The sequence below is a fragment of the Rhamphochromis sp. 'chilingali' genome, assembly GCF_963969265.1.
Source record: "Rhamphochromis sp. 'chilingali' genome assembly, chromosome: 15".
Classification (NCBI taxonomy): Eukaryota; Metazoa; Chordata; class Actinopteri; order Cichliformes; family Cichlidae; genus Rhamphochromis; species Rhamphochromis sp. 'chilingali'.
This window is the reverse complement of record NC_137942.1, coordinates 2,130,969-2,271,770: the sequence shown is the minus strand read 5'-3', so window position 1 is coordinate 2,271,770 and position 140,802 is coordinate 2,130,969. Positions and strand designations below refer to the sequence as shown.

The window sequence follows — 140,802 nt, the reverse complement described above, 5'->3', positions numbered from 1 at the left end:
TAAGATGGTTATCACTCCTGAGTCAGTTTGATTTTAAAATTTTCAAGCATAATGTTTTGAGCTGTCCAGCTAACAAACAGAGAAACTGAACCAATCACCTTCTTCTTCTTTTTCTCTGTAGTAGTAGTGTTCTTTATTTTAACAGGTCAGTTTTGAGATCTAATTTTAAGGGACACCGACACTTAAGAAAAGGATGTGCAAAAGGGGAAAGACAAATACATGTTCCAGTGTTTTTGTTGCTCACTTATAGGTTTGCAAAGTATTTAAATCCAGTTTTCAGTGTGAGTAAAACGTCCAACTAATGTTAGAAGTGTCCTGTGACCAGACAGTGTTATTATATTTAAACGCAACAGCAGGGGCTCAGATGTAAGATGAAGTAGTCTTATAAATAAACATCATGCAGTGCTGCTAAGCAGGACCATCTGGCTTCTTCATATACAGTACAGTAATAATATCACCATCACAGAGAAATTTGTAGGTTGCCAGTGGCATATGAGATGGTGTTTCTAATAGTGGAAAACACCTAAAGACGATGGCGACAGGATGTGCCAAACATGAATACAAACATCATCGCCACAATCAAGTCCAGATAAATTTTAGATTGTGGAATGATCTTACAACCTCGGAAAAGGGGAAAAAGATGTATTTCTTTAGCAAAATCCAACTTAATCTTCAGTTTTCTTGGTAGGTGTTCCACATGAGTCAGTGTGGTATCGACTCTGAGTCCGAGGTCTTTACACCAATCAAATTTTTACATTTTAATACCATGAAGGGTTTGAGTATAGACCAAATTATGGTTTTTAGTGACCTCACCAATAACGTGATTAGTTTTATCGTAGTTTAGAACACATTTACATTTGCTGAAATATTTCTTTAATGTATCAGCAGGCTGTAGTTTTGCAGTCATCAGGATAAGGGAAGATCCAGTGGTATATAACGCAGTGTCATCTGCGTAAAAATGTGCATTCGTTTTTGAGTCAAAGATGTAATAGAGTAAATAAAAGAGGTCCAAGAATACTTCCCTGTGGAACACCTGTACTAATGACATCCATCCAGAGTCTGAAATAGTTACAGAAGTTTTATATACGTGAATAGCTGAGTACTTTTAAATAATATGATAAATAAAAGAGGACCAAGAATAGGTCCCTGTGGAACACCTGTACCAATGGCAAAGGTAGATGACGTCATTGGAGGTGGTCTGAGTGTGAAAAGTGAGCAGAAACTCTGAGAAGAAACAGATTAGTGGTGACGGTCACTGCAGTCATGTTTCATTCAGTTTGCAGAACAGACTGGGATGAATTAGAGAGAGGTACGCGCTGCATGCTGACGTCCTGTGCTTAACTTGCAAAACCCCTTTTTACTTTCAGGGACTTAAAGTTGCAAAAAGCACCAATAATCCAATTCAAACATCATCTCACTTTTTTTTCTCCCAGCATGCCCCAGGCGTGCCTCGGATCCTCGTGGGTAACCGTTTACATCTGGCTTTCAAGCGGCAAGTTCCCACCGAGCAGGCGAGGGCGTACGCCGAGAAGAATGGCATGACCTTCTTTGAAGTGAGCCCGCTGTGCAACTTCAACGTCATCGAGTCGTTCACGGAGCTGTCGCGCATCGTCCTCATGAGGCATGGCATGGAGAAGTTCTGGAGGCCCAACAGAGGTGGGTGGATGTGGAGCTGGGGTCATCAAAGTGAGGAAAGATGGGTTGTTAAACTGCACTTAAACTGGATTTTCACTACCGCCGAGAGCAAGAGAAAATGAGTCTGTGAAGCACTGTGGAGCCCATCAGCAGATGGATGTCATATCGCCACACAAGCTCAAACTAATTAATTTGAGCTCATTCCTGTCATCGCTCTGTCTCCTTCGTGTGTAATTACAGTATAAAGCAGTGGGAAGTGATGTCCTGCACGTCCTTTGAGACTTTATAGAGAACAGAGTCGGGCTCAGTGTGCTGAAACTCGCCTCTTTCAGTCTGAGCTTCCTCCTGTGTGTCAGTCCTCAGTTTATTCGAGGCAATAAGAGTCGAAAGAGGTCTGATTTCTCTAGTTTTGTTACAATCTGTTCATAAATCGGTAATAAAAAGCATTTATCTAAAACCTGACATTTTCCCTTAACGGATGTTTGACGGTAACCTCGTCTCTGTGCCCTCCCTCTCTGCAGTCTTCAGCCTGCAGGACCTCTGCTGCAGAGCCATCGTGTCCTGCACGCCGGTCCACCTCATCGATAAGCTCCCGCTGCCCGTCGCAATCAAGTCCCACCTCAAGTCCTTCTCCATGGCCAACGGAATGAATGCCGTCATGATGCACGGACGCTCCTACTCGCTGGCCAACCCAGCCGGCGGCTCCAAAGGCAACAGCCTGAAGCGCTCCAAGTCTATCCGTCCGCCGCAGAGCCCACCGCAGAACTGCACCCGCAGCAACTGTAAGATCTCCTAACAAGCGCCGCTCCCCGGATCGCAGCTTGGAGCGGGCGTGGGATCAGGAGACAGATGTGCAGGGTGTCGTTAGCTGGAGGAAATCCCTGAACCCGAAGAGCAGGAATGATGGATAAAGGGATGCATGAGCGCTACCTCCCACCTACACGAGGTCATGTTTCAAGTGTTTAATGTTCTTTGCAGGTGAAGGGGGAGGGGTTCGAATGGTGCCTCAGGAAATTTAGAGAGTAACTACAAATGTTTTGATCTTATTTACACTAAAACAAGAGGAAAAGACTCCAGAAACTCCTCCCTGCTGGAGAGGCTACTACATGAACAGAGATCCCTCACCAACGCATATTTCGTTACTCTACATGATGCACGCCGCTCAGTGTCTGTGCATCACCGCAGCCTTCACTCTCACATCTTTCCTGTTTCCTTTTTCTGTCCACACCTCCGTTATTTTTTGTTCTATGACTGATAAGCTAACCATCAAAACACTAGAAAGGATCAGTCGCTTTTTGTCAGCACACGTGTTTTAAAGTGATTTTATATTATAAATCCACAGAGGTTTAGAGGCCCCACCCCCCCAACAAACCCCTGGAGGACCCGGCCCGAGCCGAGTCCAGACTTGTTAGTGTGCCTTGAGCCCAAGTGAACGAGCATGCAGCAGATAGATCGCTAAAAGCACAACAGTAACCATGAATTAGAAAGAGTTTCCTATTTTTAGTTTGCAGTCCCTTCAGCTTCTGATCTTCTGATGGACTCCATTTGTCGCTTAAATGCAGCCAAATGTGATGAATTATACTGAGGAATTTATTTTAAACACGCTTTTTATATACATTTTTTTTAAGGAAAATGTGTTTGTTGTTCAATATTTCACATGTGACAGTCAGCCAATCAAATGTACAAACCCAAACTGAAGTTTTCAGACAGGTGGAAATGTGCTTGGGACTATTTTCAGTGGAGGAGTGATCCACATTTGGTGTTCTAGTGTGGAGTGTGGTTATGTGTCAGTGGTGCATCTGTTTTCTTTTTCATCCGAGAGCTTCAGCGACTTGATTTTCCCCCCACTCCTTCCTGACATCGTGCTTTTCAGATTTCACGCCTCACCTGTCGTGTCGCACCTTTCTAACTCAGCAGAGTCTCGTCTGCGCTCACCTGCTGCTTCTCTGACAACGTGCCGCCGATCCAGACTCGCCTCGAAGCGATGCTCCACCCAAACGTGTTGGTAACGGAGCAGATAGTGACACTGCTGCAGTCCATTAATCCATGTGTTGGTTTCACTGAAAACAGCAACGTACGATAAGTTCAGCACGTTTAATGAAGCCTTCACATTCTGAATGTTTTCAGAGTTATCGCATCTTGAAGTACATCAGGGTGGATTAAGAACATTATACATGCGTCTCCTCACACTCGTGCACAAACTGTGACGCTGGGAGTGGGTTTAAAACCGATTCGTTTGCATTTTTTAACAGAGCTTCAACATCTTTTTAAGCCCTGGAAGTTTCACATGGATATGTCAGCTGTGACGGATCAAAAAATGCAGAATAACTGCAAATTTGGACCCTTTCCCATGTAATTAGAGGGCCTGTAACTCTGAAGATATTCATGTGTGATGGTAAAATTTTGCTTGGCTTCATTAAATAAACTAAAGTTATTGAACATAAAAAATTCAGCTGATTCTGAGAGACCCAGAGACGAGGGACTGAGTGATTTTTCATTAAATAATGCTGCTTTTCTGGGGTTTTATTGCATTTTAAACAGATTATTTGTGGTTTTTCGCTCTTTTATGACTCAATCGTCAGCTGAACCTCTAAATTGAGCACAAAGAAGTGAAGCAAATATATGGTGTCACCCTAATGGCTGCAGTGTCACAGTTGATCACTGATTAATAAAACCCAAATCACACTAACTTTGCTGAAAGATGTTCCAGCTGTCATTGAATTTCTCAGATTTTCACTGCAAAAAGTTCAAATTGAATGAACTTAAAGTCATAGAAGACAAAGAAAACCGGCCGATCGTGCAGATTTGAAAACTGCAAACTGTTAATTAGGAGCCAGAAGTAGCACAGAGGAAATCTCCACAGTGTTTTTGTGCTCAGATCTGAACGCGTGGGCAGAGAGCCTCAGCACGCAGCTTTTCGTTGGCCTAAAATGCAGTTTGAAGTTTCCCAACACGGCGCTGAAGCATCGGGGTGCTGTTTCCGATTAAAATGATCATATTTACTGTGATGAAGCTTGGCTCTGTCTGAAACGGTCCTGAAGCTCTGCTGCGACATGATTGGCTCACGTGTTTATGTTTTGGTTGCTGATTGGTGATTTTGGTGGATCGGCGATCACTCGGGCTTCGCTGAGTGTCGCGCCCGCTCTTTGTGTAACAACATGTTTGGTTTTATTTTCACGAGTTTAACCCGAGCACAGCTGCTGCTCTTCATTGGGTGGCGAGTCATTGTAACCATCCGGTCACATCTTTAACCCACACAGTCCCCTCAGCTGTTAGCTTACTGCGCTCCTGTGACTGCTGTAGCTGCGGGCGTCCCGCACGTCTGTCTGCGGAGGTGTTTCCATACGCTTCAGTCTGCCTGAGCTCTCGTGGGGAGAGGCAGCGACGCCCGAGACTTTCTGAAGCTGTTGATGATGTGACAGTTGAAGTTCTGATGAGGGCAAACAGGAAACCAGTCGCAGCGGCTGGTCAGGCTCGTGTTGCAGTGGAAACTTTCCAGTATTGATAGTAAACAGTGACCCGTGTTTATCGGAGCGCTCTGAATGTCACTCGCTGTCTTTCATAACCAACTCTCAGAGCAAAGTGTCAGCCGACAGGAACATTTTCATTTTAATCGACTCGTTTCACTTTTTGAGACGTCGCACAGAGCAGAACATTAATCGGGAGATGTTAAAAATCTAAAAAGCCTTTCTCTCAGTGGAAGCATAAACAGTTTCATTTCATTTCAGGATGCTTAACTTCCTTTTTTATGCTGTTTGCAATTTTTTATTCTGTGGTTTGCGTCACATTTCAGAGAAAATCAATAATGTGTTTTTGATAAACTGCGACCAAATCAGTTTCCGCCCACTCAGAGTCTCAATCTGAAGATAAAATCTCGCCTTCATTTCCGTCACAACCATCAGCTCCTTTCACGAGTGACAAAAACTGCAGTAGTTAATAATTTAGACCCAGAAGGAGTCGGAGTTAGAAGACGACCGCGGTGTCAAATGTAGAAAAAAGCAGACGTGTGGCCGCGTATCGCACACGTCTGCTGGGATAACTTTTTAACTTTGCACGGCGTCATTAAATAAACCACTCAGCAGAAATCAGCTGACTCTGAGGGGGTCAGAGGTCAGGTGGGAGCGAGCTGCAGGTCCTTTCAGAGGACTGAAGCACAGACGTGTGTTCAGGATGTCTGCTGCTGGTTTTCCTGATGTTTGAAATACAAAACACAGCAGACTGCGTTTAAACGTGAGCTCTTGATAATTGAATTAAGCTGCGACCACGAGGGTGGAATTAAATGACCGTCCGCCTCGTGTTTGCCGTCCGTGTTCCCGCCCTGCTCGTCCTCCTGTCAGCGCAGCGTCGGCCTCCGTGCGCGAGCGGCCGCTCGTGTAGAAACGAGCCGGAACACGTGAAGTCTTCCGAGTCGCTGCGTTCTAAACTCCTCCGACTGGATCTCCCACGGGAACCAAAGCAGCAGGTCTTCTTCTCTCTCTGCCTCTGATCTGCACCGCCGCCTCCGCACGCTGTCCCATGATTCATAGCTGCTGAATAATAGATGCTCCTTTCATAGATCTCTGAAGAGCTTCATCTCTGTCTCTTTCTTCCTCTCTGCTCGCTGCGTGGTTTGTTTCCTCCTCAGTTTCTGCTTCTGCCTTCTTTTCCTTCGTTTTTTCTCTGCGCTTCGTTCCAGGTTTTGTGGCGTCTCTTCAGGCGGTCGGTTTTGTTTTGTCTCCTTTCTAACCTTTAATGATGCCCGCCACTGATCCAGAGTCAGATTATTCCTCCACCACACACATTAACTGTAGTTCCAGCAGCACCCTCAGGACCAGCCTAATGTTCTCTAAGAATAGCCAAACCATGAGATGAGTCTTGTTTATGGTGGTTTAATGTTCACTGATCTCAGCCCAGTAAACAGCATCTGTGCTCGGCCTCTCACTGAAAGTGTTTTAGTGCAAAGCTTCTAAAAATAGAAGCTCGATCGGGCTGAATGCTGTTCATCTAAAATAACGCACAAGTCACCTGAAAGGTCAAATAAAGAAGAGTCAGAGTTTAAGTTCTCGATAAACTGCAGAGATATGAGTCGCTGATTAAAGGAGAAACATGACGTAGATTTACAGCTGACCTGTTCAGCTCGTTTCCAGCTCCCTCAGAGCAGCTTTGCATGATTCACAGTTCAGAATAACCCTTCTTTATCTGAAACCGAGCCTCTGTGCAGCCCCTCAGCTCATCCTCTGCCTGAAACAGAGTAATTTAGCTCCTCCCTGTTTAAACCAGCTTTCTTCTGATTGGCTACCACGTGCAATTGGATGGTCTGAGATACAATATTAGGCATGTCCACTCTCTGTGACATCATTTTACTAACTTTAATGTGAATTAAGATGATTCATTTTAAATGTTTTTGTGTTTTCAGTCCTAAAAATTTCGACATACCCCTCATTTCATGCAGGATTGTAAACTACACTTAAAGCACTCTGCATGTTTCTGTTATAATGCCAGACTTCTATATTAAACATGTCTATTGGTTCTAATAATGAGGCAACAATATGTAAATGTAACCCTGTTAAGCCAAAGTTCAGCCTCTTTTTGCTCTGATTAAGGTTTAGAGAAGCAGATTTCTTCATCCCGTCCTTTCTGCAGACAGCACAGCTCACAAATACTTAAAACGGCCCCTCAGCAGTCGTCCAGACTTTAGCCAGTCAGAAGAAGGTTCAGGAAGGTGGGTGCCTTTAAGCAACGGGATGAAAGTCAGCTTGTTTGACAGAAAGGCCGGGCGGCGATAAATAAGGTCATTCCTGATCTGCAAGTCATGCGGCGCTGCTCTGATGGAGTCCCAGGATAAGATAAGATACCTTTATTAGTACCACGAGTGGGAAATTTCATGTTAAGGCTGCCGACCTATTGCACACTATGGAAGATACATGTAAATAATTGGAGGAACTTTTACGTTTGACGCACAGCTGAATAAAAGGAAATCAGCAGTGATGATCACATGGTTTTTAGTAAACGTGCAGAAACTCTCGTAGTCACAACAACAGGAAGTGAAGAAACTGTCCTCCTGATGAGGAGCCTGTGAGCTTGGTTCAGCAGTTTTCTTCTCCTGCAGTTTTCACACGTATTTTAAACGTTTGTTACGGAAGTTCATGAATGGAAAAACACTCTCACCATCAGGTTTCATCTCTTGCCAACATTTTTAGGTTTTTAGCTTCTCCCACTCTGAGGCTTTTATTTTCTCGACATCAGCACAACAAACCTCGTGTGTTGTTGTGTTTGTTCATCCAGCCACAGTTTTTTATTTGAATAACCACAAAAACGTTCAGAGGATTGTGGGAATGTTTGTAACAGCAAGAAGAAAAATGACCAGTAAAACACTACTCCTGTCGTTTTGGCTGAAGCTGCTGAGCGCGCGCGCGTGTGTGTGTGTGTGTGTGTGTGTGTGTGTGTGTGTGTGTGAGAGAGTGAGTGTGTGAGAGTGAGTGTGAGAGAGTGAGTGTGAGAGAGAGGTAATGATCTTTAAACATCAAGCTGAACATTTTTCTTTCTTGTTTTTAAATTATTGATTGTACAGTTTAAGGCGATGTGTATGAAGATTTTTCACAATAAAAGTATTGAATGTTGATGTCAACCTGTCTCAGGATTTTGTTTATTTTACAGCCCAAAAGATAAACACCTCAAAAAAATAAATAATTATAAATCATTTCATGCACATAAAACATGAGCACAGTCCATGAATCAGTGTTTTATTAGAGAAGGCTGCCATCTAGTGGATGGTTGTGTTGCTTTAGTTTGAAAAGAAGTCCAACCGGAAGTATTTAGACTGCAGTTGGAAGTGTTTTACAAGAATAAAATCATTTAGATTACATTTATCTGTATGGTAAGATTGATTGATTAAAAACCAAATTATGTTCAGAGGTGATTCAGAATTATTTCAGAATAAAGTAGATAAAACGTCTCAGTTTAGTATATAAAAGTCTGTGGTCTAAAAAGCAAGTACAATCTTCCAAAATCTAGTATTTACTTTTTGGGTTAATTAAAATGTGTTTTTAGCATTAGAGCAGGGGTGGGCAACTCCAGGCCTTGAGGGCCGGTGTCCTGCGGGTTTTAGATCTAACCCTGGGTCAACACACCTGAATCAAATGATTAGTTCATTACCAGGCCTCTGGAGAACTTCAAGACATGTTGAGGAGCTAATTTAGCCATTTAAATCAGCTGTGTTGGATCAAGGACACATCTAAAACCTGCAGGACACCGGCTCTCGAGGCCTGGAGTTGCCCACCCCTGCATTAGAGAGAGAGAGAGCGTCCAGCGCCGATTTGATCCCATTCCAGTCCTGTGAGACTAAAAACGAATAAAGAGAAGCACGCAATTGAAAACCCCTCGAATCACCTCCTGGTAAAACACTGCCACCTGGTTTCACTTGCAGCTAAAACATGTAGAGGGTAATTACAAAAAGTACCTGTAAGGGAGAAAGATTACCTTTTAAAATAGGTTATATAACCTGATTTAAAGGGTAATCTTGGTCCCTACCTGCTGATGTTCATGTTAGGAATGCTTTGGAGTTTGTAAAGCTCTGATGTGCGTCAGAAAGAAGTGAGCTCCCTGTTCTGTCATTTTGGTGTTTATCATAAAAACAAACTTAATTTACCTGTGCAAAATCCAACTAAAACCTGCTTTTATGCAATAATCTCAACAGCTATCAATTTGAAGCTCTTATTTTGAAAAGAAGCCCAGCTAACCGTAATTCTTCCTGTCAGACGAACATAGGCGCCATCTTGACAGTAGTCCTTTAGCACATTGTGCTGCTGTTTTCTCTTCAGAAATCAGCGTCTGAAAACAGAAAGCTCTTGTTTCCACGTCTCTGGCTCATCGGGCTCTCGGTCATGTCCAGCATCCAGCTGCTCAGAGTGCTCGTTAACGAGCGGCTGGCCGCGGCCGCCGACGACATCTTGGAGGCGGTGAAGAAGACCATCGCGGGCTATGAGGAGGAGATCCTGCTGTCCAAACGGGAGATCCGCCGCCAGCGACGGATGCTGCAGAGAGAGTCCAGATCAGAGACGTACGCCGGCAAACACTCAGGTCTGTGAGCTGCCGGCGTGTCTTCAGCCCTTCAGGTTGTCCGCTAACAGGCCGCACTGGAAACAGGCCCATCTGGGGCAGCATGTCTGCCCAGTGGTACCCCATTCAAAAAATCTGCAGATTTAACGTTTCCCATTTAAAAGCAAAGGTCCCAACCTCAATAAAAACACATTCCTTAATTTCAAAGTATGCTTTTGAATTCGGCATAAAAGTTATTGACAAAGCTGCCTCACACTCTGAGCAATAGAAACTTTAAATGACTGATTGAAAGGTGACCGTCAGGGCGCCGAACTTTTCGAAATAAATCGTTTCCGCCTCTGAATTCAAAGATGTTCACCTGACAAAGTCTGGAAGCCTATTTCTGACTAGCGTGACTTGCTTTGTTATTCAATTAACGGCTTTAAGTTTAGATTGACAAACTTTCTTTGGCCTCATTTCAACAGTTCAAAAGACAGTGTTTGCTCATTAAATTCTCTCAAACTATATATATATATATATATTATTCGTTTGTTTGTTACCCAAGCATGACATTTAAGTCTGACAAGTGATTCACCGAGCTGCTCTACAGTCTGAGGAAAAATGAACTTTTACGGGCTGGTTTTCATGAAGAGACTGCTGCTGGGACACCAAACTCCACAGACACATTTAGTAAGACAATTTTATTTCTCCACATGCAAATATTACAGTGATCTGCACAAGTCTTGAGCAACACCAATGCTCTTTGTATTGAAACATTTCCAAGCAGAGTCTGTGTAGGTTCTCAGTCAGGGAGTGAAGGTCTCACAGTGGTTTTACCTGAAACCTCTGCTAAAAATGACCCACGCTTCTGTCCACACCTTGACTCATATGATGAGGCACGTGATTAATAAAGAGCACACTTAAGGGACAACTCCCACTAGGCCTTAAATACCTGGGCCTCTCCACCATTTGGTTTTAGAACTGAAGAAACTTCTTGCATGAGCGGTGAAATGTCTTCAACACACTTAAACAAGTCCAGTCGCTTTCTATCCAAGCTCCTTAGAATGTGCAAGTGGTGTTCAGGAATAGCTCTGCAGGGTTCTTGAAGGACATTCAAAGATCTTCCTTGGATATTTCTGACTTTCGTTCTGTTTTCTGTCGGGATGATCCCATACTGTGTCAGTTATGTTGAGGTCCGGGCTCTGGGGAGGCCGATCCGTGACTGATCATAACTGTAGAGCTTCTCGAGGCAACTGTTGTTGTGATTTGGCGCCATATAAATAAAAGTGAATTAAGCTAAACTTAAAACTACCAAGTGTAACTTAACTTTAAGTTAGGGCTTAAAAGCTGAATATTGATACAAAGAGAGGGAACCTCAACAGTCAGACAATCCCCTGTGAGGTGATCGTGGCAAGGATGGGAAGGAAGAAATCCCTTTTAACAGGAAGCGACCTCCAGCATTACCAGGATAAGGGGGGGGAGACAGCATAGAGAGGTGAAACACACTCTATAAGAGAGATCTAAAACCTAAGCACTCATGTGCCCTGAGGTCTAGTGTATTATTGTGAAGTTTGAAGACGATCCATAGAAAACTGGGTAATATGAAGTTTTTACTGATTTTCACATTTGGTGCGACTTTGACCAAATATGCAGCAAAACTAAATCAGCTTGAGCCGTTATTGGTATCAACAATCACACAAAGTTAGAAAATGATATGTTGAAACTCTAGATGCTAGATTACTAAGAGACAGACAAACAGACCTGATTACAGACTCCTCCCCTCCAGGGGGCGGGGACTATGCATAACAAATATTAGGGGAAATCTCTTCATTCTTCCTGTCTGGAAGACAAAATATCAGTTGTCTGATTTTTATTTGTTTGTTTTAAATGTCAGTCTTGAACCATTGATGAACACTTTTGTTTATCTGTCAAATTTGCAGATCAGAATAAAATGTAGCCCTCAGTCAGTTATTTGTGGTGGTATCTGGAGTATAGTTTGTATCATGGCTCTTGATGACATCACTGTTTCCTGAAAGTTTGAACTTTTTTTTTCTCTCTCTCTGCAGACCAGCCGCAGCTCGCGCTGACTGTCTGGGACGAGGACTTCCCTGAGGATCAGCAGCAGGCAGAGGAGCAGTGTGAGCTGGAGTGGAGCCCCGGTCAAGACTTGGAGAATGAAGAATCTCTACAGACGGACAAGAACCAGGAGGAGGACGAGGAGCAGCCACAGCACCTGCTTCAGGAGCTGAGGGAGGAGGAAGAGCAGGCGCTGCAAGAGGTTGAAGGGGAGGAGGATAGCGCCATCGGGTTCATCTTCAAGCATCAGCCCAGCTCTCCGAGCACTAAAGGAGGCGGTGGCGATCCTCTACCCAGCACGTCCACAGAACAGGAGCAGGCGCAGGAAGAAGTGACTGTGGAAGACAATGACGAGGCCTCCTCCAGCTCCTCGACTGTCAACAGCGATGACGAGTGGAGGGCCAGTGTGGATTCTCAGAGCGACGACAGCGACAGAAGCCACGAGTGGAAGCCGAAGAAGAAGAAGGGGCCTCGTGTACCGATGGCGCCGACACTGCACCTGGCCAAAAAACTCAAATCCAGAATCTGCTGTAAAGTGTGCGGGAAAGGCTTCCACGCCAACATCTCTTTGGTGAACCACATGGAGATTCACCCCAAGGACGTCTGTGGCGTGTGCGGGGAACGTTTCGACAGCGAGGAGAGCTTTCACAGTCACGTGAAAACTCACGTGAAAGCGGAGATCTGCAGCGTCTGCGGGAAGTGTTTCGGGACCTCGAGCAACCTGGAGACGCACATGAGGATCCACACGGGGGAGAAACCGTTCCTGTGCAGCGAGTGCGGGAAATCCTTCAACTGCCGTCACAACATGGTGCGACACATCAGGATACACACGGGGGAAAAACCGTACACCTGCACCATCTGTGGGAAATGCTTCAATGACTACTCGACTCTGAAGCGCCACCTGCTGGTTCATATCCGCAAGAAAACCCGCAATCCAGAAAACTCATCGGTTAACGATGACGGCGACAAGGGGCTCAAGACATCGCAGTCAAAAAAGTCCCGGGCTATATGCGAAGTATGCGGGAAAATGTTCCACTCGGTGGTTTCTCTGGTGAATCACGCCAAAAGTCACGCCACAGATGTCTGCGGCGTGTGCGGGATGAATTTTGATTCTGAGGAAAACTTGAAAAGTCACCTGAAGACTCACAAAAGCGGGAAGGTCTGCGAAGTGTGCGGTAAGTGTTTCGACGGGCACGGAAACCTGGAGATGCACATGAGGATTCACACCGGGGAGAAACCGTTTCTGTGCAATGAGTGCGGGAAATCCTTCAACTGCAGACACAACATGTTGCGGCACATCAGGACGCACACGGGGGAGAAACCGTTTCTGTGCAACGTCTGCGGCCGAGGCTTCAGCGACCAAACGAGCCTGAAGCAGCACAGCAGCACGCACACGGGAGTCAAACCGTACCGCTGCGAGGTCTGTGGGAAAGGCTTCCACCGAAAGACGTACGTGAGGCTGCACATGAAGAGCCACACGTCTGGGAAGTGACTGCTGTGTAAATAAAGATTTTGAAAATGAAGATGTTTTTGAATTTTATTGTGAAAAACTGACAGAATTTATATCGTCTTCATGCATCATTGGTCCTGAATATAATGTTGGAAGGAAAATATCCAAAGGTGGCTTATTGTTCCAAAAATAAGGCGGCTGTGACTCCAAACGTTCCAGTAATATTGAGCTCGGCGTGACTCACGGTGAAGGTAAAGACTAAAGGACGACCCACATTGCACCAAAGAAAGGCAGAGAACACATTTCTGACTCGTCCGATGTTTCTAAGGGACAATTTGAATTATTAGACTTTTTTAAATCTCCAGCACAGCTTTGTTTTCTTTTTAATCACTTAAAACCCAAAATGTAAAATAATATTAAGTGCCAGAAAATTAAGTTTTTGATAACGGGCAGTCTTTGAACCAATTGACAAATTTCTTTATAAAAATAATTACATTTTATTTTCATATATGACTTTTGATTTGTATCATATTTGTTACATCTGGGGGGAAAAATCACACTGATGATGTAGAAGTCTCAAAAACATCAAATATAATGCACTAGGCATTGAGGGGTTAAAGCCATATTTGGTTATAGCAGCCATAATAGATTCATCAGCCTCATATTTCTATTGACTCCACTAGAGTAGCTCCTGGAGTCTAAGAGAGAGAGAGAGGGGGGGGGAATGTTTTCTGTATCTCATCCTGCGTTTGCAGCCCTTCAGTCCCCTCAGCTCCTGTCTCCTTAAGTTCCCACTTGATTCTGATTGGCCATCTTCCAGAAGCTTCCCGAGGGGCAACACTCAGTTTTTGTTTTTTATTGGTGCTTTCTTCTTAGGAGCGTCAGATTTAATGGAAGCTTGTTTACGACACTGAAAAAACAAATTTACCACCCAAAATTCTGCATGACTCACCTGAAACTTCCCTGAAAGCTGATTTTCTTCTGGACGAAGTGTTTTCATCGTGAGAACCGAGCTCACAGCTCACTGTCAGCTGAGACTGAAGAAGTCACTTGGATGAAATGCTTCTTCCCAATGCTCCTTACCTGGATGATTTAGCGTGCATCAAAACGCGTCTCACACGTCTGAGAAAATAACTTGAAATTTTGAATTAGGTGTAAATGTCAAAGAAGATAATGTTTTCGTTTGTTTGTTTTTCAGGGAGGAAACAAAGTTTAAAAATCAAATCCAGCTTTTTAGTTTACACACCAAAGGAGAAATTCTGGTAGTTACATTGAACAGCAACCATAACACGCTTTGTTTCGTTAAATGCTTTTCTGTCATTATTCCAACTTCACCCACATATAGGTCGAGCATCAAACGCTAACATCCTGCTATAACGCTATCGCAGAATATAACAAAAGTTTGCTCTCAGACGTTTTATCCTATTACACGGGCGGCCTCGTGGTCTAACTTTGTACTTCAAGCCCCAAACAAACGACAACAATGTAACGTTTTATTGTTTAGTACGGTTACATGATGTAAATCTGTGTCCTTCATATGCGGTCACATCGTGCCTCTGACGGACAGTTTGGAGTCACGACTTCAGATATTCACTTAATGTCGAGCTGCTAACTCGAGTTGGTCAAAGCTGTTTGCTGAGAGATGCCTTCTGTATTTTGATGGAGACTAATTTTTAGATTTTGTTGGGTTTTTTTTTAATCTTTTGCTCAAATTTTCTTAATAAACTCTGAGTCAACTTTGGTTGTTTCCTTGCTTATTTCTCCACAGTGCACAGATGACCAAAGAACTACAGCGAGTTTAAGAAAATGTGATTAAAACCAGTATTTTTCTTTTTTTTAAAAATTGGGCTTTATAGAATTACGCTGGCATGTGGTTCGCACTTTTGCCTCACAGCAAGAAGACCCTGGGTGGAGCAGGAGGTGGGGTGCATCTTGACCCTGGACTGGATAAGTGGAAGAGGATGGATGGAGAATTACAGGGGTCTTCTTTATTCTGCTCAGCTTGGCTGGTTAGCTTTTAGCAAAAGGGATACATTTCAAAGAACGACAAAGACATCTTCACAAGATACTGTGATCTTATCTTGTATTTGAATATATATAATAAAGGTAATAATAATTAATGTTACACTCACAGCAGTAACAACTCACCATTTAGTTGTGAATTATTGGGTCAGTAAAACATCATCCTCTGTTTTTTTTCACAGTTTACATTGTGTGATGCATTCTTCTTATTATTATTATTAAAATTAATTTTATTATAAGATAATGTCACAGAAAGAAGACCAGTATACTTTCCAGTGAAATAGACTCATCTTTCAATGAAAGCATTTAAATATATGAAATAAAGGTGGCTTTACCAAATAAAAATAATTTGCATTAAAATCAGGCCATAGCACTACTAAGCTAGGCTAGTTAGTGTTTAGCAGTACTGAATAAATAACTTATAACATATAAATAAACATTAACACACTTAGCTAAACTCTCTTTTGTATATGTTTTTTTAAATTATTTTATTTAATCCTAATTATTCTTTATTTTTATGAACTGGCTTACAGTTCAAGCTTACATCCATCTCTAACAAGCTAAACAAACTAACTTCAAACAAACTCTTACTGGTAGCTTTCGTGTTCATGTTAATTGTGTAAATGCTGTGAGCTACTCACAATGTTGAGTTCCTGTTTCTCTTTATTCTTTATTATTCTAGTTTGATTTGAATTCAGTTAGATTTTATATGTAATTACTTAAATGGCACATTGTAAGTGAACAAAAATAGCAATTACTGCTACTTCATTAAGCTAGCCTGATTAACCTTTAAGCATTTAACATGTTTGTAGGTTCTTAAGCAAACTGTGTAATGTTGTGTGTTATCATAGTAATACTGCAGTTATATTTTATGCCAGTCTTTTGGAATAAAATGAATATGTACACACCTATACAGGTATTTTGGTAAGCTTTGGGTTTTGGCATCTTGAATCTCTGAAAATGACGCATTTGACAAACTGCTAGAGAGAAGAGTCTAACAAACTGTTTTATTTTGATCTGGATGGACAGATTTTGCAAATTAAATTTGACAAAAAAAAAATCCTACGTACATGCAGATGTAGCTCTAGTGTTTTTTTAGAGAACTGCTCAATTTTTCAGATTTCTGCCTGTTAGATGAGGCGATGATGACACAGTCCAAACAATGGGAACAACAATAGAAATCAAAGCAGTGAAGCAAAAGCGCACAAACTTCATCACTGATGACTCATGTGTCACATTTGACTCGTTGTTCTGGTAGATTTGAGAAGACGAGGTTTAAAAACAAGGTTTATGTGTCATCAGTTAATTCAGCTGCTTCCTTTTTAACTTCATGCATCTTTAGTTGATTTGCCATCTCCACTTCCAATGCTCGTCTCATCAGGCTGAAACATGATTCTTTGTTTTCTACAGTCAGGACTGCAGGTCCTGTGAAGGAGGTAAAAACACAAACCTTATAAGTGCCTTTTAATCCTGCAAGAAGTCAGAGTTTGATTCAAATAAGACTGATTACAGGGAACATGGGTCTCTTTAATCGATATCCTTGTTGTCTTGTCAGCTGTTTATTTTTTAAAAAGCATTTCAGAAATCCACGATTGAAGGTTTTCTAGTGTGTTTTATATTTTATATGATTTTACTGCAGTGCATTGGTGTCATCGTCTGAAAAAATGAAGCTGTTAGCAATCAGATGCTTCCCAGATGACACTGCATGGTTGATCAAAATGAACTTTTCTGTGTTCAGAATTCCATCAGTTTTGGAAAGATCTCCAACACCACCCACTAGAATTTAGCTCTAAACCACGACAGACACTCCACTGTGTTGGATGGATGTAGACCCTCACTTATACCTCTCTCCTCCTCCGTATATACTGACAAATTGAACCAAACATTTCCCTCTTTCCCTTCCTTCATGGATCAGCTGAAGGTCCAGATGCAATTCTCATGTCGTTTGTCAGGATCTGGATTTTTTTTCCTGTTTTTTTAAGGGCATGACTTTCATATGCTGTTCTTCTGTTGTAGATAGTTTGTTATAGGCCTGACACTATCTTTTTCCTTTACTTGTCTAGCTTACCCAATTTCTTTAAGAACATACTGCACACCAACTGAGATAACCCACGTTTTTGTCTCTGGGATTTACCTTTTTGAAGCAAAAATACTATTTACACCTGTAAAACTGTTGTCTTTGGCATTTTTTATAAGTTCAACTAAAGAAATGGAAACAAATAGAAGTGTCCTTTTATGCTACAGTGATTTATATTATCACTATTAGTACTATTACTACTACAGTCTTGAATAGTATAATCTTGAATAACAATACTTTGCTTTTATCAGGTCAACAACGACTTGTAGCAGATTACTTTTATTTCTTTCTAGTTAAATTTTACCTCTAATACGGGTCAAGTACAGTGCGCATGTGCAACCGGTCCCCGACAGTACCATAGCAACAGCAGTGGACATCAGACGCGAACATGGTGAGTGTTTGTGTTTTCGGTTGGTTTTGGAGCTTTTTGCCGTTTTTGAGCTGCTGCTTGAGTGATGGTACCTCTAAAAACTGACAGAAGCTCGGAGTCACCTCATGTCTGAGCGTTTTACCGGCCGGAAACACGAAGCAGCGCCACATCCGCCGGCTAACACGGGCTAACTTTAATTAGCTCCTTAGCTCGTTAAGTAGCCGGAAAACAGCAGCAGAGTCCTGAAGGAGAAGCTGGATTCATCTCTTCTTCGGCTGTGTGTGAAGAGTCAGCATCGAGCCCAACATTAAAAATCTATAGTGAACTATTATTATCATTGATATTTAGATGGTTCTTATTGTTATGTTAGCCCAAACCAGAGTGTTTGTTTGTGTTATCATCACACTTTAAATCGGACATGTTTCTGATTGGTCTAAATGTTGATGTTTCCAGGCAAAAGCAATGACTGTGAAAGACGCGCTGGCCAAATGGGTGCGACACACACACACACACACACACACACACACACACACACACACACACACACACACACTCAATCAATCAATCAATCAATCATAATACAGTGGACTCGGATGTAAACCAAACAAAACATCACATAAAACACATGGAAAAATAATTTCCTTTAGAAAGACAGCAGTGGGCTGTACTCTGAAACAGGCTTTGAGACTCATTCAGAAAACTTTGGCTTTATATCACCATGGTTACCAGTGCTGCAGACCTTAACCTGCTTCCCAGCAGCTCTAGTCCAAGATCAAGCATGAAATCACTGCCTATCAGACCAACCAGAGCTCTGAAAAATAATGTCAACATTCTGAGCTCAGAAGGCAGATAGTCCAAAGATTTAAAGGTCTTTATGAGCATTATTCTTTTCTGTCCACCTGAAGCTCATCACTGATTCACGTGCCAAGATATTTACACTGCTACACAAAATAGTTTACCACCACAGGAGAGACAGTCATAGGATTCATCTTGAATTCCACAATCAGCTCTGCAGATTCAGACACCTTAATGTCCAAGAACGACACCACCCAGACTCACACATTGGCTGCCACAGTGTGTACATGTATGTGACTGTGTGTGTGTGCAGGAGGAGAAGTCAGGCGAGAAACGAAGCGAGGCAAAAGCCGTCAAGCTGTACGGTCAGATTCCTCCTATAGAGAAGATGGACGCATCGCTCTCCACGCTAACAAACTGCGAGTGAGTCGTGCAGACGGGACGCCGTCTCATAAAGTCAGAAGTACTTCACTTGTTCATGTTAAACTGTGCGGGTCAGCAGAACAGGAGGACACCCAGAAACAGCCTTAAAAACAGCAGCAGTGGCAGGTTTGGGCCAAACACTCATCCTTCAAATCCATCACGTGTTGTTGTGTCGCTTTCTTCACAGGAAACTGTCTCTGTCCACAAACTGCATCGAGAAGATAACAAACCTCAACGGCCTGAGTGAGTGCTGACTACACACACACACCCACACACACTCTGACCACAGATGGAAACGTGTTGTTGTAATGGGATGTTTGGTCCTTCCAGAGAACCTGAAGATTTTGTCTTTAGGAAGGAACAACATCAAGTCGTTCGCAGGGCTGGTGAGTCACACGGGACACTGAGGCGTCCTGGGGACGTGGGTGAGACAAATAATGCACGGCCACAAGTTAAGACGCATGATGACTGAGTTGTTGCCGGGTCTAAAGTTTCCAAGCACTTTAGATTTGACAAATCACGAGCACCCATGCAAAATGTTCTCCTTTATCTTTTCATACCTGTGTCATAAAAAGAATATTACCACCAGAAACTCTGTGTTTATCCCAACATTATTAACATGACAGCATGTTGACCTGAAACCTACGACACAGGTTCAACAGATCCAGGATGTCTGTCTGTGATCTGGCTTCACTTAACCCAACATCATCATCAACAACCTGGCAAGAGGTCACATGAATAATAAGATAACGAGATGATTCTTCATCACATATTTGGAAAATGCTTTTGTTACATTCATAATCATAACAGTAAAACTAAAAGTAATAATAATAACCAAGGTTTTTTTTTAAATTCCAGGATCCATTTTTTGTGTGAATTATTTTACATTGATTCTGTGTGTGTGTGTGTGTGTGTGTGTGTGTGTGTGTGTGTGTGTGTGTGTGTGTGTGTGTGTGTGTGTGTGTGTGTGTGTGTGTGTGTGAGCAGGAGGCTGTAGGTGACATACTGGAGGAGTTGTGGATCTCTTATAACCAGATAGAAAAGCTGAAGGGAATCCAGTGCCTGAAGAACCTGAAAGTCCTCTACATGTCCAACAACCTGGTCAAAGACTGGGGTAAGCGGGGGTTAGAGCAGGTGTGGTGATGCTCGCTCAGTAATAAGAACACAAAACCATCCCGCGGTCCTTTTTCCTTCATCGCTGTGACGGGTTCATGGTGCCGATGTAAAGTTGCCGTTGCTGCGCCTTTAGCCAGCTACAAAAGACTAGCGAGCATGAATAGAGTAATATTTATATAAGTGTCAGGTGATTTCAAACAGCTCGACAATGATCACACACAAACACTTTGTCTGCAGTTTGTCTGAGAGATAAATGAACAGTTGCTTTGTTTTCCAGGGAGAGAAAAAATGTCAATGTGTGAGATGGATGGAGGAAGATGAAAGAGGACAGGAGGGGCAGATAAGAGACTATTTTTACACTAAGGACTGCGAGATCTTACATGTATTGGCCTCATTCATTTTAGTTTAGTTTATAAATCAAACGAGAAACATTATGTTTCTCTGAATTGTGTTTTTGTTACATTTCTTGCAAAACAAACTAGTTTTACTGATTTTCTGGATGAACATACCAGCCAGTTTAGTGCAGACCGAACTGGTTAGTTTGCAGTGATGTGATGAAGTTTACAGGAATCAGAATCAGCTTACTTTATTAATCGATAGGGAAATTATGTGGGTTACAGTTGCTTAGGCACGGTAACATGAACAAAAACAGGCTAGACTATTTAACAATACAACATGTTATGTGTATCAGATGGAGGAGTTGTACAGGGAGATGGTCACAGGCAGGAATGATTTTAATTGTGGTGATCTCAGTCTTGCACTGTGGTGAGTTATTGTTACATCAGTTTATATTTAAGGTGGTGCTGATTAGGTTCACTGACTGAAATCTGCCTTTTGTATAACCTGTGTAGTGTTTATAGCGTCCAGAGGCTTCACAGCAGCAAAACAAATCAAAATACTCATTTCATAGTATTCGAGCATTACTCATGAAGTAAAACTTCTATCATTTTCCCTCTGTGAAACACCCGGAGCATGGCACATTGCTGTGCAATTGCATTAAAGCTCTATCGTATTATTAATAACACAGTGTTTGGTAACCATCGAGCTCCAGGCCTTCCTGTTTGCTCACCGGCAGGCTGATCTGATTCTGGACGCTAAAATCAGACGGATTCAGACAGCCTCCTCCTCCTCCTCCATGCTGGACTGCAGCTGGTGATGACAGTCGTGGTCCTCTAAAGTGGGATTTATAATCGAGCAGAGCGCAATCAGCTGTAGGACAACATGGAGGACGGTCGGCTGATATTTACTCAAGTCCGTGTTTTAAGATTTACTAAGGTATCTATAGAGCGCCGGTGCGCCTGCTGTCTGTTCTACTGTGAAAGTTTTCTTTAGGTGAAATAAGTTTTTATTTTTCTTGAATCCAGCGTTGTTTTTTTAACTCGTTGATTTGTGAAGTTGCTGTGGTGAATGTTGTGTTTTGCGTGCGTTGCAGGAGAGTTTGTGAGGCTGGCGGAGCTGCCGTGCCTCGTTGACCTCGTGTTTGTCGGAAATCCTCTTGAGGAGAAACACTCGGCCGAGGGGACGTGGATGGACGAGGCCACGAAGAGACTCCCTAATCTAAAGAAACTGGACGGTACGAGTGTTTCAGAGCAGGAACGGATCATAGTGCCGAGCTGCAGCCTGCAACTGATCTCTTCTTCTGCATTATTCAGGAACTCCGGTCATCAAGCAGGAAGTGGATGAAGGAGAAGGAGAGAGCTGAGAGGCGTGAGCCCTGCGTTCCCTCAGAGTCTTCCTCTTTTTTTGAGTTTTCTGTGGTTTGTTACGGTGCTTTCTTTTATATGAACCATTTTTTAATGACAGCACAGACTTTGTTGTAGATCAACAAGCACAAGAATGTTTGTTTTAGAGTTTTTAAAGCTAATTTCCTAAAAGCTGTTTACAGCCTTTTACTGACCGACTGGGAAGGATTTTAAAGCTGATTGTTGTTAACTGTGACGGTGCAAGAGCATCAAATCCTCCGTGTTCTCAGACTGTTAGCATCACACCAGGTGTTTCTGGCTGTAAATACTGAACTCTGTGTTCCCTCCGTTCACATCACACTGGACTAAAACCAACTTTATAAAGTAGACACTACATCAGACAAGGAAAACTGCTCAGCAGTGGTGTCAGCAGCTGTTTGAGTAATAATAGAAGAAGACTAAACACTGGAAGAGTCACTAATGGTTAAATAGTTAACGCCACTTTTTAACGAGTGCTGCTCCCTACAGAGCCTACCTCCCACCTCCCTGGACTCCAGCCTTTGAGGCTGAAAAATGGAGCTGTAGTTCCTCTAATGTCCACCAGAGGCTGTCTCCAAACGTGCCGCCTGCCTTTCATTGGTTACTGTGTGTGACCTGTAAATGACCCCTTTAGTGCCTGAGCTTAACCACTTCTGAAACTGCCACCCCTACAACCCACTAACGTTGAGGTCGTAGGTCTAAAAACGACTCACGGGGTTGATCGTGCATCAGAGGATGTCGATGTGGGAGTGTGAGGCTGGGCCAGGTGAGGCTCCGCCCACTGGCTCTGGAGTGAGCAACCTCTCAAATGTGTCAATCATAATCCAGCCAATAGTGGCGTCCTGCTGTGCACTGATATCAGCTGACCTCTCAGAAGTTGAGCTTCTGATGGGAAACAAAGGGAATATCTCTGTTTACGCTCTGCTGCTGCCTCAGATCAGCCTCCTCTGCTCGGTGTGTGTCACTCGGTGTGTGTCACTCGGTGTGTGTCCACCGCAGAGGCTGCAAAGCTTCACCAGACAAATCTGAAGAAGAAGGTGTTTCCTGCTCGTTTATCCACCACTGTCTCTGTAACCTCATGTGTTTTAAGTTATTTCATGTTTGTACATTATTATGGTCTTTGGAATGATTTAATAAATATTGTTGATGTAACATGTCTTTACTCACAGCAGACAACAAACCTACGCCCAGAACATACCCAGTGCCCTGCACCACCGATCAGCCTGTTAGTGGTGCTGTTTTGTTTCTGACTGCATCGTGAGCTCCTCTTCTCATCAGCCGTGATCAAAGTTGCACAGACCGTTCACTGGCAAACTGACAGCTTTAGCTTTAATGTCTGATTTAACTCATTTGGACTTCAACTTCAGCTCCAACGTGCAGAAATGCTCAGGCTGCGGTTCATCTGTGGAAGGTGTTTTATATGAATCCAATCAAATCACGAGAGGCTGTCACAGAAGCAAAAACACACAGAAATACTAATTTCATAGTATTCGAGCATTACTCAAAGCATACAGGCACTGAGGCAAATAATGCAACGATTATGAAGTGCAAAGCTGGATTTATGAAGTCAGCACAGAGACTTTGGGCTGTGAAACCACCTCACAGATGCTGATCGCTGACTACCTCTTCATTTCGCACTCTTATGAGCAGCTGTGTCTTTCGGGGTGAGTCACAGCCTGCAAAACTGGCATCAAAAGGCATCTAACTGTTAATAACACTGGCAGCTACACCCGCTTTATAAACAAGGTTGCATGAGGTGAAAGTTTATCCACCACAGATCAAACTGCAGGTGCTGCCAGCGTCCACGTGCAACTGAAGTCAGGGATGCATTTAAACTGGGAGGTGTGGTCCATGTTCAAAAGCAGACAGATATTTAAACAGCCGCACGTGCAGGATGGACGAACAGCCTCCCATCACAAGTCTCATGAACACTGCTCAGCTTTGAAGTCACCGATGAAGTCCTGTGTGCTACATAAAGCTGCTTCTTTGTCTTTGGAAGATTATTATTGTTACTCAACACAGACACTAAAGTGTGAGCACAGTGTGACCTGATGTAACGTGACGTCCTTGAAAAGCCACAGTGTAAGACTGTCTTGGATGGTATCAGTGAAAAGCAGTGTTTCATTTGTTTCTGTAGCTCAAGGACGAAGCTGCAAAAGAATGTGTCATACAAAGTTAACATATGTCCACTAAGACGAGAGAAAGTGTCTTTCTCAGCCTGAAAATCAGCTGTAATTCATTGTGCTGACACCGTGTGTCTGATTTTTAGAGCCAAATGTTTTAAAGACGTCTTAATTTAAAAGTAGAAAATTACAGGTCGCCCAGGCCTTCATGTCTTTAAGACATACCTGTAGTTTCACCTGGCTTCATATATGACTGGTTCTACTGTATATAAAAATCTTGTTGAACACACACAGAGAGCAGCTCAGTTTAATGACACGTTTATTCTTCGGTTACAGTCACACGGTTACAGAAGAACACGTCATTTATTTTATCCAAATATATAAAAATACATTTGAACGTACAAAATAATCAGAACCTGCTCCTGAGTTTACCTATAGCCCCATGCGCTGCCTCCAGCGCCCTGGACAGGTTTTGGTTTGATGGTGCCGATGATCGAGATTCGATTCGGGTCCCAGACACAATTCTCCTCCAGGCCGCTCTTCACCATCCCACAGTTGGGCGGCACCCAGGCGGTGTCGTAGCCACTGTATTGCCAGGTCTTCTGAAGTGGGTGGTTCTGATAGTTGATGACGATCACCCGTCCCACGTTGACCTTAACTTTAATGACAACTCTGTCATACTCAGGGTGACCAATGGGATAGCGACTTGCTTTCTCCAGGTCTCTGCTGAGGTAGACCCCCGGACCGAGCATCCCAACTTTAGACTGGCCAAAACCCGTCATCAGGATTCTTTTAGCATTCGCACTGGTGGTACCGTGGTACATGACGTAGGTTCTACCGTCTCTTGGCCCTTCACAATCCAGTCGGATTACCCCTGGAGGCAGGAAGTCATCTTCAGCCCACTGGAAGTACATTTTTCTGATTCGGATGTTAGTGTGATTGTCTCTGCAGGAAATCATGAGAACATCACAGCGTTAAGAACAAGAAGCCTGAACTTTAAAATAGAGAGTTAGTTATATTAAATGGGGAGTTATTATAAGAAATCAGGTGTTTTAAATGATTTTTACAGTATTTATAACTCATTATAAAATAACAGTGGTTAATCCTAAATACTTTCCAGTCCAGGCAGGTGTTGTGTTTCATTGTGTTGCGTCAGATCTGACGATATGAGATACATTTAATCTTTTTTTTTGTTATCTCTCAAATTGGGAATTATCACTTCATTATCAAAGTGGGCATGGACGCTCTGCTGGGTGCTGGGCTCCTGTTTCTGGCTCATGCCGCTCTCTCTCTCTCACACACTCACAAGAAGATTGTTGATTTATGTATCTGTGCATTTTCATGCTTTTGTGTTTCAGGTGCTGTATGTTTGTTTTTTCTCACAGGTGCAGCAGCTGGTGATACATCGTGCATTTCTATCTGTGCTCTGTCATGTTCTTATTTTCTCCCCTCTTCCCCCCTTTTTATTTCCTCAGATCTTTAAAAAGCAAACCGTATTTGGCACAACAGTGTGTTCAGATTATAGTTCTGACTGCAAAAGCTGACAGACAGGATAAAGTAAAAACAAACAAAAGATAAACTTGCTGTGCCAAAGATGAGTGTCTGGCCTCAGAGGTCAGCGGCTCTTCCTGACTTAATTTGACTGTTATTAATGGAAAAATGAATATTTGTAGAAAAATAAACATGTAATAGAATAAGTTTGAATTGGCTCACTGTCCATGTAGCTGTGAAAGCCTGATGACGATGTTCTGTTTAATGTTCACGTTTATTTCACAAATCATCACCTCACTGAAAAGTTGTTTCACAATAAGTAGAATTTCAAACTCAGGTTTTCTGAATCACATTTCCTGCACGGAAATGTGATTCAGAAAACCTCTCGCTGGACTTTCACACAGTTGAAAAGTTCATCATTAAGTCCTGATAAAACTGACATAAATCTGCTTTTATCAGTCGGAAAGTTCGCAGCTGAGTGTAAATATGTCCTCATTCACACAGTACTGACAACGTTTACTGCAAACATTCAGACTTTTTAAGGAAAAAAGAAGAAAAGTGTGTTTGCTGAGTCCACGTACCTCTCTGCAGGCTGGTCCAAAAATGGAGTCTGTGCCTCACTCTGCTTCTTTTTCAGGAGGAAATACCACAAACAGACCTCCTCCTTTCAGTTTCGTTTCACGTGCTGTTAAGTCCTTCACTTTAGGTTATAGGCAGTATGTGCTGGAGTACTTAGTGTGAGTTAGGTTTCACTCCTGCCATCCAGCAGCTCATAGATCAGGGACTTTTTGGCAGAACAGGAATTTTGGTACTTTCCAGTTTTTCTCCATGATCGATTTAAGGTTTTAAAGGAAATTAGTCTCTTTGATATTTCTAAATATATGCTCTTGCTCAGATGCAGATGAGCTCTACAGCAGGTTATCAAAAGACTCAAAAGGAAACAGGAAATTCCCGTCCACTCATTTTCCTGCTGTATTTGCAAAAGTTTCCATTGTCCTGCTGCAGACTGACTTACGTTTGCACAACATAAACCAGCTTACAGGGATACAGCTGACATATTTCCCATTATCAGTGTGACTCTAAGGATCAACATCATCACACTGATGTCCTTCTGTAGTGATGAGGGCTTGTGTGCAGAGACATCGACGCTGATCTCTTTGTGTTGTTTCATACGTCTCTTTTATCGTCCTGCAGTTAATTTGTTCCTCGTTGTGTTGCTTTGTAGCTTCTTGTGGTCACTGAGCATCTTTTTAAAACTATAATTTTTCATTGTTTTGTGTGCACAGACATGTAAAAGGTGACCTAACACAGACTATGAGCACAGTTTGTGTTTGTGTCATTCTTCTGTCTGTTTGATACCATTGTGTATTTCCTGACAGTCATTTTTCCCTCTTTGCCTTTTTAGTGTCGATATTTTTACATCTTTGCGTGTTTTTAAAATTTTGTACCTTTGCGGTTGTGATATTTTCTTTCTTTTTGTACATCTTTGGTCCTTTTGAATCTAACTGGTGTCACTTTATTGCTTTATTGTAATAACTGGAAACCCTGGTCAGTGGTCATTTTATTGTCCCCAATGGGAAATTGATTTGCAGCATGTCTACTCATCAAACAACTCAGACATTTAAGAAAAACAAACAGAACAGCCCAAGTTTTATCAAGAGCTGCAAGAAAGTGCCGTGTGTGACAGTGTTGGCAACAACAGTTATGGTTTAGTGTTGTTAAGCACGATAATAGCAGCAGGTATAAAGAACTATGCCTCGTGGTTTTCTCTGCAGGCACTTCACACCGATGACCTAAAGAGATGGTTTGTTTGAAACTTAACATGACAGCGGTCGCCTTCCTCAGCACCTGCCTGTTATAAAAGTCCAAAAGCTGGACCTGAGACCTCCCTGAAGTCTGACCAGCCATTTTAACCAGGTTACCCAGTCCGGTCTTATTGGTCAGTGTCATGGTCCCTGTGTCTCCATTTTATTTTTTGAGTGTGTCTCCTGATTAAGAACACTGAGTAATGCCTGCTGTCATATTCAGGGGGTGCTGTGGCTCCACAGTAATCACTGCCACATGGATGAACTTGTTAATCACTCACAGGCTCTTTATGAATCTACTCATTAATATTATGTTATTCATTTATTCTATGTTTACACAGAATAAATCAGAAATACGTCTGATCACATCCACAAAGAAGCTGTTTCACTTTCAGCACATTCAGCAGGAAATAAAATAATGGATGCTCCGTTAATTAAATTCAATTCAATCTTATTTATATAGCGCCAAATCACAACAAAAGTCGCCTCAAGGCGCTTCATAGATACAGAGAAAAACCCAACAATCATATGACCCCTATGAGCAGCACTTTGGCGACAGTGGGAAGGAAAAACTCCCTTTTAACAGGAAGAAACCTCCGGCAGAACCAGGCTCAGGGAGGGGCGGGGCCATCTGCTGCGACCGGTTGGGGTGAGAGAAGGAAGACAGGATAAAGACATGCTGTGGAAGAGAGACAGAGGTTAATAACAGATATGATTCAATGCAGAGAGCTCTGTTAATACATAGTAAGTGAGAAAGGTGACTGGAAAGGAAAAACTCAGTGCATCATAGGAATCCCCGGCAGGCTACGTCTATTGCAGCATAACTAAGGGAGGATTCAGGGTCACCTGGTCCAGCCCTAACTATATGCTTTAGCAAAAAGGAAAGTTTGAAGCCTAATCTTGAAAGTAGAGATAGTGTTAAAGTGCCAAGTCTCAGCTTTAATCTTATCAGAGTTAAATAATCCTGAATTTAAAGTCTGAGTGCTTCTCAAATCTTGCCAAAGATGTTTTTCACAGGTCTTTCATATGCATCCAGGATTTCTCTGACTCTTCTGATGATATGTGTACTGCACATGATGACATATTCAAAGTATTCACAGTTTTAGATTGAGGAGGATTATTTTAAAAACAGCTCTGCAACTTGCAGACACTTTTTGTTCCTTTTGGAGATTGAGGAACCCCTGCACATATTTACTTCTATGAATCTTTATGAGATGAAGGGCAGCCTCCTCCCATAGGCAAAATCTGCTGTTAAATGACAGCCAATCAAAACTGCCTGAGGAGACTGCTGGTGGCATCCAGCTCTACTAAGAGCAGCGAGCATAAAGGGAGTGACTTTTTTTAAGTGTTCTATCAGCTCATCAAACATCAGCAAACACACAAACTGTTTGCTGTTTGTGTGCAGTTTGTCTCACAGTGTGTGTGAAGAAGAGGGGTTAGATTTAAAGGTACGGACTGCACTTGATAAAGTGCAGATTTAAAGCTTACATGTAATGTCATCATATTGATCACATTGGATTTGTATATGATGTGTTTTGAAAAATTCAGATTTTTATATCTTGTTCTGTGAAACTAACTAAGCTATACTGACTTTGTATTGTTCAAATGTTGCATGGAAACACAGAGCAGTTTTGTGCAGGACAAACAGGTTAGTTTGCTTTAATGTTGAGAATTCAAAGTAAAACACTGTTGTGCTGGTGCACAGTGGCTGTGGTGCACAGTGGCTGTGGTGCACAGTGGCTCTGGTGCACAGTGGCTCTGGTGCTCATGGTCAGATTTAGGTTACTTCAAGTGTAGCGCAGAAGAATTTGCATTTAAGCTGATTAATTCACTGAATTCCAACTTTATACCAACTGCATACTGTATATATACACAGTATAAAGCATGGTGTCAGAGCAGGAAATGGACATCAGCCAAGACAGCTGTGAAACATCTGCTGACATCTTGTTGAATTCAGTTGTACTAACTCATATACCAATATTGTTTGATATTATATTAATATAACACAGGACTTAGGTACCTTTGTACAGTAGAAATGCTCTTCAAGAAGCTACTTTTACTTTCTTACTTTGAGTACATTTCAGAGCTGGTACGTTGTTACTTTTACTTGAGTAAAGAAGTTGAACACGGGTCTCTACTCCTACTTACGTAAATAAAACTTGTACTTTTGCTACCTCTGGTTTGTTATAATGCCGTCATCAGACAGTTTAGTACACTGTAAATGCTGACGTTTCACAAAGTTATATATATTTCACATTACCTTCACATTTCATATTACACAGCAGATAACATTCTGTTTATTATGTCACTTATTCCGTGTTACAGAACCACACAATACTACTTAGAAACAAGAGCAGAAGTTTTATTTCCACTTAATTTCAATAAAGGAGTTTCATTCTACCTGATGCCCCCTAATGGCCACATTTTTTTTTAATGAACCAGCAAATCTGCTCCTTAGATCCACTGCAACTCTCAGCTTCTTATATCAGTCATGTTGCTGGCCGGTTGCAAACTGTGGCTCTTGTAGTTTCTCTTTAGCACCATTTATTTTTCCAGGCCTTTGTTTCCTCCATCCCAGTTGTTTTTAGATGTGTTGTTGTCATCAAATTCAAAATGAGTTATTAGTTTTTTTATTAAACAGTAAAACGTCTCAGTTCAAACATCTCGCACACAAGAATTTCACTCACATGTACTGTACCAGTGTCCCTCCACATGTGATGTGACAATAAAAGTGATTTGATGTGTTTTTTATGCATAAACATATAGAATAATGAATGATTTACATATGAATACAAACACACCCACATAGTAAGTACTTTTTTATGACACATTTATTTTTCAGGTTACACTGACATGGTTACAAAATATGTCATTTTATGATTTCTTATTCAAATATATAAAAATACATTTGAACGTACAAAATAATCAGAACCTGCTCTGAGTTTACTTGTAACCACATCCGCTGCCTCCAGCGCCCTGGACAGGTTTTGGGTTGATGATGTCAATGATTGAGATTCGATTCGGGTCCCAGACACAATTCTCCTCCAGGCCGCTCGACACCATCCCACAGTTGGGCGGCACCCAGGCGGTGTCGTATCCGTGGTCATGCCAGGTCTTCTGAAGTGGGTGGTTCTGACGATCTATGCGTTTAACCTTTCCCACGTTGACCTTAACCCTAATGACAACCCTGTCATGCTCAGAGTGATCGATGGGATAGCGACTCGCTTTATCCAGGTCTCTGCTGAGGTAGACCCCCGGACCGAGCATCCCGCCCAAAGACCGCTGAAAACCTGAAGCCCGGATCGATGAAACATTTGCCCTTTTTGTGCCATGGTACATGACATAGGTTTTACCATCTTCTGGTCCTTCACAGTCCACTCGAACTACCCCAGAAGGAAGACCGTCATCTTCAACCCAGTTACATTTCATTTTTCAGACCCAGATGTTGGTGTCAGTGTCCCTGCAGGAGAAAAAGGGTTACTGACCTGAGGACATCAATGTAAATAGGACAAAACAGATAAGATTAGCTATAAAATTAAGAATTTTCCTCAGTGGACGTCCAAACAAATTCACCCCATGTGACTCTACAGGCCTGAGTTAGCATGTTAAAGGTTAAAGTTCATGACAGTACAATTAGAAAAAGAGGACGAAGCCTCTTCTCTCTAAAACAAACAACATTTATGTCTTTGGTTTTCAATATGTTGAGCTGGAGATCAGTGATCAGGGCTCAACAACAAATCCGTGGCTGGTTTTTGCTGCCGTGCAAACACCTAACAAGAATCGTGTTATTTGCATACGTTCAAATGATTTTACTGTCAGATGTGCTCCGACACAGGTTTGCGTACAGAATCACCAACAGCACGGGACAGAACATCCTTCTGCTGAACCAGTCGATGTCACAACCTCAGACACAACACTGTTTACTCTCTGGGTCCTGTAAGTTAGGAAGTCATCCAGAAAGATTTTTACTCGAGTCACACTGATCGAAAAGCCTGTGCATTAAAAGCTGTGCTTGAATCTTATCAAGTGCAGAATAAATGACAGTCTGACCTCTGACCCCTCAAAAAGCTCCTGAATGATAGAGTGTAGTTAGATTTCCACACTGTGCAGTTTCACTTAATTTTCTGTTCATCTGAGGCTATAAATCATTTTAGAACCTGCTAAGAACCAAATTACTTTTTACTTTGATTAACTTAAATTAAAAATACAAATAAATACATTTTTGCTATATTTGAAATTTAAAACAGTGTGACATCAAAGTTGAGCAGCTGATACCAAAATATTGTAATGTTTTTATGGCAAAATGTAAATATAATAGGTGTAAAAGTCTGGGGACAATCGTACATTTTCAAATGACAGTTTTCGAACACTGAACTCATTGAAACGTTGCCATTAAGTACAATTTAAAACCAGCTCAGGTTTGCTAAGTTACATTTTTCTGCAGCTTCTCACTGGATCGTTTAGTCCTGATTAAAGTGACATAAATCTGCTTTTATTAGTCAGGAAGTTCACAGCGGAGTCCAAATATGTCCTCATACACACAGAACTGACAACGTTCACTGTAAACATTCAGACTTTGTTTGAGTCCACGTACCTCTCAGCAGGTTGGTCCAAGAATGGAGTCCGTGCCTCACTCTGCTTCTTTTAACAGTAGACGTCCTTCTTTCAGTTTTGTTTCATGTGCTGTTGCTCGTCCTTGTCTTTAGGTTACAGACAATATGTACTAGGTGTGGTCAGTGTGTGAGTTAGGTTTCACTCCTGCCACCCAGCAACACACAGATCAGGTGTTTTCAGCCGGAATGAAACGTTTGGCACTTTCCAATTTTCCTCCATAAAAGTTTTGTGATATTAAAGGCAATTTGTCTCCTTAATATTTATAATTTTATGCTCTTGTTCAGATGCAGATGAGTTATATAACATGTTATCAAAAGAAACACGTAACAGGAAATGCCCATCCAGTCAGATTCCTGCTGTAATTGCAAATGTTTCCGTTGTTGATGAGATGAGATGAGATGGCCTTTATTTGTCAGTTGCAGGTCTTTTGCCCACAACCGAGATGACAGACCTTGCCGACCGTACATACAATACAAACATCACATTGGGGAGACAGGTCAGGCCAGGTAGCGAGGAAAAAAAACATTGAAATGTGCAACACAAAAGGATAATACAGGAATGCACAGGTATCAACACACCATAACACAATAAACACAGACAAGCAACATGGGAAAGAGTTCCAGTGTGCACATCTGATCTGGGACCGCTGCAATCTTTCGACTGCGCCTCCAGCTGACCCGATGTCCACATCATGAGGGAGGTAAGCGTTGGAGGTGGCGTTGGATCCGGGGTAGGGAGGGTGATGCGTCAGTGAGTGCTTATTAGTATCAGTATATGCATGTGTGTGCGTGCCCATAGTTCAGCTGAGACAGTGTCCTTCGCCCTGCCAGGCTAAGTAAACAGTCTTCCAGCCAACCCAGGTGGCCTTGTAGGGAATGGGAAGAACAGACTCAACACAGTCTGCTGCAGACTGTCTTTCGTTTTGGACCAGTGAAAGTTTACGGGAATTTGGCTGATATATTTCCCATATAGCGAGCTCCTGCTGTGGCTCTAAGGCTCCTGCTAACTTTGCATTTATGTAAAGCTGCAGATGCTGAAAATGACGGCCTGAATCTATTATTACACTAAATTGACTTCTCTCAAAATATAAAAGAGCCCATCAGTGTCTTTAGTCACACATTTGCTAGCATAGATAGCATAGAAACTGAACATTAAACAGTCTTCTTTTGTCTTATCATTACTTCAATTTACGATAATGGATTATACAGCTGTGGGGTATACAGTTCATTACAGCAGACGTCTTTCTGAAAGTGCTGTAACTAATAACCCTTTCCCACTACCACCTACTCGAGTCGGCTCTGCACACCTCGACTCCTTTTTGGGGTTTTCTATTAGGTGGTGGTGCCTGGTACCTACTGTTAGTACCTACTCGGCTGAGGATCCAGGTGATACGAAAATGTGACGTCACCAGACGGCATGTCACCGATTGGCTAGTCAGTGGTGTCACTCTTGAGAGCTTCTCCTTTGCAAAAATCTAAACCACCATTTTGAACCTGGCAACGAGGGAAATGTGTACAGAAAAAACAACACTGTGGCCCCCGAGTCTGACACAAAGGCCCAGACTGAGCAGCAGGTTTACCATCACCTCAACGTGCTGTTGTGGCGTTCATGTCGCACAGAAATTACATCAACATGACCGGAACCGAGTTAAGTCAAGTTGAGCCAAGTAGGTACTAGTGAAAAAGATCTATAAGTTTAATTCAGATCAAACTGAGGTTATTGTACTCGGCCCTGAAAATCTTAGAAATATGGTATCTAAGCAGATTCTTACTCTGGATGGCATTACCTTGGCCTCCAGTAACGCTGTGAGGAACCTTGGAGTCATTTTTGACCAGGACATGTCCTTCAATGCACATATTAAACAAATATGTAAGACTGCTTTCTTCCATTTGTGCAACATCTCTAAAGTTAGAAATATCCTGTCTCAGAGTGACGCTGAAAAACTAGTTCATGCATTTATTACTTCCAGGCTGGACGACTGTAATTCATTATTATCAGGATGTCCTAAAAACTCCCTGAAAAGCCTTCAGCTAATCCAAAATGCTGCAGCAAGAGTCCTGACAGGGACTAGAAAGAGAGAGCATATTTCTCCCGTTTTGGCTTCCCTTCATTGGCTGCTCCTCACATACAACCTCATGTATCAATCTCACCTGATGAATTATGTAATCAACTAAAAAAATGCTCTAAGTTCCGTTCAAGGTGGTCTAGGTGAGGAAGACCAATGTAACCTGGAACAAAGAAAGGGTGTTTCACTCTGCTCTGTTTAAAAAAAAATCCTTCTTTCAGTTTTGTTTCACGTGCTGTTGTTAAGTCACTTTAGGACCACACCCAGTAAATATTGTCTACAGCCTAAAGCGAGGGACTTAACAACAGCACGTGAAACAAAACTGAAAGATGGATGTCTCAGAGTGGTTTGAAAGGAAGTTTATTAAAAATGGATTTACAAGTGCAGAATTTATTCTACAAATTATTGTTTAAGCACAGAATTCTTTATTTTGATGCGCGTGGCTCTTGTGGTCCTGCATAGTCAGTGTGTGAATTAGGCTTCACTCCTGCCACACAGCAACACACAGATCAGGTGTTTTCAGGCAGAATGAGACTTTTGGTATTTACCATTGTACCTCCATAAACTATTTAGAACAAACAGAGGGTGGAAGGGTATAAATAACTCACCTGTGTGTTTGTTTTGTTGCTTAACAATAAGCTACCTGTCATGTCATTGAATCTGTTGTAAATCCATGTTTAACTTTTTCTGTTGCAGATTTCTTTGTCTTTCACTTTCAGGCAGACTGGATGTGTCGGTTAAGAGTGGCAGACTCATTGTTTTACTTTCCCCAAGAGGGCACACAGATTTATGTTTATGATGCCTTTGTTTTGTTGTTGTTTTTGTGATTGATACCTTTGTCCTGTTGTTGGCAGACCAGGCGTGTGATCGGTCATATGATGTGTACACTGCTTCTTTTTTTGATTGTGCTTTATAGGTGGACTGGGAAACCCTGGGTCAGTGTATAGAGCTGATAACAATGGTCAGTGATCACTTTATTGTCCCCAATGGGAAATAGATTTGCAGCATGTCCACTCATCAAACAACACAGACATTTGAAAAACAAACAAACAGAACAGCTCAAGTTTTATCAAGAGCTACAAGAAAGTCCCATCCTCTAGTTCGCAGTGATCGGTCGCATCACTGGAGGGGACGAAGCCGCTTATAGGAGAGAGGTGGCCTGTCTGATATCATGGTGTGAGGACAACATCTTCACCCTCAACACTAACAAGACAAAGAAGATGATAGTGGACACGAGGAAGAAGAGGAGGCCTCACCAGCTGCTGTTTATCCGGGGCCTTGAAGTGCAGAGGATGAGCAGCTTTAGGTACCTGGGTGTCTACATCAGTGAGGACCTCACCTGGACACCGAACACCACACAGCTGGTCCAGAAGGCTCAGCAGCGGCTGTATTTCCTGAGGAAATTTGGTATGTCGGCCAAGATCCTAAGCAGCTTCTACAGCTGCACTGTGGAGAGCACACTGACCAGCTGCAGCGCTGCATGGTACGGCAGCACTACTGCTATGGACCAAACGCAAACGCCTGCAGAGAGTGATAACAACTGCGGAGAAGATCATCAGGACCCCGCTGCCCTCTCTGCAGAGCATCAACCATCGCAGAGTCCAGAGGAGAGCTGCCTCCATCCTCAAAGACCCCACACACCCCCAACATGGACTGTTCACACTTCTGCCCTCGAGACGGAGGTTTAGGAGTGTGAAATCCAGAACATCCAGACTCAACAACTCCTTCTTCCCCACGGCCATCAGACTCGTGAACAGCTGACCTATTTTCGAACAGTAATAATAATTTTTTGCACATCAGGCCATCCTGCATATTAAGCTACGGCTCTTTTGCACACATCTGTTTCAGAATTAAATATTTTTGTCTCCCTTTCTGTCTTCATTTATTTATTTGTACTATTTGTATTTTAGCTGTTCTATTTCTATTGCATATATTAATCGGCAGCAAAGAAAGAATTTCATTGCACAGAGAAATGTCTTTTTTATTCTTTGGACACATGACAATAAACACTTTGAATCTTTGAATCTTGAAGGAAATGCTGTGTGCGACAGTGTTGGCAACAACAGCAGGTCTTCACTGCAGGCACTTCACCGACGACCTGAGGGAAGCAGCTGAAAATGTGACTTTTCATTCTAAGAGCCTGAGTCCGTTCGGTCCCGTGGCGAAGAGACAGATTACCGTACCAAACAACGCTACAAAACATTAGAACAGATTAAAAATGTATCATAATTTCAGATGAAACATAAAAATACCAGTCTTGGTCTGAGGTGGTTCGGGCATCTGACAAGGATGCCTCCTGGGCGCCTCCTGGGCGAGGTGTTCCAGGCATGTCCCACCGGGAGGAGGCCCCGGGGCAGACCCAGGACACGCTGGAGAGATTATATCTCTCGGCTGGCCTGGGAACGCCTTGGTATTCCCCCGGATAAGCTGGAGGAGGTGGCTGGGGAGAGGGAGGTCTGGACCTCTCTGCTTAGGCTGCTGCCCCCGCGACCCGGCCTCGGATAAAGCGGATAAAGATGGATGGATGGACATAAAAATACTCAATTTCCTTAAAAACACAGCCGTTGTTGGACCTTTTTTTGTAGCAGCAAACTGTGACTCAAAGGGCAGAACATCAAAAACTACCCTCCAAATACTTGTAACTGTCCACCAGTTCAATGGCTGCTGGCACCGTTTACTATTGTTAGTGCAGGATGGGGCCTGACCCCCTGGAGTCAGTGGCCATGTCTTCAGTTTTCAGGGTGTTGATCTTTAAAAATGACGCCAAGAAGCAAACTCATCCACAGCCCCATGACTTACAATGACTGTTATCATGTGTACTTTGACAGTCATTCTATTACAGAATATAGAGCAGAGGAGAGAGATAACATCACTGTGATGAACCAGTAGAGTATATACAAGGCCTGTATGCAAATATCAGTGGAAGCTCTTCCACCTGCTGCAGAATCTCCTCCCTGATGTTCATCTCTAGAGACGTTAAAGCAGCAGGCCTGAAATCATTTAGTGATGTGGGGTTTGTAGTCTTTACAACTGGAGCATTTTCTAAAGCTCTGGAACCTTTTGCTTCTGGAGTGATAAGACAAAGATATAAGAAAAGGTAAAGTAAAAATCTGTCAGCTCATTGGCCAACTGAAAACCAGGAGACTTCTTTCTTAGTACTGCTGCACATACACGACCCACATGAAGTGGAGATGTGACTGAGCTGCAGCAGACAGACTCAACCTGAGTCCAAACCTTCGGTGAGTCTGGGTAAAACAAATAAAGTGAATATATCTTCTTATCTGCACGCTCGCTTTGGCCCAGGCCACAGTTTCCTGCTCAGCTAGCTCAATCTGACTATTCTGGACTTTTCAGACTCTGCTCGTATCTTTATTAAATTCACAGTAATCTTCCATCTGCTTCTCAATTTCTGTGCTTGACTTTTCCACTTTGGTGCTATTTCACATCCCTGCTCTCCTGTATATGAAGAAACCTCCAAACTAACTCTTAGGGTCCAGTCGTCAGTTTGTCAGTTTTTATGAACTTTAGTGTAAATTCTTTATATTTTCCTTCATTTAAAAATTCTTTTTTTTTTTTTGGATTAATTTAAAGTAATGCCTGCTGTAATGTCCAGGGGGCGCTGTGGCTCTACAGTAATCACTGCCACATGGATGAACTTGTTAGTCACTCACATGAATTTTTTTCATGTTCACACGTTTTCAGATCTTCACTATGACTCCAGGTTTAATGTGCTGTAGATGACGATTTCATGCTGTCATTCAGAATCAAAAGACTCAAAAAGGACACTTGTAGCAGGCACCGCCCATCCAGCCAGATTCCTGCTGTATTTTCTGCTGCAGGCTGTCTTATGTTTACACAACATAAACCAGTTTACCGGAATAACATATTTCCCATAAATGTGATCACTGTAACTTTAAGGTTACTGCTAACTTTGTATTTACACTTTCAAATGTCTCGGAGTATTTTTTAAGCTAAAAAAGCAAACCCATGCCTCCTAAAAAGAGCAAGATCCCCAACAAATCCCCTTTTGTTTTTTGGGGGCTATTTTATGTCCTCTTTGCTATTAAAAAAAATCTTTATAGGCAATTTTTCCCTTTTTGTGTTGTTTTGCTTGGATTTTTGAACATCTTTGTTTCTTTTTTATACTGGTGGTGGTCAGAGGGCCCGGTGGCGCCTGTGTCCGGCAGCCTCGCCTCTGTCAGTGCGCCCCAAGGCAGCTGTGGCTACAACGTAGCTGCCATCACCAGTGTGTGAATGTGTGTGTGAATGGGTGAATGACTAAATGTAGTGTAAAGTGCTTTGGGGTCCTTAAGGACTAGAAAAGCGCTATACAAATGCAGACCATTTACCATTTTTTTGATTTTACATTTTTTAAGATCATTATATTTTTTAGTTTTGTCATCTCTGTGGTCAATCACTTGGGAGGATTCAGTGCATTTAGGCACTTTGCTGTTAATGAATATATGAACGTTTACCTTTTTGAATAAAGTATGAAAAGTCTCTTCCAGTTAGAACTTTTTCCTTCCCACTGTCACCAAGTCCTTCTTCACTGATGGGGTCTTCTCACTAAGATAGTAGGCTCTACCTTACACTAAAAATGTTTTAATATGAATAAATATTGAACGGATGTTACCGAGATAACAATATCCAGTTTGAAAAAGGAGACAGGGAGGCAAAGTTGACAATAGAATAAAGGTTTTATTAATAAATAAACAAAAAAGACACATAAGCCTGTATTTTACCCCAAAAGAAAGAAACACACAAAAAAATAAGTGTCGTTCAAAGGCTACATGAACCAAGCTCAGTCTTTATGACCAGCACGACCACGGCCAGCACGACCAGCACCACCACGACCAGCACCAGCACGGCCAGAACCACCACGGCCAGAACCACCACGACCAGCACCACCACGGCCAGCACCACCACGGCCAGCACCAGCACGGCCAGAACCACCACGACCAGCACCAGCACGGCCAGCACCACCACGACCAGCACCAGCACGGCCAGAACCACCACGGCCAGAACCACCACGACCAGCACCACCACGGCCAGAACCACCACGACTAGAACCAGCACGGCCAGAACCAGCATGGCCAGCACCACCACGACCAGCACCACCACGGCCAGAACCACCACGACCAGAACCAGCACGGCCAGAACCAGCATGGCCAGCACCAGCACGGCCAGAACCACCACGACCAGCACCAGCACGGCCAGAACCACCACGGCCAGAACCACCACGACCAGCACCACCACGGCCAGAACCAGCACGGCCAGAACCACCACGGCCAGCACCACCACGACCAGCACCAGCACGGCCAGAACCACCACGGCCAGAACCACCACGACCAGCACCACCACGGCCAGCACCACCACGACCAGCACCAGCACGGCCAGAACCACCACGGCCAGCACCACCACGACCAGCACCAGCACGGCCAGAACCACCACGGCCAGAACCACCACGACCAGCACCACCACGGCCAGCACCACCACGGCCAGCACCAGCACGGCCAGAACCACCACGGCCAGAACCACCACGACCAGCACCACCACGACCGCCTTCACTATCAGAATTGCTGTCTGGCATTGGTGCGCTCCACCCCATGGCCTGAAATCCTGCTGGACTACAATGACACATACAAAACTCAATGTCTTTTTTTTTTTTTTACATCAAAATATATAAAACGCTTCCAAATATGCAAAATACAACAATAACTGCTTGTGGAATTTACCTGTAGTGCATCCATGCACACCATGCATCATAATCATCATCATAATCATATGAGTAGGGATCTGGGAGGTCTGGGAGTGAGTAAGTTAATTCTCTCATCGAGATCGGTCTTGAACCAGCTCGAGTATCCCTGACAGGTTTTGGTTTGATGGTCTCAAGGATTGTGATTCGCTTGGGATCCCAGACACAATTCTCCTCCAGGCCGCTTGTCACCATCCCACAGTTGGGCGGCACCCAGGCAGTGTCGTATCCGTGGTCATGCCAGGTCTTCTGAAGTGGGTGGTCCTGACGATTGATGGCCTTCACTTTTCCTACGTTGACCCTAACCTTAATGACAACCCTGTCATGCTCAGGGTGACCGATGGGATAGCGACTCGCTTTATCCAGGTCTCTGCTGAGGTAAACGCCCTGACCGAGCATCCCGCCTGAAGACTGGCGAAAACCTGACTTCTGGATTGATGAAACATTTGCCCTTTTTGTGCCATGGTACATGCCATAGGTTTTACCATCTTCTGGTCCTTCACAGTCCACTCGAACTACCCCAGAAGGAAGACCGTCATCTTCAGCCCACTCAATGCTCATTTTTTATTTCAGTCAGTGTCCCTGCAGGAAGAAGAATCATTATGATGAGGATATCATCAAATTAAGACAAAAACAGGGTAAGGGTTACCATTCAAAAAGGCTTATTATTATTATTATTATTATTATTATTATTATTATTATTATTATTATTATTATATGTCAAGTAATTTAAAGGTGTGTCCAGAAAAGCAATTTGAATTTACTTTAAATTAATTTTTAAGTAAAGTTAATCTTAAATAATTTCCAGTCCAAACATATGGAATAAAAATCCACATATACAATAATATACTAAGAAAAAAAAAGGAAAACATGAATCTTAAAAAGACAGAAACAAAAACACTTGATTCATTTCAGTTGGAGTTTGGCTTTATGATGTCAACATAAAGCCAACAGAAAATAATGATAAAAAAATATATATATAATAATAATAATAATAATAAAATGCAAATCTCAATAAATCCAACAACTGTCCCCCCAATTTTAAAATATCATAAGATGAATATATTCTATATATTATTTAACACAGTTGGGTAGATACCAAGTATACCAGTGTTGGTATCTTAGTGCAGATAAAAATGAGACCTCTAAGTGGAGCCTCACTGGAGGCCAAGGTAATACCATCCAGTCAGTATCTGCTTAGACACCAGGTTTCTGAGGGTTATTCGCAGGAAGTACAATAACAGTTAAATCAGAATTTAGAAGCAGAAAAAATAGTGGTCATCTAGACCTTTATGTCTTTAAGACAGGCCTGGGTATGTCGTATGTATTATTGTAATAAGCAGCACCTAAAATAAAAAGCACTGGTCCCAACCCAAGAACCATGTGCAACTCTGTGACTACGTTTTGTGGGTGAAGAAGACAGACGAGAATATTTACATGAAAAATTACTAGAATCTACTAGAACCTATTAGAAATTATCCAAACAGGTGCATTGCATTTTCTTCAGCACCAACACCCACAGTACAAAGTACTCGACTGTCTGCAGAGGAATATTATGGTCACTGGTACTGAACGCTGCCTAGCAGGACAGGTCCAGAGAGTGCACTGTCAGAGGCTTTCAGAGGGTCATTGGTACCCTTCACTAATGTTGTTTGTGTTCTGATAATCTCTAAATAATGACTGAAACTCTAGAAATAAACAATTCATCTGAAAGAGTCACAAAGCTGATTAGTCAATAAGCAGCTAACTGGACTTTAATTGGCACTTTATGTACACAGAACTATCTGTGAAAATCTAGACTTTGAGGAAAAACGTACCTCTCTCTCCAGGTTCATCCAAAAGTGCAGCCTGTGTCTCAGTCTGCTTCGTTTAAATAACAATGTTCAGCCTTCAGGAGGAAGTACCATGAATAGAAATCCTTCTATCAGCTGTTTCACATTGTGCACATTGTTACGTCCTTCACTTTAGATTGTAGATGATGTTATTTATTGGGAGTGGTCTGTACAGGAGTTATCATAGGTTTCAGTCCTGAGAACCAACTGCACACCACCCAGGACCTATCAGACAAAACGGGCTTACGAGAACTTTCTTTTCCTCCACGAAAGATTTATGATCAGCACAAATTTGCATTTTCAAAATGTACATTTTCCTATAGGTCTGTAAGACGAATTACAGGCAGTCAGAAATATCAGAAGGACATGTGCAAACGGGAATCACCTGTCCAACTACATTCCTACCAGTATTAAAGTTTCCATTGCTCTGCTGTGTCCTCTCTTACATTTCTCATCACATAAAACATCTTATGGGAATATGGCTGACATGCTGTTAGGCCTGGACTTTTGGAAAATGGCACACGTTTGTAATTTTGCCTCTGTACACAACCACAGTGGATTTTAAATCCAGTCAAGATTTTTAAAAATCAAGATCTGAGTCAAATTAAAGTGCACGCCCACAGCAAACTGCAAAAGTAACCTCGAGGCAAAGACATGGAATATTCTTCAATCGCCAAATACACCCAATAAATGCACTTTGAATGAAGCAGGAGTTGAAAATGCTGTTTCTTCTTTAAGGTGACGAACAGGGAGCAGGAGAAGCAGATCTAAAGGGAGGACGGGGAATAAAAATCATTGGCCCGTTGTTTTGTTTCTCAGTAACACAGCCACCTGTTAGCTTGTTCAACCGGTTTTAAATCCAAGTTTCACTTTTGTTTCAGGTCTTGTACATTTTCTTGTAAGTCACACGTCATGGTATTCATGAGGTGCGGTTAGCAGAACAGCAGGTCCCACATCCATGTTTTTGACAGGAGACCACAAAGATATATAGTTATACGGCCTTTCCCTAGAAAGAAAAGGTGTTGTTTAATTATGATTTTTACCCTGCTGCTAGAGGAGAAGTCAACATATTCTCTTTTACAAAGTTGATAACGACCTTCATGTACCTGTCAGGGTTACTGTGAGAAGGAAAGGATGTCCTGATAATAATCCATTTGTTTCTTAGTGCTGAATCCAGATGTTGTCCAGATGTCACCACACAATTGATCCATAAATGATTCACGTGTGCCTAAATCCTCAGTCAAGGCCAAATGTGAACCAGAGGAAACTGCAGGTGGGGCTATGTTTAGGTTGAACATGCTGGCACTCAGATAATGAAAGCAGTAACAAATATTACTTAAATATCATGTCGAAAATCAGGTTTGACTCCTACTATATGCTCATTCAAAAACCAAAATTTGACCAGCTGTACTGGGGCTGCCTTATAAAAGAAAACTGGAACAGCAGTGAAAAAACTCCAGTGTGATCACGGTGACAGAAACAGAGACAAAGTAGCAAAATGTTCATATCGATGCTATCAACAGGGTTTCAGTGCTGGGTCGATACTTTGTTTCTATCGTCTAAGATCAGCACTGAAAATGATCCATTATTTTTTAAGTGAAAAAAAATATACGTCAAACAGGAACTGTGAAAAATGTCACAACTTATCAGCGTTCCCCGTCACGTCTATTTTATTTAACGTCTATAGCACATTTAAACAACAGAAGCTGGCCTAAAGTGTTTTAGACACAGACACATTTCTCTTCCAGGTCTCAAACAATCTGTTTAATTATGTACATGAAAGCTGAAAGATGTGTTCACTGTGTTATTTATGGCAGAAAGTGAAAATCACAGTGATTTAGTGATCATTCAAATGTGTTGATGATGATTCACCTCATAAATCATGAAACACTGCTCTCCTCTATAAAGCTCCCTTTATTTATTTGGTATCACACAGCATTACAATTCAGGCAAAGTTGTTGGTATTTTTCCTCGAAAAGTAAATAAAAATATCAGTTTATAATTTTTCAGTGTGTGGTTTCATGGGGGGGGGGGGGGGGGGGGGGCAACAACGGCTTTCTGCTCCTGTCTACAGAAATGCAGCTCCGGCCCTGCAGAGGTGTCGCTTCACAATCAGATTCAGAACATTTTATTAATCCCAGAGGAAATTATGTGGTTACAGTCGGTCCAAGACAATAAGAACAGCAACAGGCTGTATATACGATATATTACAACGTTACAAAATATAAGAAACAGCTCCAATGTATATTTATAATTAAGATATTTGCGTATCCAGAAAATTACAGACATTTTACTGTAAAACTTCACTGCAGCATGTGATGAAGGGTGCAGCTACTGGATGGGGGAGTCGTACAGATATGTATCCACAGGCAGGAAGGATTTCCTGAGTCGTTCACTGGTGCATTCGGGGAATCTCAGACTTTCTCTGAACTACTGACGTTAAATGGCCGCATGAGGGCCTCTGCGTCCTCTTCACCGCCTCCAAAACTCTCTCCTCATTTCGAGTCTGTGCCAAATTCCCTCCTCCTCCTGCTGCTCTCTGCCAGCCAGTAGCAGCTCTCTGGCCGCGGAGGGGAGCATTCACACCCCGCTGTCGGCGTTTAGCGGATGGAGCTCTCAGTCTGAGTCTGACCCGGAGGGAGGGAGGAGGAGAAGATGAACGGTAACCCGTGCGCCCGCAGGCTGGCCCGGCGCTCCAGGTCCGCGCTGCTGCTGGTCGCTGCTCTGGCCGTCCTGCTGGTCCAGACTCTCATCGTGTGGAACTTCAGCAGCCTGGACTCCACCGGTGGGGACGGAGGCGCCAGGAGCCGGGAGAAGAGAGAGGACCGGACCGGGGGGTTCAACAAAGCCGACATGGAGCACCCGCGGAAGGGGCTGCAGAAGAGGGGCGACCCGCCGCCGCTGGTCGGGAAGGCGGCCGATCAGCAGCAGCTGCAGGCGGTGGGTTTGACTGATGTGCCCTTCACGAGGCGCTTTAATCAGATTTTTACACGCGTGTTTTCGGGGAATGAGCCGAAGGAAGCCGCATGGCAGCCACGGAGAAGATGCTGCAGCTGCTGCCTGTTGTTTTGGCTTTCCCGTCAATAGTTTGCCCGCTTTCGTCAGGGAGATGGGTCTGTAGGCCAAACTTAATTTAAAAAACAGCCAATTTAAGGTGTCGATTATTGGTGGCTGTGGCAGGTTAACTGCGCCACCTTCTCATTCGTAGCTACAGTTGAAAAACGTATCAGCACCAGGTAATCAATTCATCACTTTAAGCTGTGAGCCTCAGACAGTTTCCATTAACGCTTCATAACAGCTGATTGCTGTGACAATGAAATGAAAACTACGGGTGACCACGCGCTTTATTCATTGTAAGACCAATGCCGAATTAAAGATCACGCAGACATTTAAAAAGAAATGCCCCCAGTCTTGTTCAAAAATCTAATTTTAAGGGTCGACAACCGAGAAAATGTGCAAATGGCTGTTTTTGTTGTTGGAGTTTGGTTTGGCAGCGTCTCACGTTTTAAACGTCATTTGTGTTACTTTCAGCGTGAAAGGTCACCGTGTTTTTATGAATCTGTTCATTCTGCAGTCCCGTTTAAATCTCTGGTAGCCTACTTTGGTGTTTTTGCACAGAATGAGGTTTGGGCCTGGTAATTGAGGTTTGCGGTTTCCTTGGTAAATTTAAAGAATTTTACTGACACTTGAGGAATTTAGGAAATGATTAAGCCAGTTTTGGTTAAGAGAAGTTGCTCCCCTGTAATATCGGCTTATGAAATATGTTTATAAAGGGAACAATAACATTTAATATTAAGTTAGAGGTAAAATGAACACTTTTACTCCTTGAAGCAACTTTTTGGGTGTGAGGTTTTAAAATTAAACGGGTCCTCAAATTAAGCTCCCTTTCTCTCATAAATTTTAATCACATTTGAGGAAATTAGTTAACAATTTTTATTGGTGGAAACTGGTCTTGTGTGTAAAACTTGGTAATTATGACAAAGACACAGCTCATCAAGTGAAAGCTTTGGTGATGGCGTCCATTCTTGCAACAATAGAACTTTGTGTAATTTTTTCATCATATTTTGATAAACTGTTTCATTTCAAGCTCTAACACCTATTTTAGTGTCATGTAATTTTGCACAGAATCAGTAGTTCTTAGAGGAAAATGTTCTAAGCTTGGATTTTGGGAGGTTTCCTTACTAAAATTAAAGGATTGTTGCGACACTTAAGAAACTAGGAAAACAGATTTCACCTTGTATTGTTAATGGAAGTCGGTCTGCTCTGATATTAAGTTGTGAAATGACTTTTACAAATGAGGCTTTGTGTAGAATTTCTTTAGCAAACCTGTAGTTAAGTTTGACCCGAAAGCTAAAATTTAAAGCAGTTTTACCTTAAAGGCAAAAACCAAAAATCTCTATTTTAGTAATTTTCTGTCTTCTCACATTCATAGTTAGATTTCCATCTTCATCTCCACGTGAATGCTCCACAGCTCATTTCAGGCACAGCACAGTACTCACTATCATCCTGCTGAGATTCCTGTGTTTGTATGTTCAGAAAAACCTGTTGGGATCCAGCTGTTCTCACATGTTTTAATTGTGTGTGTGTGTGTGTGTGTGTGTGTGTGTGTGTGTGTGTGTGTGTGTGTGTGTGTGTGTGTGTGTGTGTGTAACTCAGTGAAAACAGCCTCCTCCCCCTGAAACACTGAGTGTGTGCTTTTATGTTTATCTTTGTGAGAACATGTTGGCCCGTTCCTTAAAAGCTGTTTGATAACTAAGAGTAGATGTTGGTGTTGTTCTAGAAAATACATGACGTGTTATCCGTGTCAGAGAACAAGAATGTTTACGGGGTCCAAACAGCCACAGTCTGGACTTCTCGGGAGAACACTGATAGCGCCGATTCACCGAAGAGCACTGTGGGAGTCGGTTTGTGATGGTGATGGTGGGGTGATTGGAAAGGCACAGGACTTATCTCATATTCTGATCGCACTGGAGGTATGACTGTAATGCTGAGCCTGTATTAATGTGGCTGTTGATCCAAGTCGTTCCTCTGTGAGTTGGGAGGATCCTGCGACCTGTCTGTCACAGACTTGGACACGTCAGCCTTTCTGTGCTTATAGACAGAAATAAAACAAGTATATTTAATTCTTTCGTTACTCAGAAATGTCCTATTTTAAATAGTTGGCAGCCTTCAGAAACCTCGATGTTTACATGCAGCGTTATCTACTTTTCTATCGTCTGCACTTCCTGTCAGAGTGGAGCAGAACCACCAGGCTGCGACGGTTCAGGCCAGAGTTGAGGCTCGGTGTGAAATTTGTGGTTTTTATTGTTTACTTGGTTTCCCGTGTTGTAGTTGTGTCTTATTTTGAAAAAAATATTTACTCGTTACCATAGTGACCAGAGAGCATTAAGGGGCAGAGGAGGATGTTACTCTCAGTGTTGTTGGTGCATTTATATTATCTGACATTAAAACGGTCTGCGGCTGGGGACCGCTGCAATGGTGATAAGCCTTAAACTTGCATTCTTTCCAATGGCCAGCAGGAGGCAGTGACTCTGGTTTCAAAAAGATTTCAGGTTGTATAGAAGTCTGTGGGAAAATGACCCTACTTCACCCTCATCTATGAGCTCAGTAAACACTTTCCTGATGACCTTCTTGTCTCAACCAGTAGTTTAAAGAGCTATTTAATACAACACAATCATGATTTATTCAATTTTTGTCCCATTAGGTTAAACAGGAGCTGCTTTAGCTTTTTAAAAGAGAGTTCAGCCTCATTCGTCCTGTTTCAGTCTTGTTTCCGTTTTTTTATGTGCCCAAGAGCCAGTTTCAAAATCTTTACCTTTCTTTGTCTTGTGATGTATATATTTAAATATTTAACAGGTTCTAACTGAGGGGACGGCAGCTACATGAATGTTTAATGTTTTCATTAAATATTTTGGGTCTTCCTGGACATCAAACCTCAAAGTTTTTATTTTTTATTTTTTTAAAGGTGAATGTTTTCTGGCTTTTTAACTTTTCTATAACATTAACCGCTGGGTGTTGGAACAAGACGAAGATAGCTAGGAACCATCAGACCTGGGACGAGTTGCCCTTAACCCTGGTTACATTTCTATTGGACATGTGCAGAAACAGAGGAAACCTGCTTCAGTGAAACACAATCATAGCAGTCGCGTATGAGTGCGGTCCTCCACCTCAAAGGTGTGATGAATGTGGGAGTCGTGTCACTGTGGCGCCTTTCAGGATTGTAGTGAACACACTTGACTGGATGTTATAAACGAGGCTGCAGTGTGTTGGACACACACACACACACACACACACACACACACACACACACACACACACACACACACACACACACAGCCGTTGCTGGAAAGCTGAACACTGCTGGTATTTAAATCTGCAGCTGTGTCTTCGTGAGGACTTTGACATAAAGCTTTCCCAGGTTGCTGACCGCAGCCTAATCCTGATTCTAACCTGAACTCTTAAATCAAACGTGAACCCTGAGAAAGCCCCGTGAAGCCGTCTGTGCGCACACGTGTACAGTGCTGACCACACTGTGCGTGTCAGAGCCGATACACACACTAACAGCCAGGTCAGATCAGATTAGAGGATTTCTTTGGATCGTGTTTCTCTGATGGGATTTATACTTTCTAATCTAGTTTAGATTGTACAATAATCCCTAAATGCTGTGTTTGTGTGTCTGTGTGTCCTCGCTTGTATCTCTGCACCGAACATTGTTTAAAAAAGGAGAGTGAGGACAGTTTAAGAGAGTGAGGACAGTAAGGTTTCAGATTAGCAATCTGTCAGTCTGCCTCTCTGATGTGTGCGGCTGATTGTCATGAAGATGAACGTGTGGCGCTCAGGAGTCTCGGATATCCTTTAAACCAGCTGTAAACCTGTGATGGCCCCAGAATGAAACCAATAAGTTGTTCTTAACAGACACAAAGTGAGACGGGAGCTCTGTACGTTTATCTGCCGTACGTCATGCTTGATGGTGTAATGAGGCTTATTAAGGCTCAGGCAGAACTCGACATCGGCTCTGTTTTTGGACTTGGTTCAAACTGAGTTTGAGTTTGGGTCATGATGTCATTACGTAAATATTCTAGCGTTGTTTTAAGTTTTTTTTAAACATCATGATGTTGAGATAAGGGCTCTGTTTTTGGACTTGGTGACAGATATTGAATCTTGATCGTGGACTGGTTTTGGTCTTGGTCCCTGACTCATTGATGCTGACGTGTCTCTATTTTTGGACGTCTTGACAGGGTCGTTGGCTCGGGGGCTGTTTTTGGATCATCAGTGGTTCCATGATGTTGAGATCAGGGTTCTGTTCCTGGACTTGGTTCATTGTGAAACATTTGGGGCTGTTTTAGGGTTGGGTGGGGGGGTTGGGTGGGGGCTTTCCAACACCATGATGATGAGATCAGAGCAAAACTTTTGGACTTGATTTCAAAGTGATTTGGGAAAAAGTAAATGTTATAATCTTGGGTCCTGACTCTGTGGTGTAGACGTTGCAGCTTTGTTTTTGGGCCTGGTGTTGGACTTTTGTTGATTATGGTCATTTGCACAATGATTTGAGATCAATCAGGTTTGATCTAAGGTTTGCAGACCCTCTGTTGCAGGGCTCTCCTAGTTATTGAAGATGATTTGTTTGACTCTGATTGTATATTTGTGCTTACAGATGCAGAATTAATTGGGATGATCTGTCTCTCTGATGCTGTTAATGATGCATATATACATTTATTTTAAGGAGAAACCTGCAGAGTCTGGTAGCAGTGCCTGAAACCAGCAGAGCAGCTGTAAATTGATGCGATGATCCAGATCTAATTCAGCATATGTGATTTAGCAGCGTAGACTGCTGTCAGAACCATGAAGCTGCTTTATGTTTTTCTGTATTTTCTTTGATATAATTCTCAGTAAATCTGGCATTGATGGATGTAAATCCCTGCTGTAATCCTGGGGCGCCCTGTTGGTGCCGCGGTGGTTTCAGCCAGGTTTCACAGCACCATCCTAACCCTCATCACAGTCCATTTAGCTTACTTTCTGTCCATCTGGCTCTGGTTTTCCTTTGTCTCTCAATCTCTCTATTTAGACAGATTACTCCATTCATCTCCTTTGGGACGTGATGCTCTTCTTTGTCAGTTTGTTTCTTCTTTTTTTTGCTTTGGCAGACTCAGTTTCTTTTTAAAGACGAGATAATGATCATCCTGTATGGATAATAAATTAGCATTCCTAATTAAAAAACCCAAAACTGTCACTCAGTGTCATAGTGACATTCATCAACTATGATGAATATTATAATTTTACTATTCCCATATTATTGTGTATTTAGTGCCAGTGTGTGTTTTGAGCTACAGTGCACTTATTGCCAAATATAGTAGTCTGATTACTCAGATCTGTTTATTCAGGCCCAGAAAAATCACCAACTGTTGTATTAAGACTGGCCGAATCTGAAAAATATTTTTAATTCATACATCTGGACGCGGCGCCGTCAGAGAGAAACGTTTCTCCCTCTGACGGCGCCGCGTCCAGATGAACAGAATCAACTTTTGGGGATTTACTTACCTGGATGATTGAACATGCATCAAGACGTAATTCATACAATATTCCCACAAATGTTTAACAGTGAAGAACTGACAGTCTGGTGTCAAAGTTGCTCAAACTGTATGAAGTAAACTACAACATGATCTTAAATCGGATTATTTTCATTGTCACGTTTCGCTGCAAAAAGATGAGGTTGGCTCTTACACTCGATTAAACATGTTAACAAAAACAAACTGCGGTGGTGTAGGAGACTCGATATCATAATCCCATTACCAAGCTATAACATGCTACTCCTACAATCCCACTTCCTAAGTTGGGAAGTCAGTGTCCTGACTGGTGCGTTGAGGTTTTGCAGAAATGTGACCCCGAAACATGTGAATGTGGCAATCATGGCCTGGGGACCCGTCTGCAGCCATCTGGCAAACAACTGTTCCTGGGAGAAACACGCATTCGCCACAAGCTGGGAATTAACTAAATGTTTTTGAGCTTTTGATGTTTTCTTTTTACTCGCGAGGACGTTCACATGAGCTTGTAGCTCATCATTTTCTTTAAAGCATTTCGTATGTCTTCTGTGTTTAGGCTCCACTTTCATGCAGAAGTGAAATGATCACAGCTTGAATTCAGCATGCATTAATTACAAAAGACATGAAGATGCAGTAGAAAAACTAGAAACGTCTGCGTAACGGCTCTCGCTGTGAGCCATATAGAAATCTACAGGCCTTATGAAACGTACCATCTGTGAGTTCAAACATCTCAGGCACCACGGAAGCTCTTTGCCAACCTTTCCTGCTTCATGCATGGATTTGTAAACATGACCAACATAAGGCAGCCTATAAGATTTTCACTGCCCACCAGTCGGCATTTTCCCGCAGGTATACTGAGGGTAAACACACCTACACAGGAGCTTGATTAATGCATAACCAGAGCTGTGTACAGATGCAGCCTACAGCCATGTGAAAGGGCTCTTTATCGCGTTATATGAAGGTGTTTTCTCGCTCTCTGTCACAACACACCAAATCACTGCTGCCAAGAAAACAACAGCCTCTTTCTACCCTGCCTGTGGGGGCCATTTGAGCAGACGTTAGAGACATCATGTACTGGATATTTGGTAGTTGGAATCATTAAAGAACCATTTGATATGAAAAATGTCCATTTCTGTGGACGAATGCAGACTTTGGTCCGAACTGTAAAAGCAGTAACAGAGACCTGTGGGCTCATTCATAAGACTGAATCATGACTTTATTGTGTTTTACTGGGTGATAATAAAGGGTGAAGGTGGCATTTGATGTGAATTGTAGGTCCGTTAGTATCCATGATCATTCTGTGGAGAATTGACTAACTTTGTAGTAGGGCTGCCACGATTAATCGACTATTAAAATCGTCGACGACTGATTTAATAGTCGACGCCTCGTTTGAAGCTTTGTAAGATCCCAAAGACGCAGGAATAAGTAGTAGGATTTAAGAGTGTAATAACGGACTGAAACAGAAGATGGCAGCACTGCATGTACAAGGATGCCAGCTGCCGTTAAACCCCGAAGAAGAAGAAGAAGCTGTGTCCCAGAATTCATAGCGCAGCCCAGCTCAGTTTCCAACAATGGCAGCAGCTGGTTAGTTTTAATATTACTCTTATTATTCTTTCTGCGTCACAAAATAAACGTTTAACATATTTTCAGCCGAGAATGTAGCTGTGTAAACCTCAAATATCGGCTCAGTTTATCAAGACACCACATATTTTCAAAAGCGCTCCGACGTTTTCAGAGTCGTCTGTTACCCACTAGCTCGATAGCGAGCCGGGGGCAAGGTCACTAGAGCCGTGAGAACACCGGACTCCCGGCAAATCGTTTTCAAACCCACCGCCGTCTTTCGCTACTCAGGTTAAACATGATATATGAGTCACTTAGATAACTTGAAATGTTATTGTTTGGCTTTTTTCAGTATTTTATTTGTTCCTGAGTAAATCGGTTTGGCTGAGATTAAAGTTATAGTTTTTACACAGCTGAATAAACGTCAAGCAGACAGCTGATTATCAGAAGTGTGAGATGCTCGAGAATTTACTCCAGTGTCCTGTTATATTTTAGATAGCAAGGAGTTTATTAAACTTCACCAAAACAATCTGCAGATTTCATTAAAATTGAATAAACTATCATCTTGTCTTTATTTTTAGTTAGCACATACCTTAAACACTTAAAGCTGTAAGCTAATGATAGTTATATAAGAGCAGATGCTGCTGGTGCAATAAGCTGTAGTTTTACGTCCAATGGATGATGATCTGATTAGTGACTAATCGCAAAAATAGTCGGTGACTAGTTGACTATCAAAATAATCGTTTGTGGCAGCCCTACTTTGTAGTAAGAAGTAGAAGCTCTGATGTAAACAAACGCCTGCATTTATCTTTGCATGGTCACCTTTGGTGTGCCACAACCTTCGCTCACATTTGTGACTTTTGGACCTACATCGTGTTCCTGTTGTGTTGATGTCGTTGGTGGATGTAACAGACCAATCCCACTGCTGACCTGTATAACCAGTCAGGCTTTTAATCCAGTTAAATGTGTTAATGTAAACGTGGCTATTGTGAGGCAGGCGTTTCTAATGTTGTGGCTCACTGGTGCATATCTCGGAGCAGGTGTCTGTGCACTCTTGCCGTTTTTGTCAACACTTCAAGATCTTTTACAAGATGTAGATAAATATGAGGAGCACAGCAGCTTTTCGCTGATAGTCACACATGTGGAAGTGGCTGTTCTGCTCTCACTTCAGAGAATTCCCAGAAAACACCACCGCACATTCTTGTCACCACACCAGATCCAGGCATTCTCAGATTATCCTTATTAGTGTGAACTCGTAATCAACAGATGTCAGAGCAACAGGTCTCTTTCCTCCTACCCTTTCCCTGCCTCGCCCCCGGCGCCCGAGGGAACGGCCTCTCCTGTCTCTTGTGTGTCTCCTTTATTGCGGAGCAGCAGGAGGTCTGAAGGCTTCAATAGGAACCTGCTGAGAAGGAGAGCGGCTGAGAGCAAAGTGACTCACACAGGAGCACCACGAGCAAGAAAGCAGTGACTCAGTCCCTCTGTGAGTGTAAAGAATGATGTCTTTGTAGGTAAGCGGTGGTATTTTAGCTGTGGCCGGTCTCCATGGAAAGCACGGCCCTCTGGGAAAAAACGCTCTGCTTTTCTTTGGAGGTGGATCTGTGAAGGAGAGACAAACTTGTATTATTGTGTCGAGCGAATTACAGCCTGAAATGCTCGAGGACATTTTGGAAAACTCCTGAAACTGCATCAAATCGGCCTCATTACAAAAAACATTTCATTTACAAATCTCTGACTTCTTGTTTGCACTGAAGGAGCTGTTAGGAAAAACATCATCATCATCATCATACGCCAGTTTTCTACCTGCTGTCCTGCTTTTTTATGTTTGTAGTCAGTTTGAGTCATTTTGTTAGTGTTTCTGAGCCGAGTGTGTCGGCATCTCGTTTTTCTTTGGTCATTTTTTTGTTTCTTTCTGATAATGTTTTTGTCTGTAAGGTTATGGCTGCTCCAGTCTGCATGCCAAATGTTCTTGGGTAAGATGCGTAACTCCAAGCAGCTCTCCAATGCATCCATCAGAATATGCATGAGTGTGAATGTTGGACAGGAAGCACTTGAATGGGTGAAGGAGGGATGTTGTATAAATCGCTGAGTGCTCAGGTGGAGTCAGGAAGCGTTGTATAAGAATCAGTCCATTTCCCTTTGTTTTGTTTTTGTGTAACAGTTTTTCCTCTCTGTGGTCATTTTGATTTCATTTGTGTGCGTTTGGCCTTCTGTTGTTGTCACTTTGCATTTCTTTGAGGTTTTGTTCCTTTGGTTGTTTTGTGTCTCTGAGATGGCTTTGTGTTTGTGGCTGTTTGGTTTTCATTGTGTTTGGGATTTTTTTTTTGGGGGGGGGGTCTTTGAGATCTTTTTGTGGTTATTTTGTGTTTGCGTGTAAATTGTTGTTGGCAGGTTAATAAGTTTAGACGTTTTTCACAGTTTTCTGTTGAATTTCGAGACTTTGGTCCAGACCGACATATTTCAGAGGTAAGAAAAAACCTCAGTCAGATGTTTCAAGAAGGAAAAGGTGTGTGTGTGTGTGTGTGTGTGTGTGTGTGTGTGTGTGTGTGTGAGAAATCTATCTCTCGCTGTACTCTGGAGGTTTTGTTCCTGGATATCACACTTATAATAATGGCAGGAGAGCTGAAAATGTTCACTGCGGCAACACACACACTCTTTCCTCTGAGCTGATATTACAGATGAGATAATGAAAGGTTGACTGAGAAGCAGGTGGCAAGAGCTGATATTACTGTCTTCCTGCTGGGGCTTAGTGTGTGTGTGTGTGTGTGTGCGCACTCTTTATCCTGGGAAAGACAGATATGGGGGAGATCTGTGGGATTAAAATACTCATCGAGGTCATGTGGCGATGCTGCTGAAACACAGACGCCCACCAGGCTCTGATTGTAGCGCTGTGGACCCCGGCGTGTGGACGAGTCTTTGCTTCTGTGTAACACGTGGAGCTCCGTACATTTAACATGTATGTGAAGCAGGGAGAGCCTAAAGGGTTCAAATGTCTTCCTGACTTGAGCTTTGCTCCCGTCCTGTCCAAACTTTCCTTTCTAGCCTCATCACTTTCAGATTTAGCTGGAAGTTATTTATTTCCTTGCAGCTGGTCCACGTCCCTCACTTTAGTATTTGGATTCAAAATGACGATGCAAATTTTTTTTCTTGAAAAATGCATCATATAATTGTAAATGGATACACAGCCTGTCTTTGTAACTGTTAAAGAAGAGTTTTCTTTGATTTAATTTATTTAATTTTTGCTTTATGTAAGAACTATATTTGTCATTCCTTGCAGAACGTTTACCACTCGCACCGCCCCAAAGAGAAAGTCCGCCTGGACAGCAACAATAATGAGAACTCGGTCCCCAAAGACTTTGACACCATCGACAGCAACAGCAACCTGGGGGCCCGATCACATAGCCAGCGAGTGCCGGTCGGAAATGCCAAACGTAAGCTAGAAAAGAGCCAAGCGCAAAGCATGCTGGGAAAATCTGCCAACGAGGTCCTCAAGTACCCTCCCATCCAACCGAGAGTGGCGGGCCACAATCGCAACCACACCCGTAAAGCCCACCCCAAGCTGCCAACGGTTGCAGCGCCGGCTCAGGGGTCCAATCCGGATTTGCCGTTCTACCAGACCAAGAAGCCGGCTTCTCCTCCGCTGCCGCCTGGTCTGGAGGTGAGGAAGGAGCAGCTGCAGTGTGAGATCAGCGGTAAAGAAGCCATTTCAGCTCTTTCCAGAGCCAAGAGCCGGGAGTGCCGGCAGCAGATAGTAGAGGTGTACTGCAAACACAAGGAGGGGACGCTGATGCCCGAGAAAGTTCCTCGCTACTGCCCCGCAGAAGGTAAGATCACATCTCAGTGTGTGCAGGTAACAACAGACGCGTTTCATATTATTCACATAACCAACAACAAAAAACACAAAAGTCATAAAAATCCTTAAATTGTAGGTTAAAGGAATGTTTTATTTTCTGCTGCATCAATGTTGTTCAAACCTTCTCTTTGTGAGGGAGAGCCAATCAGAATAAAGGGAGGTGACTGTGCGAACGAAGCTAAAACAGATGAGGATGAAGACGAACTGAGGACCTCTGAATAAAATAAATAGAATAGTGAATCATAGTCATCCTCATTACTGTCATGAATGGTGAAAAGCCCAAACGCAGGCTCCAGATCGATTTGATGAAGCAGAGGTTGAACAATCTGTTATGTTTATAAAGTCCAAGAATAAAACAGATGGACACAAAGAAGCAGAGAGGCTCAGAGAAACACATGAAACAGGAGGGAGGAAACAGCTGAAACTCATCAAAGACACTATACTGTCAAAATAAAACAGGAAGTAACCTAAACAGAACAACTGACACAGACGAAGACTCGACAAAGATGCAGGAAGACACAAAACATCAGACATGCTAAACACTAACACAATCAGATTACAGAGATTACTCGACATTAATGGAGACATGCTTACTCTTACTATGATTGTAGCGCATGTAGACATATTATTCAGTCTGAAAGAAACTTACTGTATAAGCTGCCCTGGATACCAGGATTGACAATTGCCCGGGGCGAATAAACCTCACTTCAGACGGCTTTCACATTGTGAGCTGTCTCACAAGCATTTATTTATTTTTAATGTGGCAAAGATGATAAAATGTTTTTGTTGTTTACATGACATCAGTTACAGTGAAGGTACCAGGGATGTATTGTCATGCAAATCTGTGAAATGATTGTTCATCAAGCGGTGACGGTAACAGTGCCTGTAATCCATGCTTTGGTTTATATAATGAACATGTAGCTTGTGAAGAAGTATATGTATTTAGTATTGTTTATTGTTTGGTGTCTATGAACAGCCGTTTATGCCATCTGAGTATAAATGGTGACATGATGAAGATATAAAGAAAAACATGATAAGTTGATGCATGTCTTTGTTTTTAATACGTTTGCAAATGTCCAAAAATACGAAACTCAGGGCTCAAAACACAGGACGTTTCTTCTTGACCATCTGAAGGATGGATGTGTAGGTGGCATCAAGATGAAAGCTGCCCGCCCTCTTTGTCTGAAGCTGGCATGAAGATATAAACAGATCACTTTGATAATCTGTAAATTGCACGTTCAGTAATGTGCTCTACCTCGATGTAGCTGACAGCTGCGGTGCTGCGATCCATCGCTTGCAGTCTGCTCCGGGTGTCAGTGCGACTAAATTTCCACGTGTATGAGCACCTCGAGATTTATTCGTAGTCTGCATGTATTAACCTATGATTTTAGGTCTGAAATATCCTTTCATGTTAACATAGTGATTCATTTGTCAGCAAATGAATGGGCGACAGATTTCAAGACAGAAAGGACATGAACAAGTGGCTGCTTTGAAGTGGCAGATTGCAGTAAGTGGAAAAGGGATTTTTGCCTTCCAAATTTACCCCTTCAGAAACATTTTTAACTGAGCACGTGCCGTAGATGCAAAGAGGCATCCCTCACGGGTGCCAGCTCTATTTTCAGGGACTTGAAGCATGAATGGACACAGAGGAGGACGATGCTCATCCAGCATAATTACACCCTAATTAAACAAGCAGTTTGTAGTCTTATTTTTGGAAAGGCTGACTAATGATTTACTCAGGGCCGTTTGAGGGTTAATTTATATGATTATAGGTTGTTTTGATGACACACCAGTGGTTATATCCTCAGAGTGAAGCCGGGCAGGGGTTTGGTTTCAGATTGCCGGGCATGCGTTCGGTCTTTTAAGGAGTTTGGTGTTTCTGTGCACGTCCCTGGGCGTATTTGACGCATCTCTGCCTCTGCGTTCGACTCAGCCGCCTGATTACTGTCATTCCCCCCTCAAACTCCAATCCCAGCATGCTCCACGGCCCAAAAAGGTCACTAATTAAAGCCAAGCAAGCCAAGGCCGGCGGGATGATGAGGAGGCATTAGGCTGTCAGAGCGTTTGTATGTACAAGATTGGGCTCGACCAGCTGCAGACGGCATGACTAGGAAAGGCGGAAGTGAAGAACTGGAGTGAGGAATGGGCTTAGAAGTGACGCTGATGTCTTAAAAAGGAAACGTTCTGCTTATTTCCAGATCCATATTGGTATTTTTGGGGTCTATCTTTGTATGACTGACAGTTAAACACAGCCCTCTTTACCTTACCTGTCTGAATTGAACCATCTTAGCATCAAAAAGCAGAGAAGCAGGAGGATGGATTTTGTTTGTTACTAATTGCTAAAAAAGGACTATTATTCATAAGACCATGAAACTCACCTGCTAGTGTGAAGTGGACGGGAGGAACACTTTTCACACAGGCAGAGATTCATGGATTTATCAGTGAGATGTTAACAGACCTCCTCCTGTCCAGGTAAAGCTAATGTGAACGTACAGTGGGACGAGGACGCCTCCGATGCTTCTCCGCCTGTACGGATCGCCTTCGTCCTGGTCGTCCACGGCCGAGCCTCGCGTCAGTTCCAGCGTCTCTTCAAAGCCATCTACCACACCTCACACTACTACTACATCCACGTGGACCAGGTAGGACTGCTGACCGTCGCCCAGAGCAGGATTTTTTTGCAATATCTTAATTTTAATTTATAAATATTAAATTTTTTCACTTAAAAGCTGGAGAAAGTTTGAGACCGGCTTCAAATGATCTGTTAGGGAGGATCTGTTCTTTTGCTCAGGTACTTCCTGTTTGTGTGATCGAGTGTGCTGGGTTGGTAAAGGTCTGATTTGTTTTAACTTCAGGTTAAACTGCTTTTGGAAGCACGTCTCTGCTCGGTTTGTTGTTTCAGCCTTGGTGCTTTTAATTCTCGTCACATTTCTTTTAGATGAACTTAATAAAAAAGTCACGCTTCAAGACAAACCCGTAGGCGGAACGAGGCGGGAATCCCGCTCTGCTACGCTGAGACGTCAAACTCATTAAAATGTGTGGTTTTAAAAAGGCAGGAAAGAATAACACAGGGAACAAAACGTAATTAATAATTTAAAATAATGAATGCCGACACTGGGACAGAGATCTCACTTCTGCAGCAGGACTTGGACACACTGCAGCTTTAAAGAACAGTTACAGTCAATGAACGTCAGCACAGTCGCCTCAGTCATCAGTAGCTCATTGCTACCTGAACTTAACACTGTCGTAATTAAGACAACGATCAGAGAACAAACACAAACTGTAGTAATGATGGAGCGTCACAGCGTTTTCTATACTTAATAACACTAATCCTGCAAAACATCTGAACTTAAACAGGTTTCTGATGTAAAGAATGCAGAGACTGTGTCATCTTAAGACTGCTGTTGCTGGTTTAGATCATGTTGTGTAAGCTCCACTATAAATTGTATCTGTTGCATTTTTATTATGTTGAGAGTTTGCGTGGCTTCAGCCTCAAACAGGTCTCCCAGGGGAAACAGATTTCCATCTCTGTGGGACTTCCTGCTACAATAAAGGTTGAATAAATAACACTAACAGTCCCATGAGTCTGTGCACGCTCTGTTGCAAGGCTGTCCACAGTCCTAGCGAGCGCCCCCACCGCCGGGCCGTCACTTTATCTGAATCTGTTATTTTCTTCACGTCTTCAGCTGAGAAGCTTTAAAACTTTGTGCAGCATTAACCGGCTCATAATCAGACTTTTACATCGTAACACGCCACTTTTAGGCAACGTTTCTTGTTCCCTCATTTAAACCTGCACCAAAGCATTTAGCAGCAGTGACTATAAAGCCGGCAGCATGACGCCCAGTCCACATCTCTTGGGACGAGTCCGACACCCTTGATTTCACAGTCTGAAAAATGGAGCTAAATGTGCGTTTATAGTGAGCTTTATAAATCCTGTGGAATGGTTGAGAAAGCAGTTTTGAAGCTCTGTCGATGTCCACAGTAACAAAAGTGTTTGAACTGCTGAAAAAAATCCATCTCCAGTGGATCCCGGGGGGGTGGAGCCTATCACTGCTGTCATATTTCTTAATTGTGATCCTTTCCCTCTCTCAGAGGTCCAACTACCTCCACAGAGAGGTGGTGTCTCTGGCCAGCCGGTATCCAAACGTGCGGGTGACTCCCTGGAGGATGGCCACCATCTGGGGCGGGGCCAGCCTGTTGACCATGTACCTACGCAGCATGGAGGACATCCTCAGCATGGCCGACTGGTCCTGGGACTTCTTCATCAATCTCAGCGCTGCAGACTACCCCATCAGGTAAGAGCCTGAGCTGAAGTTTACACCTGATATTAAAACGTGTTTCTTGATGTGATTACAGTGTGAAGATGAGCCCCAGCTGAAAGTGCCTGTAGTTCATGTAGTTTATGTCGAGTTTGCAAATGTGATCTGACTGATTCTGGTGATGTAAGAAAAGGTCCGTTTGCAGAAAAACAAACAGCCTTTGGTGGATAAAACACCACAGATCTGTTTAAAATAGACTGAAGTTGGTGAAATGAGGTTTTAATAGCTTTTCCAAAACTACCTGCTCACCACTTAATCCCATGAGCAACAGTACCACCAATGCTGGAAGATGTGTCAGACCTAAAGTTGCTCTAAAAGGTCATTACGTGACGACCTTTTATAAAATTTGTAAGTCAGGCTACTTCCTGGTTTGGAGTTGGTTTGCTCCTGAATGTAAAAGCCTGACACTGTCAGTCATCATTTGAAATCCTCTGTTTAAAGAACACAATGGCAGCGTACAGAGTTGTAATTACAGTCAGATCTTCCTGTGAGCTGTGATGCTGATAATCTGTTAACTGACACATTTCTTTCTGCCAGTGTTTCTTGCTGGCTTCTTCCTTCCTCGTACTTCCTCGGCTGCAGGTGTAGCTTCCCGACTGTACCGCAGGTAGAGAAGATAACCTGCGTACGTTGAGCTTGCTTCGTAGTACAGATGGCTGTGGAAGCTGTGCCACTCATGTCAGCTAACAGCCACTAATCTGCCCAGTCCTGTGGGCCTTGTTTGTTTGAGTTGATGCTCTTGTGGTTTATTGGTAACTTGATCTATACGACTGTAAACCAGAGCGAGCCGTGAGCCTGCAGCTGTGAAGCGGAGCATTTCTTCTTGGCTGTCCCGTGTCTCGGTTTGAATCGATCGGCAGTGATCAGCAGAAGTCCTGGATTATGTGAAGCAGTAACGAGGTTACATAAAGAGGCCGGTGGAGGATACGTTTTGGCTCATCGGTGTGTTTGAACTGGTGCAGGGATGTGAAGCAAGATGAGATCCAGCTGCTTCTCGCCTTCCTGAGTAAACGCCTCAGGCAGGTCTTCTAGCAATTTAGGAGCAGGTGTGAGCTGGCTTTGGGGATGTCAGAGGGTCACAGATGGGTGACGTGTGAAAGGAATCAGCTCTACTGCACTTTAATGCACCTCAGCCAGGATGTTGGTTTAAGTTTATCAGGTTTCATTGTGACCTAATCAGTTTCCACAGAGTCCAAAATTAGGTGCAAATCTTAAGAGAAAAGTATGCATGCAGACGAATCAATAGCCAGTGTCTTTGTGCTCTTTCTGAGTAAGTGTTTATCTGATCCACATTCTTATTTCTTGTAAATATTTATGAATGACTTAAAGTTTTAAACCAGAGTTCAACCCTGGAAGCAGACGAATCTCAGAGCTCACATTTCCACTCAAGCCTGTTCTTAATGTTTTGGCATTCAGAGCTACATCACACAGTTGTTCTAATTGGTTTTAGCTCCATCCATCGCATCCACAGGCATTTTGTATGTGCCTGTGTGACAGAGGCATATCATAGCTTTCTTCTTATTGGCTGCCCCTCATAAACAGAGGGTCGGCGCAGCAGGTGGGTGGAGCTTCTGTTCCTGAGACCTATAACGCCTCTCTATGACACTATATATCGAGAAGAATAAAAACGGCATCAAACAGCATAACAGTATTTGTACGTGTATATAAATATAAAAGCCAAGTTATTAGGTACACTTGTTCAGCTGCATGACCGAAACTCATTTAGTGATGTAGACACAGAAACGCAGGTAGTTTCCACGTCTACTTTGATGTGGCGTGGCTGGTCTGAGTCTTTCAGGATCTGCCGCTCTGGTGGAATTGTCCCACAGGACCATATCTATGGTGTACAGATAATAGTCTGAAAAAGAGAGAAACCAAATTTTCTTTAACGTTTATTTAAAGATAATCTGTCCTTTGGTCGTTAACAGAAAGAGACAAAATAAGAATCACAGTCTTCACATTCAAGTGAGCTTTTATTCATTTTCCTGCTTTTATAATCTGTGAAAACAGATTGGCTCTGAGCAGTGACCGGCCACGGTCCACAAAATGAGCACAACAGTGCAGGCAAATAGCACGATGGCGTGCACGCTCGCAGCACACCAACATGTCATTAGCATGTGGCTGCGGCCCTTGCTAATGACATTCTTCTCTGTGAGGGAAGAAGACACAGCGTTTGTAATGCATCGATCATTTTCTTTGATAAAATCCATGAAAGTTTCCGTCCTGCTTTCCTCTCAGGATGTAAGTCATTTGTTGTATTACCTCCAGCGGTTAGTTTGCTGTTTTAATAGAAATATAAACTATACATGAACTAATTAAGTCACACACAGCAGAAATCCAAACATAAACAAACCGTACATGGAAAAGCAAAGAGAGAGCTGTCACCCTGAAAGGCCTGAGGCTACTCTGATATTAGCTTTTAAATGGAAAGTTAAAGGTGACTGAAGGTTGTTTAAACTTTACTGGTGGACGGCTGAGCAGCTGAGGTCATTGTTTACTTTGTACACAGTGAAACAGATTTCCACACCCTGGAGTCTGGACCGAGAGCTAAAAGCCTCACAGATGCAATCAAATTTATTTACTTCTCCAAATCAGACCTGGAGTCGTAATGCTGACTGTTTAAAGCCAGCGTTCATCTAAACGAAGCAGTTTCTGTGGAGAGCTCCAGACTGATGACACGTGTTCATCTTTCAGTCTTTTTTCTTTCCCATCGTTCTGTCCTCGTGAGCTCACGAGCACCGGCCTGCTGTCCTCCATAACAGCGATGGTTTGAACATGCTTCTGGCTAAAATCCATAACACAGCTGCAGCGTTAGCACCACAGCATCCATCGATCGCTGTGACGTCATGAGCGATGGCGGCTCTCTGGGGAGAGGGGGTCACACAGCTTTCTCTTTCTTCACTTAAACATTCAAACGTTTCTTCCAAATGGCTAAACGGTAAAACTGCAGATCAGTCTCTGCAGTTTTCAACTCTTAAACTGTTAAAGCAACAGACAGAAATGTGCATGAGCACAGCAGGAGGGCGCGTCAGGAAGTCCGCTCTGTGAGGAGGACGTTCAGTTAATCGGGACAGAGAGGAGCTCAAAGTGAACCCGTCACACTCTATATTATTCTTGGACTCTACGAGAGGTGCTTTGAATGAGTCGCAGCTCCTCGTTTATCTTCTCACGGTTCTTTGTGCAGCTCCTCAACTCATCTTCTAGCCCCGCCCACTTAAAGCAAACCACCTTCTGATTGGCTGCCCCTCGTAAGCAGAGTGTTTGTGCAACATGCTTGGATGTTTGCAACATGTCTGTCATAACTAGACCCGCCCAAAAGCATAATCTGATTCTTGGACCCTAATGTGGATCATAATTCATAAAGATTACATCATTTTGAATTTAATCAGATGTCATAAAACCATCAGAAAGGTCACAGATCAGCAGATTCGAGACCTGTTTTCTCGTCAGTCTTAAGATCCACTGTGGAGTTTGTGGTGCCATGAAGTGTCCAGAGTCTGGAGCAGGGGTGAGGAAAGGTTTTGGGAGATGTGGATAAGTAGGGAATGAGTTTATTGATCGCTGGTCCTGATGAACACTGGCAGAATAAGACTATATTGTTCTGACAATGAGATGACGGCTAAACAACAGAGGCTGTGGAAAAATCCGATTTAGCAGAGAGGGGAACGCCCTCATCCAGCTGAGCAGGAAGGTGAAATAAACTTAATGTATGCAGTTCTTTCAGCTTTCGCCGTCACGCTGTCTTTGCACATGTGTGTTGAACGTTGGCACACTGCAGGGAGTCATGGACGGCCCGTCTATCTGCAGGCAAAAACCTAATCAGATGTTTTTTAAAACAAGCGTAGTGTTTGCATGTAGATTGTGGCAAACAGGTTCTTGTTTTTTAAAAAGATAAAGGTATGTTTCCATGAATAATTGGGGCCAGCTGTGGGCCAGAGGCCTCACCGAAGGAAGAGACACAGCACTGCTCTGTGGGATCATGTTTTTATCTTTGTTCTTGGACAAAATAAGAGAAAAAGATGATTTTAGTGTTTTGTCCATGTACTCACCACTGCAGGCCAGTTTGACAGATGTACCAACCCAGTAACTGTGATCAGCTCAGATTAGGAGCTAAATACAAACTGATGATTTTCCAGCTGTTTATGTTACAAATGTGTCGTTCATACATTTAAGAAACAAATGAAAGAAAACAATAAGACGAGAACATGAAACTCTTCTGTTATTGTTGAGTTTCCTCCTAAAATGATTGATTTATAGTTAAGGTCACATTATGTAGAAAAAAAGGTTGGTGCATATAAACAGTGAGTCAGCAAAGAAACACGAGTTCATGCGTCTCAACACGAAGGGAACAAAACAGTTTCAGCCCTAACAGATGTCAAAGCATCCGAATTCACAGCAGCCCCAAGATACAAGTTCTGTAAATATAATCTGTACATGTGAGAAATCTTTGGTGATATACGACCAGCTATAGATTGCTGTGCCTCTGCACAGCAGCAACACAAACACGGCCACAAATGCACACATGCACGCCTGCGGTTCGTCTTAACGACTGTAATCAGCTGTAATCAAAGCGATCTGTGCGTCTGCTGTCCTGTCTGCAGCTCGGGCCGACACCAGGCTCACGCTGTGCATGCTGGGAGAGTCGTTGTGAGCGTCTCAGCTTCAGGCCTCGCGCTGAAGCCGAGATGCTTCCCCTCGCCTGGAAGAGGAAGTAAACAAACTGGGGCAGCTGTCCCAAAAAACAGCCTGTTTCCAGGTTTGTTTGTTTCTTAGCTAAACGTCACTTAACGACCATCACCTCGATTCCCCTAAATGGAAGATTGTTTTTGCACAGTTTACAACAAGAGCCGCATCCTGCGTCAGCAACAGCATCCTGCTTAGACGTACGGCCGTCAAAGGAATTAAAGTCCTCATCAGACACCTAAATGTTTGGTTTGGTGTTGTTTGTGTTCTTCAGGAGGCCAAAGGCTCACGACATCATGTCAGGATCAGATATGAATGAATTATTACATAATGGGAGACTGAAATAAAATAACATACTTATTTTTATTTTAATCCCCCCAAGGAAAGTAGAACAGCTCATTATGAGAAAATAACTCTAATGAGGTAAAAATTACACAAAAGAATTAAATAGAAAAATAAAGTAAAATGAAATACATGATCGCAGTCAGTAAAAATCTAAATAAAAAACAAGTGAACACCATGTGAAGGCTGAATATAGAACTATAAAGTAAAATGGGTCAAAAAGTGCAACAAAGCCAAATAAACAGTTACTAAATACAACAGAGTGTAGAGAGTAGATGAGAAAACACAATAAATCAGCTCTATAAGATAAAAATTTGCTCGATGGATGAAATAGAAGAATGAAAACTTCTTGCAGTGTTGTTTCAGTGTCGTCTGATTTGGTGATATGAGCAGCTGAAGTCTGGATGCTTTCAAAAATAGTCCTATGAATAGTTTAAAGTTGGGGTCACATGACAGGTGGGCTGTTATTATTACACCTGGTGAGCCTGGATTAGGACTGCTGCTGTTTAAAAGTGTTTTTATTTTCTAACGGAGGATATTTAGAGTAATTTTAAAGAGTAACACTTGACAAAATGAACCGTCTTTTATCTTTGTGAGAGCACGCTGTTGTTTCTGATCGCTTTTATATTATTTTAGTTGATTACGGTAACTTTTCACACACCAGCTTTTACTGTAACTGTAAAAACAAACACCTAGACTCTGTTTTGGATGAAGCTCCAGCTGATGTGCTTCAGACTCACGTTAGACTTGTTTAATCCAGGTTTGGTTTTAGGTTTTTGTATATCTGATATATTTTCCTGTTCCCCTTTCGTCACAGCAGACTAACTTCCACGATGTTGAGATCAGAGCTCTGCGTTTAACCGAGATTTGTTAAACTGTTTGCTAACAACAGGGATTTAAAACCAGCAGACGTTTCATTTTACAGCTCTGACCTGATGCGTTTCATCTTCATCTTTGCCGTAGTTGTCCTAATATTACGTTCTGAACAGCAGCACTGAAGCTCATGGTGACACCACAACATGAACATTATAAACCTTGTTGCTGTCAAACTGCTCGTCTTCTAGACATAAACAGACTGAAACTGTTGATACTCAGGTCCAAACACATAAGTCACAGCAGCGTTCGCAGCACGGGGCTGGGTGTGTTTGTTTCTGTGACCCACACCTCCCGGTCAGATGGAGTCTGATCTGATGATTCACAGCTGTCGTCTCTCCTCAGGACCAACGAGCAGCTGGTGGCTTTCCTGTCCAAATACCGCAGCATGAACTTCATCAAATCTCACGGCAGAGACAACGCACGGTAAGGCATGCGTGCCCCACGGGCCTTTATTAAAACAGTGCAATGAAGTGAAAAACAAGCTGCACAATAACTCAGCGTAACGTTGGGCTGCGGGCCGAGCCGCTGAACCTGAATCGTGGATTCATGGAACAACGATTTGAAGCTCTCGGCGTTTGTGAGCGTAAAGCGGGGAGATACTTGGAAATGCTCCTGCGCTTCGAGAAAATGATCCCAAAATTATATCCAAGTTAACCAAAGCTCGGTTCCTGGAAAGCCCTCGAGGGGCCAGCGCAGTTCCACTGAAACATCTTTGGCTGGATTCACAGAAAGGAAATCTATGTGAAGGAAACACTGCTCGCTTTCAGGTTCTTTACATAAGCCTGTGTGTGTCGCAGTGTCAGATGCTGATATGAAATATCATATTAAAACAGACATAAATACAACATGTGGGCTAAACACCGCACTCTGTTAGGGTTAGCACTGGCTGCTGCCCCTCATCCTCCAGCCTTTGAATCACAGAATAGCTGATGGGAGCTGAAACGGGATTTCAGACAGAGAATAGACTGATCAATAAATCAATAATAGATCAATAAAAACTGGTCTACTCTGCATTAAGTAAAATAAATAACATTAAAGGTTAAAAGGTGTCATTATTAGGGCCTCATTACAGCACGCTTCAGGCTGAGTAATCGTAAGCGTCCTCTCAGTTTCATCCGTAAACAGGGCCTGGACCGTCTCTTCTACGAGTGCGACACCCACATGTGGCGTCTTGGAGATCGAAAGATCCCAGAGGGCATTTCTGTGGATGGAGGCTCTGATTGGTTCCTGCTCAACAGGCGCTTTGTGGATTATGTGGTCAACTCCAGGGACGAGCTGGTCGGCAGCATGAAGCGTTTCTACGCCTACACGCTGCTGCCCGCCGAGGTAACGCACACGCACACATGTATAGAACTCTTCAGACACGCCACGCCGATGCAGAGTCTGTCATTTTAACAAGAAAAAAGTATTCCAGCAGAAACGATCCCGGGACATCCTCCAAGTCTGTTCTCTGAAAATGAGGCAATATTTCAGTTTTATTTCACTTTAGGAATATTTGAAAAACCTGAAACACTTCTAATTTTTTACATGAGTCTCTTTATCATCACAATCTTTTTATATATTTAATAAGTCAAAAAGCAAAATGAGATTTTGGTTTTTTTCTGCATTAAATGCATAAAACAGCCAAACGATGATGACTGATACACGTACCTCTCCCTCCTCCAGTCCTTTTTCCACACCGTGCTGGAGAACAGCGCCCACTGCGAGACCATGGTGGACAACAACCTGAGGCTCACCAACTGGAACCGCAAACTGGGATGTAAGTGCCAGTACAAGCACATCGTGGACTGGTGCGGCTGCTCGCCCAACGACTTCAAGCCCTCAGATCTGCCGCGCTTCCAGGTAGGACGCCACACTGTGCAGCATCATGTGACATCACAGCTGGCTTAGAGCCAATCAGGGCCCAGCATAAAACTTGCATAAGTTCAAAAAAATACGTGGAGACTTGTCACTTACGTGTAAAACCAGCACAGACACGAGTGAACGCAGGTTTGTGTTTGGAGTGAGTTGTCCTGTAACACCGGCTCACATCCCAGCAAACACTTGAGTCTGAGTTTAATGAGTTGCTGACTGTGTCCATGAAACGTGATGGTCCAGTAGAATTAGCTCAGCCTGAACCAGCTGCACACAGCTGGACTTGTTTCTGTCAGGATGATGTGCACAGACGTCTTTTGTAGGCTAACCTGGACGTTAGCATTGCCTGGTTCCCTGCTGGGATTTTCTCTGTAAACTGTTGTTACTGCAGAAAATAAGTCATTGCATTACATCTTCACACATTAATACAACTTTAATGATTCCTGAAGCATCAATAATATCATTAACATTAGTGTGTAAGTGACTTAAACACTATCACCGCTAACTGTTTAATGTTCTGGACAGTTTCTTGTTTGAGCGTTCAGGGTCAGCAAAACCCTTCATCTTAACCAAAGAGCTTCCTCCATCACATGGGACACAACTAACCAATCAGAGACTCGGACTGAAACGTGACATATGAACATGTATATATTTTTAGTAAAATGATTCATGAGTTAACGTTTGAATCTTATATAACCACAAACGCATTAAAAACATTTGCTTTGAGGAATAAGAAGTACAAATTGTTAATTTCCAGGTTTCCTGTATACAGGCAGTAATCACACAAGCAGCACAGCAACACCAGTGACATTTGTGTGGGTTTGTTTTTTTTTGTTTGTTTTTTTTAGCAGAACTACACAAAAACTGATTTGAATTCCAGAAAAGTTCATTCGGACGTCTTATTGTAGATTACATTTTGGTGGGAAACTGAGGGACTGTTTGTGTGGCTGTTTTTGTTTGTTTGTTTTAAATAACTTGTGAATTTTAGGTCGACTCTGTGGGTATGAATTAGCTGCTAAAACATTAGCATTTTCTGTCTCTTGATTAATGTGTACTGTCCCCTAAAACCCCGAAAGAAAAACCTTGGGAAGCCCTACAGAGAAATCTGTTAACAGTTAAAGATTGAACTGAATTTGAAAAATCAGATTCAGAAGTGAAGATGCCTGCAGAAAAGAGAGACCCGATCTGATGTGAACAAATAATTCGTCCTTCAAAAATTCGTAACAACGAACCAAATCCCTTCAACAGTAGTTCCCTGATAGAGGCAACTTTTGCTCCTAATATTTACCAAACTTACATCATTAATTTACGCAGACCAGTGACGAGTGAAGCTCACCGTTTGCAGTTTAGCGTGCATACAGTTGCAAGCTGCTTTGGAACCCACCCAGCCTCCCGTTTTCCTGCTGTTCCCGACCTAAAGTCAGATCTGTTGTACTGATGCAGCTTTTTCCACCTCTGGCTAAAAACAGAGTCTCGGCCATTATGAGCGGCTGTAAGAAGATCCTGTCACAGTTATGATTGGTGGTGTGAGAACACATGAAGGCTGGATAAATCCACACTTGAGATTTACTCATATGAAATCTGGTAAATTTGTGGCCGTATCATGTCTCAGAAGCTCCGCCTTCTTTTCCTCCTGAGGTCACCAGAGATCAGAATAGCTTCGCATTCACAAATTAGCAGTGCTGCTTTTACTTCCAGCAGGCGGGCCTCAGCTCGCTGTAACAACAGACCTGAGGACAGCGCCTGTGGTGGGGCTGCTGATGGCTTCTATAAGGAGAGCTGATCCTGGAAACGGCTCTGCACTTATGGCAAAAATATTTTTAGAGCTCGGTAGCTCCCCAAAACTCACTGCTGAGGTTTCTCAAGGTTGTCATTATTATAATGTCGGGTTTGCCAGTTGGAAAAGCAGCTCAGAGTCCTGGATATAAGGGTCACAGGACATATATGTACATACGCTTTAGTTTTTAGACTAGGCCCCAATAAAAAATAATAAAATGCACTGAAAAATCAGTCATTTGTAGCAAACTGTTTACATATACAGCATCAGTTACTGCTCGTTTAGTTGTTGACTTCTTTAAATCAGTTGGAAACATTTCACAGATAATGTGCAGACTTGTAACTGACCAAAGTACGTGACGAGCAAAGACTTCACTGGTGCCGGCGTCTGAAATGTGAATACTGTGGTTTCATTAGGTTCCTCTGATGGGAAGCTTGAGTATGTTTGGCTTTATTTGTCACTTTAAATGTCAGGTTGGGAGTTTGAAGGCTTAGTTTGGTTTCTGTTGGACAAACTGCTGCCAACAATAATCAGTAATGGGAATAATGAGGGAATACGGCTCTGCTGCAATAACCTGAAGGATAAAAGGGTTAAAGATGATATATCTGGGCTAAATAAAGCTCCAGCATCACAGTCTTGCCTGACCTTTGTGGGCACAGCGGAGAGCTTGCAGTTAAGGTAGATTTATATGATTCCCTCTGATCTGATGATGGATGAAACAAAAAGGCTCCCTGACTCTGTAACTAGTGGTTTCCACTGTTGTTTAGCTACAAATCGCCCAGAATAACTTCTCAGAGGAACAAAGCTGCAGGCTGCTCAGGCCTTCTCATTAGTCTGGGGTTTCCTGGCTCGCCGGTGCTGCCGGAGCCCACCGAGTTGGCGTGGTGAGGTCACACCCTCCTGGTGACATCATATAGCCACGCCCTTCTTTCCTGCAGTTCTTCTTCTCGCTCTCAGCCTCTTCGTCACTTCTGTCCCACATGTTCTGAGCACTTCTGCTTTTTATGATCAGCAGCTAAACCAAGAGCTCTTTGAATTCTCAATAATAAGGATCCAGTGTATCAGTGCAGGTCATACACTGCACACCTTTATGAAAGAGCTCCTAAACTCCAGCCTTTTGTGACCTGCATGAAGCGATAGCCCTCGCAGGACCTGAAGATCTGATTTGTCTCTGCTGAAAACCAGCAGAGCTCAAACCAGATGTGATGCCGTCCCATCATCACAAACCTCAAAATGTTTTAAATGTTTATTCCTTTATGAGCTGAACCATAATACAGATTATTACAGCAGCTGTTTCTCTGCTGTGGCATAAAAATTACATTCATGAGCCGAGAAATTTCACCAGTTAATATTTGATATGATTCACCTTTTTACTGGAAACCAGTCCAGGTGGCGACCTCATAAAGTTGTCAATGCGAATGTTCGCCCGGTACTTTCATTACTACCGTCTGATTTGATCATTTTCGTGTCTTTTTTCCCATCACAGCTATTTTAGGAAAGAAGGAGCCGTTCACGTCTCCTTTGAGATCCCAGCATGATGTCAGGCTTGTCTGTTGGGAGTGGTTTGAGTTTGGAGCCTGGGAGTGAGAACATCATATGGCAGACCTTCAAAATGCTGCTTTTGGTTTCCAGACTTGGTTTTAGGTTAGAATCAGGTGTAGGTCGGGGTAAGCTGTCTGGGAATGTGCTGACTCACAGGGTTTTCACATGGACTAATGTGTTCCCGGGGAGGTGCCGGGCCATCCTTCCACTGAGAATAAAATGATGCAAAGTATGTTTTTCCCTCAGTGCGCGTTTAAAAAAATGTGTGTGATGCTGAGTCTTTTACTGCAATGACAGTTTTTAACGTGTGAAGCTGCATGCTGGGGGTTTCTGACTGAAATCGTGATCATCAGTATGAGCTCGGTGGCTCTGTAGCTGCCGAGTGATGAGTTGATGTTTGTTTACATTTTAATTTCTATTTATCCGTATAGAAATTCCAGAGCTAAAACATCTGGACATGTTGTCATGTGACTAAAAACAAGTGAAAACTAAATATGTGAATAGAAGCATAAACTTTAACGGATAAATTGTTAAAATACTTAAAAGGATAAATGGTTGAAATTGTTACAAGAAACAAGGACATTATTTGGTTTATTATTTCTAATGCTTTAGTGATAAATCTTCCATGCTTATAATTGTAAATGGGTGAAACAGCAGAAAGTAAAGGGTAAAAGGTTTAAATGTGCATCGTCAAACGTAAATAGTTTAATGTGGCAGTGAGTTAAATCGCTGAAAGTGAAGCTAAGTGGTTAAAATTGTTATCTGTGAGTGGTCTTGATGGATGAATGGCTTACAGTGCAGTGGAGACATTATAAAAGAGGTTAAACATTGCATTAATGGTCAAAAGCAGAGGTAGCTGTGAAGTTAACGCGGGTAAAGTAAAGGCTTCAGTGTTGGAGCTGTTGGGCTGGTGGGAAACTGACTCATTTCATTACAACGTTCATCTCACTGCACCACAGCTGCAGAAAGCAGTGACTGAGGCTGCTGAGCTTCATGTTTTTCTTGGTAAACATCAGTGATCCTGCAGGTATGCTGGACGTAAACAGCATGAATAAACCTGTTTGTGACAGCAAGGCACCATGGGATTGTATTCCTTGTGTTTGGACTCATTTCAACCAGTGAGTCAGTGAAAACAGTAAAATATCTTCTTTGTGACCATCAAACTGCCTTTTATTGTGCACATATCTTCATCCCTCCTCGCCTTGTCTCTCCTGACCGCAGCAAGCGTCCAGACCCACCTTCTTCGCCCGGAAGTTTGAGGCCAGCGTCAGTCAGGAGATCATCAGCCAGCTGGACGCCTACCTGTTCGGAGCTCTCGCCTCGGGAACACCGGGTCTGCAGGCCTACTGGGAGAACATCTACGAGGCAGAGACAGACGGACCCGCAGGCCTGTCGGACTCTGCGCTCACCCACTACCACGCCTTTGCTCGTATGGGACTGTCCCGCGCTGCCAGCTCGCTCCAGGGACATCCCAGCGACAACAGCTGCAGGTACGAACAAGGGTGCTGGGCTCCAACCACACGGAAATCCCAAGCGTGCATGTGCATGTATGCACTGGGGTTCAGAATTGTCCCAGAAGCATCCAAAGGCTCTTTTGTTAACACCAATAACCACAAATGGGAGCATAAATGTTCAGAGTGCATCGAATCATGACGTGTAACTTCAGGGTAAACAAACAGGAAGTGTTGCGCTTCACGGCATCAACAGAAAAACATTTTCGGATTAGCAGAAAAATGATTCTCACAGCTCAGATTATTGACTGTCACCGTTTCACACATGGACACTTCTGTGAGGATATTTTCCACAAACGCCACACAGCAGGAATCGATCCACTTCAGAGCCACTCGATACTGGAACCGCTCCGTGTGGTTTCGTTGAGGGGTCTGCATGCATGGAGCTTGCAGGAATAATGCCCACTCAGTAGCAGTAAATGTGCCCGACTGTGAGCTGCGGTGTTCGCACACTGGCCCAGTCTGACGTCACTGACGGGTTCCAGCCGGCTAACGTATGATCGTGTGATCCATCTGCATCAGGCATTACGTTCTCTCACACCTCTGTCAGATGATGTTTACAGAAGCTCAGGCTGGAAAGGATGTGTGAAAATGAGTTATGTTGCTCAGGTTTCCTGCTTTCTCTATATTAATCAAATGTAGTGCTGTGCAAGCTTTAATTAAAATCATACTGAAAACTTGGCCTACATAAAGAGTCCAAACACGTCAGCCAAAAAGCCTCTTTTTGGTTTGTAAAGAGGGAATTTGGGTTGTTTTGCTCAGGTTATTTTTCGAGCTCAGCTCCTCACCTGCAGGCAGGAAACGAGATAAAGACCTCGGCTTTATCAGGGGCAATCAGGCTGGGAATAGCACAGGGTGTTGCATGGGCGAGCATCCATCTACAGGCGTAATCGTGTCTCAGGATCCCTTTTTTCCCCACAGTTCTCATTTATTATCTACGTGATCGGCCATGCAGTGCAGTGTTTGCAGAGCCTTCAAGTTTGAACTCCAACAACTTTGAAACTGTAAAGTGAAGATGAAGCTGTTGTTGGTTTGAAGCATTCGTCTCATCAGGTTCAGCTCAGTGTTTGCACAGCTGTCAGAGGCTGGAGCAGAGGTGCAGGTATCACCTCCATCAGTTTCCATCAGTCACTGTTATTATTGGCTGTGCCAGTAAATCGTGCTTTTTGCAGAGAAAGAAACTGTGCAGTCGTCTTCTCAGGGGAAAGGGGAGGACTAGCAGATGAAATGTCTTTCCGCCAAACTGGCCACCGCTGGTGTTTGTGCAGTCCAAATTAAATATGAAGATAAGGCGAGCTTGTTCCTTTGTACAATCAGGCTTCAGTTTCTGCACAGGCTAGATTTTTCCAGCTCCGTCTCTCTCACAGACCCACAGTAGGTACAAGGAGGTACTTGTTGCTGGAGCTTGGGTGGGGACTGGTGGCTGGCATGGGTGGAGGCAGCATTATGGGAGTGTGTGTGTGTGCAAGGGGAAGTAGGGGGTGGTTAGAAAGGGCCAGTCTGTTTCCTTCAACCTGTGATTTCAGTCGGAGACCTCTAAAACCATGTCTGCAGTAACATAGATGCATTTGAAAGCAGGCAGACACGGTTCCCTTCACAGTGGTGCTTTAGTTGGTTTAACAGGTCCTTGGAGATTCTCCACATCCTCTGTAGAGATTCAGGGATTCAAGCTGTCACGTTAAGAAAAAGTGTTTTCCAGGAAAAACATTCGCCTGCCCGTCCGAATGGAAAAGGAGAAACAGACATAAACACCTGAAAGACGATTTTGATAATAAGGTGAAGCCATTCATCAGGAAATGAATGATAGCCGACCTGATGTCATTCTTCAAAGAGCTGGTTTCACATTTGGAGCAAAGTACCTTTGCATGAGTCAAAATAATCCTAATCTGTGTCAGTAAACGCTGGCCGGTCCATCCTCTGTCTGTCTCAGCGCCCTTCTTCTTTGAGTTGTCTTTAATGGGATTGGCTTCCCCTTCAGAGCAGAAAGTCAGAATCGTAGCAGGATGGGGGGGAAGTGCAGCTCACAATCAGAGCAGAAAAATGAACATGTTAAGGACTCTTTTACATAAAGATTAAAGAGCAGAAAACTGTCTGAATTTGAGCATTTACAGAGTTTAAAGCCTGAGTTTATTATATATACGAGCACTACTGCAACAGTGTGTACACAACAGAAGAAAATGCAGAAAGGGAGATAACAGACTCCATAAGCCTTAAAATCTAATCATCAGAAGCTCTGAATGTTGTAATTGAGGCTGGATCCAAATGATTGGCATTACTGTGGAGAGCAGTCACATCCTGGGTGCATCTCAAAGACAACAAGGGCAGCATTACCTGTAATTTACTACCATGTTGAATTAACCACAGACAGTCAGTGCTGATGTTTCTGTTGTCTTCTGCGAATGGGGACATGTGACTAACGACAGCCAATCAGGCAGCGAACCTGAGCGTCAGCATCATTCCTAGGGAGTCTGAATTTCTACCAGTCCAACAATACTTGGAAAAAAATAAATAAAAAAAATTAAACAGGAGGAGTTTTTTAGGAGAATGTAGGTTTAAGTTTTTAAAAATATTTTTGGAAAAAACTTGGAGTAATTTGGAGCCATAATCCAGCAGCTGCCTGTGACGTTACAGTGCAAAGCAGGGAACTCCAGGCCTCGAGGGCCGGTGTCCTGCAGGTTTTAGATGTGTCCTTGATCCATCACAGCTGATCTAAATGGCTAAATGACCTCCTCAACATGTCTTGAAGTTCTCCAGAAGCCTGGGAATGAACTAATCATTTGATTCGGTGTGTTGACCCAGGGTGAGCTCTAAAACCTGCAGGACACCGGCCCTCGAGGCCTGGAGTTGCCCACCCTGCTGTACAGTAATGCTTAAAGCGTTTCCTGTATCCATCGTTTGCACTGAACACAGACCATCTGTGGAAACGTCACTGGTTTTCCTGCACATGAAATGTCAGATGATCACCAGACTCATTAAGATGAATTTTTATGGATAAATAATGTTTGAATCAAATGTTCATTTGATCCATTCTGTAGTTAATGGGAAAACGTAGGATTAACATAGACTGTACATCAAAGACGGCTGTCGAGAGCAGGATGGTTACATTTTGAAGGCCCAGCTTCAGCCATGCTGGCTTTTTTCACAGACAGAAATTACCATATGTAGACGAGCGGGTGGAGTGCCAGATAATTAGCCGGCTTGGTTAGCAAACTGCATTCATAGACTATGTGGGCAGACACGATACCCGCTAATTAGTGCTGAATAACATCCAATTAAAATCCTAGAATTTCACACATCAAAACTGGAGCCCAGACTTCTTGGGTGGCATGTCAGTACAATTAACTGCGCAGCAGGAAAAGTATTGGTCAGATGATTGTATTAAAAATGCTCCAAATACTCCAGAGGTCCAATTCAGGGACTCCAGTGAGGTGAAGCTTCACAGCTACAGTTACTTGTGCCATCCACCTGACGGTCAACTTAGTGAGATCCTTAAAAAAATCATTTTATTTAATTGATTAAATTAACAAACATTTTTGTGTTAGTCTGTAAACATCTTATCTGTAAAGTTGGGTATTTTAAACCGACTCGCTTTGAGACTGCCTCTAGTGGACGTTAGAGGAACTGCAGTTTGATACATTGTAACAAACTGCACTTCCTGTCCAAAGCATCATGTGTTCTCTGGTAAATGTCCTGTATTTGTATAGCGCCTTACTAGTCCCTAAGGACCCCAAAGCACTTTACACATCCAGTCATCCACACATTCACACACTGGTGTGTGACCACCACCAGTAGGCAACGGGTGAAGTGTCTCGCCCAAGGACACAACGACCGAGACTGTCCAAGCCGGGGCTCGAACCGGCAACCTTCCGATTACAAGACAAACACCCAACTCTTGAGCCACGATCGCCTCTGATACTAATAAAATAAGATATTTTGTCTTGAAGGATAACACGGGTTTGATCCACTTGGTGAAAGTGGGAAGGAAAAACTTTTTAACAGGAAGAAACCAGGCTCAGAGAGGGGCAGCCATCTGCTGGGACCAGTCAGGGGAGGAAGTTGTATCTACTTTATTGTATATGTGATTTAAATATGCTTTTTCTTTTTTTTTCTCTCCTTTCTCAGGTACGTCGGCGTGAGTCACCCGGTGTCTGTGCACCTTTACTTCCTGTCCGACCAGTACCAGGGCTACCTGGTCCATCATGTGGCTACCAACCAAGCCTCTAACCAGTTGGAAACCCTGGAGACCTGGGTAGCCGCCAAAGACCACTTCACCCTGACCAGCTCTCCACATGCCGCTAACAGGCTCCAACACATCCAGGTCAGACTTGTGTCTTTATGAGGGCTCTCTTAACTAAACATAAACCTGGACATCGTTCTGCAGTCACCGTTTTGGGTTTATTATTACCTCAGTTTACATGCCTTAATATATTCTCAGTTACAAAAATGTCCCAGGATGCTTTAATGTTTTTAAGTCTAAGAAATGATTGATCCCTGCAGGGAAGTAAAAACAAGGACTAAAAGCAAATATTCAAAAATTAGAAAGCAGGTAAATAGAAAAACGTGTAGGTGAAAATACAAAAATTTAGAGTGAATCTCCAATCTCACAGGATTACAGAGAAACGAAAGACAGCAGAGACGTGAACAAGAGCATCCCACACACGGCCGATGTGACTGTGACGGTTGTACCACGCTGGGACTCCAACAGTTCAATATTTCTGCTGCAGAAATGTTAAGTTGTGGTTTTATGACCGGCTAGAACAGGTTAATTAAAGCCAACAGTGAACGCTAACAGATCAGCCCCCTGCAGTGACGCTGACGTATTCTAGAGCAGCTTTCACACATTTTCAGCCAGTTTCAGGAGAAACCAGTCGGAATACTTTGTAAAGTTTTCCTTTGTCACAAGACAAGAGCCAGAAGGAAGCGACATCACGTGTAACAGTGTGACGTAAAGTCTATAAAAACGAGTTCTTGGATATAAGGAGGTCACTGATTGTGCGAGCTCGATCTCATCGGCCGGGTCAGTTCAAAGCCGGGGCCCTGGTGGCAAAACCAGCCAGCTTTAGATCGGATCAGCCACGAGGGACCAGCCTGAAGCTCTGAGGCCCAGGAGTCGACACTTCTGCGGTGTAGCTTGGGGCCAGACACGACATGCTTTAAAAGTGATCAGTAAAATATTAAAGTGAACTCTAAAAATATACAGGAAGCCAAAACCGGCCTGAACTAGGACTAAAACCAGTAAAGAAGCTGAGTTGGTGCATTCTGGCCTAACTGGAGGTGAGAGAGTGACTTTTTGTTGATGCCAGAGAGGAGAGAGTTGGAGGAATCGAGCCTGGAGAACAGCTGGTAGGCTCCTATCAGTAAACGCGTCTCACGTGCACCTTTCTCTAACCGATGTCTAAACTCTGTCAAGCTGCAGCGCATTCGTATAGACAGCTTTAAGAGTCGTCTCTGACCTTTCTGCTGTTCAGGTGGGGACCGACTGGGATCCTAAGGAGCGTCTCTTCAGGAACTGGGGGCGTCTCCTGGGGCCAGAGGACGAGCCGGTGGCCGTGCAGCGCTGGAGCCGGAGCCAGAGCAACCTGACGGCTACGATTGTCTGGATCGACCCCACCAACGTCATCGCCGCCACCTACGACATCCTGGTGGACGCCTCCGCTGAGGTCACACACTACCGGCCGCCTCTCACCTCCCCGCTGAGGCCCGGCACGTGGACACTGAGGGTGCTGCACCACTGGAGCCCGCTGGGCCAGACCAGCTTCATCGTGGCTCCTCTGGAGTTTCACAGGCAAAGGCCGATACAGCAAGGTGGGTGATCGGACCTCATCCTGCTTAGAAGCACGAGTGCAGGGTTTCCAGGAAATATACAGGACCAAGGGAGCTCTACCTGTAAAGAATAAGTGCAGGTTTAAAACCTCCCTGAGATGGGAAGTCTCTGTTTTGTGCTTGTTCTTGTGAGTCAGACTTGGACTTTTACACATCATTGCAAGTTTTCTCATCTGTTTTGGCTAAACCAAGTTTACAGCCTCATACTTTAGTAGAAATTCATTGGTGGTTAAAAGAAAACGTGTGTTCTTAGTAATCAGAGTACTTTTATCCACTGGATTCATTTCACTTACATGCACAGCGAGTTATTTCATTTCATTTATTTATAAAGCACATTTAATAACAGGTTGGGCTTAACCCTGGCACAAAGTGTCGGCCTGCAGAAACTCTCCTGGAAACAAGTGTTAACTATATGCAGGATCTTCATACTTGTTCATGTCAATAGCAGATACTTAAATTACACAGAGCAGAGGCCCTCCTGTCACAGCTGTCAGCACCATGCAAACATATATTTATAGTGGCGTATCCAATCGCCCTCTTGCGCCCACACAGGGTCACCTCTGTCCGAATTAGCCTGCCCCGGGTTAACGCTCGGTTTGTTTGACCTCCTCGGGCCATGTGTGGGTATCCAGGGGATAACTGCAGGACTAAGTAAAGCTCGGTGCACGAATAGACACCGAGGTTTTACAGGGCGCTGCTATGAAGTGCAGGTGGTGCGTGACGTGATCTGATCGGACTGTTGTTGCACAGGCATCTGTAACTGGTGGCTGTACTTTAAAATAACAGCATTCACCTCCAATTAATTTAGAGAAGACTCCTCAAGCTTCTCGCTAATGAACTATTCCACCAATAATCATTAATTACATTTAAGCACTTTATTAAAAAGTTAAACAGTTCACAGTAAAGTTTGCAGCATTTTTGTTTGAAATGTCCACTCCTAGCATGGTTTTTATAATTAATGATAAACTAAAAACGTTGAGTGGTTTGGATTTGGTCAGATCTGTCTGCACAGCCCGTCTGAGGCTTTGCTGCACATGCACAGGACTGCGGGTCAGCAGGCTTCAAAAAGTGGCTCTTCGTATTGTAAGCTCCTTAAATTTTACTCTTGAAATATGCCTCATGTTGCAGTAATTAAAAAGATGAAGACTTACTGTGAAACTTAAAAACATTTTTAAGCAATAAGGACTAAAAAAAAAAAACCTTTAAAATTCAGAAAAATGTGCAAAAGATAGAAAGCTGTTATAACTGATACTGAATGGCTACTTGTTCTGTAGTGAAACCAGCATTCCCTGTCATGACCAGCAGGGGGCGACTCTTGGTTGTGAGACTGACCCTTTCCATGACGTGAAGCAGAAGCTTACAGAATGCGAACCTCGTGTGCAGCAGCCGTTAGTTTCTCACTCAGATCCTACTCTTGCTTCCAACTTTTATATACAGTCTTTGGGCCGCGGGGAACCAAAGAAACCTGAAAACAAAATGAAATGTGCGTCTTTGTTTGGATAAACATTTTCTGTGCTTACTGTTGTTACATTTGATTTGTTTCCTTATTTCTTACCTGCGTCTTACGTAGACGATGTTACTTTTTGTGGCAGCTCAGGTCCCAGTTTAACTCAGACTTTCTTTGTCCTTCTGCTGTTGGACTCCAGAGGACGCTCTGCGGCTGCACGGCGGACCAGCCAAGAACTCCTACATGGAGCAGAGCTTCCACGGCCTCAACCCGGTCCTGCAGCTGCCGGTGAGCCTGGGCGCTGTCGAGGAGGCCGAGGCCAACGCCAGTCTGACGGGGGCGCCGTTGCGTCGCTGGCTGGACGGGCTGCTGGAGGGCTACTGGTCCGCCTCAGACGTCTGCTCGATGGGCCCCAGCGCCTGTCCGGTCATGCAGCGCTGCCGACTCACCGCGTGGAGCTCCGCCAGCCCCGATCCAAAATCCGAACTGAGCCTGCCCAGAGAGGATGGGCGGATAAGGTAGCAGGCGGACGGACTGAGGGAGGATGAGGCGAGGGAAAATGAAGGAAAACACGGGGCTGACGTCCCGTTTGTGTCCAGTATTTATTTATTTAAAGTCTGTGAGCGTGAACAGAGAGGACAGATGGAGCATCAGAGGGAACAGTGGGAAGAGACACTGAGGAAAATCTTCTCCTTCAGTCCTCATTCGGTCTGCTCTCACTTTTATTTAGGACTACAAAGCTGTGCGTGCTCGAGTGAGTGAGTGAAAGTGTGTTAAGAGTGTTCGCAGAACTTTATACCTCTTGTTGTACGAGTGTCTCCCTGAGTTTAGGGTCACATGCTGAGAACAGACGTGGTTGCTCGTTCTTTAGGCCCATTATTTAAAATCTCCAACGTAAACCTGAATCAAGCCTCAGAATGAGATTTTTTTTATGCTACTAGTTTAAAACCCAAAATCAGCCTCTTAAAAAACAAAATCTGATTTAAACTGTGTCACAGGTTTTTTTTTTCCTTTTGGCTCTGACGTCAGCGAGAAAGGATGTGCACAAAGCCTGTGAGATAAACAGATTATTTTGAACACTGAATCATGCAAAGCTACTCTGATGGAGTCCAAGAATAAAAATAGAGCTGGAAGGGAGCAGAACAGCCCACTTTAAGCACAGTATGTGATTTCTGAAAGCTTTTTTTTAAATGTCCTGTTGAGCTGGAAAAATTTCTGTTTTTTCTTCTTTAAAAAGAAAAATCGGTTTAAGTAAAATCTAGAAATATTTAACTAATAACTGCTGACATTTAACTGTAAAAATGTTCTTTTTTACATCAATGCCGTGTCTGTATGAACCATCCACAGAAGCAGCTGTAGATGCAAATCCCACCGCAGCGACTGTATCGATGATTTTGCCTTTAACCAGCTTTCCAGAGATAATGAGCCTGAAATCAGTTCTCAGCAACCATAGATCTTCTCACAGAGCCAGTTGGGTATCAGGGGAAATTATGATTAATCTTTTAAAGTGATCATCTATGGACAGAATATATTTAACGAGTTTTCTTAAGTTGTTCGGACTCTGTGTGTTTTCTTTCTGTGCCATGTCTGAATCCCTCAGACTTGAAGTGAGACGTCCGCGTCCTCTTTCCTTTAATCTGCACACGTTACAAAGCGACAAACTTTCTGCTGTACAAACGGTTACCCGATTAATTTATTCAAAACTTTTTCTTTTGTTTGTTTTTTACATAAATGGGACCAAAGCTGGAGCCCAGCAGCTCTGAAGAAGTTCTAAGAGTCTGAGCGTGTGGAGCACGAACGTGTCGGTTCTACGCAGGTCTGTGAGGGTTACATTTATTTACGGTTACATTAAGCGGCCATAATGAGTTGAATTTAAAACCTCTGCAGTTTAATACCAAATTCAACTCATTTATTTTTTTCTATTCAAACTCAAACCGATTCAGAGCCATTTTTACATCCGGTGTGTATTTTTCATATATCGAGCGAGTCTACGTAAAGCTGTGTTTTGTAAAAACCTGACAGATGATGTACAGTTTTTAAGTTAATGAGTATTAAGATGCAGATGTTTGGACTGTGACGGTGTCGCAGAAGTGGTGGCGTTGTGTGAAAACGTTCCTGAGATGTTCTGACTCTGGAGGACGGTCCCAGGCGAGGGCGTCCCGCTGCGCTTCGCCGCGGCGCTGTCCATATGTCCGACCAGCCCGTTCCTCCGTCTCCTCTTTGTCGTCGTCTCTCGCTGGGAGCTGTGCTGCTGTGCCTTAGCTGTTCTCCTGTCTTTAGGAAACCCTCCTAAAAGCATCTGTAAAGTCTAAAAACTGAAAAATTAAAGACAAAGATTTGTTGTGAATGCCTTACAAACGATCTTGGTGGTTTTAAAGTACAATTTCTAAAAAATAAAAACAATCTCCCTTTAGTTTGTGTCTGAGCTCGTGTCATACGTTCATGTGGCCCAGAGTCGCTGCAGCTTTGTGTTTACTAATGTTTGTCATTTTCTTTTGGTTTTTAATTCAGTTTTGTTTTATAGTTTTTTTAATAATGTGTGGAGGGCGTGTGTCACACACCAGGTTTAGGAGAATCAGCTGTTACAATAAAAACTGTTACGTTTTCTGTCTGTTTACATCCAGAGTCACACATCCATCAACGCCTCATCAGAAACATTGTAATAACTTTATCAAACATATGAAAACTAACGATATTTACTGTGTTTGTTTGTTTTTTTTAATAGTTTAAGTCACAAGGATTGTTCCAGTTTTACAGACTAGTTTTATTTTAACTATTTTTTTCCCAATCTAGTCTCAGTTGAACATAATGGCCTTGAATTGATCTTCAGTAAAATCAGGATTTGAGGCTTGCTGATTGAAAACACTTGCAGATCTGCGTTGCCCTGTGGAGGCAGGGCAGGATGATTGTCTGCCTCTGAACTCGGCCGACAATCAGAACTACAATTCCTCTTCCAGGTACGACACTTCATCAGCCTCCTCAAATTCACCACCACTGATACTATTACTGCTGTGCTACAGAAGCCAAGATAAAAATCCTCTCCCCGCCAGAGATGACCTGATTTCTCAGGATCCGGAAGGAAGTGCTGATCCTGATCAAACAGTTTCCTTATTTGTATTTTGTCTAAAAAATAAAAATCCTTTAAAAAATAATAATGTGGGATCAGCTCTCCTGGATCCTGTCATCCTTGGTCCAAGTATCTACTAAAGCACTTTGAATACAACTTCGAGTGATGCTGTTAATAACAATAATCACATGAGCTCCTCGGTGAGGGTCAAATAGCGCACAGATGTTGAGGATTTCAAATCAGCAGTGAATGAAGAACAGCCAGAGGAGATGGCGTCATCACCACAGCTGATCGATGACACACAGCCGGAAGGACAGGCCTGATGATCGGGACCACGTGACACCGATTATATCTCAGTCACATTTACGCTTCAAGGCAGTTTTTACAATTTCAATAAATACCATTTTAATTCATATATTTCCTATTTTACATAAACGATTTAATCTCTTAAGCGTGTGCTGTAGAAATAAAACTAAGTTCTTCACAATGAGCAACTTCTTCAAAGTCCCATCAAAACACCAAAGGAGGGAATATTTGTGTTTTTGTTATAGCTCATTCTTCCAGTCCAGTCTTTTCGTCACCCACCTGTAGTTTGTCACAAATGTTGCACCAACCATTCAGACGTCGGCTGAAAACAGAACATCCCAAACACAGTAAAAGAAAAAAGAAAAGCAAGTCACTAACAGCACTGCCGCCCTCTTGTGTTCAATACTGGTACTACACCAGCCCCGGGACAGCTGGCTGGACGTGTTTGCGTCTCACAAATTAAATCTTCTGCTGCTTTGAGGGCCGTTTGACAAGCTACAGCTACAGCCTGCAGTGGAGGAAAGCCTCAAGAAATAAAACCAAGAAAATCTTAATTCATTAAACCAACTGTTGCTGTGACAGCAGGTAAAACTCACCTGTCTGAAAATAACCTTTTCTTCAGCACATCAGCGGGACGGTACCTGCGCACCGAGCTCAGGTGTAACTCATTAGTCCTGATGGCTGCTCCTCCAGCATGTCATCATGAGGAATACCAGCTGATTGGAGCTGGGCACGTGGACTGCTGTTTGTTTGTTTTTTTATATAAACAGCGACAGAAATATTGAAAACGTGAAAACACGTTTCAGTTTGAGAAAAAAAAAAAGACTTCAGATGAAGCACAAACCAACCGTCCTGAGCCTGGTTCTCAGAGTGGTAACAGGCGACTTTACCTGACTATATAAATCATATTCATACATCCAGGGAGGCCCTGGAGATTCAAACCAACAATCTCATGGTTCACCTGATACAGACATGAAACCAACCTCTGAGCCTATGAAAGAACAAAACCTCAAGTATTTTTTAAACAGAAAGTAAAGAGACTACATGAAACATTAGAAACCAGAGTGAAGTGTGATCACTGTTTAGTTTCCTGATGAGCGAGAAAGTGACTGAAAAAGAACACCAAGGTTTTTTAATTAGGACGAGTTTTTATTCGATCGTAAACATCTTCTGTTCCTAATTAAAGGAATATTTCATCCTTGCAGCAAATATTTCGTTTCCTCAGTGATGTTTAACGTATGTAGGAATCAGATCAGGAGACGAAGCTTTATTTTAGAGATTTATTTTAAAAAATACAGACAGGAGAGACTAAAAATTATGTACAGTAGTGACACGAGCGCCCGGCGGGTGATCACACGTCGGCGGCTCCGTTCCTCACTTCTTGGACAGCTTGGCCTGTTTGTTTTTTGGAGGCGCCCACTTTAAACACATCGTGTCCACTGAGAGCGAGACACAATCACACCTGACGTTAGCAAATCAGCTGCGGGGTAAAAACCCGACACGAGAATCCTCGAGATCTGAGAGCCTGATGCCATGTTTGTAATAAGATGAGAAGATTTTTGGAACATCTGTGCAGGTACCTGTGATTGGTGGTTTCTTGTACTGGGCGCTCTTCAGGTGCTCCTCCACCAGTTTGGGCGTCACACAGATGACGTGCTGACCTTTCCAGTACTTCACCATGTTGAGCGACTGCAGCGTGCTGATGATGTCACTCTGTGTGATGCTGGTCATCTGGCTGGGAGACGCAGACGGACACGAAGGTTAAAATCAGAGAGTTTGTTTTTTAATTCCAGCTTTTGTTTTTAAAAGTTCTGATCAGAAACTCGTCGAGTACCAAGTTTCACATCAACACGTAAACTTATAAAAGTTTGTCTGCTGTAAAATTGAAAACAGCAGAGCTTTCACACTGAGTGCATCTCTGAGCTGCCAAACAATCGTTTTGGTTCTTAACCTTCACAGCGTCTACAAAACAAGTGGAAAAGCAAAGCCGAATCGTCCAGCTTTGCACGTGTCTGCGTGTCTACCTGAGGTCTTTGATGGACAGCGTTCCTCTGAAGTCCCTCAGGATCTCCAGCAGGACCCAGGACCAGTAACTTCGGTAGCTAAGCTTCCCCAGATCAGAGAGCGGCTTCTCCGGAGACCCCACTGTGTTCTCCAGCTTAGACAGCTCATAGCCTGCAGCAGAAACGGGCGATATCAGAGCTGCTGCCAGCGAGCGTCTCTCCTTCAGTCACTCGCTCTGTTGGTGTCATGACTACACCCCTGCCATCCATCCATCTGCTGCACTATTCCCATCTCCACTGTATTTTACTCAACATCTGTTGTGTTTTGTGTGCTTTTGCAGGGTTTTTCTATTTGCTCGTGTTTTCTTAAGTTGGAGTGTGTTTGATCTCTTGGGGCCTCAATCCACAAAGCATATCTCTACAGGAGACAAAAATCTGATAATTTAACTCAAATCTGATATTTTATAGAAATTCAGATATGCCAAACAAACACAGCTTGGAAAGTTACCAGGCTGGAGGACACCTGGATCAGCTTGTGATACCATTGTGAGATTGAAACAGTGACTCCTAATTTATCTTTTCTCAGTCTGATGTACATTCATTCATTCATTCATCCATCCATGTGAAAGCTGAACCAATCACATCAGCTCTTTGGTGGAGGTCAGGAGTTGCAGATTTACTGACTTCCTTTCGGTTTTATTATAAATGTGAAACAACTTATTTGTGTCATCTCGAGTCCATCTGAAACTCCCAACTTAACATTTGAAATCCTGTTTCGCCTGAAAATTTTTTCTGCAAACATCTTTAAAAAGCTCTGATTACAAACTCCAGGCTCTGGTATTCCAGGACGCTCCCTCATCACTCATTCACTGTCACTTACTGAAAGCTATCAGGAACTTCCCGTAGCCTCTGCGCTGGTAAGGCGGCAGCGTGAGAATACAGGCCACGTTATTCCCGTCTGGAGACTCTTTCTCCTGAAAAATAAAACCACAGAAGTCGTGACGATCAGTCTGAAATGAATACGAGGAAACGACCTTTGAGCCGCGCGCTGAGGACTTACTTTGGAGAAGTAGCCGACGATGTGCGCTCCCTGTTTGTTGACCTCAGTGAGGATGTAGAAGATGAAGGGCTCCACATCAAAATAAAGCGTCTTGTGGTCGAGAAATAATTTGGCTAGTAGACACAGATTCTGACAGTAGATCTGCAGACAGAGAGCGACAGTCAGCAGCAGGAACACAAACCCACGTTAGCAGCTCGGTGTTCAGCCGGGCTCACCTTGTGGTCTCTCCCGTCCACCTCGTACACAGATATGTTGCTCCTCCTGTAAATCTCTTTGCCTGGAGGCTGCCTCCACTGACAGTGTGACTGAGGAGGAAAAGGTCAAAGGTCAAATAAACACTGCAGTTTGATTTAACGAGTGAAACTAAAAATTTCCGGTTAATACTTGTACAGCTGCTGTTATTGTGTATATATTTATTTATATTTAGATTTCTTCATACATTCTTATATAGTTCTATATTGTGTATTTTGTTGTACAGTTATTTTATTTTCAACTTTAATTTATATATTTTATCTTATTCTTCCCAGTTAAATTTACCCTTCATTCTAATTTGTGTTGTACAGTTATTTCATTTTTAACCTTAATTTATATTTTATTCCTTCCTAGTTAAATTTACCCTTTTTAATTTTTCATATTTATTTCCTATCTTATTCATAGCCTTTTCCTTTTTTGTTTTCTTTAGGTCACGAGCAGTTGTCCAAGCATTTCACTACATATCGTACTGTGTATGACTGTTTGAATTTGAATTTGAGGACAAACATGCATACGAATAAAATTACATATTCATTTGTTTTACGCCTGAACTGCAGCTTTCACGAGAGACTTTCACACTGGTGGGTTCGATAAACAGCAAAGTCTGACACTTTTATTTAATAAGGACAGTTTATGTAGAACAGCATTAAAATATTAGATCTAAACATGCTGAACTGCAGCAAACACAAGCTGTGGATGTATGAATGAGGCAGGTAACAAAGACGGAAACATCAGAGTGTCGTATTTCTTCCATTGAAGGATTCTGACGTATTCCTTCTTAACATGTCTTTTGTTGTTGTGCATGTTGAGCTCTAAACCTCAAAGATTCCAGTAAAACACGAAGCTCTGAGCAAAAGAACAGATTTGAGGCTTAGCGATTAACCTCAGGGTTAACTGTTTCAATCCAAGACATTAAAGCTGAGGTGGAAAAGTGTGGATTTAAAGCAGCGCTTTTAAACGCGACCTCTGTCTCAGTGCAGCAGCAGGTGACGGTGAGTGTGAGTGGTAGTGATTTAGTGGTTTCATGGTGGTGAGTTTTGTGTGCTCAGCGGCTCTACGGCGTTACTGACAGCTGCCGTGCAGGTGAAGTGACGGGACGCTGCTGTCACGAAAAACATGGATTACACCCGGACAGATCCACAAGTAATTAACATCTAATGTACCCGAACACAAAGATACGTGCTGGGATACGGAGAAGCACCCAGCTTTGGTTTGTTAACAGCAGATCGCTAAAGTCAAAGATGCATCACTTCAAAGCTTTTTTGGTTTTTGTGGAGAAGCACCATCACACCCCTCTCGCTTTGCTGAGCGGGGATGACTTTACTTATTTTGTGGCACCAGGTAGGGCTGTGCGATACGACCAGAATCTCATATCCCGATATCAGACATCTATCGTCCGATAACGATATAAATCACAAAAATGTAACATTTTCTGTAAAGTCTGTGAATCTCGGGCAGCTCGACTTGCGGGAAGTTTTAACCGATGCATGAAACGATACATTTTTAGACATAAGTTGTAACGGCGCCGTTTTCTTTGTATTTATTACACGGCGTGCTGCGGGGAGAAGCCTGTTCTAACGTTTGAGTCTAAGGTCTATTTTTTAGTCTACTTTTTTGCTTCTCATCTGTAAATGATCTGCTCTTTCACGTGATTCAGTTTATTTTGAAAAGTCTGAACAGGATCTTGAGCTTTATTGTGAAAGGTTTATGTGGAACATAAACAAGCGGACACGTGATGCTGTCACCTTCATTGTTGCTAACGACAACGCATAAAAACAGGCGCTTGTCCGTCCGTAGTGTGGTTATATTAAACATTAAGAGGAAGGGAGAACTTTAAGAAACTAATACAGCCACTACAGTGACATCAAAACCATGAACAAATATTGCCGTAAACAGTTTATTTTGCGACACCACGAAACAAACGATAGCGTAAAATGAAACGACAGAGGTTTTTATATCGTCATCCGATATATATGGTTATATCGAACAGCCCTACACCAGGCTGCAGCACACAGCACACATTTATCAGATTTGTGAATGACTGACATTTTTTCTGAGTAAAACGAAGGCTGACAGAATCATGACAGCACAACGTTTTAATAAGAATCTCATCAGGCTGGATAACAATCCTTTAACAGTCTTCTGTCTCACACATAAAGCCATCATTCACTGACTCAAACAAAAAAGCAGGTATGACTCTATGAGACACAAACGTCCTGAACTGAGGTGACTGACCAGGTGATGTCTGAACGTCTTCTCGTACTTCATGTATTTGAGGCAGTACTCGCAGATCCACAGCTTGGGTTGCTTCCCATAATCCTCAGGAAATGGTGAGAAGTACCAGGCATCGATCTCAAAGTTTCCTATCTGGATCTTATCCACATACTTCACTTTGGTGATCTGAAAGTGAGGGAAACAGTTAGCTTATTGACCAAATACTGGAAATAGTGAAAAAACGTGGAAGAAAAGTGGTTGTGACTACACACCGCCTCGTGCTCCTTCTCCAGTGCAGCTGTCGTTGGGTCCATCTCTGCGTATGTCTGCAAAGAAAAGCTTCATTAGAAAACTGTAAGTTATGCAACGCTCCTGGTGTTATTACACACACTCTATACCTTCTGCACATGGTTGATCTCATCGTGCTTGCGCTTCTGGTTGCGGGTGATCTTCCTCTCAGGCTGGTCACCCAGATCTCCAACGCCACCGATCTCTGTGCTCTTCCTAACCGCGTCCTTCACTGTCTTGGTAAGTGCCAGGCGAGACTTACCCACCCATTCGTCCAGCCGCCTGTTGACTGCACGAATCCCAGAGAAAATTAGATGTAGATACAGCAGCTGGATATGAACGTTTAGCATGAATTAAACAGAAGAAACATGCAGTATAAATCAGAATTTAAAAATATGAAAGTATTTTTGTACTTACACCCCACATAGTGGACATAAAACTCTTCTCTGCCCTCCTGTTCGTTCAGTCTGGACTGAATAACCTCTGCTGTGTCTGTGAAAGGAGCAACAACCATCAGCTGGTGCGACTCACGGCAGTACAAGCAACTTCCTGCCGAACTCCCTTCAGATTTCTGGGACTTAAATGCGGGCTTGCCTTAATTAACCATAAACTTTGTATAGATTTGGCTGTTAAAATCTCACCTTATGTGTATCGAGACGTCATTTAATTCGGCAAACATAACTAAACACCTTAGTGTGTTTATTACGTTTCAGTGCTAACTTTTAGATGTGGGCCGTTTGTTGTTTAAAGTGTCACTGTTTAAAGATCCATAGAGAATTTTCTAGAAAGCCCTAAAAATCTTCAGTTAGTAAGCGATCGCTGAATTAAGTTTTTGGACCAAAGCCGTTTGGGACTTTATGCGAGTCATTTAGATTTTTAACTGTTTGATGGCAGTTTTTCACCAAAACAAAAGCACTGAGTCCATATCCAAAATAATAAGACAGCTAGCATGCCAACGAAATTGAGAAGGGAAAAGCAGAACATGGTCTTTACTCACGCCATGTCTTATCGGCTCTTTGACATAAATACGTCTCTCCGATTGCCACCGACACCTCCTGCTCCCTGCCACCGAGCACCCCTCCTCTATCCGGAATGTGCTGACTACTCGAACTCCCGGCCTCCCTGGAGCGGCCGAGGGCCTCCGCTTCATCCTCCTCCCCGCCACTGCCGTTGGAGGAACACGCAGCCGGGATGCTGCCGTCCAGCTCACCCCGCTCGCCTTCCATATGACTCGAATCCATGTCCACGTCCATCGTGGGCTCCGAGTCCTTGTTATTAGCGTAGCTCTTGTGAAATTCGCTCCCGCCAGTCATAACCTCCGAGGTTTAAAAACAGCCACACACCTCTGCGTAGTTTAAAGAGGGGCTTAACAGGACAAAGTGCCAAGATGGCGCAGGTTACGATCCGCCTCTTTCACGGTAAAGTAACTGCATCTCCCATGATCCTTAGCGCTGTGACGTTGGCGATTTCGCCTCACTGCTTAACGGTAGATATATATATATATATATATATATATATATATATATATATATATTTAATTATAATTTTCTAATGAATATTCACTTGTTGAGACTTGATTTAAGCAAAAGCTCAGGAATACACTAAAAAAGATGGTTCATAACTCCCCCAGGTCAAAGTCTGTCAGTACAATGGAAGAGTAGCTTATTACTATTATTGGGTTTTCTTTGGGGTTTTTTTACACTTCACATCAGTTTTTGATTTGAGGTAAATAAATACTTTAAATGTAATAAATGAAATGGTACCTAGTGATCGTGTTGTGCATGCAGTTTTAAATTATAGTACCATGTTTATCAAACTGACATTAACAGTGAAGTTTATGTTGATAAGTCCTGCTCAGTGACTGCAGATCTGTTCACAGATCTTTTTATTCTTACGTTTGTTCCCTGTTTGCTGAGCAGAGTAAAAAAAGCTGAGTGAAAATCATCCCCTCAACTGCCAGGCCATGGAGACAAACACATCACAGCAAGATGTCAAGCTGGAGTTCACCTAAAGTGTAACAGTCGTGTGCCAGAGTTTCAGAAAGAGTTTGAGTTTTCCAGTATTGCTGCACTGTTGGTAGTTTAAGGTGGATCAAAGTTTTGCTGCATATTTTAAAGGCAAAGTCAAACTATCTTCTTATGCTTCTTAAAACTCTTCGTTTGCCCACTGTTACCCTCTGGATTTGACACGTGCTTGTCTACCTGCCACTACGCTTTTTAAGCCAGTCATTCTACATTTGTTTGCTTTGATGCAGATGACACACTGCTGTATGTGTCAGTCTAATGCGACAATCTGAGAAAGATGTTCGATCGAGAGGTGTTTCCTATCAGGTCTGAAAGTCTGAAATCATATCTCAATCCAGGAACCCATCAGCTCTCACTGAGGCTTTTCAGAACTTTAGGTCTGACAACAGACATCCAGTTAATGGTTATCAAAGGCAGACTTCCTGTTTGGTGCAGCAGGCATACTAACACAGACACTCAGCCTCTCTACCGTCAGTTTTCTCTCCGGTACCTGGTTGCAGCACTTTAATGCAATATCAGTATATCACAGAGGGTCCACATACAAGTTATTTACTGTACTAAGAGAAAAACACCAAAGCTGCCATCCAGAGAAATTTGGATTTGTACTTCTTTTAATTTATATAGTGCCACAACATAAAGCAACAACCATCTGGACCCGATAGCGTGCGTGAAAGTGCGTACCAAAGCGCAGGGTGATGGCGATGGACAGGAGGATGGGACACTACAGTGAACGTCTTTTCTGCTGCAGGACTTTGATCTATGCACACTGACAATGGAGGCACATGTAAGTTTGTTCATTGGCCCTCCTGTCGCCCTTTGTCATAGCACCTCCTCTCTTCCCCTCTCCACCACCTTCTGCTGGAAGCCCCTGCCGTGACCACGACGGGGACCGCCTCCTCTGCCGCACAGGTTATTGGCTCCTCCTCTGCTCCTGGAGCCACGATCGTCCCAGTGGTGCCGTGCAGGTCCAGCAGCCCCGGAGTGTGGGGCAGGTCTGTAGTGGCCTCTTCTCCGTCCACGATGGCCTCGACTGCCTGCAGAGTCTGCAGCATCTTTTGGGAACTCTGTTTCCAAACCCGACTGACATGTGGGCACCTGCGCCTCTTGTTCCATTGCCTTGACACCCCCGTCCGTCTTTGAGGGACATAGTTCTGGGTTTCCTTGCACCTGTTGGCCACGATTACCCTGAGCTTTAGCTGGCTTCTCAGTACAGTCTGAAGACAGAGAGAGTTTGTCCAGGTCCTCTGCGATGGGGGCGACTCTCTCGTGATGGGGTCTGGACCTTCCTCCTCTTCTCTGCCCCCTCACCTGGTGCTGATGCCTCTGTCCCAGAACACCTTTACAGTGGGAAAGCCCGGGAACAGACTGGTCTGCTTTGTCACCAGTTTCAGCAGGAACGTTAGAGGCTGAGGAGATTGGAGGGCCTGGAGGCTCATCGGCATCCAGATTTCCATTTTCAGCAGCAGGTGGAGCCTACGAATGTCAAAAAAAAATTATACATTGAATACATTCAAAACATCGTTTAACACATTAAAGTCAACGTGTTCTGCTTATTTCCGGTTACCAACTGGTGTTTGTTCCTCTTTCTCTAAAGCAACTCTTCTGATTGGCTGCTCCTTTCTCTCTCTCTGCCTGACATGACCATATAAAGTAAATCCCCTCTGGATGACATCACACAGAGCCAAGAGTAGAAAAAAAACTGTGTGAAACTGAGTGTTTTGTTCACAAGGATTACTCTGATCTTCTCTGAACTCAGGCATGTGCGGTCAGGGTCACAACGCATCCTTCGCCATTACCCCCGTTTACACTCGTAAACGTCCCCGCAAACCACTGCAGACAGGGACCGAGTGCCTCACACACATTCTTACCTCGTTGATGTGGATGAGAAAGCGGTTGGACTCCACTTCGGGGTCAATGATCCCTCCTCTAGACCTCTGACTTTCCAAGAGCTTCTGGAGTTCACGCCACTTCTGCTGGAAGTCTGAACCGATCGCTGCCTCGTCGAGCTGACAGGAGAAACACGAAGCCCGGTAACGTTTACTGGCGAAATCAGACAAACATCCGTTAACAGGTGAATTAAGAACGAGCTTTACCTCGGGCAGCTGAGGTGCGGGAGACGACAGAAGCTGAGTAACATCGTACGTCAGCGGCTCTCTGCACACCGGGCACACCACGGTGAGCTCCTGTCAGAAGAATCAAAGGCAGAGTCAGAAAGTCTCAAAGTGATTAATCATCCGTGCAGCTGCTGACGTCTGACCTGGTGGTCCGCTCTGTCTCTGGTCTTGTCCTCCTCCAGCTCCTTCTCCCTCTGCTGGAGCTCCCTCTCAGAGTGGCTCACGTAGCGGCCGAGGCAGTGTGAGTGGAAGTAGTGGTAGCAGCTCGTCTTGGTGAACGTCTCTCCCTCCTGACAACCAAAGCATGAATGACTTTACTCATGACTCGTTCCACTAGACTCTACTCCATCTCTGTCGTTTTCCAGTACGACTGAGTACCACCTAATGTGCTTGGGGTTGTTATAGCAACATGGCCAAAAGTCCCGTGACTTCATTTGTATTTGACACAAACAACAACAATGGAGGGCGTTGGGGCGGTGATAAGCATCTGGACTGCGTGTGGAACCTTTTCTCTCACTGCTGGGTTTGATTTTTGTGAAAGAGTCGCCCTCCTGACTCATCGAGCGATGCTCCTGACTGGCCAATCGGCAGCATGCAACCTGCTGATGTCACATTTTCAGATTTTCTCAGATCGTTCGGAAGTAGGTACACTAGGTACTAAAAAAGTACCTGAGAACAGGTACTAATGGAAAACCCTAAAAATGAGTCGAGTCGAGCTGATCTGAGTAGATACTATGTCAGGCACCACCTACAGAACAAATGGTCACAAAAAATGTTCAGGCGTCTCTTTCTGGGTCAGGATTGAATATCCAACACAACAAATTCAAGACAAAAACAACAGTCTTTGTCCTAATTGTGTCACTTTCACAGAGGCGAGCACCAGAGATGCTGACCTGTTAAACAAGTTGTTCACGTTTATTCATGCCAGCTAACTAGATGATGATGATGATGATGATGCTGATGGCTCTCTCTGTGACACCAAGCTGCAAACAAGCGAGGTGGAGAGTAAGCAGATGGTCGCCGTGCTTTAAGCCCCGCCCTGCAGCGCTCTGATGTAGACACGAGGAGAAGCGTGACACCGTGTTGAAGTATAACCGCTCGACCACCATGTTTGACCACGTTCAGCACAAACACCAGGACGCTAGCCTGCACGCTCAGTTATCTGAGTGTTTTGTAATCCTGTTTAATCAGCTGCCATAAAAAAATAAACCCCCACAGCACAGATGTTCCTGGTAAATAATTTACTTGTAATTTTAATGGCCCAGTTCCACCCACCCACCCACGCACCACAGGCAGCAGGTACCCATTTCCTGTGAGTGGGTCCTCCACCCTTTTCCCTGAGAATCATAGTGTCAGACATGGAGGTGCTGATTCTCTCTGACAGGTGGAGGTTCTTGTTTGATGAAGCCACAGAACCACGTCATCTGCACAAAGCACAGACGCTATGCTGAGGCCACCAAAGCGTTTGTCCATAAACGTCACAGAACAGGTGACACAGGGCAGCGCTGCTGGATCCAACACCCGCCGAGAACAAGCCCGACAGAGTCCAAACCAAACTCTCGCTGCAGCCGTACGGAGACGGCAATCAGAGGAACAAGAGCAGGCATGGAGACACGAGCAACACGGTCAGAGCTGAAATGACCTCTAAACGCAAGCTGAGGTAAGACTTAGACAACAAAGAGCTGTGACTAAGACCACAAGTGTATAAACAGCCCCGTGGGACGCATTCAACACAGGAATGTGGCCACATTCAAAGAGGGAACTCCAAACTCTGATGGAGGGAAGCGACTCACCTTAAAGCCGTAGAGACAAATGACACAGTTCCCATGAGGAATATTGCTTTCAGTCAGGATTTCTTTAGCTTTCTGCAGGAGAAAGATCAGAGCAAGACTTTAAGATAAACCCAGCGAAATGACACATTTTATCCTAATGAGAAACAAACGGCACGTATAACAACCTCAATGAGCTGATACAACATGGGCGAACCCAGACAGGACTGAGCCTCGAGCTGAAGACACTTTTGGACACTAAGAGAGAAGAATCAGAGGGTTTTACACTCAGTGCTGAGAGTTTGTGAGCAGAAGGGACTGACGCTGGGAGATGAGTCACTTCCTCACCTGCTGAGTTTGTCATCAGAAAGCCCGCGGGGGTTCCGGATGGAGATCCCCGGAGACGATGAGGGATACTAAACACAGAAGAAGAAAACACTCATTTCAGTTCAGTGAAAACTGCAGAAAGATGTCAGCTGTTCAATCAGTGCAGAGTGTGATGTGACCATGAACCGTGACCGTGAGATTTGTTAACACCAAAAATGTAAAAATGAGCTTTTTTATCCCTCACAGCACATGACTGTTAATAAACCGTCCACTAACGGTCTTCTGTGCGTTTCTGTCTCGGAGTTAACAAACGTTTCTGCGAGCTGAGCCGGTGAAAGGCGAACCTGCTGATCGAGGCTCAAAGTCAGCGTGAGCCGGACGAACTGTGAGACGGAGTCCTCGGCTGTGGACGGGTACAGGTCCAGGCTCACCTCCCAGCCCCTGAAACAAAAACAAAACTGCATCACCGATCACAGAACCTCCCACCAAACTCTGTCGAGCTGACATCACTTCCTCCAAACACAGTCAGAAGCATTAAAAGAGAGACACTCTCAGAGTCCTGAAGTCAAACTTTTTAAATTTAAAGATGATTTTTTCCCCAACTTTTATGGAAAAAAAACTTTTTAAACCAATTTGAGGCAAAATCTGAATTTGTTTTAAAGTGCGTTTTACTCAGACTTGTGATTCTCTTGGAGCTTTGGTACGTAGCAGTCTGTGTCAAATATGATCATCAATGCCACAACTCCAGATGTGGTAAACCGCTGGCCACATCTGGAACTCCTTCGTGTCTCCTCTGATCATCGAAAGTAAAATGAATGAAGGCTAATGATTCAAAAGGAATTCTCTAATTCTGCAATTAGAGATTATTCACAAATGGAAAACATTCAAAACATCATCCACTCTTCCAGGAGTGGAGGAAACTAAGCCATAGCAACATGGCAAAGCTGCGTGGGAAGAAACAAGACTTCAGGAGCAACGTCGTCTGGACTGACTAGAACAAAGTGCACCACAAACACCTCAGGCCAGCTGTCAGCACGTGGTGGGTGAAGATGATGATGATGATGATTTGAACACCTTGCAGTTACTGAGTGGACCATAAACTCTTCTGTACATCAAAGTGTTCTAGAGTGTGAGACCATCTGACCCACAGCTAAAGCTTGGACCAAACTCGGTTTTGGATTATCCCAGAGCAGCAAATCTCCAAACAAGGAGCTGCAGTGATCCAGAGTCCACACCTCAGGCTGAGCTGGGACCTTCAGAGAGCCAAGAGCACTAACTTCCTCCAAATGATGACATTTAACACCTGTACAAGTCTCACCTGTCCAACACCAACCAGCACTAAAGCTAACCCAGCTGCTGTTAGCTCACCTGTCCTCTCTCGTGTCCACCTGCAGCTCGTCCAGGTAGATGGACTGCAGCACCTCGATCTCAGACTGGACGCTGCGGACAAGAAAACAGCGCAGTTAGTGTGTGCGGCTGAATCTCTGCGACATTTCATAACCGGCTAAAATTAGCGTTAGCATTTTAGCTCGACACAGCAGCAGACCTGCGGTCAGATTTTACTGCGCGGCGGCACCGAGCGGGTTAGCCGCGGGTCACACACACGCGGACACGACATTAGAGAAGCTTAGTAGTCACACTTCACACACTCATCCAACAAACTCACTCGCACTCGGCCGCCGTCATCATGATGCTGTGCGAGCCGGCAACAGCTAGCTGTGGCTAACCGGAGGTTGCGTATACACAGACCTTTCAGAATAAAAGCATCGCAAAACAGACCGTGCTAAATACAATAAAACGTACAAGATATTTGTTGACAGATTCTCAGACATTTATCACAGAAAACACCATACAATGAAAAACTACACTGAGGCTGTGAAACCTTTGGATCGTAGTGAAAAAAGCAACAAACTTCATGTGATATCGAACAAAGAGGAAACCACAGTGAGAGAGTCGGTGTGTTCATAATATGTTTATGAAATAAAATATTTTTATTTAAAACGGATTCAAAACTCACTCATAAAATTACATTTAAAATTTTTGTTTTACCTTTTAAAACAAATTCAGAAAAACTGAAAATGTACATATATAAACGCAAATAATCCGTATTTATTTTAATCCACAGACTGTAAGTATTGCTCTCTAGTGGTCACAGAACGCAACTGCAATTAATTTAATCTTATTAGTTTTGTTAATCCTAAAATTCTTGAAGGACTTGTGACTTCAAATGTTGAGAAATTCAAGTAACTTTTGAAAATACTAAAATATTGCAGTAATGTCTACTTAATGGGAAAAAATGTATGACTAAATGATTAAATTATTTTTTAGTAATATCATTACGAAATCTATGATCAGCTGTACTTAATGTAAACTGATGTATGCAGTTCCCCAAATGACCAGCAGAGGGCAGACAACTCTCAAGATTTAATGTATAATGTCAAAACATGTCTTGATGCATCTCAATCATCCAGGAAAGTAAATCTCCAAAAGTTGATTCTGTTCATCTGGACGTAGCGTTTTGTGGCAGAAACGTTTCGTCACTCATCCAGGTGACTTCTTCAGTCTCCGCTGACTGCAGGTTTCCCCAATCTTATAAACAGCACATTTGCATTGGAGAATGTCAAAACATATCATTACCATATGTTTATGAAGGAATTCAAGATGATGATAGGCGATTTAAGGGAAAGGTGGGTTCTAAACCATCTGCGCCCCCTGGTGAGGTCTTCATTGGATCCGCTGCAGTTTGCTTACCAGCCTGGCATCGGGGTGAAGGACGCCATCATCTACCTCCTGCACCGAGCTCTGGCTCACCTGAAGAAGCCTGGAAGCACTGTGAGGATCATGTTCTTTGATTTCTCCAGTGCTTTCAACACCATCCAGCCACGACTTCTGAGGGACAAGCTGGAGCTATCAGGAGTGGACCACCACATGTCCCAGTGGATACTGGACTACCTCACAGGACGCCCACAGTATGTGCGGACACAGGGCTGTGTCTCTGATACGCTGGTCTGCAGTCCGGGGGCCCCATGGGGAACAGTGCTGGCACCGTTCCTCTTCACCGCAGACTTCTCCATCAACTCCCCACGCTGCCACCCACAGAAGTTCTCTGACGACTCTGCCATAGACTCTGAGTACAGACAGTGGACTCTGGACTTTGTGGACTCGTGCCACAAAGTCTAGAGTCCAGATCAGCAGGTGACTCGTGCCACCTGCTGATCAACGCCGGGAAAACCAAGGAGTTGGTGGACACACCACACTGACACTGGTGAACATCCAGGGAGTGGACATTGAGATAGTGGACTCGTATATGGTAAATGGCCTGTATTTGTATAGCGCTTTACTAGTCCCTAAGGACTTTACACATTCAGTCACACACCCATTCACACACTGGTGATGGCAGCTACATTGTAGCCACAGCCACCCTGGGGCGCACTGACAGAGGCGAGGCTGCCGGACACTGGCGCCACCAGGCAACGGGTGAAGTGTCTTGCCCAAGGATACAATGACCAAGACTGTCCAAGCCGGGGCTCGAACCGGCAACCTTCCGATTACAAGGCAAACTCCCAGCTCTTGAGCGATGATCGCCCCGCATGTATAGGTGTATAGGCACCTGGGTATTCACCTGAATAATAAGCTAGACTGGAGCCACAACACTGATGCTCTGTACAGGAAGGGTCAGAGCAGACTCTACCTGCTGAGGCGGCTGAGGTCATTTGGAGTACAGGGAGCGCTTTTAAAGACCTTCTATGACTCTGTGGTGGCATCCGCCAGCTCTGTTCTGGGATGCACCCTGGACCCAGTGCAGGTGGTGGGAGACAGAAGGACTCTGGCCAAAATAACATCTCTGATGGACAGAGTCTCCCACCCCATGCATGTAGATGTTGCTGCAGAGCTGCTTCAGTGACAGACTGCTGCATCCTCGATGCATGAAGGAGCGTTTCTGCAGGTCCTTCCTCCCTGCAGCTGTCAGACTGTACAACCAGAACTGCTCCCAACAAACACAGATGTTTACATCAGCGCTGTAACTGCAGTATTTTATCAACTGACTCACTCTACAGCCTGGGTTTGCCTCTTACCTGTATTTTATTTTATTTTATTTTATTTAATAATGGTACAATACTCTGTTTTTGGTAACCATTGTCCTCAATGTAAATATGTAAAACTTGTGTATGTTTCTGTTCTGTGTCTTGTGTACTGTTTCTTTGTATATGTGTCTTTTTTGCTGCTGTTACACCCAAATTTCCCCTTGTGGGACAATTAAAGGATTATTCTATGTCTTCTTCTTCTTATGTCAGCGTGTTATGAGATGAGATGAGATGAGATGAGATGAGATGAGACTTTATTGATCCCACTGTGTGGAAATTTTTGCATTACGTCAGCTCAGGGACAGAAAGCAGAAGGATAATACAAAAAATACAAATAAAATACAAACAAATATAAAATAAGTAAGATATTAAACTATATACAACGGTAGCATAGACAGTATGTGACTGTGGATATAGCTGTAGAAATATGCAAGACATAAACTATAAACTACATAGTTATAACATAATTTTTCCATGTAAGTAATAGTTATCTATAAGAATAGACGTGTACACGCACACTCACATGCAATATGAGTGTGCATCTAAATGTACAGCATCTAAATATACATATACATACACATATTCCTGCAAACGTCCACACACATAGAATGTGCATTATGCATGAAGTGACCGTGGATGTCCACAATGTCCAGTGACTTATGACACTGTGAGGAAAAATGTTAAAGTATTCACATTTTTTTCTTTCTCCATAAAAAAAAGTTGATTTTGTTTTTCTCTAAATTCTTTGATCATTTCTGGATATGAACAACCGAGTACAGAGCCATTTTAAAACGTTATAGCGGCAATTTTGTTCCTCATGACAAGTTCGCCATTGTTATGACAAACACCAGCCCACAGAGACACTTCCTGTGAACTTCAAAATAAAATCTGCGAGGCTTTACAATGCGCACTGTCTGACAGTAGAGGGCAGCATATGACTCCTTGGCGTCAAAATCACGAAAAGAAGAAGAAGATCGTGATCACGAAGAAGAAGTAAACCCGCGATACTGAAGAACATGTAGTTTTAGTTCAGAGTAATAACAGAAACTGGGGCTGATTTCAAGCAATATTATTCTTAGACATGAGTAATACCCACCGGAAACATGGAGCGTGTTTGTAGATGTTCTGGAGCGACGTTATAACCGGATAGAACCTCCACAGTTTAAATGTGGGACACCGAGAAGCTGCTTCGCGGTTTGTGAGGAAAAGTGTGAGAAAATGGAGGAAAGTGCGATGGAACCGGACTCAGTGGAGATGTCTGGATCCGGACCGAATCCCGGGGTCGCTGAATCCTGGGAAACCGTCACTGCGGCGCTGGTGAGTGGCTTCCCACTCTGGACACCTGCAGCTATGTGACTGTAGCATAACGAGCAACCGAACTCCATTAAAAAATCTCTCGATTTAACGTTTTGTTGGTCGTAGATGTGGTTTGTTAGCAATTTGAGAGGTTTTCAGATGTCACATTAATCAGGAGAAGTTTTCGGTTAAATTCGGCTTGTATGTATCGATGTCTTCTTAATGGTCCTAATCTGTGTTGTTTCCTCTGTCTGCTTCCTACTGAGTTCATTATTGGTTATCAATCCTCATAAATGTAAAGTAAACTGTGACGTGACGTCCATAAACAGCCAAACTTACAAGTTACAAAACAGAGGTGAAACAAGTGTGTGAAAAAACGAACTTTCACAGTTAGAGAAAGACCACAAAGCTACACAAATTCAACTGTAAGAAATGTAAAATGAACACAGGTTAATAAAGCAAGTGCAAAGACTCAAAAGGAGCGCACGGAGACTCGGAGCAAGATGCAGATCAGGTCAAAAAGAAGCAAAACAACCACAAGGGTTAGTGGAATTGAACCAAAAACACAAGCTGAGACACAAACTCGTCTCCTCCAGTCTCGTGGTTTTGCTCCTCTGTACGAGGGTCATCGGTCAGTCTAAGAAATCCAAACTGAAACTGGCTGTGAAGAAACCCTGTCAGCCAGCACCAGCACGTGTGCATCCTGTGTTTGTGTAACGCTGTGTTTTGGTTGCGTTCAGGTGTCTCCGGGTAGCTCGGTGTCAGAGCAGAGCCTCTCAGACTCGCTGGCCCTGCTGAACGATCAGGGTCTGGGCCGGCTGCTGGGCAGCTGGCTGCTGGAGACGCTGCAGATGCGTCTGTCTGCCTGCGTGGTTCCCGAGTTCTGGTCTGCCCTGAAGCAGCCAGAGAACGAGATGGAGGAGAAGGACAGGGTCTGGGTTCTGCTTACGGCCTTCAGGACTCTGCTGGACAGGCTCGAACCTTTTCTGGGTGAGTGGACCATCAGAGAGTTGATGGGTTTTCTCTGTGCGCAGCATTCAAACTTCTCCTCCTCCTTACAGCTGGTTTGGAGAAGCTGGGGGCGTGGCAGGATGAGGGCCGTGGAGGTCTGTGTGGCCCAGGATCCAAAGCCCTCATGGAGCGAGCCTTCACCACCATCAGGGCCCTCCTCCTCTTCTCCCCGGCTCCCGTCCTCCAGGAGCGAGTGCTGGAGTTTTACAGCCGGACCTTCTCTGTCTACATGAACCGGGAGGGCAGCGGTGAGGACGCCACCGAGGCTCCCGGTGGCGGGGCCTGCCGGGGCTGCTGGGTCCCCGTGCAGCAGTGCTGGTGTCAGCAGGCCCTGGAACACCTGCAGGAGCTCAGCCACATCCTGTGAGTCAGGTTTTTAATTTGAAATAATTGACGTAACGAGGCAGGAAGTTGGCATTATTTCCTTGAATTTTCAGAGTAAAAAAAAAAAAAAAAGTTGTGACTAAAATAAAATAATAATAATATAATATATAGCAAATATAAATCTTCGATCATTTCTAACAGTTGTATTTATGATGCTGAAGCGTGGCTCAGATCAGCTGTTTGTTCTCATGCAGTCTGAAACGCTGACGTCTGATTGGTTGTTTCCAGGTCGAAGCTGCAGCTGCTGGAGTGGGTGAGCTCCGAGGCCGTCACCACCATCCTCCACAAGCTCATCGAGATGCGGATGGAGCAGCTGTGCCGGGGCGAGTACGAGCGCTCCTTCCTGCTGGAGTTCCAGGAGGTGAAACATCTGCAGCATCTGTCCACGCTGAAACTCACTGCGGCCTGCTCCTCATTTACTGTGTGTGTGTGTGTGTGTGTGTGTGTGTGTGTGTGTGTGTGTGTGTGTGTGTGTGTGTGAGGGAGCAGTGGTTGGAGCTGGTGCTGGGCTGGCTGGCTAAAGTGTTTGCCAGTGAGGCGGACGGAGATGCCGCTTCACTCCCAGCGGCCCCCGGCGGTCTCGGCGTCCAGGTGGTCCCGGGCGGCGGCTCGGTGCTGAAGCAGTGGAGGTGCCACATGCATCAGTTCTTCTGCAGGATCTATGTCAACATGAGGATCGAGGAGCTCTTCAGCATCATCAGAGGTGGGAGTCTGCAGCATGTTTACAGATCCACGCCAGGCTGAACTCTGACCTCTGAGCTGTGATTGGACGCTGACGCCTGCTGATTCTTTAAGTCTTTTCTTTGCCGCGGAGCTCTTGTTTCCTCTACGGCAGTGTTTCCTGTCATCGCCTAGAGCTCAGCTCGAGTCAGGACGACGGAGCGTTTCAGCTAGCCACCGCTATAGAACAGGGTGGTCAAACATAAGGCCTGTGGGACAGAATCGCCCCAGGAAAGAATCCACTCTGGCCCACTGAAAGGATTCGAAAACAATAAAGAAGGGCATGAAGTTTGTAGAAAGAGCTCCCCGGTGGTCATTCGTGCTACGACAAAGTAATAAAGTAGTAGATAAACATTTAAAACACAGAAAAACGTCTAGTTTTTCTGTCATTTAATCAGTTTCTGTTTGTAACAGAGCCACAGTCAAAAAACAACAATAATAATTCTCTCTCTCTGTAAACCAGATTTCAAACTCTTCTTGGCTCTTGTGCTTCCTTTCAGATTTCCCAGAATCCAAAGCTGCTATTGAGGATCTGAAGTTCTGCCTGGAGAGAACCAATCAGAGACAGCAGCTCCTCACCTCGCTCAAATCCGCCTTCGAAAGCCGCCTACTGCACCCGGGTCGGTTTCTGTTGGGGTTTATTTTTGTGACCTGATGAGTCGCGGTGGCAGATTTTTTTAAGTTAAACGCGATTCAATGTTTTAAGTCAGGATTAGAGAAGAAAACAACAATGAGATGAAGGTGGAGGAGGAAAAGAGCCCAGAGGAGGTTCAGTGAGGTGGTGAAGGAGGAGGTGGAGGCGGACCATAGAGCTGATGCAGCTGTTTAAAAACAGCATTTGTTGATTTGCTTATTTTGAAGCTGTTTTTCAGCTCGTCGTGCACACGTGTGATTTCTCAGGTCATCCTCATCATCGTGTAGGGAAGCTGGTCTCTATGGTAACGTCTGTGAAACTGACTGATCTGTCTGCAGGCGTTCACACGTCAGACATCCTCACTGTTTACATCTCGGCCATCAAAGCGCTCCGAGAGCTCGACCCGTCCATGGTCATCCTGCAGGTCGTCTCCCAGCCGATCCGCAAGTACCTCAGGTGAGTCCACGCAGGCGCCGGCGGGATTCGCTTTCAGTCCTGCTCTGATCTTTTGGCTCTGATCGTGCACTTTTTTGTGAGTAAAGTTCTACATGAGTTTAACATTTGACGTCCTAGCAGAGGATCAAACGTCCGTGTTGTGTTTCAGGACCCGGGAGGACACGGTGAGGCAGATCGTAGCCGGTCTGACCGGAGATGCAGAGGGCTGCACCGACCTCGCCTCCGAGCTGTCCCGAGGAGACCCGGTGACTCTGGAGATGCAGGACAGCGACGAAGAAGGCAACGACCCCGAGGACTGGACTCCAGACCCGACCGACGCCATGCCCGGTCAGTGAACGCACCGCGCTGAGCGCAGAGAAGGAGACCGCAGCTGAAGAGAAAGATCTTACTCGTGTGTTTGTTCTCAGATAAAATGGGCTCGAAGCGCCGCTCGTCCGACATCATCAGCCTGCTGGTCAGCATCTACGGCAGTAAGGAGATCTTCATAGACGAGTACAGAGGCGTGCTCGCCGACAGGCTGCTGCAGCAGCTCAACTACAACACGGCCAGGTACGACCGCACCAGCGCCCAGCTTAAAGCTGAGAGAAAGTGTTGGTACTTTGAACATGTCGGGTCACTGATAGCAAAGTAAACGCTCACGCCCGTCCTGTTTTCTGCGTCTTCAGGGAGATTCGTAACGTGGAGCTGCTGAAGCTGCGGTTCGGCGAGTCTCACATGCATTACTGCGAGGTCATGTTGAAGGTAAACATCTGGAATATGGATCGTTAACCAGATATTTTAGGACATTCCCTGAAAGGATGAATTTCTGAGAACGTTGTGATTACCCGATGGATGCAGGACATGGCGGATTCTCGCAGGATCAACAGCAACATCCGCGAGGAGGAGTCAAAGCTGAGCGAGGAGGAGCAGCCGCCGCTGCCCCTGTCGGCCATCATCCTCTCATCTGAGTTCTGGCCCGCGCTGAAGGAGGAGAAGCTGGAGCTCCCTCCTGTCGTCTGCCAGGCCATGGAGGCCTACACCCACCGCTACGAGAAGCTGAAGGTGGAGTTGACCCACTGTGGCGTCTCTGGTTTGGTTTGCAGTAGAAACCAAATGCACAGCTACGCTTTTACCTGCTGAGTCGAGTCCCGTTTGTGTTTCAGGCCATGAGGACGCTGAGCTGGAAGCCTCACCTGGGCTCGGTCACTCTGGACGTGGAGCTGGAGGACCGAGTCCTCACCAACCTCACGGTCTCACCCATCCAGGCTGCCACCATCATGTACTTCCAAGAGAAAAGTAAGGACTTTCATTTCAGAGCGCTTTCATGCTGTGAAATGTAATTCTGCGATGACCCCTGATGTTTTCCTGACATGGCGATGTCATGGTTGTAAACTATCGGCTCTGACATCGCTCGTTACGCTGCGTGGAGTCGAGGGAGATGCAGTTTGATCGTCGTGTACCTGCTCGTCCTCTCAGGTTCTTGGACGTTGGAGGAGCTGAGTGCGAAGCTGGGCGCCCCGAAGGAGCTGGTGCACAGGAAGCTGGCTCTGTGGCAGCAGCAGGGCGTGCTGAGGGAGGAGGCGGGCGGCCACTTCTACGTGGTGGAGAAGGGTTCGTCGAAAGAGAAGCTGGACAGAGGCGTGATGCTGATCGACAGCGACGAGGAGAGGGACTCCAACACCGCCACACAGTCCGAGCAGAGGGAGGAGAAGCTGCAGGTACGCACTTCATTCATCCTGCTGTCTCAGGGTTATTTACTTAGTTACTTTAAGTATTTGAAACCTGGCACCTGATGATGTGCCGCTTCTTTTCAGTCGTGTTATAAAAATCACTTAATAATGAATGACAGTGGGTGTTTTAGGATCACATGCTCCATAAATCACGAGCTTATTGTTGTGAACGACTTGGTGCACCCGCATGATCCCAGGAGGGTAACTCACCCCTGGTTGGGTCTCCTAAGGAGGTCTTTCATGGGAGAGCGCCTGAGAGCCGGGATCTTAGCCATTGAGGCACAGCTGTGGACAGCCCACCTCTCTTGGGAGGGGCCGTAGGGGTTCAGTGCTTTGTGAATCGCGTGGTGTATGTCTTCAGCTGTCTGGAACGTCACCGCTCTGCTGGGGAAGCAGCTCAAACGAGCGCTTCAGCCTGAAAAGTATCAGCTAGTTCTAGTTAGGTCTTAAACTCTCACAGTAAGCACACTGGGCCTCTGTCTCTGCAGCTGTTCTGGGTCTACGTCCAGGCCATGCTCACCAACCTGGACACCATGACACTGGAACGCATACACACCATGCTGCGGATGTTCGTCGCTACGGGACCCGTCGTCACGGAGATGGACGTGAACGAGCTGGAGGCGTTCCTGCAGAGGAAGGTCAGGGACCATCAGCTCATAATGTCCGGCAACGTCTACAGGCTGCCCAAATCCAACTGATGACTGTGCTGCGTTCAAGTGCGTCGGAATATGTGGAAGATTCCAGCGTTTGTTTTGCTCTGAGGGATTTTTACTAAAAGGGCTCATGGAGTAAATATGGAACAATTCTAACTTGAATTTCCTGGATTTTTCCATATGATGTGAAAGCAGCATGGATTTAAATAAAAAAAGGAAAAGCAGTGTTTGTTTTTTCAAAATAAAAGCACTTCCACTCCTTTAAGCATCAGTACAGACAGATTTGATGCTGCACCTGGAGATAACTGTAAAGGTGTTTGGTGAACACCGATGTGTAAAACTGGTTAATAAACAGAATCATTTCAAAACCACTTTCATCTGTGCCTTTTTCTAACAGCTGCAGTTCTTCCCAAAGTATAGAGCAAACATTTCAGCCTCTCCTGGTTTTCTCTGTGAGATGAAAACCACGGGCGGAAGGGCCTGCAGCTGCAACAGTGGGAACACACTCTTTGACAACAAAGAAACACCAACAGCTGCAGTTCCTCTAATGTCCAGCAGAGACTCCAGGAGCGAGTCAGTCCCCATGTTAAAGCTTTACAGCAGTAATAAAAGTGTCTGACACAAACTGATCTCTGTAGAGAATTTCCCCTTCATAATCGATTGTCCCAAAAATCAGAACAGAATTGGGGAAAAGGGCTTTTAAACACGCTGCCCCGGCTTCCTGGAACAATCTGCAGAAGGAACTGAAATGATCTGACTTGGTTACCTTGGGAGAGTTTAAGTCTGTCTCAAAGGAACGAGAGAACAGCTCTTTGACTCAGTGTGATTGTTTTTAAATGTACTCTTAATTTGATCTGTTATTGTATATTTTCCACATGGTATGGGGCTATTGTATTGGTTGTAAATGTTATAGTGCTGTGTGTATTTGATGATGCCAGGTCTCTGTTGGAAATGAGATTTTTTTTACCTGGGTAAATAAAGGACTAATAAAAAATAACACCTGTACAGGGGACGATGTTTTTATAACTCACCTGTTTAAAGTTTGCATTGTTAGGGGCGTGGCACAGGTGACTGTCTGCTCCGCCTCACCTGAGCTGGACCTCTGAGCCGTGTTTGTACTGTGGAGCCTTTTGGGGCATTTTAATGACATCACCTAACCAAAAACATGGCTGCTGTGAGGTCACTCTACTAAAGGTAAGTGAAATTCTAGGATTTCATTGCATACAGTCTCATCACTGCACAAAGAATCACTGAATTTATTGCTTTTATTGTATTTGGACACATTTGCTTGGCATCAGATTTACATTAAAACATGTTTTGGGATTACTGGCCTCATTCAGACTGAAATAAGGCATGCAGACAGTTTGTACTCATCACACACGTTAATGTCACAATTGAACAAACAGCTCCCTTTCACTGGTTAAATACATGTTCTGTATTAAGAAAAAATCTAAACAGTGGTTTAAGACCAAAGTTAAAGGACCATGCTGGTGTTTGTTTTTGCATGTTTTAGTTCACTGCAAATACAGATGTAGAGTTTCTCAGTGTTACTCCCTTTTTTCCACTAACATGAGAACTGGCGACTAAAGACGTGGAGCGTGATATGGCTTTCATCTTCCACGTGTCACAGAAGGTAACAGAACAAAATAGAAACAAATCCCTGCAGTTTTATCTTCAGTGAAACCTACACAACTAGAACCTGTCATTGTGAAAGGTCGCAAGGTCATTATTTTCCCACTTTCAAAACCTCTGCTGATGAGCCAACCGGAGAAAAACTGACCTAACAGGGGAGAAGCTATCGGCTTGTTTCAGACAGGATGGAGCCTGTCTGAAACAAGCCTACCACGAGATAAGTGAGTAATCATGCAAAGCCGCTTTAATCCAAAAACATGGAGGGAACGAGCAGAATCGGAGCACTTTAACATAAAAACTGATTCTCCCTAAAGCGCTGTGCAGCTGTGGTGGGAGCACAGACTCGACATGTGACCAAATCTCCGGGTTTTCCACCAATCAGGACGCATTATTGACTGACGCAGTGCCCAATCAAACACGTTTCATGCCAAAAAGGTGGACGGTGTTTGAATGGTCACCACAGAGGTCCCCGGCTCTAGAGCTCAAGCATCGGGGCCATGTTGGTGGAAAGTTCTTTGGCTACATGTGACCATGAACTGACTTCTGTCTTTGGAGAGATGAGTAAAAAAGAATCAGTTTTAATGATGAAACCAGGTTTGTTTCCTGCCGATTGAAGTGTTTGAAAATTGTAAAAGCCGGGATAGAAGCTTCATTTTTGTGGTGTAACTTGAATGAGAGTTTTACAGGTGCTGATTAAGCTGATGATCACACACCTCCTCATAAACCAGTGCAGCTCAGACTGAAACGAGTCATTTAAGGCGAGCTCAGGAATCCACTCGTTTGAATAAACGTCACAGAAATGTTTCTTCTGGTTAGCATCCACAAACCAACCTGCACATTAGTCGCTCTTTAGCTTCAGTCCAACACACGACACGCTGCAGTCTGGTTAGAAGAAAAAAAAAAAAAAAAAAAAAGCATAAACACCAGAATGATCCTTTAGGTCATGTGACCTCCTGGCTGCTACTTGCATTCAGTGCTGGCAGACTGTAGACCCTCAGGCACAGCGAGAGCTACAGCCTGCTGTGCTGTAGCTCCACACATTCATATCTGCAGTGAGAGACGGCCTCGAAGGCGCCGAGTTCAGTCTCAGCTGAATGCTGTGGGCAGAAGCGGCGTCTCAGCAGCATTTCTTCCCCCTCTTCCTGCGGTCTCGGTCTCGCTGGGCGTTGATGTTCACCGTGTCCTTCTCCCGCTCCCGCTCCCTCTCCACTCTGTTCTGGCTCTCCTTCTTGGCCCGGAGCACCATGAGGGTGAACGCCATGAACATCTGAGCAGAGCAGCAGAAACAACACAGACTTCAGGATTATCTATCGCGGCCCCGTGTCCCACTCCCCGACCCTCAAACGGCAGCGACACCGTGCACGAAACTGTTCGTGTCACTGAAGACATTTTAAAAATAATAAAGCAAATACTCATGGATAGTAACAACAGGAAGCACAGTCACATCTGATCCTGCCTTTACTTTAGTCTCCGTTATTAAAACAGTCTGAGCGTTCCATGGTGAATATATCTGAGATCAGTCACAGGGTCCCTGCTGGTGGTTTACCAGCATTTTTATCAGCGGGATTGAGGACGAACCGCCATCTCTGCTGTTACCACAGTCTCCGTCTTTCAGCTCAAATCGAGGCTAAACAGACCCCTCCTCCTCATCGCTACCCTCTGCAGTGTAATAATGAGATGATGAGGTGCATCTTCATCTGCAGGCCTGGACCATCCAGTATGAAGGAAACCACTGCATTCAACCTGAAGCCCCATCATTATGAGACACTTCTGCGTCACTGGGCCTGGATGACAGCAGTGAAAGGACACTGCCCCCCTCAGGTCACACTGAGAACTACGACCCCACGCTCTAATTTACCTGCCTGTCATTTCAATACCAACCTTACAGACAAAACATTAGGAACAAAGGCTTTCGACCTTGTAATGGGACAAACTGCACACCAAAAAAATCTTTTTAAATCAGGATGTTAATCATTTAAAGCTTCACCTCTTCAACATTTATGTTCTCTTTGGCACTCGTCTCGAAGACACGGACACCCACCGACTCCCCAAAACGCAAAGCATCCTGGGTATCCACCTGCCTCTTGGAAGGGTCGTCATTCTTGTTCCCCACTGAGGAAAGAAGGAAAATCCATCTGTAAACGCTTCCTGCAGACGTCCCCAACCAGGGTGAAACTCAAATGCATCATAAAAAAAGATATTAATAACTGATGCTGCAGGTCTGAAATGAACCAAAGCATCTCTAAGTGTCAACCCTGATTCACCTCCCCAGAGTCAGACCTGCACAATAACCTTCCTGTTTAAAATTACCAGTAAAACTTCACGTTTACTGAACCTGAGAAATCATCTGATAACAACAGTTTGTCTTAAACACAGTAGATCTACAAAAGTGTTTATGACGACTCAGCGGGACGGCACGTCTCACCATCAGGAAGTTTATAAACTGTTGGTGAGGGGAAAGAGGCTCTCCTCACCAGAGATCTGCCTGCATGATATCATAATAGATAAAATATTCGACCAGTGTTCAAGCTGACTGCATGTGGACTTTAAAACATATCCAAACTCAATTTTCCAAGTCTGGACATTAAAGTGGATAATGGAGCTGAATGAATGCAGCTGCATCTTTAACAAACCGTACGTCACCTGGAAGCAGACGGAGCCTCTCAGCAGCTTTCGGCACACCTGTGAGCAGGTCAGAGTTCACACTGAAACACTGATATTCAGGATGAGTTTAGGGTCGACCTACCCAGGATCTTGCAGACGTTGTCACAGTTCTGGGAGATTTCATTCAGCCACCTCTTAACATTTACGAACGACTCTGGATTTGTCACGTCGTAAACTATGATGACGCCGTGGGTGTTTCTGTAGTACCTGGGGACAGGTGAAGCGGAATAAACTGATGACCTCAACGATGACGCTGCAGCGGGCTGCACGCAGTCATACAAAGAAACTCGGGGGAGAAAGTTTCAGAGATCATTACGTCGAGGTGATGGTTCGAAACCTCTCCTGCCCCGCCGTGTCCCAGATCTGCAGCTTCACCCGCTCCCCGTCGATATCCACCGTCCGGATCTTAAAGTCCACGCCGATGGTGGTGATGTAGCTGCCTGCACGAGAAAAAATAAAAGCCAGAGTGAGGCAGACGTGCTGCACAGCAACGCGAGTGCAGACGCACTGCGTGCGTGTGTGTGTGTGTAACTGCGTGCGTGTGTGTGTGTGTAACTGTGCGTGTGCGTGTAACTGCGTGTGTGCAACTGCGTGCGTGTGCGTGTAACTGCGTGTGTGTGTGCGTGTGTGTGTGCAACTGCGTGTGTGTGTGCGTGTGTGTGTGCAACTGCGTGTGTGTGCGCGTGTGTGTGTGCAACTGCGTGTGTGTGCGTGTGTGTGTGCAACTGCGTGTGTGTGCGTGTGTGTGCAACTGCGTGTGTGTGCGTGTGTGTGCGCGCGCGTGTGTGTGTGTGTGCGCGTGTGTGCGTGTAACTGCGTGTGTGCGTGTGTGTGCGTGTGTGTACGTGTGTGTGTGTGCGCAACTGCGTGTGCAACTGCGTGTGTGCGCAACTGCGTGTGCAACTGCGTGTGTAACTGCGTGTGTAACTGCGTGTGTGTGTGTGTAACTGCGTGTGTGTGTGTGTAACTGCGTGTGTGTGTGTGTAACTGCGTGTGTGTGCGTGTGTGTGCGTGTGTGTCCTGCTGTTGCATCTGCAGGCCCTTGTTAACCCCCCCTCCCCCCTCACGCACCAACTCCACCACTTCAGATGTTTTGGCGTCCTGTCAGGAGCGCCTGGCCCACTTCCACTCGCCCCACCCGTTTACATCCTCTCCCCGCCTTCGAGAACTATATTTGATTCCCGCTGAGCGGCTGAGACACGGAGCGCCATTCCAGCCGTATGTGGGAAAAACTCTGCTAGAAACCCTCGATATTTCCCCAGACTGCAGAAACGTGGCCGAGGCTCCAAAACGGTTTCTCAGACGGGATCGCAGCTGGCCGTCACTCTGACCATCTGTGGCCGCAGCTACAGCCCACTGAACCACCACCACTCCAGCTTACATGTTTGTGATTCCAGCAAGAAAAAACCGAGCCGTGTTTCTGGCTCCGTCCTCCAGCTGTCGTGAGAACTTTTGGTCTGTCATGTCAGGACCAGACAAACCGTCCAGTGACACGCTTTAATCGACCGTGAGATGCGTGTTCCATTCGGTAAACAAGCCTGAGTGTGAATGCTGCTGGTAGCGCTTCATAACTAATGACACATTCAACGACCACGTTTCTCCAACACCTGAGCTTCCTGTTATGAAACGATCAGCAAATAAAAAAAAACTGCAAATAAACTTTGGACTCTTGCTGCCTGACGCAGTCGCTTCCTCTGCTGGGATCCAACTCGTCTTTACAGCATCATCACTTTGAGATTTGGCGCACGACAGACATCTTACTCTAGTTTCACGTCGGCTTTCAGTTCAGCAACTTTCTGCTTCTGTTCCACATCCGTGGCTGTGTACACACGCCACAGAGTGGATTCAAAACGCCGACACAGGTTATTAATATTCCTAAAGGAGGGCAGTTATTGTTTGACACTTGGGTGCGAGCACACGAGACCGTTCAGAGGAAATGGATGAAGCATTTAAACGTTTGATGATATAGACCTGCCTCTCCTGCAGCTCCTGACGTGTTAGGACAGCTCTTATGACTCCTGGAGATAAGATGACTCCTCCTGATAAAATGCTTTTAATTCTCGGCCTATAACTGGAGTCTGCTGTGTGTTTAGTGTGAGCAGGTATCACCTTTCATGTAACCAACTCACCTGAGAAGGAGTTATCTGCGAAGCGGAGCAGGAGGCTGCTTTTTCCCACATCTAAAGGGGGGAAAAGATCAGAGGGACGAGATTAATATCTGTTTGAGTAAAGCCTACTATGACCCCCACTGTAACTTTAGTGACAGCCACATACCAGCAAAACACACAGACGGGAGGAGGTGAGATAAGGAAAGTGAAACAACACAAAATAGGACAAAGGTTGAACTCGCACTGGACATGTGTGAGAAAAGCATCTGAAGAAAACCTGACAGAGGAGAGCCGACGAAGCAGAAAGACGTCGGGCTAAACGGAGAAATCGATGGGAAAGTTACAGTTTTCTCAGAGCATTAAAGTGTTAGAGACTACACGCCTGTAAAAACAAGTCCTGCATCTGCTTTGCAGGCTGGATGTTTGCAGCTGACACTTGTGCTGTCTATCAAAATCAGATTCCAGAAGCTGGAGAAAAAAAAAAAAAAAAGAAAAATCACTGCTTGGTTCAATCATTTAAGCGGTTTTCCAAAACAAGACTGGACTAGACTCGTTCAGCAGGCTCGGAGATGGAGCTCGTTTATCAGGAACTAAAACCTCTGCCTGCTACGCCTCAAACAGATGGACGATAAACGTGACAGCATTACTCCTCACAGAAACAGCTCTGCCAACGAAAGGCACGAGAACTATGTCGAGCTGAAAACTGGAAACTCGCAGCAGCTTCCTGAAACCGTCTTTCCATCCAGGCACGCGTCTCATGTGCAGCGATGAAATCCACCCACTGCTCTAAAATAAGTTCCTGCAGGGAAGAAGGTGACCGACAGTGACTCAGCACCTCCTGCAGGAGGCCTGACACCAAAAGCCCTGAAACTACAACATTCGATCAATAACTGGAGCCTGCTCTCTCCAAAGCAGAGGACCAGGTCCGTTTGTTTTATGGAGTCATCTTTGTTTTACTACGAGCTTGGAGAGAGTTTGTTTTCTTGTTCTCGTGCTGAGAAAGTGACATTAAACGAGTTTTCCTGGGAACGCACTCCCAGCACAAAACCAGGCTCTGCTGAGGCCCGCGGTGCTGGCATCCCAACATGCTTTGCAGTGTCTGAACTCAGACTTTGTGCTTTCAAACAACATCTGGATTCATGAAATGTTAAAGTTTAATTATCATTATTTTTATTTAGGTACTCAGTCACTCTTACTGGTTTGAGATATATCACACCACCCCAGTCCTGGACTCTTTATTTTATCGATGACCTTTTATACTAAAAGCTGTGCTCCGCCCCTCATGGGGCCTAATCTGCAGCCAAAACACAGAAACATTCACACATGCATCAGACACGCCCACTACAGCCGAGTCCGATACCCGAGCTGTGACGTCTTACACACATCTATCTACGTTTCATATCTGAGACATTGGAGCACATTAGGAGATAAGGAAGACAAACAACATCACAAAAACAGTGAAAGACCTCCTGTGGAACATGATCCCCGACTGCTCTGTTTCACAGTTTTTTCTGCTCTTGGATCTGTATGATGTCATAAAGAGGTGATCTCTCTAATCTGGAAAGCTCCACCCACCCAAAGCTCAAACCGGGCAGCCAATCACAAGAAAACTGATTTTAAAGGGGGCGGGGTTTAAACAGCTTGTTTCAGTCAGAGGACAAACTGAAGGCCCGCAGCAAGGCTCAGTATGATTTAAGGGGGGATTATTTTGAACTGTGAATCATGCAAAGCTGCTTTAGTTGCGTCGAGAAATAAAATTATGGCGCTATAAATAAATAAATGTTTAGTCCTTAATCCAGCCTTGCATCTGGGCTGGCATGAGCTCAGGATTAATCTCTATGAACTGTGCATAATATATTAGAAAACAAAGATGAATTTTAACTTTAAATCACATAAAGCTACTCTAACTGCAAGGATAAGCACATGGAGCTGGGAATGAGTACAGGTCCTCTTTAAAGCAAGTCTATAAAAGCAGGCAGTAAGAAGGCAGTGAGTCTGTGAGGGGTCCCGAGGGCTACAACGCCAACACCTTTGAGATTCATGCAGTCAAGCTTCTTTCACATACAGGTGAAAACCAGACCAGGTGATCGGCAAAAATCAGCTAAAACCAATTCTGAAACAAACTGGAAGCCAGGACAGGGATGGTGCGATTTCGACCAGTAAGACCTCCCCAGTTCATCAGTATGGAAACGTTCCTATTAATAGGTTTATTATGGTTCTACTGGCCCACAGAGACAGCAGCCTAAATGTACTGGAAGTGTCTGTTCACACATCTGTTTCTTGCAGGGCTCCATTAAAAAAAGAAAAGCTTTGACTGCAGAGAGATGTAAACAAGTTAAAATGTACTAACTGGAGTCTCCAATGATGAGCAGCTTAAAGAGATGATTGTAGTCCTTCCCTGCCATTTGGATGGCCTTGTTTTGGATTTCCAAGTAAAACCAGTTTCATAGGAGGAAGGTGAGCTTCCTTCCCTCCAAGTGCACATGCGGCACTCGCCTTGTTCCGCCTCCAAACGCTGACCACCTCAAGAGTTTGTCCAGAAATCACAGGTTCGCTTCCCCTTTGGGTGTGAGGACATTTCCAGTTACACTCTAGTTTCAGTTCTGATGTTCACATCGTTTTAAAAGCGAAACCGCAGCAGCCGGCAGAGTAGGTGGCACTTCTCGAGAGCTCTGCATTTATGATTCACGCTTGACGGCGAGGGCCGGCACCGTGGTTCCACCTTACTTCCAGTTCCACCCAGCGACACTCCTGTGGGGGATTTCCAACAACTCCTCCACAGTTGTGTCAGTGCAGCTCCAGCACTCCTCTGGATGCTCAGTCTTCACATGTACGGCTCCAGGATGGGCACATTTGGCATTTTGTGGTAGTGCTGATCATAAATCCCGTTACTGCCCTTCTCCTCAGAATTCCTGCCCCTCACCTCTTTTTTTTGGTTGTTGCACTTGAAAGAAACTAAGATGTTCCTCTTTTTTTAACAGCAGCGGTTACATCTGCAGAGGTTTCTTTGACTCAATCCCTTCGGTTCCTCTGGTGGTTGGCTAAAAAGTCACCCGTTCCCTGTTTCATTGCACGAGGAGGGTTCACCAAAAGGAGCTAAACAAAAACAAGGAGAAAAGGTAATGAGAAGTCAGACCAAATCACATCAGACTTCACAACTTTTTGCTTGCTGTGTCCCGCCTTAACTCCCTGCCTGTTACTCGAACAGCAGCTGAGTCACTAAATATAACTTCCTATTCCTGCTGTATCCACCCCCATCCAATGCCTTATCTGTGTTAGCAATATCAGCAGCTCACTGACGGCCATCGTCCAGATTTGGTTGTTTTTCTAAATTCTTCAGGTAAAACAGCGGAGCTGAGCTGGCTGCTGCTGGGTTCGCTTTCCGTGAAAACAGGAAAGGCTGGACTTCGCTAATGCGAGCTAATCCAGCCCCAGGACGCTGTTCTGTCGTGAGTAGAGCGACGCCAATCTCCACTCCAACAAACGCACATTTAAATGTTCGTAATGTGGCGGCAGAATCAATGCCTTCAACAATAAAACTACTCACCCCGGAAAGTCTTGGACCGATCGGCTTTGATTCGGCTCACATCAAGCCCCCAAATGTATACGTGATTCAATAAAGAAAAATAAACCTAAATTTAAAGTAACGGACTGGCTCCTTTAACTAGACTTAAACAACCATGTAAAGGCACAGCAAATTATTGAATAAAAGTATAAATTACGTGCAACCTTGTGTGTCTATACATGCCGAATTGAAGTATAATACATAACGTTGGAGCAAAGAAGTCCCAAATCTGTGTGACTCAGGTTTAAAACGCTTGGGCGTAGAAAACTGATGTTTTCGCTTAGATTTTTGAAGCAGTTTGGCAGATAATTCCATCAAACATTAGAAGAGATGGCTATTGGTCTGTGGATGGCCTCAGGTCACTGATTCAGCTTTAAAAATCTTTAACGGCCGTTACTGGCAGTTTCTGACCCGCTGCTGGGACAGCACGTTCGAAAGTCTCTTATTGCGCGAGCGTTTGTAGCTTTTGGTGGAACGACACGCCTGACTCCACGCGAAATATATTCATTTTTCGTTAAATGAAATCAAACTATGCCAATCCAAGACTTAGAGTCACTTGTGAAAACATTGTAAAAATGAATCAGGGACGTGCTTCAATACGGCACAAATAAAATAACACAGTGCTGGCGTTAAACTGTAGTTTTGTTCAGAGCTCGATGGTTTTAACGGCCAAACCACCGACCTGTTAAGGCACAAACGGGACAAAACTGGTGAATAAATAAATATTAACGTTAATTTAACGGGTGTAAATAAAGAAGAAAGCAATGACCGCTCGTTATAAGGCTAAATGTGTATTTGGTACTGGGTGTACCGCTGCAGACTAGCAAGAAAACGTTTAAACTTCCAGATTTGTTCATCCAGCCTCGAGTGACGGTGTCCGGGCCCGACGCTGGCCTGCCAAGACGTCGGGAAACTTCAGTGCTCGGAGAAACTTTCAACCCGCCGCCGTTTATTTAAAAAACGAACTTACTGTGGTCATGATGCGGTGCTTGGCCGGTGGGTCATGCTCACAGACCGGTGCTACACTCTGACTTGTGCCCGTTGATTCCGCTGGCTCGCCGCTCCGACGGTCGGACCGTCTCCCTGCCGACCACACCTGACTGACTGCAGCTGATGACCCACTCTCATCATCTGACGCTGCGTTCACGGTCATGTGGGAAAACCCTGCACCCTTCAACCGCAAAGTGCACACCGACACAGAGTACTACAGCTGCTCTTTCTTTCGTTTTATAATATCTAATCAAATCATCTTTACCCATGTACTGAAACATATGATAAGGAAACAAGCCAGGGGCGTCCAGCATACGACCGGGGGAAACAGATCTGCCCCACAAAAGGGTCCAATCTGGCCCTCGTGGACTATTTTTTCAGATTCTCAATTTAAAATTTCCACATTGTCTATTTTATTTCATGCATTTAATGTACATAATTCACTTACTTGCTGCATATAATGTCCTCCTGTATATATTCACTTAATGTACATAATGTTCTCTCTCTTTCTGCACAGCCAAGGAGCATGTCAGGATACATTTCACTGCGTGCTGTACTCGTATAACTATGGATGTGACAAAGAAAGATTCTTGAACCTTGGAGGGTTTTACAAAATATTACAATTAAAAAAAATCTTCACTTGGAAAGAATCATGAGAGTTTGAATCATCATAGGTTTTACAGCCTTCTTACTGACAAATACTTACTGTTTCCCCCATTACAAATGAACCATTGAATGAATTGTTTATTTTCTACAGTGGGAGCATAGTTACAAGAATAATAACAATAATTTCACAGTAATAACTTAATAACACAGATTTATTTGTTAAAGTTAAAACATGGGTAGTGATGCTGATTTATCTTTGAAAGGGTAAAATTAAGAAAAATTAAAGAGAGAGACAGAGAGAAGTAAATGAATAATAAAATCAATGCAGAAAGACAAATAACGTACAATCAAAGGTGAAAAACAGATGCAAAATGGTCACTATGACACTTTAAAATGACCCCAAAGCAACTAAAAGAATTACAAAAATTACTGAAAGGAGGAGTCTGGAAAGAGGCTCAAACCCATCAGACAAAAAGGTCAAATGAAAAGGACGTAGGGTGAGTACAAAGTACATAATAAAACTACAAAGACACAAAAATGCAAAAAGCAAGTCCACTGGAATGACATGCTGTTAATGAGCTTTCCCTCTGTGATCAGTAAAGAGTGAATGCTAAAGAAATGTAACCAAAACTAAAATTCACAGTTTGAACTTTAACCAAAATTTTTGAAACACGGAGCTCAGAATCAGAACTTGTCTGTGTCGTGTGTGAAGTCAAAGTAGTGAGAAACACACACTGAACGATGGCGTGTCACCAGTTTTAGTATTACAACAGCAGCTTCCGCTTATGTCCGGTCACACCAAGATTTCCGCTGGCAGGTCACTTTTTTACCAACAAAAAAGTATTTCACAAGAAATTCTACGGACATTTAAAAAGCTGCTTAAGAAACGAAGCCAAAGGAAAAATGTCACAAACGACTGCAGGAAATAAATCAGCCGGGTGACCCACATACATGTGACCCTATATCTGTAAATGATTTGTAACAGTATCCTGTTGCAAAACTCTTTATTTTGAAATTCAGAGCTCCAAGCTTTTATTTTGTAACGTTACACTTGTTACTCACTTAATACTTTGTGTTAAACGTTTTTTTTTCCACACTTGTAATTTTCAGTAACTTGCAGATTCAGCTGAGCTCATGTTTTGGAGCCAGAGGCTGGTCTGCTGTCACCATGTGAGAAACGTAAAAATGTGTGAACACGTCGTGTTGCATTTGGTGCTTTATTGCTCCTCTGGTGAATCATCTGCGCACAGCGGGCAGAAAGCGGCCTTGATTGTCGTTTTTAAAATTACTGCATTCATAAAATGAGTCACTGGTTTTTCCAGGAAAACCTGGGCTAATTATACAACCTACCTGCTCAAAGACACTTACAGTTACCATCATTATTAAACTGTGGTGTAGCGGTTCTCAAACGCTGGGGCGTGGGCAACAAGAAGGAAACATGAAGTGAAACTCAACTGAATGAACAGGACTTTTTTTTTTCAGGAAAACAGATTGTTAGGCAACAACTGCTCAGCTCCTGTTTTTGTTCATGATAAATGTATAAAAAGACTTTTGTGGCTTTTTATAGAACAATTGTGGTGAAAACTGAGCAATTATGACCGTATGTTTACACCATAAAAATAAACGTGCACTGCATCATTTTTTTAAATTAAATCTGTTACTACAGTACAAATACTTTTACATTGAAAGACTTAGATTTAGTGTTAGGAAATTAAAAACTAGGATTAATGTATGAAAATTGCTTGTTACATTTTCTGAATAAGAGGACAAAAACTGAAATTGTTCAGTCAAAAGAAGCAAACTGAAGTAATTCTCTGCACTACAACAAAACCTTGATTACTGCTACTTAAAGGTGCATTTCCTCTTTGACACTCGGCGTTAACAGAACGTGACTGCTAGGAAGTTTCAAAACATCTTTTTACTGTTAAGAAATGCAAGTTGAAATAATGCTCAGTTGTACTTCTCATACGCAGTGAGTCGATGTGACCGTTATTGGACCGAGTGAGCTGTTAAACATTCGTATTTCCAGCAGAAGCCTGTTGAGAAAATGGTGTTAAAAGTTAAAAGAACAGCAACACACCCGCTGCTCAAACCTGGTTAAAGTTGAAGTCACAAATTGCAGAAAAACAACAAAAGTACCTTTAAAGTGTGACACAAAGCACAGCAACAGAAAACTCCCAGACAAATAAAATGTACAATTGCCTTTTATTATTGTTATTAATCATTTGCAACAAAGAAATTAACCACGTTTCAGTTTCCGCTCACATTAAATGGAACTCACATGATAACCAAAATACAGACAGCTCATATCTACAGGTGAAACGCAACACAGAGTACAGGTACAGAGGAACAGTGCTAGAGTTACGCTTTACTTAACTGGGTGAACTTTTTACTGAGCTCATAAAAAGAGACGTACACGCCAGCCTCGAGCCATCGCTGCTTAAAAAAAACAAAACAAAAACCCACTAACACTGGAGACCTCCCGGCGATGCAGATCTGCTGGCTCTGGCATTTGTGTTGTAGTCCAGTTCAAACACCACAGAAGAAGAAGGGAGGCGTCTGCTGTCGGCTCACTTCCTTCGTCTGCTGCTCGATGATTGGTTCGGTGACCGTCTGTTGCTGCTTCTACCAGCAAAGAGTTTAAGAAAAAACAAGTCATTTCCAGACCTTTTTCCACTACTACTCCACTTTAACCTTTATTCATACAAAATCGTTTCACAACAGCACACAGCTAATGTGAAACAGGTGCATTAGATACAAAAAGCACCAGCTTCTGCAGATATATCTGCATATATGAACAGGGAGGTTAATTTGAGATGTTCCATCTTCATTTTTGTACCCTGACAGGAAGTGGTGATGTGTTCATTCCTATTTGTTTTACAGTTTATGGCAGGTGTGTCAAACACGTGGCCCGGGGGTCTGAAACCGCCCGCCAAAGGGTTTCAAAGGGCTTCAAAGTTTGGTCTCCACGTCTAGCAAATCTCCTGGTCTTCTCGCCCTGCATCACTTACTGCTGCACATCTCACTAAACAGCACTAAACACAACCTGTTTATTTTTTAATAATTGTATTCAGATATAAGCCTGCTGAAGCAATCAGGACATGTAATCACAGCAGGCTCTCAATATATTTTAGATTCAGCATCATTTAAAAAATACATTTACAACTTACTCCACAAATTTTTCTAATTCTGTAAAACCAACCAAAACGAATAAACGACACCATAGGCTGCTGTCGCTCTATGTCAAGTTCAAATGTCCCGGGTGGTTACAGACCTGCGGCTCGGTGAGGACGCCACTGGTCTCACGTGTCGGGGAGGAGAGTAACTGAGGGAGCGAGAATCTCTCAGCGAATCAGCCGGCACCCGCTGAGGCCTGATGGGGCTGCGAGCAAAACACAAATCTGTCATCAGACTACTGCGCTGCAACCTCGGTATAATCAAACATCACTGTAACCATTAAAGCTGAAGCAGGCCGGTACTCGCCTAACGGCTCAGCGAGTATGATAACAATAACTTCCAGAGAAGTGGTGACTACACAGGACAAAAAAAACATTCATTGGGCAACAGTTCATTTTATCTGCCTGTTAATGCAGTTTAACATTTTACAGGACCAAAGGAGCTTGCAAAGAAAAGCGTCTGGACTTCTTTAAGTTGCTTGAAGACGTTTCACCTCTCATCCGAGAAGCTTTCTTCAACTGAAGAAGCTGCTTCAGTTGAAGAAGCTGCTTCAGTTGAAGAAGCTTTCTTCAACTGAAGAAGCTTTCTTCAACTGAAGAAGCTTTCTTCAACTGAAGCAGCTTCTTCAACTGAAGCAGCTTCTTCAACTGAAGCAGCTTCTTCAACTGAAGCAGCTTCTTCAACTGAAGCAGCTTCTTCAACTGAAGCAGCTTCTTCAACTGAAGCAGCTTCTTCAACTGAAGCAGCTTCTTCAGTTGAAGAAGCTGCTTCAGTTGAAGAAGCTGCTTCAGTTGAAGAAGCTGCTTCAGTTGAAGAAGCTTTCTTCAACTGAAGAAGCTTTCTTCAACTGAAGCAGCTTCTTCAACTGAAGCAGCTTCTTCAACTGAAGCAGCTTCTTCAACTGAAGCAGCTTCTTCAACTGAAGCAGCTTCTTCAACTGAAGCAGCTTCTTCAACTGAAGCAGCTTCTTCAACTGAAGCAGCTTCTTCAACTGAAGCAGCTTCTTCAACTGAAGCAGCTTCTTCAACTGAAGCAGCTTCTTCAACTGAAGCAGCTTCTTCAACTGAAGAAGCTGCTTCAGTTGAAGAAAGCTTCTCGGATGAGAGGTGAAACGTCTTCAAGCAACTTAAAGAAGTCCAGACGCTTTTCTTTGCAAGCTCCTTTGACTACGGTGACCTGGATGACTGAGAACCTTCACAGACATTTTACAGGACCACTGAGATGTTTTTCATGAAATCTTTAAGCTAGCTGCCAGCTCGCCACTGTTGCCCAAAGCGATGTCACAACTGATAATTAAAAACAAACAACAACAAACTATTTTGCAACTTCCTGTTTCCACGTGTTCTACTCCTGAGTGTTTCTTTCTTTCCATCTATCCGGAGACTTTCACTTCAAGCAACAGCATAAACGTGTCGTTGCTGTGGTGAAGGTATTAAACAGTGTTTGTGTGGTCCTCCCTTCTTACCTTCTCTTCTTTGCTTCCTTCTCGTTGTCAGAGGAAGAGGAAGCAGAGCTCTTAGCTTTGGCTGCCTTCCTGTTGGAGAGAAAACAGTCTTAGTTCATTAATGGTGTGACGGACACAGTGAACTCCACCGTCAGCTCAGATTATCAGTCTGCTCACCCGTTCTCCTGCTCGGCTTCAGAATCTGAGCTGTCTGAAGAGGACGAAGATGATGATGAGGAGGAGGATGATGATGAAGAGGAGGAAGAAGATGAAGAGGAGCTGGAGCTGCTGCTCTTCATCTCTGCCTCCTTCCCGTTTACAGCGCTCTCGCTTCTGCCCGTTCGTTCAGGTGGCTGGCGGCTGGCTGGCGGCGACCGCTTTCCACTTTGACCCCGGTGCGGCTGCTTGCCGTCTGGTTGGCTGCTCCCCAGAGATCTTTGCGGGGTCACTTCAGAGCGGCGAGAATCGGACTGTGAGCCTCTCCCACCTGAGGGTGGAGCATGAGAAGAGTCTCTAGAAGCGCCCTGTGAGGCAGAGGGGCGGCTTTTCTGCTCCCTCCTCTCGTCCTGCTGATCTGCTCTCCTGTCCCTCTCTGATGGTCCTCTGCTGTCTTTCCTCTCTGGCGGCGGTGACTGTGAGGACGCAGAGGAAGAAGAGGAGCTGGAAGAAGATGATGACGAGGAAGAAGACCTGCGGGGTTGGGGAACATCCTTTGGCTGCAGGCTTTCTTTCTCCTTCTCCCTTTCTCGCTCCTGCTCGAGCTCCCTCCTCCTGACCCTCTCATGTTCTCTCTCCCTTTCTCTTTCACGTGAGAGCGAGCGACTTGTCCTTCTTCGCCGCTGTGGAGACGGAGACCGCCGAGGCCTGGGGGGGGGAGAGAGATTTGACTTTACTCTGTTACTCTGCACAGTCAGCATGGCAGAAATCATCATTGGATCGCCGCCCACAATACACACAATGATGTCAGATTATAAACTTCCATCTGAAGTAAACTAAGTTTTTATTTATAATGACACGTTAGTACATACAAGAGTTCAGAACCCTAATTAATATTAGAGGGGGCTGATCTGAAGTTCATACATCAGGACAGGACCGAGGTGTTTTTAGGCCAGCAGACAGAGGTAATCTCTCCAGCGTGGTCTGGGTCTGCCCCAGGGCCTTCGTCTGACAGGACATGCCTAAAACACCTCGCCCAGGAGACATCCTCACTTACACTTAGCTGTGAACTGCTGCAACGCGAGCTGGAGGTGAGCTGAAGCCAGCCTAACAGCATCATCTGCAAAAACCAGAGTTGAGAATCTGAGGCCAAACTGGAGGCCTCCTGCCAGCTGGCTACGCCCACATGGCAATCCAGAGACACCACCCAAAATGTGACTTTGTAGAGGCATGTCAACCAGGACAGCCCTGCAACATCCAGAGCTTTCAGGAACTCAGGGGAAAACTTTACACACCCCAGAGGACCAGAAACCAAGGAGTTGTTAGCTGCCTCAGTGACCTCACCCCAGGCTAACGAAGTCCAACAGGACTGCATTAGCTTGATGGATCTCTTCACCTCCAGTGCTCACCATCTGGTATCGTGGATTACTACCGCAACAGGGAACAACCATCATCGCAGCTCCTGCAGCACCCACCCTTGAAGAGCTCATAGACCCAGGCCTCTGCCTCGTGTTTCCAACACACCCTCACTTAAAGGTTTAGGTGTGCCAGCTCTGTCCACCCCCCCCCCACCCCCCCACCACCTGATCACCAGCACTGCAAACTGACTAATATTAGGAAAGAAGACGACCGAAAGAAACATTAGTTTCACATTAGTGATCTCTGTGTTTTCCAAAGATTAGTGCATCTTTGGAAAACACTGACTGACAGAGACATGCAGCTGCCATCACATGTCCACAGCTTAAGCATTTGATATTTGTTCGATTGTGAAAGAGTTTGATATTTGCACATCATTGGATTCTGTTTTAATTACATTTTATTCAGCGTCCCAACTATTGGGGAACTGTGGTTGTAAATTTGCCCCCTAAATATTCATCATGTGATCTGTTACCTACTCAAGATTTACTTCGTACAATTTTCCCTTCTGTTGCCGACGACTGGAACTCTTAGGATTTGGTGCGTGCTGTAGCCGTGTACTGCTCTTAGACAAGCTCAAGCACAGTCACAGAAAAAAATAAAATAAAACATAAGATGATGACGTCCCTGTGAGGCTGTTCATTAACGTGAGAGAATATGGATGTTGCCTCATGACAACGCTGCCCTGCAGACCCTGCACACTTACATGTAGGCTTGTCTCTTACCTGTTGGGGGGGCTTCGTCTTCTTAGACCTCTTGAAGTGGACCTGCTACGTCTCCTTGGACTTCTGGACCTGGTCCTCCTGATGATCCTATCTCGCTCCCTCTCCCGGTCTCTGTCCCTCTGCCTCTGCCTGTCTCGGTCTGACCAGGCTGGAGGAGGTGGAGAAACTCTTCTGGACCGGGCTGGGGGGTCCTGATACTGCCTGGGTGGAGTGCGACGGGGGGGTGAGACGGTAGCTTTCCTCTGGGGTGGAGAGCGTGACCTCCGGGCAAAGGGGCTAGACCTTGTGGCTCCCCTGGTTGTGTCTTTGTCCCTCCCTCTCTCCTTTTCCCCAGCCTTTACCTCTGCTCTCCCCCTCCCACCATCAGCCTCAGAGGGAGAATATCTCCTGCCTGCTCTGGTGCCTGCTCTGCTGGGTGGGGAAGGAGGTGGGCTGGGACTGTCCATCTGTGTGGGGCTGTAGCGTTCCTGGCCTTTGGTGCGGCGTGAGCACTCCTCTGTCGGAGCTCTTTGAGGCAGTCTTTCCCTCTCGGGTGCATCTCTTCCCCCTGCTCCTCCTCCTCGCTCCCTCTGGGAGCTTTTGGGTGTGTCGCGCTCAGAGGCCGAGCTTTGCTGTTTACCGTTGGCTAAATGTCTCTGGACTGCAATCCCGATGGCGGACAGTGCAGCTTTTCCTAGGCTGTCCTTCTCCCTCTGTGGGGATCCAGCCTTTTTTGACTTGCCTTCATCTTCAGAGGATGAGGATGAGGAGGAGGAGGAAGATGATGAAGAAGATGAGGAGCTATCACTGTCACTGTCGCTGCTGCTATTGCTGCCGCTACTACTACTGCTGCTGCTACTGCTCTCCCGTTTCTCAGCAGGCTTCTCCCTCGCCTCCGGTCTTTCACTCACCGCCTTCTCGGCAGGCCTTGATTCATCTCGCCTGATTTCTGAGGACAATCGAACCTCGTCCCGCTTCCTCTTGCCTTCCTGGACTCTGTCTTCTTCCCTCTGCTTGTTCAGATGCCTGTCCTTCTCCTTGTTGCTCTCTCTGTCTGTTTCTCCTCTCCTGTCGTTCTCCTTTTCCCTCTGACGTCCATTGGTGACAGGTGAGTGGGAAGCAGGTGACAAGGAGCCACGGGATGGTTGTCCGTCCCTCTTCCTGTCATTTCTCTGCTGGCGAGGAGGCGTCTCTCTCGCAAGTCTCCTTGCATCCTTCCTGTTGTCCCTTTCGTTTGGCACTGCTGACTGCAGATCATTAGTTCTGCGCTCCCTCTCTCTACTCCTCTCCCTCCTTATTCTCTCTTTTTCAGGGGGAGGCGAAGGCGTGGAGGAGGAGTCATGTCTTGACTTTTTGTCCAGTTTAATTCCGTCTTTGCTCCTTTCCATCCTTGTTTCCTGTTTCAGAGGGGAAGGGGAAGGGGATGAGGAGGAGTCATGTCTTGTCCTCTGAGGGATGCTCTCCTTTCCTTTGTCCCGCTGTTCTCTGCTCCTTGAACGCCTCCCTCTCTCCATCTCTGGACTTGCTGTTCTTCCCCTCTCCATGTCTCTGCTTCTGGAGCGCTTACTTCTCTCCCCCTCATTTTCTCTGCTCCTTGATCGTCTCCCCCTTTCCATCTCTCGACTCCTCGATCTCCTTACCCTCTCCGTGTCTCTTATTCTTAAATGCTGCCCTCTGTTCCTTTCCATGTCCCGACTCCTTGATCGTCTCCCCCTCTGTATGTCTCTGCTTCTGGAGTGCCTATTTCTCTCCTTCTCCTTGCTTCTTGAACGTCGTGATCTTTCCCTCTCATTTTCTAAGCTTCTTGAGCGCCTCCTCTTCTCCATCTCTACACTCCTCGAGCGCCTCCTCTTCTCCATCTCTACACTCCTCGAGCGCCTCCTCTTCTCCATCTCTACACTCCTCGAGCGCCTCCTCTTCTCCATGATCTCCACACTCTGGGAACGCCTTCTTTTCTCCACTTCTCTGCTTCTTGAGCGCCTCCCTTTCTCACTCTCCTTCTGCTTGCTCCTGGACCTCCTTCCTCTCTCTGTGGCTTTTGCCAGCTGTGGTGGGGGAGAAGGGGATGAGTAGTTGTGTCTCCTGGAGGTCCTCTCCATCTCGCTTGGTCGCTCTTTTTCCCTCTGAAGATTGGGCCTCTTCTAGAGGACATGAAATAGCGTTTCCGTCACTTTAAGGTGTCGATCAATATTTAAATAGTATTAGTGACCACACACGCTCAGCCTTACCCGTTCGCCCTGTTCTGGGCTCTGCTCCTCATGGCCTCGTCTCCTCCTGTCTGGAGAACTGCCTTTTCTACCTTCAACAACGTTTCTTCCAGTCTGGTCCTGTTGGCGTGATCTTGGTGGCGCCGGAGATGGGCTGCTGCTAATGTAAGGGGGAGGGGATTTAATAATTAACAATTTGATCCAAAATGTCAAAGCTGTTTTTAAAGTTAAGGGATTCACTGATGTATTGCTTTGTCTGTAAAACTTTCTATCCAGTTTACTGTGACGTGGCAAAAAAAGCCTTCACATCCTCACATTTCTGAGAAACTATAAGCAAAAAACGTGATCTCCCCCCATCTGTTCCTTTTATCTGTTTTTCAGTCTGTAGTCATGTAGAACAACAATACTTCGTGATGATCCATGAAGCAGAATCAAGTCAAAAGGAAAAGAGATCATGACCTTATGACTAGGAATTAAAAACATGAATGTCACATATTGGGTCGAGGTCAGAGTGTCATGAAACAAAGCTATTCCTTGTTGGTTAGATCCAGTAGGACACGATTTTACCAAATACAATAACGAAGCTTTTGTTTTTCTCAAAAGACAAAAACGAAGATAAAATGAGAAAAACTTAGAAAAACTCCCTCAAATGATACAGTAGGGAAGATAAGTGGTGTCAAACTGAGTACGAACGGCACTGTAAGGTTAATTATGAACAGCCAGTTCCTCAAAGCTGGCCCTGCACGTCTCCTGTTTGATGTCATACCTGTGAGCAGAGCTGGAGGAAGCGCTCCTGCCTCGTCCTGGCTTTGCTTTTGGAGGACTCGCGCTTTCACTCTTTTTTCTGTTTTTCTTCGACACCATCTCTTTTTCCTCTGACGAACTTTAAAGAGGGCGAAGGACAAAGTTAGACACAACGCTGTTTAAACAGCGACAAAATCAAACGCTGCCGATTGGCTGTCAAGTACAAGAGTCTGATAAACACCTACCTGTCTTCTTCCTCCTCTGACACCTCTCTGAAAAACAGATTTTCAGGTTAACAGTGACAGTCTGTATGATATAAATGAATATGAATGAAAAAAAATAAATGGTGGTGTATAGGGCTGTCACGATTACAGTCGACGACTGATTTAATAGTCGACGCGTCATTTGAAGCTTTGTAAGATCCTGAAAAACGCAGGAATAAGTAGCAGGATTTAAGAGTGTAATAACGGACTGAAACAGAAGATGGCAGCACTGCATGTACAAGGATGCCAGCTGCCGTTAAAACCGAAGAAGAAGCAGCTGTGTCCCAGAATTCATAGCGCAGCCCAGCTCAGTTTCCAACAATGGCGGCAGCTAGTTAGTTTTAATATTACTCTTATTATTCTTTCTGGGTCACAAAATAAACGTTTAACATATTTTCAGGTAAGAATGTAGCTGTGTAAACCTCAAATATCTGCTCAGTTTATCAGGACACCACACATTTTCAAAAGCGCTCCAACGTTTTCGGAGACGTCTGTTACCCACTAGCTCGATAGCGAGCCGGGGGCTAGGCTAACTAGAGCCGTGAGAACACCGGACTCCCGGCTAATCATTTTCAAACCATCGCTGTCTTTCGCTACTCAGGTTAAACATGTAATATAAGTCACTTAGATAACTTGAAATGTTATTGTTTGGCTTTTTTCAGTATTTTATTTGTTCCTGAGTAAATCGGTTTGGCTGAGATTAAAGTTATAGTTTTTACACAGCTGAATAAACGTCAAGCAGACAGCTGATTATCAGAAGTGTGAGATGCTGGAGAATTTACTCCGGTGTCCTGTTATATTTTAGATAGCAAGGAGTTTATTAAACTTCACCAAAACAATCTGCAAACTTCATTAAAATTTAATAAACTATCATCTTGTCTTTATTTTTAGTTAGCACAGACCTTAAACACTTAAAGCTGTAAGCTAATGATAGTTATATAAGAGCAGATGCTGCTGGTGCAATAAGCTGTAGTTTTACGTCCAATGGATGATGATCTGATTAGTCGACTAATCGCAAATATAATCGGTGACTAGTCGACTATCAAAATAATCGTTTGTGGCAGCCCCAGTGGTGTAATACCGTTTCTTCTTCTTCTTTTTAGATTTCTTCTTCTCTCTGCGAGGTGATGGGGAGGGACTCTCTGAGCTGCTTGGAGAAGAAATAAAACCATCAGACCACCGCTCAGCAGCCAAAACCTTTTCTGCTTTCCCCTCATTTATCGTCTCACCTGTCTCTGCTCTTGTTTTTCTTTTTCTTCTTGCGACTGCGCTTCTTTGGAGGAGAATCTGATTCATCTGAATCTTCCAGCAACCTGAGAGAGAAAAAAAACAAACAAACCAGACTCTAAATAATAATCAAAACATTAATTAATAATTAATTTGATGTGCACTCAGGCTCTGAAGGTGTTTTTATGTCCTCCTCACGTGTATTTCTGTTGCTGTTGCTTCTCCCTCTCCAGTCGTTCCTGCTCCCTCTTTTCCTTCTCTTTCTCCTTGCGGTCAGCGTGGAAGGATGATCCGTCCACGTAATCGCTGGCGATGCCAAAAGCAGCGCGAAGGCGGTCATTCTTCTGCTGGTTGGCTGCAGCGAGGGCATGTGTCTCTGTCACCCTGAGAAGAAACCGTAAAAACCCACCAACACGCTCTGAAGGATTAGAAGTTTCTGTCATGCTGTTTTCCACAGTTTAGGCACCTGGGTAGCACGTGCAGACCAAGCTTCCTGTAAATTCTGCAAATAATGAGCTGGTGCCCCTGAACATCACACTGTAGCTCTAATATTAAGACATGGCAGGATTTTACAAATGTAATTAACTGGACGTTCTTTTAAATTAATGGACACAAGACAATTTTAGCCTTATTCCTTCCGCTGCAACCCTCTTGCTGTCAAATGAGCTCACGGTAAGTAAAAGAAATAACAAACTGACACGTGTGATTATCCTCCGTGCAAACTGTATATGAGGTCAGCAAGTACGAGGCCGGGTGCTGGTTTATAGAAAAATATGTTTCTTGAAACCAATAAAAGAAAACAGGCAACCAAAGTTGCTTCAAGGAATCAATTTGTGATTTCTTTTGTTATTAATGAGGACATAAATGCTTACGTTGGTCTCTCGGTGGAGGCGGGTGCAGGCTCCTCCTTCTCCTGCAGCATCATGCGGAAACTGTTCACCTTCTCCTCGATCTCCTCAGCAGAATACCTGAGCGTTCACACAAAGAAGATTTAGCAATATGCAGAAGTCGGTGTAACAGCATGCTGCACTACCAGTACTTTCTCCCTCCCACTGAAGCAATCTGGGTGGATTGATTACATATTTCTAAAGACACGGTTCAATATTTTTGTGAGAGAGAGAGAAAAAAAAAACTCAGTTAAGAATAAGCTGGAAATCCTCACGATTCAAGAAGCAGAGACCTTCAAACACACAGCAGCTTAGATAAAGAGATTCATTTTGAGTTCAATAACCATATTTACCCTTGCTCCTCCATCATGTCCTGCAGCTCAGCACACTTCACCTCCAGCTGCCTCTTCCGCTGGTGCTCCAGGATGTCGGCATTGGGCTGCCTGTTGAGCTGGCTCTCCAGCCTCTCCCGGTCCTTCTCATCCCGCTCGCCGCCACGCTCGTCCCGCGGCCGCTTGACCCGCAGACTCGATAGGTTGCGCTGCACGTAGCCATTGGTGCCACTCCCGCGCGGAGTCGTCAGGCCAATCCCATTGTACATGGCTCTGAAGACGTGAAGCAAGTGATTAAACATCAGATATCAGCTGCAGTAAAACGTAATAAACATAAGTAGAAAAAAAACAAACAACAATCAGGATCATTGAAAGGACCTGATATGCTGGTGAGGTCCAAGTGAACACTGAATAACAAATATGGAGCTCAAGAAAGGAGACGACCTGAAGATTAAAAAGAAAAAAAAAAAAGACTCACTGCAATAGGGGTGGGCGATAGAAACGATATAAATTTGGCCAACGACAGAGATTTTGACTATACCGCTCTATCGCGATAGCACATGTTGATGATGTCATCAAGCTGCGCCTGTTTTGGTCGAAAGCGTTGCAGCGGCCACAACCATTATCATCTGCAAATTATGGCGGGCGACAGTCATAGCAAAGAGATGAAGCACTTTTGAAATATGGGGAAAGCCAAAAACTGCGCTTCCTCCACTTCGGTAACATTGATTCATTAATGTTGAATTCTCTCGCAGCTGCTCTGTTCCCATGTTGTTGCAGTATATTAATAACTAACCTCGTATTGTGGATGAATAATCTCAGGTGTTCTCCTGACTGAAGTTTGCCCCGTGTACAGCATCCTGCTATGCGATTGCATTTGTCCCTGACCACCAGAATCCCTCACGTTAACTTTTATCGAGTGGAAAAAAAGTTGGCGTTCATCCTCCAGCTTCACTGTGCTAATGTTATGCTAACATAGCTGTGTCGCTAGCAATCACGTAGCACAACATTATATACCAGCTAGCCCAACTTCAGTAACCCTGCAAACGTCACTGCTGTTTAGTTTTCTGTCTTCATTTATGTTTGAAGTGATAACAGAGCTGTACGTTTTAATTAGTTTCAAAAATCTCTGATATGAAATGTTTAGGTGGAAACTAGCGAGCTAACTTCCTGTTAACTTCTAACTCCGTTAAATTTAATAAATTCTGTTTTCATGGATGTCTGGATGTTAAACTTAATTGTTACACCTGCTAAAGCAGCAACGCTGATGATTTTATTAAAGATGAAAGAATTTAGACCGTTTTTAACTCTTAGTGTTCGTTTGACTTTGGGAGCTGAAGCAGACGGAGTTTTGGACCCAGATTACTCCGCGCAGCTCCTCACTACGGCAGCCGTAATGCTCTGACGATCCATCAAGCAGTGCTGCTTACCAAAGTTGTACTAAAACATTTTTTAACAGATTTCTGCAGCCAAAATCGGTTCGAGGTCAGTAAGCACAATCAGAATTCATACATAAGGCGCACTCTCGATTTTTGAGAAAATTAAAGGATTTTAAGTCCTTATAGTGTGGAAAATACGTTATACAGAAGAAAAGAATATATCGCGATATATATCGTTACCACACATGCTTCAAATTATATCGCAATATGAATTTTAGGCCATATCGCCCAGCTCTACACTGCAACACTAATGTGAATGAGTGTCTCAAAAAGCCACCTGGTGTTTTCCCTGCATCTGAAAAGGCAGTGTTAGAACCTACATTATCTAAAAATAAATTATTTAAACTTTGAAGCGCGTGTATGCAGACTCTATGCACACCGACCAATACAAATGCAAATAGATCAAATGCTGATTGGTTAAAAAGTGGGTTGGAACAGGGAAGGGAGCAGCAGTGGAGTCCCCACAAATGACAGAAGACCAACAAATATATAAAGAAACACAAACAGTGGCAGCAGAGGACACCGTTTATTGTTCTTAACACTTGGTTTCATTTCAGCTCTTTGAATGTTGGACCTCTGCTCTTCTTCACGGGTCACTAATGGACCAACAGCAGCACAAACAAGACAATGTGCAGACTACTGTCTGCAAAGCTGTCCGAGGACCACCACACTGGCATGTTTGAGCCATTACCTCTCACAATTTCAAAAGAACAGGGTTCACCATGTCATCTACTATTAGGAAGGTTAGTTGGGCCGATCACTGGCTGCTCTGTATACAGACTGTACAGTCAAGATACTGATCTGCAAGTTGCTCTCTAATGCATTTGGAGCCTGAATGTATAGAAAGCACTATGATATGACTGCTGTATAAAGTGCTTTGAGTGCTCATGTAGAGTAGAAAAGAGCTTTAAAAGAACTTTAGTGTGTGTCATGTCATTTCCATGTTCTGGCTTTGTTGTAATGCGCTTGAAGGACATGTTTAACGTTTTTAAATTGTGCTTTGTGCTTAAATAAAAGTCTGCAAAAGCAATTAAGGGTAAATATAAAATGTTAAAAATCAAAAGAATAAATATTTTAAAAATGTGTCTGGAATAAAGTACTGTAGAAAAAGTAAAGATCAAAGTAAAACCAAATTAAATTAAAAATAATAGTAATTGTAGAATTACATTTAAAAAAAACATCTAAAAATACTTCAAACTAAATAAAAAAAAATACAACAATATTTAGGTAAAATAGAAACACTAGTATACGGCTTAAAATAAATAGATAAAAATAAAATAATAAATAACTAAAATGGTAGGAGTAGAAAAACAATTATGCCGACAGCTCCCTGATCCTGAACAGCAGGATGTGGTTACGGTTCGACAACTATAACTTTTCTCATAGTCTCGCTTTCGCTGCTAATAACCAAATATTCCGACGCAATGGTAGGCGTTAAAAACTGGCAGTGATTATTAGTCCTACCTGTTTCAAGCCTCAGACTGTCACAGGTGTATCATCAAATCAGTCTCTCGCACTCTTTTTGTTTTTTGTTGACACGGGTTTGTTTGAAGCTTCGGATCACCGAAGGCTGGAGCAGCCTCTGAGCCGGGTAGTACACGCTGTGTGGGTCGGTGTGCGTCTCCGCTCGTGTTTAACGTCAATTCTTCTTCATTTGATCTGAATTTATTACCGCTAACAGTAATTTTTTGGCGCACTAACACGTGCGCCATAACAGGCCTGCTGTTGCGCCTGATTGTTAAATAAACTCATTTATGATAACTAACGCCAACAGAACCGAAGGGACACGCAGATTATATTTATATATAAAAAATTAAAGGAGTAAATGCAGCTTCTCTGACATTTGGTTTCCTTACCAACTGGCGAATTTAAACGCCATGTTTCTAAAGGCCTCTCAACACACAGCGAAGCTAATATAGCTAACGTATTTGATACGTACCAGCTTGTTCTCCGGGCGGGGGCGAAGAGAAAACGGCGTCTGAGATAATTTGGCGGTTAATAAGGTCCCTTACAATCACACGATCACAGAAATTAGATTATAACAACAGTGTCTTTAAAACTATGCAAAGATAAAGAAACGCTGCTAGCTCCGTTTGCTTTCAGATAGCCCCTCTGGTCTCCAACCGCAGGAAGAACGAGACTCCCAGTGACGTCAGACGCACGCAGGCGCGGATAAAGACTGATGCGTTCAGGTTCTGAAAGACAGAACCATATTCACAAAAACTACACCGTTCTGTCGTTAACTATTATATTGAGCTTACTAAGCTACCTGTTAAACTCTCTGAATTCCATAAACAGGTCCTTCTTTATTGGAAAATGTTATTTAAACATAATTTCACTCCACATAATAGCCCAATTTGGAACAATAGATATATACTGATGAACAGAAAATCTATTTTTATTCAAGATTGGTTATCAAAAGGTGTTTGGGCAATTGCCCATTTCGTAGAAGAGGAAGGACATGTTCTAGGACATCAAGATTTTTGCCAAAAGTTTAATATCCAATGTTCTAAAAGTAAATTTAATCGGGTTATAAATTCCATTCCATTGTCACTTAAAAACATAGTTGTAAATGATATAATATATTCTGACATCTCCCCCAAGTTAAGGCAATTATATATAGATGGTATTCGATTTTGTGATGTTAAATGCAATAATAAGTTTCTAAGATTGTCATTAAGGAGTCTTTATTCTCCAAATTTACTTAGATGTAATTACATATTAAAAGATTTCCAAAGGGAAGAAATTTAAAAAATAAGAACTGATTATATCACCTTCCCTATCCCTCCTAAAGGGAAAGAAGTCCAATTAAAAATAAAATTTACCCGACAAATAGACTCCTTGGTGATAGATTCAAAATAGAAACGGGTAATTGTGTATTTTGTGAAACAGAAGAGGAGGATTTGGACCATCTATTCTTTTTGTGCAATTTTATACAAATATTTTGGTTGGATTTTCATACCTGGCTTTATTCCAGTGGGATTCAAATTACCCCGTTTACCTTAAATATGATAATGTTTGGAGTGTTTTTGAAAGAAAAGAAAGCTAATTATGGTGTTACTGTGTTATTAATCTTGTGCAAGCATTTTATACATTAATGTCGTTTTTTCAAGACCAAACCAACACTAGCTCACTGGAAAAACGACTTAAACCTGTTGGTTAAATCTTTGACCTTAGTTAAAAAGAAAAAGGCTGCTTTTTTGTTTCCTTTGTGGAAGATTTTGATTTAGTGAGTTAATAATCTGTTAAATTATGTGACCCCATCTTTATATTTTCTTTTTCCTATGTATGAAAATTGCTAATATGTAAGGAATGTTTATTTTCTGAATGTGTAATATATGGTGCATTTTGTTTGTATATTAATATTACTAATAAAAAAAACTATTATATTGAGCATTAAATATCCCCAATACACGAAAGCCTGGAACAGCCCGTTTGCAAAGTCCGAGTCTCTGATCCTATGAGTATCATCCAGTAGGCACTGCATAGCTTGGATGAACTTATCCAGCTTTATAGTCCTCAGAATGTCGATCCTGCTCCCTCTTAAGGTGTGCTTGCCTGGGTGGCCTTGTAGGTCAGGTGCAGTCCTTCAGATACATCCGTCATCATCCGTGTCGATAAAATCCAAATTGGAAGGGAGCCAAATCCTTGGAAGTTGCAATCCAGCAGGAAACAGACAAATGCTTTGACGTTATGATCCAACAAAAAATAAGCAGAAAAAAGCCCCAAAAATATATAAATGCAATTTGTGAGTCCACAGTATTGCACTTTATCCGCTGGCGGTTTTTGTTTTTGTTGGTTTTTTTGCTGTAATTTTAAACTGTGAATTCCCAATCCGAGATCTTCTGATACTGAAACTAGAGGAAGAACAGCTTATTCCGGCTGCACGGGGTGTTTATGCGTTTCTTCTTCTATCTCCTCCCCTCCTTGATCTCCACGAGACATCTATGACAGCTACATCAGTCCATGCTGCTCTCTCTCTACAGCCTTTCAAATACATGATTTAAAGCAAAGTTCAGTCACTTTCATTATTCGTCACAAATGAATAGACTTTACTTTTCATTCAGTCTTAATGTTGTTGTAGGATGATTCTAACATGATCTCTTTTTAACTCAGGAATACTTTTTCTCTGCATGACTCGACGTTTGTGACTCACAGTATACTCAGTATCACTTGTTTTGTTCAGAATCATGCATGATGATGGGCCAGAGTCACATTTCACTCTTTTGCACACACACTCTGTCCACTGTACTCTCTCTCTCTCTGTCTCACACACACACTGAGTCAAGGATACATCACAGTCATAACAATGCTCCTGGAATCTGGGTGGAAAAAAATCAGGCATGTCAAAAACTGAAATTTGTGATTGTAAGGGATGTTGTTACGCTAAGTTTTCATTCATTAGATTGATCAGAATTATACTTGGTTATTTTCTGATTATAATTATAAATCATTAACTGTTTCAAAATCACATACTCTGTTTAACACTCTGTGTGTCTTTAACCATAAAGAGATGGATGTTAACTCCTTTTACTCCACTTGTGGGTAAAGATGAGCCTGGGGTGTCAAATCTCTTTGACATTATTTATATAAAGATCAGAAAATGAGTTTATTTTATGAAATATTTTCAAAAATATGAAGAGAAATGTATTGAGAACATAATTTTCAATAGACCTAACTAGGCTTGTGTCCTTTGAGTGCAAAAAACAGAAGACAAGCTGCATCTCTCTCCTGTTTAAAACGTTATACAGTTCTGTTGTTTCCCCTTCCTTCTGTCTTAACACAAGGCTGGAATAAATTATTTTTATGTTGTCTATGTCACATGTTAAGAGGATGAAGGAGGACAGTGATGAGGTGTCCCGAGTTGTGCTATAGACATGAGGTTCTAGGTGGGGGAGATTACGGGTTATGGACTATTATGTTTGAGAGTAGCATGATCTGAAATCCCCGTCTTGGCGTTGTTCCTACATCATCATAACGATGGTGGTCAGGGTCACAACTGACCAGTGATGTTGTCTGCGCGTGGAGTTGGCATTAAAAAATAACCAAAAATTGGCTAACACTAAACCAGACTTGATAATATATTTATTCTATTGTATAAATTGTAGGCAGCACGGTGGCACGGTGGTTAGCACTGTTGCCGCACAGCAAGAAGGTCCAGAGTTCAATTCCACCATCAGGCCGGGGTCTTTCTGTGTGGAGTTTGCATGTTCTCCCCGTGTTTGCGTGGGTTCTCTCCGGGTACTCCGGCTTCCTCCCACTGTCCAAAGACATGCAGCTTGTGGGGATAGGTTAATTGGATAATCCAAATTGCCACTAGGTGTGAATGGTTGTCTGTCCCTGTGTGTTGGCCCTGCGACAGACTGGCGACCTGTCCAGGGTGTACCCCGCCTCTCGCCCTATGACAGCTGGGATAGGCTCCAGCGCCCCCCGTGACCCTGAAAAGGATAAGCGGAAGCGAATGGATGGATAAATTGTATGAAAACACTTGGACTGCAGACCATTTGTTCCAGATGAAAGTTTTATATAAACAAAGGAATTAAAATGATAATGTAGGTACAACACCGAGGAGTAGACACAGAAGTCCCCTCTTGACCACAGCAGAGGATGTGAAGAAGCTGGATTATCACGTGAAGAAACAAAGCAAGACCTTTCTGTAAGGAACCATTTTCCTTTCATTTTACATACGAATTTCTTTTTAATTTATAAAATCTCCCCCAAAATAGTAGTTTCCATTAACCTAATAACATTTCAAGCTTCTACTTGTCCCAGACGACTGAGATGAATTTGGAATTTAAAAATGATCCTTATCCTGTAGAGGGGGCTGTTTAATGACTGTGTTAACGCGCTGCACATACTTCATTACAAACTTTAAACTATAATAAAATGCAATAAAAAAAAACGTGTATTTTCTCAGCAGAAAGTGTCAGTAAAGCTCAAAAATGAGCATACCTTTAATTTTAATGGTGACATCATTTCTGTAATAAAAGTAAAGACAATCTTATAGAAGTTTTTAATATTTTCTCAAAGTTTTCTGTCTTTTTTCCTCTTTAAAAATGGGATTTAACTTTATTCTTAAAATGCAAAATTAAAATAAGCTCCTGTAATACTTCTTTTTTCTTAATGTGTTTAGCTGTTGTTAATTTAAAATGAATTTAAAATGCTGCGTTTCATTTTAAATTCTATTATTTGTTGTTAAATTTGAAATGGTGTACTGTTTTAAATGCTCTATCATTAAGTAACCTAATATTTTCATTTAAAAGTATGCTTTAACTCTCTTTAATTTTTATATCAGGTTGCACCCTATTAATTATTATTAAGTAAGTAAGTAAAATTTTATTTATATAGCAAAATATCACAAAGTGCTTCACAAGGTATAAAACAAAAACAGACAAAAGATAACAAAATGCAATTCTAAAAAGACGTGTTTTTAGTTGCTTTTTTAAAAGTCACCACTGAGTCCGCAGATCCTAAGTTCTGAGGAAGAGAGTTCCACAGTGGCAAAAGCTGCGTCTCCCTTGGTTTTCAGCCTTGTGTGCTGAATAACAAGTAGGCCCTGATCACAAGATCTCAGGGACCTGCTAGGGACGTAGGGCTGTAAAAGTTCAGTGATGTAGGCTGGTGCTTGTCCTTTAAGAGCTTTAAATGTCAGAACCAGTATCTTAAAATGGACTCTGACTTCAACGGGGAGCCAGTGCAGCTGTATAAGCAACGGTGTTACATGAGAGTACTTACATGTTTTAGTCAGAAGCCTTGCTGCAGCACTTTGGACAATCTGCAGACGCTCCAGGGAGCTTTTGTTTAGACATGTAAACAGTGAATTACAGTAGTTCAATCGTGATCAAATGAATGCATAAATAACAATCTCCAGTTCAGTATGAGATACTATGGGGCTCAGTTTAGAAATGTTTCTTAAATGATAGAAGCAGGACCGAACCAGAGATTTGACGTGAACATCCAGGGTAGGAGCAGAATCAAAGGTTACCCCGAGGTTCCTGATGGACGATTTCACAAATGTTGAAAGAGGACCAAGAGCATTCATTATGTCAGGTACGTGTCTGTCTGGAGCACATACAAGGACTTCAGTCCTTTCTTCATTAAGTTGGAGGAAGTTGTCAGCCATCCAACCTGTGATGGTTTCTAAGCACACATTTAGAATCTGCAGCTTAGAAACATCTTCAGGTTTAAAAGACACGTACAGCTGGATGTCGTCTGCGTAGCAGTGGTAGCAAATGTCCTCAAAGGGGCTCAAAATATGCTGGAGAGGAAGTAGATATATTAAAAACAATAAGGGCCCCAGCACAGAACCTTGTGGCACACCATAGGACAGGGACGTGGAAGATGACCTGTACTTAGAGACCGCCACAGAAAAGTATCGTTCATAGAGATACGAGGAGAACCACTCTAAGGCAGACCCAGATACAACAACCCAGTATTTCAGCCTTTCAAGCTAAATGTGATGGTCAGCAGTGTCAAAGGCTGAGGGCCAACATTAGGAGTACAGAACACTTTCCTGCGTCAGAATGTCACTGGAAACTCTAAGAAGGGCTGTCTCAGTAGAATGAGCTTTAAAGCTTATTTAAAGAATAATAAATCATTTTTGTATCTTGATTACATTTATGACTGTGAAAAAAAGATGTTTTCGAAAGGTTGTAATCAGCGGGCGGGGAAGCAAGGAGCGGCGCTGATTTTGAACTTTGGAGAAGGCTTGGTTTTGAAGGATTGGATTACGGATTTTGGCGGTTGGCATAAACTGGTGTGTGACTGGACTGGAATGGCAACTCAGGTAGAAGACGATGATGACATGGATTTAGGAGATTGGACACCGGTTAGTGGGAAAGGGGCGAGGAGAGGGAGAAGAGGTAGGGAGGATGAAAGTGTCATAGGAACTCAGGGCAGCAAACGAAGTTTGGAGGGGAATAGTTCGGATGATGGGAGTGTTATCCGGAAAAGGAGTGTCAGAGAAGAGTTTAAAATAATATTGAAATTTAGGCTGAAGGGGTGCAACTTAGCCCAATAGTTTTGTCAAGAGAGCTGAAAAAGAAGTTTGGAGAGGTAACGTTAGCCAAAGTACTTAGAATTTGTTGATAATCGTTAAGACGGAAGAAGAGAAAAATAAAGTGTTGCATACTGAGAGCATCTGCAGAAAGACAGCGAGAGAGAGAGAGAGGTGTTGGGGGAGTGTAAAGTGGTGCGAGGGGTAATCACGGGCATGCCAATAGAAGAAGATTTAGAAAAAATTAGACGTAAATGTTTCAGAGTGGTTTTAGAAGAGGGAGGGGTGCAATGGATCCAGCGTTATGTTTAGAACATGAGATAAGGAAGGCACAAGTGAATAAGGAGAGTGTGCTGGCGGTCTTTTTTGATATAGAGAAAGCGTATGTGGAGGGAAGGTGTATTAATTAAAATGAGGGAAATGGGTATAAATGGTCGAATGGTCAGATGGATTAAGGATTTTTTGGAAGGCCGATGAATAATAGTAAGGATTGGGAGGAGTTATTCGGAGAGTTTGCCAATAGAAAATGGAATGCCACATGGAAGCATAGTTAGCCCGCTATTGTTTTCACTGCTGATTAATGATGTGTTTAAGAACATAGAGGGTGGGATGGGGTTTTCAGCTTTTGCAGACGATGGGGCGATGTGGGCACGAGGACGACGGTTAGAGTTTTTGGTGAAGAAAGTACAGAACAGTGGTCATATAAATGAGGGTTTAAATTCTCAGTTGATAAGACTAAGTTGATGGTTTTTACAAGAAAAAGAGGTGGGGTTGACGTCAGGGTCAGATTATATGGACGGGAACTGGAAAGGGTGAAACAATTTAAATTTTTGGGGGTTGTGGTTTGATGAAAGGGTGACATGGGCTGTACATATTCAGAAAATAATAGACAGGTGCAAGAAAGTGTTGAATGTCATGAGGTGCTTAGTGGGAACTGACTGTGGGGCTGATAGGAAATCTTTAAAAGCTTTATATACTGGGTTGATTGGGTCAGTATTGGATTATGGGTGTGTCGTATATAATTCTGCTGCCGGAACAAGTCTTTGTAAGTTGGATAGTATCCAATATCAGGCGTTAAGACTTTGCTCAGGTGCATTCAAAACAACATCTGCAGCAGCACTACAGGTAGAAATGGGGGAAATGCCATTACAACTAAGAAGAGAGCAACTGACATTGAATTACTGGGCAAATTTACAAGGACATGGTCAGGATCATCCGACAAAAACTGTTTTCCAACCATGCTGGGAAAAAGAGAAAACGCAATTGGACAGTGGGACAGAAAGCAGCTGAACTTAATCTGGACAAGATCAACATGTCAAACAGTACCGTTGCCTACAATACCACCATGGATGCTCCCTGATGC

The 140,802-nt window shown here is 43.7% G+C and overlaps 10 protein-coding genes across 17 annotated transcripts in view; 5 read left to right on the top strand and 5 right to left on the bottom strand.

The window, feature by feature from the left end:
• LOC308412225 (ras-related protein Rab-40C) overlaps positions 1-2,934 on the top strand; it is a 16,218-nt gene extending 13,284 nt beyond the window's left edge. For both annotated transcript variants that reach the window (XM_080906401.1, XM_080906400.1), the window contains 2 exons: positions 1,434-1,656; positions 2,157-2,934. In XM_080906401.1, the coding sequence (XP_080762527.1) occupies positions 1,434-1,656; positions 2,157-2,431 (498 nt within the window). In that variant the 3' untranslated portion in view covers positions 2,432-2,934. The remainder of the gene's footprint in view (positions 1-1,433; positions 1,657-2,156) is intronic.
• A 6,345-nt stretch (positions 2,935-9,279) lies between these two features.
• LOC308411087 (uncharacterized protein) lies at positions 9,280-14,924 on the top strand. The gene is made up of 2 exons (XM_080904828.1): positions 9,280-9,693; positions 11,718-14,924. The coding sequence occupies exons 1-2, from the start codon at positions 9,498-9,500 to the stop codon at positions 13,217-13,219; spliced, it is 1,698 nt and encodes a 565-aa protein (XP_080760954.1). The 5' UTR covers positions 9,280-9,497; the 3' UTR covers positions 13,220-14,924.
• A 2,687-nt stretch (positions 14,925-17,611) lies between these two features.
• Positions 17,612-22,853, top strand: LOC308411045 (dynein axonemal light chain 1-like). Of its 2 annotated transcripts, none has more exons than XM_080904748.1 (8): positions 17,612-17,667; positions 18,100-18,138; positions 18,755-18,864; positions 19,052-19,107; positions 19,195-19,250; positions 19,852-19,978; positions 21,413-21,553; positions 21,633-22,853. In XM_080904748.1, the coding sequence occupies exons 1-8, from the start codon at positions 17,665-17,667 to the stop codon at positions 21,680-21,682; spliced, it is 582 nt and encodes a 193-aa protein (XP_080760874.1). In that variant the 5' UTR covers positions 17,612-17,664; the 3' UTR covers positions 21,683-22,853. The 2 variants fall into 2 exon arrangements, with proteins under 2 accessions (XP_080760874.1, XP_080760873.1); XM_080904747.1 differs by having other exon boundaries at positions 19,843-19,978.
• Positions 22,854-24,144: 1,291 nt separating this feature from the next.
• On the bottom strand, positions 24,145-26,002 carry LOC308411546 (uncharacterized protein). The gene is made up of 2 exons (XM_080905484.1): positions 25,897-26,002; positions 24,145-24,769 (listed from the first exon to the last, which is right to left on the bottom strand). The coding sequence occupies exon 2, from the start codon at positions 24,736-24,738 to the stop codon at positions 24,253-24,255; it is 486 nt and encodes a 161-aa protein (XP_080761610.1). The 5' UTR covers positions 24,739-24,769; positions 25,897-26,002; the 3' UTR covers positions 24,145-24,252.
• A 17,919-nt stretch (positions 26,003-43,921) lies between these two features.
• On the top strand, positions 43,922-81,922 carry LOC308410651 (xylosyltransferase 1-like). Of its 2 annotated transcripts, none has more exons than XM_080904158.1 (11): positions 43,922-44,326; positions 54,764-55,310; positions 57,812-57,978; positions 59,429-59,631; positions 65,899-65,979; positions 66,666-66,882; positions 67,222-67,398; positions 71,951-72,219; positions 76,363-76,558; positions 77,709-78,045; positions 79,710-81,922. In XM_080904158.1, exons 1-11 carry the CDS (start codon positions 44,042-44,044, stop codon positions 80,030-80,032), a joined length of 2,802 nt encoding a protein of 933 aa, XP_080760284.1. In that variant the 5' UTR covers positions 43,922-44,041; the 3' UTR covers positions 80,033-81,922. The 2 variants fall into 2 exon arrangements, with proteins under 2 accessions (XP_080760284.1, XP_080760285.1); XM_080904159.1 differs by lacking the exon at positions 43,922-44,326 and adding an exon at positions 52,205-52,969.
• A 2,227-nt stretch (positions 81,923-84,149) lies between these two features.
• On the bottom strand, positions 84,150-90,103 carry kat8 (K(lysine) acetyltransferase 8). The gene is made up of 11 exons (XM_080905707.1): positions 89,698-90,103; positions 89,118-89,192; positions 88,811-88,989; positions 88,685-88,738; positions 88,434-88,598; positions 86,162-86,251; positions 85,947-86,087; positions 85,767-85,860; positions 84,908-85,058; positions 84,464-84,618; positions 84,150-84,322 (listed from the first exon to the last, which is right to left on the bottom strand). The coding sequence occupies exons 1-11, from the start codon at positions 90,011-90,013 to the stop codon at positions 84,258-84,260; spliced, it is 1,485 nt and encodes a 494-aa protein (XP_080761833.1). The 5' UTR covers positions 90,014-90,103; the 3' UTR covers positions 84,150-84,257.
• Positions 90,104-91,183: 1,080 nt separating this feature from the next.
• On the bottom strand, positions 91,184-96,678 carry rnf25 (ring finger protein 25). The gene is made up of 10 exons (XM_080905508.1): positions 96,601-96,678; positions 96,303-96,374; positions 95,279-95,375; positions 94,956-95,023; positions 94,796-94,865; positions 94,632-94,703; positions 92,982-93,128; positions 92,818-92,907; positions 92,593-92,730; positions 91,184-92,197 (listed from the first exon to the last, which is right to left on the bottom strand). The coding sequence occupies exons 1-10, from the start codon at positions 96,621-96,623 to the stop codon at positions 91,544-91,546; spliced, it is 1,431 nt and encodes a 476-aa protein (XP_080761634.1). The 5' UTR covers positions 96,624-96,678; the 3' UTR covers positions 91,184-91,543.
• Positions 96,679-99,983: 3,305 nt separating this feature from the next.
• On the top strand, positions 99,984-106,253 carry anapc2 (anaphase promoting complex subunit 2). The gene is made up of 14 exons (XM_080904325.1): positions 99,984-100,336; positions 101,056-101,305; positions 101,377-101,689; positions 101,939-102,071; positions 102,200-102,413; positions 102,931-103,050; positions 103,403-103,520; positions 103,669-103,847; positions 103,928-104,069; positions 104,186-104,261; positions 104,358-104,561; positions 104,663-104,795; positions 104,976-105,217; positions 105,718-106,253. Exons 1-14 carry the CDS (start codon positions 100,238-100,240, stop codon positions 105,925-105,927), a joined length of 2,433 nt encoding a protein of 810 aa, XP_080760451.1. The 5' UTR covers positions 99,984-100,237; the 3' UTR covers positions 105,928-106,253.
• Positions 106,254-107,133: 880 nt separating this feature from the next.
• LOC308410749 (ras-related protein Rab-35) lies at positions 107,134-116,980 on the bottom strand. The gene is made up of 7 exons (XM_080904326.1): positions 116,822-116,980; positions 114,637-115,382; positions 112,308-112,358; positions 110,495-110,618; positions 110,261-110,385; positions 109,502-109,626; positions 107,134-108,781 (listed from the first exon to the last, which is right to left on the bottom strand). Exons 2-7 carry the CDS (start codon positions 114,689-114,691, stop codon positions 108,632-108,634), a joined length of 630 nt encoding a protein of 209 aa, XP_080760452.1. The 5' UTR covers positions 114,692-115,382; positions 116,822-116,980; the 3' UTR covers positions 107,134-108,631.
• Positions 116,981-119,633: 2,653 nt separating this feature from the next.
• srrm2 (serine/arginine repetitive matrix 2) lies at positions 119,634-133,594 on the bottom strand. Of its 5 annotated transcripts, XM_080904743.1 has the most exons (15): positions 133,383-133,593; positions 130,026-130,277; positions 129,658-129,753; positions 128,984-129,169; positions 128,788-128,871; positions 128,640-128,708; positions 127,541-127,567; positions 127,318-127,434; positions 126,573-126,711; positions 126,256-126,485; positions 124,366-126,222; positions 122,246-122,932; positions 122,090-122,158; positions 120,722-120,829; positions 119,634-120,072 (listed from the first exon to the last, which is right to left on the bottom strand). In XM_080904743.1, the coding sequence occupies exons 2-15, from the start codon at positions 130,271-130,273 to the stop codon at positions 120,018-120,020; spliced, it is 3,972 nt and encodes a 1,323-aa protein (XP_080760869.1). In that variant the 5' UTR covers positions 130,274-130,277; positions 133,383-133,593; the 3' UTR covers positions 119,634-120,017. The 5 variants fall into 5 exon arrangements, with proteins under 5 accessions (XP_080760869.1, XP_080760868.1, XP_080760865.1 ...); XM_080904742.1 differs by having other exon boundaries at positions 124,366-126,482; positions 133,383-133,594; XM_080904739.1 differs by having other exon boundaries at positions 124,366-126,485.
• Between the last annotated feature and the right edge of the window lie 7,208 nt (positions 133,595-140,802).

Coding starts and splice junctions, on each gene's coding strand:
- LOC308411087 (XM_080904828.1), top strand. CDS start 9,498: ATGTCCAGCATCCAGCTGCTCAGAGTGCTCGTTAACGAGCGGCTGGCC. Junction 9,694..11,717: donor GTACGCCGGCAAACACTCAG/GTCTGTGAGCTG, acceptor CTCTCTCTGCAG/ACCAGCCGCAGCTCGCGCTG.
- LOC308411045 (XM_080904747.1), top strand. Junction 18,139..18,754: donor AAGACGCGCTGGCCAAATGG/GTGCGACACACA, acceptor GTGTGTGTGCAG/GAGGAGAAGTCAGGCGAGAA. Junction 19,251..19,842: donor TCAAGTCGTTCGCAGGGCTG/GTGAGTCACACG, acceptor TGTGTGTGTGTG/TGTGAGCAGGAGGCTGTAGG.
- LOC308411546 (XM_080905484.1), bottom strand. CDS start 24,738: ATGTACTTCCAGTGGGCTGAAGATGACTTCCTGCCTCCAGGGGTAATC.
- LOC308410651 (XM_080904158.1), top strand. CDS start 44,042: ATGAACGGTAACCCGTGCGCCCGCAGGCTGGCCCGGCGCTCCAGGTCC. Junction 65,980..66,665: donor CACGGCAGAGACAACGCACG/GTAAGGCATGCG, acceptor GCGTCCTCTCAG/TTTCATCCGTAAACAGGGCC. Junction 76,559..77,708: donor ACAGGCTCCAACACATCCAG/GTCAGACTTGTG, acceptor TCTGCTGTTCAG/GTGGGGACCGACTGGGATCC.
- kat8 (XM_080905707.1), bottom strand. CDS start 90,013: ATGACTGGCGGGAGCGAATTTCACAAGAGCTACGCTAATAACAAGGAC. Junction 88,990..89,117: donor TTATGTCCACTATGTGGGGT/GTAAGTACAAAA, acceptor GGATTCGTGCAG/TCAACAGGCGGCTGGACGAA. Junction 88,739..88,810: donor AGATCAACCATGTGCAGAAG/GTATAGAGTGTG, acceptor TTTTCTTTGCAG/ACATACGCAGAGATGGACCC.
- rnf25 (XM_080905508.1), bottom strand. CDS start 96,623: ATGATGACGGCGGCCGAGTGCGA. Junction 93,129..94,631: donor TTTGTCTCTACGGCTTTAAG/GTGAGTCGCTTC, acceptor TTTGGTTGTCAG/GAGGGAGAGACGTTCACCAA. Junction 92,198..92,592: donor TTCTCATCCACATCAACGAG/GTAAGAATGTGT, acceptor TGACATTCGTAG/GCTCCACCTGCTGCTGAAAA.
- anapc2 (XM_080904325.1), top strand. CDS start 100,238: ATGGAGGAAAGTGCGATGGAACCGGACTCAGTGGAGATGTCTGGATCC. Junction 103,521..103,668: donor CCGATCCGCAAGTACCTCAG/GTGAGTCCACGC, acceptor GTTGTGTTTCAG/GACCCGGGAGGACACGGTGA. Junction 105,218..105,717: donor AGAGGGAGGAGAAGCTGCAG/GTACGCACTTCA, acceptor CTGTCTCTGCAG/CTGTTCTGGGTCTACGTCCA.
- LOC308410749 (XM_080904326.1), bottom strand. CDS start 114,691: ATGGCAGGGAAGGACTACAATCATCTCTTTAAGCTGCTCATCATTGGA. Junction 112,359..114,636: donor GCTCATCATTGGAGACTCCA/GTTAGTACATTT, acceptor TCCCCCCTTTAG/ATGTGGGAAAAAGCAGCCTC. Junction 109,627..110,260: donor CAACGTCTGCAAGATCCTGG/GTAGGTCGACCC, acceptor TTCTTTCCTCAG/TGGGGAACAAGAATGACGAC.
- srrm2 (XM_080904739.1), bottom strand. CDS start 130,273: ATGTACAATGGGATTGGCCTGACGACTCCGCGCGGGAGTGGCACCAAT. Junction 128,872..128,983: donor CAACAGCAACAGAAATACAC/GTGAGGAGGACA, acceptor TTTCTCTCTCAG/GTTGCTGGAAGATTCAGATG. Junction 122,159..122,245: donor GAAGCCGAGCAGGAGAACGG/GTGAGCAGACTG, acceptor TCTCTCCAACAG/GAAGGCAGCCAAAGCTAAGA.